Source organism: Xiphias gladius, chromosome 8 (genome assembly GCF_016859285.1).
Source record: "Xiphias gladius isolate SHS-SW01 ecotype Sanya breed wild chromosome 8, ASM1685928v1, whole genome shotgun sequence".
Lineage (NCBI taxonomy): Eukaryota > Metazoa > Chordata > Actinopteri > Istiophoriformes > Xiphiidae > Xiphias > Xiphias gladius.
This window is the reverse complement of record NC_053407.1, coordinates 5595227-5734856: the sequence shown is the minus strand read 5'-3', so window position 1 is coordinate 5734856 and position 139630 is coordinate 5595227. Positions and strand designations below refer to the sequence as shown.

The 139630-nt window shown below is 38.6% G+C and overlaps 3 protein-coding genes across 4 annotated transcripts in view; 2 read left to right on the top strand and 1 right to left on the bottom strand.

Moving 5' to 3' along the window:
• LOC120792829 (homeodomain-interacting protein kinase 3-like) overlaps window positions 1–24805 on the top strand; it is a 40067-nt gene extending 15262 nt beyond the window's left edge. The window contains exons 5-17 of the mRNA XM_040132197.1: window positions 7246–7365; window positions 7964–8050; window positions 8365–8549; window positions 8748–8913; window positions 9571–9694; window positions 9914–10008; window positions 10433–10587; window positions 11049–11210; window positions 11299–11664; window positions 11855–12016; window positions 12108–12382; window positions 21372–21523; window positions 22340–24805. Coding sequence (XP_039988131.1) covers window positions 7246–7365; window positions 7964–8050; window positions 8365–8549; window positions 8748–8913; window positions 9571–9694; window positions 9914–10008; window positions 10433–10587; window positions 11049–11210; window positions 11299–11664; window positions 11855–12016; window positions 12108–12382; window positions 21372–21523; window positions 22340–22915 — 2625 coding nt within the window. The 3' untranslated portion in view covers window positions 22916–24805. The remainder of the gene's footprint in view (window positions 1–7245; window positions 7366–7963; window positions 8051–8364; window positions 8550–8747; window positions 8914–9570; window positions 9695–9913; window positions 10009–10432; window positions 10588–11048; window positions 11211–11298; window positions 11665–11854; window positions 12017–12107; window positions 12383–21371; window positions 21524–22339) is intronic.
• A 38509-nt stretch (window positions 24806–63314) lies between these two features.
• LOC120793645 lies at window positions 63315–64766 on the bottom strand. 2 transcript variants are annotated; one of them, XR_005708011.1, is made up of 2 exons: window positions 64552–64766; window positions 63315–64136 (listed from the first exon to the last, which is right to left on the bottom strand). XR_005708011.1 is itself a non-coding variant. In XM_040133903.1 (2 exons), the coding sequence occupies exons 1-2, from the start codon at window positions 64660–64662 to the stop codon at window positions 63418–63420; spliced, it is 876 nt and encodes a 291-aa protein (XP_039989837.1). In that variant the 5' UTR covers window positions 64663–64766; the 3' UTR covers window positions 63315–63417. The 2 variants fall into 2 exon arrangements, 1 of the variants encoding a protein (XP_039989837.1); XM_040133903.1 differs by having other exon boundaries at window positions 63315–64182.
• A 13266-nt stretch (window positions 64767–78032) lies between these two features.
• Window positions 78033–137263, top strand: kiaa1549la (KIAA1549-like a). Its single transcript, XM_040132194.1, has 23 exons — window positions 78033–78463; window positions 78596–78687; window positions 82784–83596; window positions 84334–84449; window positions 87974–88196; window positions 91506–91684; window positions 93397–93544; window positions 101361–101420; window positions 102547–102707; window positions 104806–104977; window positions 106464–106624; window positions 108988–109023; window positions 115017–115210; window positions 119687–119832; window positions 124505–124629; window positions 125965–126185; window positions 127172–127304; window positions 129787–130028; window positions 130248–130413; window positions 131836–131933; window positions 134574–134719; window positions 134810–134964; window positions 137198–137263. Exons 1-23 carry the CDS (start codon window positions 78033–78035, stop codon window positions 137261–137263), a joined length of 4284 nt encoding a protein of 1427 aa, XP_039988128.1.
• The last annotated feature ends 2367 nt before the right edge of the window (window positions 137264–139630 follow it).

Here is a 139630-nt window from a genome sequence, read left to right as displayed (position 1 = left end):
ATCACCGGGCCATCTCCTCTGTCCCCCAACCCAAGGATGGCAGAGCACAGGAAGAGGAAAGAACAGGATGACTGCCTTCAGAAGCAGGTTGCCCAGTTGGAGGAATGCAGGGTGGAACTGCATCAGAGAATACTTTCAAGACAATGATGTTCGAAGTTGACAAACTGTTTGAGATGCAGCAGCTGTAAAAATGAGCAATAACATAATTTAATCTTTTGTCATTTCCTGTTACTGTTTATACACTTACTGTAAATCTGAACAATAGTATAATTTATATTGTGAGTTTCTATTACTCTATACACTTATTTAAAATCTGAAAAATAGCATAATTTAATATTCTCATTTCCTGTTAAACACTTATTGTTAATATGAACAATTGCATAATAAAGGACAATTTTGGGTTGTTTGTACTTTACTCGAGTATTTACATTTGATATTGCTTTATACTTACACTCCACTACATTTCAGAGGGATATATTGTACTTGACACACCACTACATTTATTTGTCAGCTTTAGTTAGTTTGACTTAACCCAGGGGTGGTCAAACTACGGTCCGCAGGCCACATCTGGCCCGTTGATCTTTTTATTTTTTATTTATTTATACAGAATTGCCCAAATCAAATCAGAACATAATTATGAGTGCATTTATTTGACTTTGTCCTGTAATGCCTGGCGTTCCACCAGGTCGAGCATTAGGTGCAGTGATACATTGACTTGATTTTGCGGAGCCTGGGCTACACTCTGTTATTACTCTGCTACTGCTCTGAACCCATCTGCAACAATGAGTGGGCCAAAGAAAAGAATAGTCGACAGTGAGTGCCGAGTGTTTAATAAGGAATGGACAAATAAATACTTTTTCACTGAAGTCTGGTCAAAGGCTATATGTCTTATTTGCCAAGAAACCGTTGTGGTTTTAAGGGAATACAACATCAGCCATCACTTTTCCACCAAGCATGCCAATTATGCTAAAAACCAGTCAACGCGAGCACGGGCGGCTACCGCTCAGAGGTTGGCAGCTAGTTTGCAGGCTCAGCAAAACACCTTTATCCAGCAAACTGCCATCCTAGAATCAAGCACGAAGCAAGTTATTTGCTGGCATTCAAATTATCAAAGACCAGCAAACCTTTCTCCGAAGCGGAGTTTTTCAAAGAGTTCATGGTAGAGACAGCAGGTATCATGTGTCCTGAGAGCAAGAACAAATTTGAAAAAATTAGCTTATCACGCAGGACAGTGACCTGCCGTGTTGAGCTAATTCACGAAGACTTAGCTAGCAAGCTAAACAAAAAAGCAGTCATTGACATTATATTCCTTAGCACTGGACGAAAGTAATGACATAAAGGACACCGCTCAGCTTTTAATTTTTATCAGAGGGATTAATGACAATTTTGAGATTGCGGAGGAGTTTTTGGCCATGGAATCCCTAAAGGGGAAAACGCGGGGACAGGACTTGTATGACAGCGTATCGGGGGTAATCAAGAGGCACTTTGGAGTATGCTCGCCAACGTTACCACAGATGGATCGCCAAATCTGACAAGAAAAAACGTCGGGTTGCTCAAAAGAATCCAGGAGAGGGTGAAAGAGGACAACCCTGAGCATGAGGTAATTTTCTTACACTGCATAATCCACCAGGAAGCACTGTGTAAATCCGTATTGCAGCTTGACCACATAGTGAAGCCAGCTGTAGAACTCATTAAATTTATTCGAGCGAGGGGTCTTCAGCATCATCAGTTTATTAAGTTTTTTGAAGAAACTGACGCTAATCACAAGGATTTGCTTTACCATTCCAATGTCCGCTGGTTAATTTTGGGGTAAGTACGTCAACGAGTTTTGGAGCTCAAACAGGAGATTACCTCATTTTTGGAGCTACTTGAGAAAGCAGACGATTTTCCTGAGCTGAGTGACAGAGATTGGCTTTGTGATTTAGCTTTTGTCGTGGACATACTGACACACATGAATGAGCTGAACGTGAAGCTACAAGGGAAAGACGGGTTTGTGCATGAAATGTACACAAACAAAGCAAATGTCAAACAAGTCATTCGCTCATTTCCCCACACTGGCTAAGCTGAAAGAGGCCCCTCAACGTGAAAAAATACAGGAAATCACTGCATGGAGAATTCTGCTGTTGGTTCTCTGATTTTGGAGAAATTGACAAGTCACTTCAGCTTTTGTCATGTCCCTCCACACAAGACCCTGAAACGGCACCACAGGAGTTGCAGTTGGATCTGATTGATCTCCAATGTGACACCCTCTAAAGGAGTAGTTCAACTCTATTAGACTGGATGAGTTTTATGCTTCATTAAGTGCAGCCAAATTTCCAAACATCCAAAAATTGGCACAGAGGATGCTGGTGGTGTTTGGCTCTACGTATGTGTGTGAACAGACTTTTAGTGTGATGAACACAAACAAAGCCCCCCACAGATCCCAGTTGAGTGATGAACACCTCAGATCTGTTCTGAGAATTGCCACAACAAAACTAACACCAGACTTCAATGCACTGGCAAAAAAGGGTGATCAACAACACTGTTCCCAGTAAAAGTGAATCTAAGTATTAACACTGTAATGCCTTTTTTATGTTTATGTTTATGTATGCATCTGGTGCTGGCCCGGCCCGTCTGTCAAATTTTAAAAGTCAATGTGGCCCCTGAGCCAAAAAGTTTGCCCACCCCTGACATAACCCATTAAAGTTGCAATCTCGAAGAGTTCAGTCTTGGTTGATTTGACTACACCTGTAATTACTGGTGGTAACTGCAAATGTAGTTTAATACTACAGGTCACAGAATTCTTGGGGCAACAAAAGAAACTATTGTAATTTTAATTAAGAATTCAGGAAATAATTTGCATTTTTCCATCATTCTGTGTGCCAACTGTGACCTTATTTTATGCTGCACACGGCATGAGTCTGCGTCGGAGTCTACAGCAGGGCACATTGAAAGGAGTTCGTTACCTTGCTGAGAAGTTGGAGGTGTGCAGCCTGTCGCCTGCAGCTCTTCGTCTAAGAAGAGATGCATTTTTGATGAACGAAAGTGGTAGTACTAAGCTAAGTACTAAGTCCACTTTAATGTCCACAGTGGAATTTAATAATGTCCTTTTTTTTGGCTCTTCGGAATTTTTGATACACACAAACCAGATTCTTACAATTAAATTCAAAAAGAAAAATGATAATCTGTTACTTTTTTCTTGATCCATTATTGACTTTGTGCAGACCTGACAGAGAGTGTGTATGTATGTGTGTGTATTACGTGTGTATGCGTGCGTCTGTGTATATGTATGCATATCTTTGTGTGTGTGTATATATTATGTGTGTGTGTGTGTGTGTGTATGTGTGTGTGTGTATGTATGTATATGTATAGGGGTGTGTGTGTGTGCGTATGTGTGTGTGTAGGGGTGTGTGTGTGCGTATGTGTGTGTGTAGGGGTGTGTGTGTGTGTGTGTGTGTGTGTGTGTGTGTGTGTGTGTGTGTGTGTGTGTGTGTGTGTGTGTGTGTAGGGGTGCGTGTGTGTGTGTAGGGGTGCGTGTGTGTGTATAGGGGTGCGTGCGTGCGTATGAGTGTGTGTGCACTTGTGTGTATGCGCGTGCGTGCGTATATGTATGTGAGTGTGTGTATTATATATATTATATGTATGTGTGTGTATGTGTGTGTATATGTGTATGTATTAACAGTATGCAGTCCAAAAGGGTTTTAAAATGTATTTCCTCGTCTATTTCTCTGTGGCCAGACAAGAAAATAAAATTCACCCTCCTTTTGTTTCATTCGGTTCAGTTGTTGTATGCATCATCTCCCATGACTTGCTGCAGTAATTTCGGTAAAAGCAACTGTTCGGCATTTATTGGCTCCAACTCCAATATGATCCACTCAGTTTGTTTCCATTGTGAAGTGTACGAAGAAACTCAACAAGGTCGCATAGAAACCTTACGACCTATGAGCATTTTGGCAATGTAATTGCAGAGCAACACAGGAACACCAGCGTAGAAGTAACAATGCTCAGAACTGTGTAGGCCAATTGCGAAGGCTACGGCTTAGGCTCAGTGTTAATCGTATGCAGAAACATAAACTGACTACCTATAAACCTAAAACCATGTCTTAACCCTCAAACAGCCCTTTGAAGTTGTGAGGACCGGCCAAACTGTCCTCACATTGATGGTTTCAAACCAAAATTTGTCCACACAACCATAGAAAGACATTTACACACACTCACGCTCGTGTGCGCGCACACATACATGCACACTCAAGGAAGGGAAGTAGAGACCCTAAAGTTACATCCCCCTTGCTGAGGGAGAGACAGTAGGAGAGGAAAAAATAAACAGAAAGAAATTGCATTTTTCCGCGATTTGAATTTTTAGAATTCTTAGGGACTGTGCTTTCCCACTAGCCAAAGCAGTATAATCATTATATAGGTAAACCTTTATTTTCTTGTTGCTCCCTGATGTCTGACTTGCTGTATGACTGACGTCCAACAAATCCAGCATAAAATCCACCTAATACTAATCTGGGTTGAGTAAATCAGGAAATTATTCTTGGCAATGTGTGATTATCTTCCCACAGGGTTTTACGGTCTAAACTACACTACTGGGACTCTAAATGGAGTCCCCTGGCGAGGGAGAGGGAGCATGGGAAAAAGCCCACATCACATTCACAGACCAGCACAGGATTACCCTGTTTTTGACTGTAGGCAGCTCCGTGAAGACCAGAATCGAGGTCTTCATGTTTTCACTCTGAGTTCAGAAATTTGGAAAAAGGAAAAACTTGGATATCCTAGTATTGTCATCTCTAGCCATTTACAAAGATGGGGGAAATTGATATTTACCCTTTTATGGGCATCTACAAAGTTCTCCAAAGCTCTAAGTTATTTGGCCTTCTTTGCCAAACTAAATGTTTGAAATTGGCTGCATTTCCATAGTACATGCCAGTACCAAACATTCTTGTTGATTAACATTTTTTAAATAATTAATGGCTTGTTTGGTGAGATCCTGTTTGATGGCTGTGCGCGTATCTGTTTTTGGAGGGTTTTTTTGGTGACGTGTCACTTGTGCGTCCAGCAGCAGCTATCAGTTTGAACAATCATCAGTCAGAGATTGTGGCTGATAGAGCTTCGCTGAGCAGTAACAGCACTGTTGTATCACTGGGCCATGCCAGGACACACACTCGCACACTCATGCGTGCACATTGATCCCCCAAAAACATGCAGTGCTGTGCCAAGGCTCACTGCATTTCCACTATACACAGCAAAATGTATTTATAAACATAAGCCTGATGGTAGACATGTGCGCACACACACACACTGTGGTGAGCATTCAGTGCACCATCAGCAGGTTCTGGCCAGTCAATGTGTTTGTTCTGGGCCGTAGACATGTGCACGTGTGCTCATGTGCGCACACGCTGTAAAAACTATTGCTGTAGAATTTCCATAGGTCGTGGAAATTCTGGAGTATCATAGCATTTTGAGATGGGTAATCAAGACAGGGCAGACCAGAAAGTTGAGTGAATTCTTGGAAAAGCCAATACTTATCTGGGGAATTTACAGAGAGTTCTCTTCATAGGAATATACCATAAAACATACCAATATATTTTAGTTGTTCTGGAAGTTGCAAATCAAACTTTGCTGGTTAGGCCTTAATCCTTGAACCAAAAAACTACCAAGATACAAAAAAAAAATTGTTTGTAGTCATGTAGTTTTACATCAGCCATGTTTGGAACCTCCAGTGAAAATATATTATGAAATTTCATGTTTAGTTGTATCATATTTTAAGTTAAAACAAACTCTCCTGTGCAATAGATTGTACTGTCTGTGTCAGGTGAGAATGTTTGAGTTGTGTGTGTGTGTGTGTGTGTGAGAGAGAGTAAATGTGGCTCTCCTTGCTGTGACGGATTTATTGTTCACAAAAAGCCATCAGGGTTCTGTGGTGGTGTGAAGCTGTGTGTGAAATCACACTTTGCCTGGGATGTTCGGTGATAAAGGAAGCATTCTATGGAAGCCAGATGGGAATTTAATACATTCAGATAGATAAATAAATAGATATATAGATAGATGGACAGATACGGTTGTTTTTTTATTTTTTATTTTTTTAAATAACTTGATTTTATTGTTACTGTCCATGTAAACATTGGGAGATTAATTGATTACAATTATCTTCTCAATAATTGCCAAAAAATAATGTTTTCATTGGTTTGATGCAGGCTGTAGTCATAAGATTTACATTATGGACTGAGAAATTTCAATCTGTCTCTTCAGTTCAAATAAGAAAATTGAAGACATGAGGCTTGGAGGATACTAGGTTAAGCACACATTTACTCATAAGTGCTGTGTCTTAGGCCACATTCAGTAAGGAAATTTTCTTAAGCAATGCAGCGATTTAAAAACTCTTTCATTATAAAGTGAATCTTCAGTGCATGACATTATTTCTTAGTTGTGCTAAAATTTGCTGACAAATATTAATGATCTCTGACCCGCCTGTCCATGTTTTTGGCTTATTTACTGCATCTGCCTTGGGCCTGTGAAGTGCTCAAACCATGTCAGTTTGGTAGAGCAGTAAAGGTTGAAGTGCAGGAATTAAACATGCTGTATTAGATGACGAAGTCAAAGTCTCAGAGTATAACATAGGTTTACTTGTTGTAGATAACTTAGAGCATGATTTTGTTTTTCAATAGTCATATGCTGGTTTGGGCTACCATTAAACCACTGTTTTTTTAAATATCAGTCAGTCGATAATATTGGCCATGATGCTTTTTCTTCTGCTTAACTGGAAAAAAAAAACATGTTCATATTCTTTTATCTCTTCATGGTATTACCTGACCATATAGCCACAAACTGTCTGCTAATAGCACCTGAAACCTGAAGTTACTGAACTCAAGGTCAGCCTTAAAAAACTCAAATCAGTCAACCAGTAGTACCTAAATGTAACTTGACTCTAATAAGCTGCTGATGTAAAGTTCAAAATTATACATGCTTAGAGTGCATCAGCATAACTAAAGGCTGTATTTTCAGTAATTGGGTAAAAAGAATTAAATTACATTCAAGATAATTATTTTTGTTTTCAGCCAAGTGGTTGTGATATAAGCCATTGTCTATCTTTTCTCTCTCCCACCTTTCCTCCTCATTTTATCATTCATCTACTCCCGCACTTTACCATGTCTTCTCTCCCATTCTTCCCACAATACTTGAGTTTGTTTTTTAATTTTCTTGCTAATTTTCTCCTTTCCCCTCTCCCATCCTCTGCCTCTGTGTTTCCTCTCACTCTCTACTCAGATCCGGTACATCTCTCAAACTCAGGGCTTGCCTGCCGAGCAGCTGCTAAACAAGGGGACCAAGACCTGTCGTTTCTTCTCCAAAGAGTCAGACTCTCCCTATGCCTCCTGGAGACTAAAAGTACTTACACACAAATCACACAAACATAAAGACATATAACAAGCATGCTATATGCAAACATGTTATAGACTTGCAGACACATTGAACACATCCTCCTGTCACCGATCATCACTAGTGCCGGTGGTGGTGGGGACACAGATAAACTGGAAAGATGAAATTTGAACTGAAAAAAAGCACAAGACTGCGCAGCCTCACAGTCAGAAAATTTTTTTAAGTGGCACTGCATTCCCAATAGGGAGCAGCTGTATAAGCTTTTCAAGACAGGACAAAGCTTACACACCCTGAAGAAAGCTCAAGGAAATGTGAAACTGTTGAAACTACCTAGAAAAGCTGACTACAAATAAATTTTAGATGAGTTTAACCTAATATTTATCTGTACATGTACTTCCCGGTGAAACCCCAACTGCCCAACATTTTGACCACACAGATTTGTATGGGAACATAAATACTTTGCTCCCACTACCTGTATTTATTTTATCTAATACTGTGACTAATCCAAAGGTATGGTTCAACAAACAGACATGTTTAAACAAAAGTCTTTACATACTCCACCTCCATACTTTAAATACTCACCTTGATACTTGTGTTCTTCCTCCAGACGACAGAAGAGCATGAGAAAGAGACAGGACTTAAATCCAAAGAGGCCAGAAAATACATCTTCAGCTGTCTGGATGACATAGCACATGTGAGTACAACCAGAGTTCAGTTCATGTTTAGGGCTACAGATATACTAACCATCTTCAAAATTCAAATGCAAACCATGCTTAACAAAAAGGAGATGTAAGAGCTATCCAAAAATTTCAGGCCAAGTTTAGGCACTATTGTGATTTAAAAAAAATGGTCGCTTCATGATTAGGTCTCAAAGAGACATATTGAAACCTAGTGGCTTTGCTGCAAAACACTCAATTTTCTTAATTGATTACGACATGAACTGTTGCTCTCTGTGGTTCACATAGGCAGTGTTTTCTCTTTTTGTGCCTCACTACTTTCATCCATCAGGTGAACTTGGTATTGAGTCCTGATAACAGTGACGTGCAAGCAGAAAAGGCAGACAGGAGGGAGTTTGTGTCTCTGCTGAAGAGTATGCTGTTGATCGATGCTGAGGACAGGACTGTTCCCTCCAGTGTCCTCAATCACCCCTTCCTCAATATGACTCATCTGCTGGACTACCCACATAGTAACCAGTAAGGTTGCCATAGCTGACACTGACACAAATTGTGTTGGCTTGCACATTCTTGTTTTTTTCTGTTTTGTTTTTTTTTTTCTGTAGTAACAAACAATGTACAAAGGAAAGGCATAAATACATTATGGGTGAGTGTAGTCTGAACTCCAGTCATACATTTCCCTCCTCACTCAACAACAACTTCTCTGGTCTCCTCCAGTGTGCAGTCATCTTTCCGCATCATGGACATGTGCCACAGCCAGCCCACCAATGCAGTTTTTGACGCTCTCAACCAGAACACCATTCATTTCTCAAGACCCTCTGTAGCCCCCACTGCCTCCTCTGGCCTCCCTCTGGGCTACAGCAACATAGCAGTCCACACTCAGGTCAGATACTGGAGTTGTCTGTGTGTTTGCCACTAGTACTTTTTTTGTCTTCCTGCACCAGGGCATGTTTTACTTCCATTTTAGTCAGTGCATCAGTAATCTTTAATATCAGTGTTACCAAAGACACCACAGTGAGTTCTTTTAAAAATACTAGTAGTGTCATTGAGCGTTTTAAAGTTATTACATGTCATTCAATATGGCAGTGGATAGATTATTTCAGTTAAAATTATGCCACTACACATTCCCTTGTTGACACCCCATTTTTTCAGGACAGAGAACACAAATAAATTACTATAAATATGTCCAATCTTTGGTAACATAATGTTTTTATGACCTGATTCTGTACTATTGACCTAATGTCGCCCTCTTCTGGAGAAAAGGTGCTATAACATACCATCTCAAAATAATGGTCTTTGGCAGTGTCACATGTGACACAACACTGTCATTGTGCTCAAGAGTTACTCCTAATCTTCTTGCCATGTCTTTACTTTGTTTTTGTCTCTCTTCTTTGTGCTTCACTTCATTTCTTATAACTCCATCTTATGACTACTGTTATCGCATTTCCCCTTTGTCCTCTGTATTCTCTTTCTGCATGCCACCTCATCTCTTTTTATTCCATTCTGCTGTCTTCGCATCACTTCCTCCCTTCTAATGCAGGCTATAACCCAGTCAGCTCCCTCAGTGTTGCATCCAGGGATAGCTCTAACAACTGGGAATGGTCAGTTTGGGTGCAGTGACTCGTTCCCACCTGCTCTTCTTCTTTGTCCTCCCACCATGCAAGGTATTCAGACTGCACCAAAGATTTCATATTTAAAATGTTTTACGGAAAGATTTGGAAGACATCAACCAATCTGTTAAAATATAAAGTGCCTTACTGTAAATGAGTGGTGGTATACCTTCACCAAGATGCTCTTAAATTTAATCATGGCCTTTTTCAGCTATACAAATGACATATGGCTTGTTTTAACTTTTTTAAATTAAAAAAAAATTTCTTTTAAAGGTAACCTTAATCAACCAGCAGGGTATTCTGTTCCCATGGTAACTCAGGCCCCTCCTATACAGCCCCTTCCAGTGAGGCCTGGTGTAATAGCTCAGGTAAGACACAAATTCAGACATGGGTTTCTCTAGATGTTTTGTAACACTGTGCTGAGGCCCACAACATATCTCCTTCTTTCTAACAGTATTTTGCAGGACACCACACAAACTGTTATCCTGCATGTGCATGCAACAGTGACAATAAGTAGAAATTTTTTGAGATGCAGTGACAGAGGCACTTTAAAGCCAAACTTTGGACCAATAGGGACTGTGTAGTGTAGGAAGGTCTATCTCCACTACACAGTCCTAGTCTGGGATGCTGTTGCCACTCTGCCGATGTATCCCTGAGCAAGATTTAGAATCCCCAACACATCTTCCGACCCCGGTGTCAGGCCCAGGTTTGGGAGATCTGGTAGAGATCATACTGACGGAGCTCATGGGATGATCACACATCATCCCTTATTTTCCTACTCTCTCCCTGTAGCAGGCCTGGTCAAGCCGGGGGCAGCAGCTCCTTGTCCCAGCAGCCTGGCAGCAGATGACTCCAGTGGGTCCTCCTCCCTCTCACCCCCCTCCACCACCGCCATCCTCCCTAGCCAACGACACCACAGTGGGCCCACAAAGGATCAGCGACTGGGGGTGAGTTACCAAACTCTTGAGATATGCAAACTAGGGAAATTCCCTATTTCAATACTTCCACTAGTCAAAAATGTTTTTTGTTGCATTCAGTGTGTATACATCCACTAAAGTAACTGGGTTACTGCTAGCTCTCTGCTGTAACATGATTTAATGTAAACAAAAAAATGGCTATAACAGCTGGACTCCTGCTGGAGAAACACATCACAGTTTCTGATCCATGTAACCTTAACCAGGTTTCTAACAGGGTTTTTCCATTTGCACATGTGCATGAAGAGGAATCTGTACATCACATATAAAGTATTGTTTGTGATGTGATTTTATAATTCTTGTTATGAATTGTTAGTTTTGTTTGCTTTCATCAGAGTATAGAATATAATGTATTGATATCACAGATTTTTACTCAAAGTATGTGGAATTATGTTTCTCTACCACCATGTTTTACTTTTTATTTTATTTAACAGGAAAGTGCTTCCCCACAGCAACCACTACAGTTCAGTGATTCAACAGCCTCTCCTGACTAATCAGATGCCAGCCCTCTCTGCCCATCAGCCAATCAACATTGGTATAGCTCATGTTGTGTGGCCCCAGCCAGCCAATAAAAGGAACAGACACAGTCACAACAGGTGAGATTCTGCATCTTAGTCACGTCTTTAAAGTTAAACAGCTCTGCCATTTTATTTATATTTAAAATATCAACTGTTGTGCTAAAAGGAACGTGTCCTACTCCAGTAACATCCACATATCAGTGTGTCGGACCCCAAAGATGGCTGATGTTGTTGGACAGGCAGTGCAAGGAAGGGAGCAGCCTCAGAGGGAGGTGCCTCTGGTGGAAACCAGGCAACTGGAAGTTCAAAACATCAATGAGGTAAAAGATGATGCGGAAGAGGAAGTGAGATGTTTCAAAGAGGTGGTGCCAAATGGTAACAGACAGCGGGACCTGTCCATTCAACAACAGCGAGATGTGGCAGTTCTGATGGGTGACACACCAAGCCCTGCTCCCAGTGTGATCAGTATTCGCAGTGACCTGAGTGACGGAGAGGATGAAGATGAAGACCCCCAGAGGTGCCGTCTGAGCGAGTGAGTAACAAAGACAATTTATATTGATTATAATCAATCTGTTAGATTGATTATAATCAGTATCTGTTAGTTTTCAGTAGCCGAATGTGCCTTTGTAACAGGCAGTGTCTGCTTTAAGAAAAATCTGGAATACAGATTGTGAACTTGGTTTGAGCTTTAAAAACGCTAACCTACACTTTTCTTCCCGTAGGTGTAAAGAGGAGTGTGTGTGTGAGGCATGCAGAGACACCAGTGTGTCCATGGAGAGAGTGTGTTCCCTCAGCAGCCCTGACAGCAGCCTCAGCACCAATTCTTTTGCCTCCAACTCACTTCAGTCCAGCCCCTCTGTCTCACCATGCAAGAGGCACAACAGGTAGTCATTTGTGGATGTGTATCCCTGTGTCCAAGTAACAAAGAGAAATAAACTCTAGTTCCAGTCAGTTTTTTTCTCTTTCTGTATTCAGCATATCTGAGGATGACGGCCATGAGAGTGGTTGTGACACAGTGGAAGGTTCCCCCACGTCCGACACATCAACCTCCCCACATGGCAATAGCCAATACCGTTACCTTGACAACAGTAACCACAGCAACCGCCCACGTTTGGCTTCTGTGGTAGCACCACTGCCTTCCCCTGCTGTGCAGGGAAGGAGTCCCCGTGGTGTCAGGACAATGGTGGTTCCACCAATGAGAGTGCAGATAAGCAACAGTCAGCGAAGAGAGGAGCGTGTCCACAGAACGAGTCAGTAGAAATATTTATTTTCCAAGAAATTCATGTGCATGTGTGTACCTTATGAACTCTAATGCTTATACTTGTTTATTGATTAGCTCTTATTTATCTTATATAGCGTACTGACATTTAAGGAATGTGTTGTATTGAATTTTAACCTTTTACTGTTTGTGCACTAACACTCAGAGAATTTTAGTGCCTTAAATGTGCCACCTCTTGCAACCTTGCATGTGGTCTGTCACCTATGCTTTGGCAGTGTCTGCTTTGCAGGTCATATGGAAGCACTAGGGGCTTACTGCCCCCTAGTTGGTCATAGAGGCTTTAGCAGGTGATCAAGAGACACCAACAAAGAAATGGCCACTGCAGTCTAATACCTCAGAGATGCATCCATAGCAGGCAATGCTCACATTTCCTGTGATTTATTCTTTTATGGCTTTCCCTTGATCAAAGCAGCAGCTTTCTTCAAGGAAAGTTTCCAAGGATGAAAGAGAAAAATCTATGGACAGCAGAGCAAGTGTGGTCGTTCCTCACCTTTTACCCATGCACAGTTAAGATATACAGTGTTTTTTAAATATGTGTACATCGTTAGAAATTTGTCAACCTCTAGTGAAAACTTCAGTGAACCAGTTATATTAATATTGTTATATTAACCAAATTAACAAAAGTTAAATTAACTTTTGTTAATTTGGATGCTTGGCAAAAAGAGTAAAGTGATGGAGGCTGTCCTCATCTGAATCACTATGGCTAATGGTGGATTTTGAGCATTCAGTGAAATCATCCAGTATTTTTCCTTGTTAATCCCATAACCCCAACCCTTCAAAAGAATATCTAAATAACTGCTTAAGTATCTAAAAGCCCTTTTTATATTATCGGAGCGGATATTCAGCATTTTTACGATTATCAGAATCTTTTTTTTTTCCTTTTAAATCTGATTGCAGATAAAATTATTAACTAATTAATTTTAAAATATGCTCTGATGCAGCTGCTTCTCTCTGTGTAGTCACCACTCTGTGGTCTTGAGCAATGTCCCGCCCACAGCAGTATCTGATTGGTTACATGTCATGAGTAATAAGTTATCAACACTGAAGGCTGCAGGCAAAGACAAGCACAGAGAAACGTGTTTGCCAAAATACACACAGCAAGAGAGAGCAGGAGAGTGAGAGGGAGAAAGAGAAGCCATCGCTAACTGCCAAGCTAAAGTAAGTAGCAGATCTGAATAGCGTATAAACAGCAGTGGGATTAGTGAGAGAGTCTCTAAAAGAAGGAGAGAGCTATGTGTGCTTGAGCAGAACTAGTGCAAGTTTAAATTATCAATACAACGGGTAATTATCCGCTAACACTAATAAAATGTGATATATAATGATACATGAGAAAACTATTAAAATAAAGAACATCTTTATGCTACCAGCATTGGTAGCATGCATTGGTATTTTTCCCAGGTGAAAACCGCACTGAAAGCAGCCAATAAATTCCATACAACTGATAAGTACAAATATACACTCAGTTGGCAGTTTATTAGGTAAACCTAATTTAAACTAATGCAGTCTAATACAATAAATAAATGCATTAAATCCTCTATTCATGAAGGTTATACTATAAAATTTTTATTAAAATTGTTTTAGAGAGTAAGGGAATCAACTGTATGATCATTTTGAAGAATGTAGTGTGTGGTGCTGTTAAGTGGGGTGGAAAAAATAAAAGAAACACCTGGACACCACAGCAGGTGTCCATAGACTTTATTTAGCAGTAGTTTTACATTGTAGTTCGTGTTGTTCTTAATTTTGACACCAAGATTTTATTTTATTTTACTGCTAATGGATATCGGTTCATAATATCGGTTATCTGTCTCCTGACTACTAATAATTGGTATTAGAATCGGCCCTGAAAAACCTTATTAGTCGACCCCGAACTAATTTTCTTGTCGATTAAACAGAAATTTGAAATTACACTAAAATTAGTCCAAAAGTAAGAAAACACTCAGAAAACTGTTAAAATTGAGCACAATTGAATCGATAAGGTTATAAATTTTCTGAAAAAAAAAAATTGCTTGTATTTAAGAGACATTTGAATCTTCAGTAATATATTTTAAATCCCTCTGAAATGTGTGGCACTTTGCAACGTTCAGTATGAACATCTGAGATCAGTTTCACTTATCTGTTCTCCCCAGATTTGAACTTGTAATCGTTGAATGAATATAAAACTGATGCAGATCAGAGTACAAGGATCAACTTGGCTGTTCCGAGTGACAACACTCCCCTTTTTTCTCTTTCACAAACTTTATGGATGTTATTGTCTACTTTTATGGTGCAGTGTTAGTAGATTCCCAGCAGTTTAAATGTGAAAGACATGTTTGAACCTTTAATAGAAGCAGAAATTAAAGTTATCATCATTACTCTAGACCACTAATTCAGACATTTCATCTGAAGCAAGTGATTTTCTTGTGTTCATTGGGGTCACAGCTCTGCTTTTAAATGGCACCTAATCCACACAGACGGTAATCCAGAAGGTGTGCAGTAGAAGTGGTCCTTCTTTGGTCGGTGTGTAGATGATCCAGTGCAAGTCTGTTGAATGGTTGAAACATGGCAACACCATCACGTTAAACCGTTTTATTTGTTGGGTTTTATCTAATGTTGCATTAACCTTTAATGCATACTTTTTAATGCAACTATCCTATTGTGTAAGGCCTCACATCTAACCTGTAATTTTTAAATATTGATTAATCTGTAACAAGCCTTTCTTTGTAATAATTCAACTATTAAGCTTGAGCGTTTCCGGTTATTCTCTCCCTTCTACTTAAAATGAGTAAACTTTTGTTTAGTCAACTTCATATTTTGTGCCAATGCTGTTTTGTTAGACTTAATTACTATTATATCTTCAGGTTTGCCTGCTTTTGCTTAGAATGAAAATTTTGTTTGTTAAAAATTTTTCTACTGTGCATTGCATCGACCTCTCAGAAATTTTCAGTTTCGCTGCAGTTTGGTGCTACAAATTAATTAACTTTTATCAGAATTCAGGAGAACGATTTAAAGTGATAAAGATGATAAAGTGAAAATATGTTTATTATTTTTTTTTAATTTATTAAAAATTAGTCAAAAGTCACAATTGAGCACAATTGAATCAATAAGCTGAACATAGTCCGAAAAAACATTGCATGTATTAAAGAAACATTTGAAACTGTTAATTATACTCTTAAGTAACTTATTTTAAATGCCTCTGAAATGTATGGCACTTTGCGCCATGCAGTATGAACATCGCACATTATCCAACATGGCCACAAAAAGGTGCCCTCCTGACATGCTGGGGTAAGCGTATTGTGTCATTTCTGGATTGCTGGCATTTGTGTGACTGGTAGCAAGTTTTGTTGCTCTGCCTATACCCAGTTCATTTTGCTAATTTCTTCATTACAGCGGTGAATTGCCCGCTGTACATTTAAACCTACAATAGTTCTGCTAAAGCACTCTTTCTACTTGATTACACGCTATTCAGATCTGCTAGTTACTTTAGCTTAGCAGTTAGCGATAGCTTCTCTCTCTCCCTCTCTCTACTGCCCTCTCTTGCTAGGTGTGTCTTCTGTTTATTACAACTCTGCCTCCTGCCTCCTTTAGCGATAATAGTACATGTAATAAATGTGAATTTGAATTAATTGGAAGCAAGGCTCCGCATCATGGAAACCAATCATTAGCTGCTGTAGTTAGCTAGTCCCCAGTAGCCGGTGTGAGCCGACCCAGCGCAGCTCCCAATCTCCCCGGCAGCTTCTGAGCAGGGTGGAGCAGGGCAGCTGGGTGACTGTCCGTCACAAGAAGTGTAGCCCTAAGCAAAAGCCCATATTTCACCACCAACTAGTTCAGGTTTCAAACAGATACTTGCCACTCAGCGACAGCACACCTGCTGAGAAACCAACGCTAGGCATTGGCAGCTCTATTTTGAGAAATGTGAAGAGACACCAGTGACCATAGTCAGATGTATTCCTTGGGCCATAACAGGCAATGTTAAATCCTATTTGAAACTCCTGGCTAAGGATAAAAGTAAATACAGTAAGATTGTTATTCATGTCAGTGTTAATGACACCTGATTACGCCAGTCAGAGGTCACAAAAATGAATGTTGAGTTGGTGTGTACATATGCAAATTCAATTTTGAACTCCATAGTTTTTTGCTAGGCCCCTGCGTAACCTGACCAGTGATGACATGCATAGCAGCATGTCGTCATTCACCTGCTGGCTGTCGAGGTGGTGTCCAGCAAGCAACGTGGGCTTTGTCGATTATTGGCGGACTTTCTGGGGAAAACCTGGTCTGATTAGGAGAGACAGCATACATCCCATGGTGGATGGAGCTGCTCTCATATCTAGAATTCTGACTGAGTTTATTAGTAGACCAAAACCATGACAACCCAAAAATGAGACAAGGAGGCAGAGTTGCAGTCTTCCATGCTTCTCTGTGCATCCATTACAGCAGTCACCAAACCAAAACCCCATAGTTTTAATTAACTCAAAAAATAAACAAGAGGAGTTGTACTCAAAAACTTAATAAAAATTAAGACCACCACTGCAAAAGTACAACAAAATAGGAGAATTAAATGTGGACTCTTAAACACTTGATTGCTCTTATCTAAAGCTGTATTAGTAAACGATCTAATATCAGATTATCATATTGATTTATTTAGTCTTACTGAAACATGTCATGATGAGTATGTTAGGCTAAATTAATCCACTCCCCCCGTCATATTACAAACTCACATTCCCCGAGGCACTGGCCGAGGAGGTGGAATTGCAGCCATTTTCTACTCAAGCCTATTAATCAACTCTAAACCTAAACTCAATTATAACTCATTCGAAAGCCTGGTTCTTAGTCTCTCACATCCAACCTAGAAAACATTAAATCCACTTCTATTTATTATAGTGTACTGTGCTCCTTTATATCAAGTTTAGTCCTAAGCACAGATAAAGTAATTTATATAAAGTGATTTTAATATTCATGTTGACGTCAACAATGATAGCCTTGGCACTAGGTTTATCTCATTATTTGACTCAATTGGATTTGCTCAGAGTGTGAATAAACCTACTCACTGTTTTAACCACACCCTTGACCTTGTTCTGACTTGTGGCGTCGAAATTGAGCATTTAATAGTCTTTCCACAGAATCCTCTTTCGTCAGACCATTATTTAATAACTTTTAAATTCCTGTTACTGGAGTACGCAGCATCAAGCAAAAATGTCTTTACTAGATTTCTGTTTGATAGTGCTGTAAGTGAAGAATTAGGGATTGATTCTATCTGCACTTAATTCACTGCCATGTCACAATATAACAGAGGACTCCTATGCTAACTTTAGTCCCTCCCAAATTGATCATTTTGTTGATAGTGCTGTTGGCTCAATGAGAATGACACTCCACTCTATAGTCCCTCTAAAAAAGAAGATAATAAAACAAATTGTGTTAACTCCATGGTTTAACTCCCAAACCTGCCTATTAAAGCAAACATATAAATGAAACAATATGGCGTTCTACTAAACCGGAGAGATCCTGCTTAGCCTGGCATGATAGTCTTAAAATATATAGGAAGGCCCTCTTTAATACCAGTAGCTCTATTGAGCTATGTTTTCCTATAGCTTTTAATAGTGACAACTTCATGAGCTTCTTTAATGATTAAATTCTAACTATTAGAGACCAAATTCACCACCACGTACCCTTAACCAGCACTGATTTATCTTCAAACACGGGAAACTTAGAAACAGCTGTAAAACCTGATATATATTTAGACTGTTTTTCTCCCATTGACCATCAACAACTATCTTCAAAGATTTCTTCATCTCAACCATCAACCTGTCTCTTAGATCCCATCCCTTTAGGCTGCTTAAGGAAGATTTACCCTTAGATATAATCAATCTGTCTTTATTAAAAGGCTATGTACCACAGTCATTTAAAGTAGCTTTAATTAAACCTCTTCTTAAAAAGCCTACTCTAGATCCAGATGTTTTAGCCAACTATAGAACCATATCTAACCTTCCCTTTCTCTCGAAGATACTTGAGAAAGCTGTCGCCCATCAGTTGTGTGACTTTCTACATAATAGTTTATTAGAGGATTTTCAGTCAGGATTTAGAGAGCATCATGGCACAGACACGGCACTGGTGAAAGTTACAAACGATCTTCTAATTGCATCAGAAAAAATGACTTTCTCCATACTTGTCTTGTTAAATCTTAGTGCTGCATTTGACACTGTTGACCATCACATCCTATTACAGAGACTGGAACATTTAATTGGCATTGAAGGAACTGCTCTAAATTGGTTTAAGTCGTATCAGTTTGTGCACGTGAACGATAAATCCTCTTTATAATCAAAAGTTAGCCACGGAGTTCCACAAGGCTCTGTGTGTAGACCAGTTCTATTCACCTCATATGTGCTTCTTTTAGGCAATGTTATTAGGAAACAATCCATAACCATTCATTGTTATGCAGATGATACCCATTTGTACTTGTCAGCGAAGCGTGATAAAACCAATCAGTTAGCTAAACTTCAAGCACGCCTTAGGGACATATAGGCCTGGATTACCAGCAACTTTCTGCTGTTAAACTCAAAAGACTGAAGTTATTGTACTTGTCCCCAAATACCTCAAACACGTCATCTAATGATATACTTGCTCTAAATGGCATTACCCTGGCCTCCAGCACCACCGTTAGTAATCTCAGTTAACTTTGATAAGGATTTGTCCTTTAACTCAAACATAAAACAAACTACATTTTTTTCACCTACATTACATTGCAAAATTCAAGCACATACGGTCTAAAAAAAAAAAAAAAAAAAAAATGCAGAAACACTAGTCCATGCTTTTGTTACTTCTAGGCTGGATTATTGCAACTCCTTATTATCAGGCTGTCCCAACAAATCTGTAAATACTCATTGGCTCCCCTATAAAATCCAGAATAGAATTTAAAATCCTCCTCTTCACCAAATCCTTTAATGGTCCGGCACCTTCATATCTTAAAGAGTTCATATTACCGTTTTACCCCACTAGCGATCATAGAAGGCAGGCTTACTTGTGGTTCCCAGAATCTACAAAAGTAGAATGGGGGGCAGAGCCTTCAGCTATCAGTCCTCTCTACTGTGGAACCATCTTCCAGTTTGGGTCCGGGAGGAAGACACCCTCTCCACGTTTAAGAGTACGCTTGAAACCTTCCTTTTTGATAAAGCTTATAGTTACGTCTGGCTCAGGCCTGGCTTGAATCATCCCGTAGTTATGCTGCTATAGGCCTAGACTGCTGGGGGACTTGATGCACCAGGCTCATCTTTCCTCCTCTCCCTCTCCATCTGTACGAATTCATATCCCATCACTGCTTGTTACTAAATTGGCTTCTTCTCTCTCCTGTAGTTTTGTGCTTTCTCGTCTCTGTCCTCTCTCCTCCTGTTGCTTTCTGCAGGTATGTCACCTCTAGAGCTGCAAAGTCTGGATCTGCTCAACACCCACTGCTTCAATTATTATTATTATTATTATTATTATTATTATTATTATATTTAGTTGATTACGTAAAGGTATAACAAAGATGTATAACAATAATGAGACTAATAATAAAGCTAATAATTAGAATAATAGTAATAATAATCATAATAATTGAAGCAGTGGGTGTTGAGCAGTATCATGGGGGCAGTAGGTGGTTTGCAGACACAGATCCAGACTCTCTAGCACCAGGGGCAGAAATACCTGCAGAAAGTGACAGGAGGAGAGAGGAGAGAGACAAGAAAGTTCTATGGAGTTTAAGTCTGGGCTTTGGCTGGGCAACTCAAGGACAGTCATTGACATGTCACAAAGCCACTCCCGTGTTTTTTTGGCTGTATAATTTGTATTCATCCTTCCCTCAATTTTGACCAGTCTCCCTGTCAGTGCTGCTGAGGAGCACCCCATAGCATGATGCTACAACCACCATGCTTCACCGTAGGGACGGTATTACCCAAGTGTTAAACAGTGCCTGGTGTGCACTGCCCAAAGAGTTCAATTTTGGTCTCAATAGACCAGAGGATTTTTCCTCATGCTTTCAACCCTCAAAACACCCTTTGCGAGCTTGGATTTTGCCTTTTACTCAAAGTGGCTTCCATCTAGCCACTCTACCGCAAAGGCCTGATGGCTGGAGTGCTGCTGAGGTTGTCCTTCTGGCAGGTTCTCCCATCTCTGCACAGGACTTCTGAAGCTCTGTTAGACTGACCATTGGGTTCTTTGTCACATCCCAAACCAAGGTCCTTCTTGCCCGGTTACTCAGCTTAGCCAGACGGACAATGCTAGAGCCATGGTGTTTCCTCCACCTTCCGTTTCACAATTACTGAGGCCACTGTGCTACTTGGAACACTCATGGTTTTATACCCCTGTCCTTATCTATGCCTCGCCACAATTTTATTGCAAAGATCAGAGAGTTCCTTGGACTTCATGGTCTGGTTTTTGTCCTGACATGCTATGTGAATTGTAGGACATTTATATACACAGGGGTGTGTCTTTTTGAACTATGATCAATCAGTTGGCCACAGGTGGACTCCAATCAAATTCTAGACACATCTCAAGGACAATTAAAGCAAAGAGGATACACCTGACCACATTTTGGTGTGCCACAGCAAAGGGTCTCAATGCTTTTGTAAATGAAAGATTTTGATTTTGTTTTTGATTTTTAGTAAATTTGCAAAAAAAAAAACAAAAAAAAAGTTTTCACTTTGTCATTATGGGTTGTTGACTGTAGGTCGATGCACAAAAATGGCAATTTTATCCAATTACAATTAAATCTACACGCAAAGTGTTCAAAAAGTGAAGAGGTCTGAATACTTTCTGAAGATACTGTATGCAGTATGTCATTATGTCTCTATTTTCTCTCTCATATGCATGCTTGTTTTTTGTGTGAAGTGTTGATAGTTGTTGCTCTGTGTCACTGTTAAGTCCTGCAGGTCATGCAATGACTAAACCTGCCATCTGTTTTTGCTCTGAATATCTCTTCCCCTGACACACTTCTTTTCTTTTCTCCGTCCCAGTCTCAGAGTCGTGGTCCCGGTCCAAAGGGCGCTGCAGTCTCGTAGGACAACAGAGCACTCCCTCCTCTGTCCCCCTCCTCCCATCCGCCCCCCTCCTGTCCCGGCAGCAGAAGGCAACGGGACCGCACCAGCCCCCACTGGCCTTTGGACAGGTCAGTTTGGTTATTTTCTTTTCTCTGTTTAACATATGGGGGACTCTGCTGGAGCTGAATCTTTCAAAATCTATTAGGGACCATTAAAGGGATGAAAGTTTTATGACGGGAAGAGGAAACTGATTCAAAATGATTCAGCAGAAATTACTCCTTTTTGTGTTTTTTTGTCTACACTTTTGATGCCTGGATCAAATCTTGTTTCCTTTTTCAAAGACCAGGCCGTGACTTTAAAGGAATAGTTCAACATTTTTGGAGACCTCGTTATTCACTTTCTCACAGAGTTAGGTGAGAAGATTGAAACGACTCTCATGCCTGTGTGGTAAATATGAAGTTAGAGCCAGTAGCAAGTTAGCTTAGCTTAGCCTAAAGACTTGGAAGCAAGGTGAAACGACAGACCTGGTTCTGTCCAAAGGTAACAATTCGCCTATCAGCACCTAAATCTCACTTATAACACGTTACTTCATACAAATTTGTTTAATTTCAAGAAAACCTACGTGTAAAAACAAGTTCTCATTTTAAAAAATAATTTTGTTATTTTTATACTTTGTTGGTAATAAGTGAGATTTAGATGCGTTGGTAGGTCAATTCGTTACGTTTGTTGACAGCCAGGATAGCTGATTCCCTGTTTTCAGTTTGCTCAAGCTTCATATTGAACGGACACACATGAGAATCAGTTTTCTAATGTAACTTTTAGCAAGAGAGCGAATAAGTGTATTTCCCAAAATGTTGACCTATTCCTTTAACAAGCTGTTCTGAACTTGGTTCTTTAACAGATTGTCAATGTGTTTGTTTATTCAATCTCTCTCTCTCTCTCAGATGCAGCCGTATGGTTCAAACCAAAGCAACAAAGAGTGGAACGGCAACTATGGGCCGCTACGACCGCACGCCTACATTCCCCCTACTGTCCACACACACACCTTCACACACTTGCCACACAGCAGCCCCAAGCACACTTCGGCCGCCCCGCATACACACACCCAGGTACTGCCCACACACACCCTGCTGTCTTATCCTCCCAGCGGCCCCCTCACTACCGCCCACCACCCCCACCCCATCCTGCCCTCTCGCCCTCCTCCTCCCCCTCTACTCCAGCACAGCTATGGTCTCTCCCACCCCCAAGGAGGTGCTATAGTTCACCAGGTGACCCTGGGTATCAGCACCCACCCCCACCACCCTGGACATCCCACTCCCCTCCCACACAGGCTCCTCCCCTCCCCGACCATCCATCCACACCACCAGCCCAGCTACGCCCACCATCCCCACCAGTTCAAACCTCCCTTTCCCCCTCCGCCACCCCCTCCTCACCCTTACATGGCCTCCCCCGCTGCCTACACAGGCTTCCCTCTGAGCCCCACCAAGCTCAGCCACCACCCCCAGTTCTCTTATATCTGAGGACCAGGTTGGGGCTGCAGCAGGGGCAGCAGCCCTTTCTGGTGAGAAGGGGCAATGGAAAATGGACTGGGGCTGCGACCTGGGCAGGTAGAGCTAGCAGCAGAGCACCATACGGACACTTGTGATGAAGAAGATGAGGAAGACTAAAATATAGTTAACAAGAGGAGGATTGATAACAATGTATCATAAGGTATTAAGAAAGAAAGAAAGACAAAAGCAACAATGCTGAAGATAATGTTTTATGGTGTTTTGAAGACAAAGAAATTCACAGCCTCTCTAATCTGGAGGTTTAAGTGAAAAGTCAAGAGTAACTTCAGTTCTGAAAGACTTCCTGCGAAATCATGTCAGCCAACGAAGGAAACAATGAGTGATTAAAAGTGCAAAGCTTTATTAAATAGCATTACAAGAGTCAATTAATTCACAAATGATGATGACAAGGAAATTTTAATTAAGAATGTGTCCTTTGCACATTACCTTCTGACATTTATTTTTGAGTAGTGTTCAGAGACTATGAACTAATTAGAGACTGTATTTCATTTGTTGTCATTGCTGTCACATTGCTCAGCCTCCCCTTCCCTTTATCTTTGTTGCCTAGTAGCATGTGCTAGCCGGTCAGATCTGTTTGTTAAGCCATCCCAGTCTGTATTAACCAGGATCAAATGCTCCTGTCTTTGTTTCAGACAGACTTTGCTGCTGCCATCTCCTAGTGCCTTAAAACCAGAGTCTATGGTGTTACTTCAGGAGCTTAGAGATTGTAAATTTAAATGGGCTTGCAGCACTCTGATTACGATGGGCTTATTGGATAAATGTTAGGATATGCTTGTGGCTATGTTTTAATATTGGCAAATGTTGGACTTCAGTATGTTTTCTCACTCAGAGTATGGATTTACTTTAGCTAGAGGCTGCAAATTTAGGGCTTTGACTAGATGAGCTTTTTATGTACATAAAGAGCGATTTGATATTTTCATAATCATTTTCTATTCACTAAAGTACTTAATTCATAACAGTATTGTCACTGTTTACTGTAACTGCAATACAATCTAGATAGCTCCTGGGTTGCTGTGTTTTTATTATTTTTATTTAGGTTAGACATGCAGTACTACATTTTATGTTTTAGATTTCGGGAGTGGCATAGATTAAGAAAAATAAGATTGTTTTATGTTTTTACTTTTAAATGCTTGTCAGTGTTTGAAATAACCTATCATCTTACAGTATCATTGCTGGGCTATTGAGTGTTAGAGGTGTATTGGTAATTGTTTAAAATTTTTTGGTGAGATGAACATTTTGTCCATGTATTCAAGCCTATAGTCAGTTATGATACATTCCTTCAGGGTGGATGCATAGCCTTGATTTTTTTTTTTTTTTTGATTACCAGTGTGTAGTAGAGCTGTGTCTTTACCTGTTGTCATATCAATTGGTGTTTCACTCAAATCGGCACCAAAGACTGTTCATTAATCATTTCTGAGGCATGGTCGATAATATTTCTCCTTTTCACCTCCAGCATGCTGTTGCAGTTATCAAGTTGGAATATATTGTGAGATTCTATTTTAAAAATGAGGTTGAGGTTTTATTTTTCTTAGCTATGTTTGGCTAATTATATTTGGAATGTATAGATAATAAGCTGCTATGTACTGATTATCTGCCACTTCGTAGCTGTGAATTTAGAGGATTAATCTCATTCTAGCCTGCATTCTCTCATTTGTATTGTAGTTCTGATGACTAGATACAATAGAGGAGGGTTTTATTTTGATCATAGAGTATATTGAATGCTATTCCTATATGCTAGTGCCTCTGTTTATTGGCTTTGTTGTTTTGAAGTGATTGTAAACTGCTGTAATGGAAGTTATTAGTTGTTTTTTTTTATTCTGTTGCTTTTTTTGTTTGTGTGTGTGTGTGCGTGTGTGTGTGTGTGTGTGTGTGTGTGTGTGTGTGTGTGTGTGTGTGTGTGTGTGTGTGTGTGTATTTAGCATCAGTATTTCAAATGTAGGCTGGGTTCACTCTTGGATTCTGTAACCGGTGTGTCGTTAATGTATTATTGATTTTCTAGTTTTTCTTCTGATGACATTGCTTTTATTTCCGTTATCGGACTGTATTAAGAAACTCTTCGTACTGTACAACTACTGCCTTTCTTCAAACAAGTGGCTGACAGATGACGTCTTGCATTCATATCAAAGCAGTCGGAAATTTGTTGACTAATTCCTTCTAAGGGGATCAGCTCCTATTTTCACATCACTAAACCCCAAAGTTGTTTTTTTTTGGTTAAGATGAGGTCTGAAAACAATCTCTTTTCTGCAGAATCCCAAGAAAGGAGACGTCAGGGAATGTTTTATTTTGCTCAACAAGAACACTGTGCAGTACTCAAAAAACATAGGGCCTGAATATACACAAATACGGAGCTTTATTCTAACCCCATGAATGTATTTGTGGAGTTCAAGACATTTGGTTTTGGTTTGCAAATGAGTTATTTGTTGCATTTCGGATAGCTACACAGCATTTTCTCACATTTGTAATGGGATATAGTACTTGTATGCAGCTATTACCATTGGTAGGTATCACCATATGTTTCAGTCAGGGGTACTTTCAAAATGCTTTATCCATCAATCATAATCAAAGTTTAGGTCCAAAGTTGTCCAATCCTCATCTACTCATTGTACTACATTGTTATGGTTTTTTTATGTTCCTTAAGTAATGGGTTTATTTTTTGTATTCATCTAAATATGCTACTGTGTTGACAATCCTTAAACGAGAGGATGCGCACTGTTCATCTTAAGGTGCAGTCTAGAATTATAACTGGTAGGTGTGCGTCATGGCACAGTAAATCTGTACTTTACTTAAAGGAAAATGTTTTATTTTGTGCAGTTTCTCTTGTCGATTCCCCATATCTCTATTGTTTTTGTCACCTCAGCAAATGTGATGAGATGAACATATGTACCACCTCAGTGATGCATCGCACCGTAATCCCCCACCACTTTGGATTGATTGCTTAGATAATCCTGTCTCCATGCAGCTTTACACTGATAGTTGCATCATCAAAGTCACCAGAGGGTCACACAGTCCCAGATCCAAAGCTCAACCAGCACATGGAGCCCAGCAGCCTTAAGTGACATAGCAGGCCTAAGGACTCTTCAAATACTTTGAAAACATGAGGGGGAAATTTAGCTCTCTGTGTCTTTAGTAGGCATTAAAAAACCAGTCCCTCTTAACAAATGGCAATAAACAAGAATCTGGTTCTCTCTATTTTTATCAGTGTTTCAAAAACTGTAGTCGGCTTTCAGAAACTAGCGTTTTGGTCCCGGGCCTCCTTTTATTGGTCTCCCATATGTCAAAACTACCAACCCACTAAACATCGGTCCCCTCATTTGGGTACTGGGCTGGAAAAAAAATTGTTAAAATTTTAGTCCCAACACATGTTTTAGGTAGATTTTGTACAACAACTATCTAAATATGGTGTTGACATGTATTATATTTAGACAGAAATATGTAGACATGATTACTAAAATGAAACTGTTACTGTTCTAAATATGCGTAGACTTGTGTGGTTTTATGATTTTTTTTTTCTTTTTTTTCTTCTTTTTCCTTAAATGCTACACTAGTTTCACATGTAGCAATTGCACTGTGCAATATAAACAATATGAGGACTGGGGAAATGATTATGTTTGGATGTAATAATGTGTCTTATCAGTTTGAGGTCATTTTCTTTTCCCCCCTCTAGTTCTCAGTGAGTTTCAAAGTGACCAAGCCTTATGTACTTTGTCACAAAAAGCAGGTCCTTCTTGGTGACTCTTACTGGTGAGTGTCAAATTATGAATTGATGGTGTACTATGTCAAAATTCACTTTGAATTAAAAAAAATCTTTTGCTTCATTAACTGTTTGTTGTCTTTGATATAGAAGTTGTGTATTTTAGCTTAATTGTGAACCAGCAAGCACTTACTGGCATGTAGCATCAGCGAACAAAGGATCAACAGACAAGTATGCCGGTTTTATATCAATGTCAGTACTTTGATATTGATAATATTGACACATTTATAAAGTTTTTCATTCTGTAGTAATTATATTTCTGAACAAAAAAGATACAGTATTATATCAGCAAAGATTAGCCACCTGAAAAATCTGATGATATTGGCTGATACTTTTTTGTAAACATTAACACAATAACATAAACCTTTTGATGAGGGTCTCTTAAATTTGTTTAAGAACTGTGACCAATATAGCTAATAAGCGTGACATTTTTCAATTGAAAAATAAACTTGTCTTTGCTCTCCAGTGAACAAACTATGTAATGTCGTCAGTGTTCCTAAATTATCTTAAGTCTTTGGCTGTAGTTTCTTGTTACTTATTGGCCACCTTTTGACAAGGATCAGCAGCACATTATCACCACAACATGATAAAATGAAAAAGTTTGGGTACCACTGCTCAAAATTTCTGTAACTGAATAGTAGAGTAAGTAAAAGATGAACTGATCTCCAAAAAGCATCAAGTTAAAGATTAAACAATTCTTTAATATTTTAAGCAAGATTACTTTTTTAATTTACATGTTTGGATGGGCCATCTTGCATGCACTGCTCTTTTGAGGTCTGTCCATAGATTTTCAATAATGTTTCGGTCAGGGGACTGTTAGAGCCATGGCGAAACCTTCAGCTTGCGCCTCTTGAGGTAATCCATGTGGAATTTGAGCTATTTTTAAGATCGCTATCCTGTTGTAGAAGCCATCTTCCTTCAGCCTTTTTACAGACGGTATGATGTTTGCTCCCAGAATCTGCTGGTATTTAGTTAAATCCAACTTCATCAGTCCACAGGACTTGTTTCCAAAATGCATCAGGCTTGTTTCAATGTTCCTTTGCAAACTTCTGACACTGAATTTTGTGGTGAGGATGCAGGAAAGGTTTTCTTCTGATGACTCTTCCATGAAGGTTGTATTTGTGCAAGTGACCCTGAATAGGGAGACAGTGCATTACCACTCCAGAGTCTGCTAAATGTTCCTGAAGGTCTTTTACAGTCAAGCGGGGGTTTTGATTTACCTTTCTAGCAATCCTACGAGCACTTCTCTCTGAAAGTTTTCTTGGTCTTCCAGACCTCAACTTGACCTCCATCATTCCTGTTAACTGCCATTTTTAAATTACATTACAAACTGAGGAAACAGCTACCCGAAAACACTTTGCTATCTTCTCATAGCCTTCTGCTTTGTGGGCATCAATTATTTTAATTTTCAGAGAGCTATTATTTGGACAGAGTTTGAGGAGTCAGAGTATCTATAAAGTTTTAAAATTTGCATCCCCTGGCCTTTCCTAATGATGTGAACAAGCCATAGCCCTTACAAGCTAATTAAGGTCTGAGACCTTGGTAAAAGTTACAGAAGGGTTGCAAATTAAAGGGAAAACCTGAAAAATGAGTGGAAAACACGATGATAATGCCCCTATCCATAGGGCATGAGGGGTCACTGAATGGTTTGATGAGTATGAAAATTATGTGAAACACATGCTATGGCCTTCACAGTCACGATATCTCAACCCAGTTGAGATTTTGGACTGAGGTATTAGACAGCACTCTCCACCCCCATCATCAAAACACCAAATGAGGGAATATCTTTTGGAAGAATAGTGTTCATCCCTCCAGTAGAGTTCCAGAGACTTGTAGAATCAATGCCAAGGTGCATTGAAACTGTTCTTGCAGCACGTGGTGGACCAACACCTTACATTACATTTTATGTTGGTTTTTCCTTCTATTTCTCATGGCGTATCTGCTATGAGCTAATATTTTAGCTTGGCAAATTTATCAGTCTACCTCTATTGCTCAGTGCTTAAGATGTTAAGGCACATGTTGCTCTGCCTCTTTGTTTCATCTTAAAAGGTAAAGTACATGCTGACATTTGGATACATTACAGTGTTGGACAGATGACCAGGACAGAACAAGGTTCCCATTTATCAAGGAGAGTAGGAAATCATTCCTACCTGGCCTGAATGACACATATTTTGGTCCGACTTTTAGGCTTTAAGATGCATTTTATCAAGGGTATATCATAGGCTAACAGGTAGCTGAGTGAAATTAACTTGAATCTACCTTTTTCACCACAGACATTTTGACTTATTAAATACAGGTGTAAATAGTAACATTATTAATTGCTGAATCGCATTTTTGCTGGAACGGCGCCATCATAAATGTAATTGTGCTTTTCTGATATAAGTGAAAATGCTGTGAAATGGATTTGATTGGGCATAAATTAGTCATGTGATTGGTGTCTGCATTTGGCAGGCTTTTGGTTGAATGTCGGCAATAGTTAGTGGTAGACTAAAATGTTTTTTTCCCCCTTGTAATTTGATATTCATGCAAACAATTTCTCATTAGCCTTCCTCTGTACAGGTTTAGGCTTTTGGTGACATTACACAGCTTTTACAAATTAAGGGTCTTAGAGGGTGTTCGAGGAGCAAAACCATGATTTCCCCATTACTTCTTTTACAGCATATTGGGCACAATGGGATCAGGTCTAATGATGATTGTATTTCCCCGTTGTGGCAGTCATCTTACTTTGGTGACTGCACAGGCAGAGTGACACTGCCCACAGCTCCTAACATAGGCCGCTTGCCTCTTGCTGAACTCAGATCTGCCAAAAACACATCTAACAGTAGAGCAGCGCTGTCGTCACTGTCTGCTTGCCTTGATTTGCGTCCCTTTAATGATGCAGCGGGCTTCGCATACGGTCCATTAAAGAAGAAAGAAAGACACAAGTGAGTAGTCTCGTCTCACATCACCGTTTTAAGAGGTGGAATAATTAATGACCGTTTGGACCAACCATCTCCTGTCATTTTTATCCATAATTACACCAAACACGAAGGCTGTTTCTACCTGCTAGAAGCCACGTAAAGTTAGACACAAGACCGGAAGTTGGGCAGTTTAGCCATTAAAAAAGAAAACTACTAATTTATTTTGCTACAAAATAATCAATGGCCTTCACAGAACGAAAAATGTATTAAAACTGGGTGAAAAAAGATATGAAGAGCGATGCTCTTGTTGTCAAATGTCTAAAGACAACTTGGACTAAATGTAGCATTAGCTGTCCTCAAATGCTTTAGAAAAGGAGCAAATGTGAGCTACTCAGCCCAAAAAAAGTGCCACTGAATTTATGTCTTCATTGCAAAGGTATTTCCCTATCTAACATGCAGCATTCTAAAAAAAACAACAGTTTCAGACTATATAGGCTGTTGCATTTTACAAGCCATCCTAATTTAAACCCTAGTTTAATAATTAGGACATTAAATATTCCACACAGAAACATAGACATGCTCATCCTTACTAGTAGGGCCTGCATCTGAGTACGAACTATGGACCTTTAACAACAAATAATCAAATAGCCTACTGAGCTCTTTAATTTACCCTACATCTGACTTCATGGGTATACATAGGCTTATGTTTTGTTTTGTTTTTTTATTATATTTTTGACAATTTATTGAACACAAAGGATAATTAAGTATAAATACAGCTGAAATACATATACACACAAAGTGATAAAACTTGTTTTTTTCTTTAATACCTAGATGAGTTTCCTATCATTTGTGTGCTACAGACTACCATACTGTAAGAAAACAAAAACATTGCTCTTTTGGTTATTCCACACCTCTTTGTGTGCCCCCACACACTGAAGTTTAGACTTTTGTTACAGGTTATATTGATATTGTCTATTGAGGCTGAGATATCTTAATTTTTTTGGGATCAAGTTCCCAAAACACTGGACACATTTCCCATTATGCAACTTGATAGCATATTTTGTGAGACCCTCCTTGCCTGTAAAACTTGGACAGCTTTCAAACTCCATGCTCCCAGTATGTAACAGATTTATTTTAAAAATGTGTAATCTCCAAACCCAAACCCGGATAACCCTGATGACATCATCATAGGTTACTACTACAGATTTAAAGCTCCAGTCACATACATTATATAGCTGTTTTCACAAGCTAAACAGTTGGTTTCTCCTACTAAACACACTTGAGTCGATTGAGTGCCCTTTTAACACCACCATGTCAAATGTACATTCAGATAAATCTGCTTTTATTTTGAAAGCAGCAATCAGTTGTTCTGGTATTGTAGCCGTGCATTGACTCATCTTCCAGCAAAGATGGAGAGCGCTTTGAGGTCGCAGTAGGAACATCAGACTTAAGACAGTGCGCCCACACACAGAAACACACACAGCGAGACGCATAAAGGAAAAAAAAAATTTTCTTAAAATTATATCGACCCTCACAGTCTCCAGCAGGCTCATGGAGAGCGGAGCCCTGCTTGTCCGCGCCGGGGGCAGGTTGATCGGATGCCTTTCACCGCAGCAGCGCCGTTAGATGTTTTCCATTCTGGATTAATTGTTTGACCAATGGCTCCCAAACATGCGCTCCTCTCCAGCAGCGGCAGCAGTGACCCCGGGTTCGGAGGTATAAATGATAAAGAAGACCCCTGCTCTTTCTCTCCGACGGCATGGATCTTGGATGCAGGGATGGTTGCCGTTTTCACGCCGAGGAACGGGAAGAGGACACGAGCTCTGAATTTGAGGATGGCCAGGTGCTTTGTTACCGTGCTGATGCTGATGATGCAGAGCTCCTTGGCTGCTGACGGTAAGACACTGATGCTGTGTTATTATCCATCCTGTAAGATTGACCCTTTATTCCCTATAATCATGTATACACCGGCAGTCATTTTGAAGCATCTGGAGCTGCGTTGGTGATCTATGAGGGCTTTCTTTTTATTCATATAGCATTTATATTTTTATTAATTGTTCTGGCTGCATCTTATATCTGTTTATTTTGTATTTAAACAATCGGTGTAGCAGCACAAATGGCCGTATCCGATGTCACATCCCCAAACACACAACCGGAGCGCACTGTGGACCGCAGCGCTGCGCCGCGCCGCGCCGCGCCGACACAACACCCTCACCGCGGCCGCGTCTTTGTATTAAGGAGGAAACTTTTTAATCATTCATAGAGCGTTGAGTCCCGATGTCGTCAACCTCGAACAAGATCCCTAGTCGACGTTTTCATAGTCGACACAGATAAACAATTTATAATCTCTGTGTCCTCAAAGCCATCCAAGGAGAACATAAAAAAAACAGCAAAGATGTTCACGTATCTAAGTCACACTTGACTCTTTGAGAGGACCAAGAATTAATGTAGCCTTTATAATGATACTGACAACAAAACCATACAACAGTTTTTACTTTTGAGCCTAATTTTACATGATTTTTGCTAATGTTTTCATATTTTTTGAGTGTTCGAAGTAGTATTTGAGAAGAAACAGGTTTTAATAAGGGAACATATTTCAGGCTAGTGTAATAGTAACTATAGTCATTATGTTTTAATGTGTTTTAAATCACTGAAAGGTTCCTGTCTGGGCTTTTTGGCAGCATAAACCTCAACTCCAACCAAACTCCAGACGTCACTGTTCGTCATTTGCATTTCATTTTGAGTTGTCTAAACCTTGGAGTAGGCTTTGACTACCCATAGTCAAGTTTGCGTTAATTATAATTTTGAAAATTTCTTGAACACAAAGGATAATTTAGTATAAATACAACTGACATACATATACAAACAAAGTGATAAAACTTTCTTTACAAAAAGCAGAAATTCGCACAATCTAGAAGTAAATGCATCCGAGATTCATTAGGAATCCAATTGTTCAAGCAGGTCCAGAGCTATTCAGAGATGCAACTGGCTGTTAAAGTGTCAATTCACCCAAATGACAAAAAACATCTTTCTCCATGTTTTAACTCTATATAGCTTGATTTGTTGAAGTTTGGGGATAATCACCACTCAGATTTAAATGTCAAATGTCCTGTCTCAGGATGTTTCACAGACAACTGTGGAAGATTTTCAATATGAGACAAGGTGCTGCAGAAATTTTCATAATAATGATTTTTGTTTTACAAGTCTGTATGATCAGTACCTTAGCTGTCAAAATACCATTAATGCACAAATACAAAAAATGGAAGTCAACCCCCACTCCAACCAAAGACAAGAAAAAAACATATATAAAAGCTTTAATTCTTTACCTTAGTTTCTTACCTGAGGTCAGTTAGGTTATATTTGATCACAGCTCAAACAGAATGAATATTTTTCATGTCATGTTTGCTAATAATTATTTTTAATTGACCTGAAAGTAACCCTTGGGTGTTCGCAATATATGGTGGCAATGAAGTGATAAGTGGCTCTCCATTAAATCATTCTTCTTTCTACAAGATCATTGATCTATTAATTGTGAGAAACTTTAAACATCTCACAATCCCAGTGATTAAATGAAGGAGGTTGTACTTCCATCCATTGTGATGATTGGCATTTATGGGCGACAAAGGATGCCTTCTTTTGTCAATGCAACTGGTGCCACCTAGCAAAATATCCTGCCTAAACAGACGGTGTACAGACAATCAGAAGTCCCAGAACACTTTGAAAAATAACATCACTTTAAAGTCTTTTTCTGTTTCTGATTGAATTTCTCAATTATTTACTCGCTGTTCTACTGGCTTGTTGCATTTTATATTTTGATAGTTAATTCAGGGATTGATTTGCTGATTTGCTCATACAGAGTCAGAAAAGTCAGAAGTAGACACTCTCTTACTATCACCTTGGCAACCTCTCTTATTAACTTACAAATTGGAAAATAATGAACACACATGCCATCCGTCCTCTGGGTGTCATTTGAGGGCAATAAAGAAAGACTGTGCCCCAATGTTAAGCACAGATATATCAAATGAAGACTCCCTTGTTAAGTGTAGATTTCAGAATGAAAACAGAGATCCAGAATATGGAGAAGATTGCTGGAGTATTTGGAAAAAGACAGTTCATCTGCTCAGCCGCCCCAGTTAAATCTGAGCAAATTGTCCAAACTCATTCTCAACATGTTCACTTTTTTATCATCCTGATATGCCACTTAAAAGCAAGTGCTTCCATAGCATGCCTTGGGGAGATTTTACTTTCTCTCTCCTTCCTGGTTACTCAAGCATTCAGCTGTTTCAGGTCCTTTAGAGAGAAAACATTCCCATTGTATTTTTGTATTCTCCATCTCCATTTCTAACAAAAAAGAAAGATGTTTTGGGGGCTGATGCCCAGCTGGTGGTAGTGTGATGTATGTATGTGTGTGTGTGTGTGTGTGTGTGTGTGTGTGTGTGTGTGTGATTGTGTGTGTGTTTGTGTGTGTGTGTGTGTGTGTGTGTGTCAAGATTTGCGTCTGCTGGCACATACAGTACGTGTGTGTATAGGTGTTTTCTTTAATAGGTCTACAGAAATCTTAATACTCAGTCAATAGCTGAGATTTATTGGTCCGTGTTACCATGGGAACAAATCTGCATCTAGTACTTTTCTCACTGTGTGTCTGTGTTTGTCACTCAGGGATTGAAATAACATCTAAGTAAATGCCAGTGTAAATGGTTAGAGTTTGTTGCCTAATAATCAGCGTCAGATGACACACCAGTGGAGATAAAACACTCTGAAGCAGCGGCAAGTTTGTGGGGTTTGAACTGAACTCAAACCTTCTGCCTCCAGCTGCTAAACATCCAGTTTTCTGGTCATTTTTGAGTCTTTCACCCCATTCTGTTGTGTTCTTAGAAATAAGCACCACTTGTGTTTGTGACCCTTTTTTTCACCTCCTTCTGTAATAGACACATTTTACAAAAAGTTCAGATAACCAGTACCATGACAGCATTCTAGCGGTAATTTAGATTTACCATTAGTGTCCAGAGGGCTCTGGGAGTACAGAAAGATTAAGAGACTGGACTGCAGCAAGTGTCTAATTTGTTCAAATATAACATAAGCAAGTGGCAAGATGATAGATTGTCTTTGTTTTCATATCTTTCCCCCATAAATCTGTAACAGGGGGAAACAACAGAAGGCTCTCACAGCCTTTCACTTTATATTTAAATAGTCTGAGAGTTTAGTTGTTAAAGAGAACACATGAATATGAGGACATTCATGAAAGAAAAAGACCACTTTACTAATGGTAAGATTAATATACAGTATTACACATCATTAGGGTTGGATATTTTTCAAAAACTTCTCATTCCACTGTCAATACAATACCTGAGTTTGGGTAAGGGTACCAAAACAGTATGTTTTTTAAAAATACTTTGATGTGAAGAATATAAGAATGTTCTCCTGCAAAGCCACATTTTTTATGTAACAAGAAGCAAAAGTTCTTGTATTAAATGTTGTTTAACACAAACAGCTGTACAAGAACTTTGCCAGAATAAGATACAGTCTAAAACTGGCAGTATTATGATTTACATCAGGAATGAGCTGATCAAAGAATAATTAAACACCTAAAAACCATAAAATGAAAAATAGGCATTATAAAATAAAATAAAATATTTTTTAAATTATAAACATTTAAACACAATTTCAACTTCCAGACATTTCTTTGGGTTTTATATCAGAGCCCCTCTTCAGATGACTTGTCACAAAAAGACACTAGCTACCCACCTAGCTACCTTTTTTTACCATAATGACTACCACTGTTAAAGGGGCAGTTCGCCAAAATTCCAATTAAAAACAAATTTTCTCACTTAACTCTAATATTATCTAGCCAATCATTTGACCAGGTTTTGAGATATGTGAGATTTCTGTCATCCCATTGCACTGGAGGTGAATACATTTATTTTAAGCTTCTTTCTACTGTTTTACTGTTCACATTTGTTGAGATGGAAGACAAAATGATTGACAAAATGATAAATTTCCAGGATTGTAAGATCCTGCCTCAGGGTATTATAAACCTCTGTAATCTGATAAAAACCTTCAAATTATGCATGCTACATTTGGTATCTGACAGTTACCAATTTTTTTTTGAGTACTATTCTACTAAAAACATTATGGTCAGTACTTAAAATTTGCCTAGAAGCAATTCTGCTTTTGGGAGAATGCTGAGGAGATGATATATCTCATGTGTCCCACCATAAAAATAGTATTTGCCTAATAGGGGCACTAACAGCAGTGGTCAAGTTTTAAACTAATAAAAGATAAGTTGTTTCAAACAATGGTTCAAATTTTAGAAAACTCATGCTTCTTGGTGTCATGTTATGGTTTTTAAAAATGAAAAACGGTTGCTCTAATGCAGGTGCTGTAATTAAGGGTCAAGATTTTCAAAAACCAAAATTGATATCCTACTTGATGATTTTTATGATATTTGGAATAATGGTTCATCTCCTTACAGGCTGAGCATAAGACATGTTTACTTGTTTTCTTGGGTTTAAATGGAGGAATCAGACAAACCCCTGGAGTCTAATAGACTAGGCGGGACTGTGAGGAATTGACTGGCTAGCCACAAAGTCATTGATAAATCCTCTGCTGATCATCATTTATCTACTTTCATCTATTAAAGTGATCGATTGCGCTGATTAGGTACAGTATAGCCTGGCTCCTCTCTGTCTCCTGTGGTTTCTGAGAGTTGAGGAGTTGGCTGAGGATCAGAGCTCTGAGAGTCGGCGCCAGCACAGTATTAAAAGTTTATTTCCTGTACCCAGAAAAAGTGTCTTGTGATGCGTCTAGTCAGAAGAAAAGCAATGTCAACAATGTTATGGCTGTTGTGTAACCTTCCTTTACAAGGAAGAATGAAAGAGAAAGAATGCAGGTAATCAGTCAGATTCAGACATTTACTGAGGCGGAATTTAAATGTGATGGCAGGGACGATCAAAGTAAAGTTTGGCACTTAGACAGCGTTTTATGCATGCTGCTGCTCTATAAGCATGCAATCATACACATACAATATTTTATATCAGTAAACTTGAGGATATCAGGATATTCAGGGCTGTTACCCTGTTAAAAAACTGATTTGGAAACAAAGCTGTGTAAGAGTCACACATACCAAATCTGGGGTTGCAGATTTGGTATGTGAATTATCACAAGGATAAAATATATAAACATTTATCTTTGCAGAGCTTTATTAAATTTGTGACATCTAGATTGTGTGAATTAAATGAGAAAGAGTTTGTGTATTGTCCTGCATTTGTCAATTTTTAGTAGATGTTATACATAATTGTGGTGAATTCTTCATGGTGCACTTAAGCACAGTGCTTGTGTTTAATGCATGGAGACTGTCAGACTTGATACCTTTGGAAACTCTGATGATGGTGATGAGAACACTTGCTGTGCTACAACCTTCTTTATTTGATGTCAGTTACTTGGCTTCATAAGGATTTTTGCTCACACTTGATCGCTCAGTTCATCGGTTTAGAAACTCTGACAAATTGAATGAATGGCAGCACTTGCTCTGCTTTGTTGAAGTAAATAACATTTCCAAGATTCAATCCAAAACATTCCCGAAATCCGAGGTTCAATTCTGCTCAATTTATTTTGTGTCAAGCCATGTCTCTTAAAATGTATTAAGAAGGGTATGTCACGTGGGGTTTGTCAAGTTATGTTTATCATTGCCAGCCAACACTCATGATCCACAGGTAATAATGTAAGCAGTAATATGCATGAAAATGGCAAGTTTGTTTTCAAAAATAATGGGCAAAAGCACAAGTGTTTCTCACGGTTATTTTCTATTTCAGGATGTTTTTTATATCCACTTACCCAAGATAACAAAAAAGTGAAAACTCTTGATGGCCAGTTGTTTTTGGGTAACATTGTGATTATATTTAGTTTAAGCAACCTGTAAAGCTTAAAGCACCGGGATTGTTGCAATGGTTACCTGCAGTATGACATAGGCTGAATGCTGATTTTGCGGATTGATACTACATTTAAGATTTAAAGAATTAGGCTGGTGATAGCTTGTTTTTTTTTTTTTTTTTTACCATTTACAAACTCCATGAAAAAAAAAAAACAATGATGAATTGATCCTACAAGCAAGTATAGTCTTTGTATTCAAAGGATGATATATCTTATTATATGACTGTGTCATAGAGCTCCATTGTTGTCCAAAATCTACTGAAAAAACACAGCAATTCACATCAATTAGCAACACTGTTGATCTGACTGGTTCGTTACAATGAGCATACAGTTGCTCATTTCGAGTCAGTCCAACATACACTGTCCAGCTGCCATAAATACTCACCACAGCATTAAATGTGCACTAATCTGTGGTTGAAATAGTCCCCAAAAATGCACAATTTACTCTTGCTTGAGTAACATTTGCCAAAAACTCCAGTGCCCAGGGGCCTCATTTATAACTTTGGTGCACAAAATGGGCTTGAAAGATGGAAAGATGAATATGCTACTTCTCATGGAAAAGCTGGAATTTCTAAAAACAAATTTGATGGGAGAATATGCGCACCTGTACGGACACTCTGACCCAGGCGTAGAAACATTTTGTAGACTTGGGTAACTGGCGACACAGATGGTGAAGTAGTGAACTGAAGAAAGATTTTATAATGATCCTTCTCCAAGGTTTAATTTCACTTCATATCAAACCAATAATCATTTTCCACAATGTGATAAATATTCAGGCTTACAGTATTATGTTGTGTATGTGCTAGTAGTAAGACACTAAGTATACCATAAGCACTTTTCTATTTTAAAATATATAGGTCAAATCTTACACTCAAATCTTAACCATTTACATCTGTGATTCATTATTACATTTTTATTTAACAATTGCGCACATCACCAAATTCCCAAATGTTCAAAACCATTTGATTCTACCACTCAGTCCACTCGCACCACACTATGGTTCGAATGGCAAGGATGATGCCAGGATCCGCCGGCTGGCAGATGACCTTTACTCAATATTAACAAAATCTAATAATGTGAATATTTCACCAACTACGATTTTTAATCAGTTTTAGTTTTGGTGTCCCTATGCCACTGCTGGCTGGTCCATGGTGTGCAGCAAAGCATTTAACGCATCCACCTCCATCTCTGTCCACTTTGATTGATTTTGGAAATTATCCTGTTTGTTACATCAACCGTTGCAAGCCCTCAACTTCCAGAGCTTTGTTTGGTTTGTAACACTGTCTCCATTCTCCACAGGAACAATATGTATGACAATATTCATGAGGGATTTGCATTGACCATTTAGGGTTAAATGTGTCAGTGTTTTGGCTGGAGGCTTGCCAAAGTACGCAAATTTTCAAGTTGATTGTGATTTATAAAGGAAAGACGTGTGCACCTGGTTTTATAAATCTGTAAAATGTTTGGCATACGTGTTGTATGGCATTTGTGCACAGTTAAACTTTGGTATGGACACTACACACAGTTTTATAAATGAGGCCCAAGCTGCTTTAGGAAATTACTGAGTGTTAAGGGTAAGCTAGTGAACACAAGTGCAAAGCAAATAAGGCGAGGATACTGGAGTGGAAGAGAATGATATTTATTGCTAGGTTAAAGGAATGAGATTTGACCTGGGAATGAGCAGGGCAAAGGGGAAGTGAAAAGCTGGGGCAGAGCTGAGCAGAGTGTCTGCAGAATAGGAAGCTGAGCTGAGCAGGGTCCAGGGCGGAGGAGCATGTTTGACAGGACAAGGGGCTGGAGATGGGCTGGAGCAGAGCAGATGGGACTGTAAGGAAAGGAGAAAAGGTTTAGTCAAAGAGTAACAGGCAACAAGCAAAATACATCTTTGAATAGCTTGAAGCTGGGTATTTGTAGAGTATTGACTGCAGGACGGGATGCAGGCTAGGCTCTGCAGGCTCGTGGAGGGTGTGACACTTAGCTTTTCTTTAAAAAAAATTAAAGAGTAGCTTTTGCCTATTTTTAAAGATTTACAGAACAAATGGGCTTGTGGCGGAGTCAGACAGTATTGAGTTGGACTAATGCATTGGTGTTGGTCTTTTCATGGGATTTGTGGACAATAAGAAAATGTAAATAATGATAATATCTTTTAAGGCAGGTCGACAGTATCACTGGTTCAACCGCAGTTAACAGATTAGTCAGTTTAACCACTAATTCAGTGTAAAGCATCCACATTGTTGCAATTGTTACTAATTGTTACTAAAGTTGGGTCTAATGTAACCTAAGACACCATGAGTGTTGATTAAGAAACAGTGGTTAAATCGGTGATCACAAAATATGATTTAAATAGACACCTGACTGCCAGTCAGAAGCAAGTATTTTTCTTGGCCATGGTATCCTGCTCATTTACACTTTTCTTATTTGCATCAACTTGGCGTTGGGTTTCTGTTCGAACCATTTATTGTCTGAGTGGTTAAATGTTGCCACTGAGCAGTAAACACATGGAAACAAAAGGAGAAAGTAGGGAGGAAGGAAGTTAAAGTAAATCTAAATTTTTAGAAAATAGTAAGTGTCAGTGTTGGTTTTTTATTGTAGAAAGGCTGCATGCAAAAGTTGGAACAGAAACCTGACAGCAAGGGAGGAGGACCGGACTATCAATACTGTTCCTGCCTCAAAGATAAAGGTTTCAATTTGTAGCTTTAATTTATGGCAGCTGCTCATGATCAGACATCAGCTGTCTATCTTTGCATCATCATATTGTCGCTCCTCTGCTCTGTTTTTTCCTGTGTTTGAAGAGGTCAGGTGATCAGAGGTGTAGCAGTACATCTAAGAGGGTTCTGGCTAAAATCAATCCAATGACAAAGACAATGCATGTTGTCACAGAGGCAGGATGGGGGGCCAAGCTCTGCATCATCGCTGCACATGTTCTCAGCATTAAAGCAGCAGTGGCTCGTTTTGCATTGCTCTGCTTGGCTCTACTTCTCTGTGCTGCTCTGATTATGCACGGCTGGAACTCTTCACAGCAACAAGAATAAAAAAGGAATCTGGTGGAAGTTTGGCTTTTACATATGACATAGATTTAAACCAGAATCATAAGAATATCCTGGCAATGGAAGGCAGTGGAGACTTAATTATACAATCCACATCAGTAATTGTATAATGTGCTGTGAAAAAGATTTTTCACAATGAAATGCTCCATTTTCTCAGTGTTGTCAGTCCTCTTTGCAATATTTGTCATGTACGACGCATTTGTACCTCAAAGACTCTTCTTCACTGCAGGTAGACTGTGTAGTGATGCTTGCTGTCACATTAAACGTCTCTACTGGCAGGGCTTTTGACTCACTGTTGGCAGATAGAAACACAAAGAAGCAGCTTTATTATACAAGTAAGATAAACTCAAATAATATGATTGACACAACTCTCATCTGAGTTACTACTCTAATGTTATTGTGATTGTAACCAAACTCACCGAGCTAAACATCACTAAAAGTGTCCTTATTTGAGCTGTTATGCACTTTTGCCTTTTCCCCTCTATTATAGACATAATGGCATGAAAGCGTGCACACACTCATGCCCACACACACACACACACACACACACACACACACACACACACACACACACACACACACACGCACAACGCCACACTCAGTTTAAGAGTAACAGACAGATTCTTTGTGCTGCACGCTGGAATTAATCATCTATTTATGGAATATGTGTGAGTGTGTGTTTGTATGTTTGAGTGAGGAATATTGAGAGAGACGACGAAGTCAAAGAAGGAACGAAAAAGCGAGAGAGTTTTCGCATGCAGATTATAAATACTGTATTTCCCCATTTTCTACATTACATTATGCGTGGCAGGGCCCTGTTACAAGTCATAAGAGGTAGGCAGTAGTGCTTTTGGATAAATTGGCTTTATAATCCTAAGTACCCACACATTGTATTTTTCTAATCTTCTGGGGATCTGAGAGGTTGCATGTTTCCTTGCTGGTGTGTTTTAGGAAGGGTAATCAGTTTCCAGTTGTCTCAGGAGCACTTTGACATGAGACATTTTTCTAGTAGCTGTTCAGAGCTCATTTATGTGTGCCCACGGTACAAGATATGGATTCTTCTACATTCCTACAAGCAGAAGGATATTTAGCAGCAGGTATTTAAAACCAGTTATACTGTATATATATATGTGTGTGTGTGTGTATGTGTATATATATATGTGTATATATATATATATATATATATATATATATATATATATATATATATATATTATGCTTCATAACAATGAGGCATAATTTCTCACCATTTGGGGTTTATTTACAGATGTTTTGAGATATCCAACCCTTTTAGGTAGAATATGTGCTAAAGACAATGTGCACATAGAGATAATAATGTCAAAATAGATTTGATGATGTTCCGCTGTTCCCCCCAGTTTTAAACTGAATGTAAAGCTACACCTCAAAACAGCAAGTTTTACTCCACAAATGATTTATTTTGTCTGTATTTTGTCTGGATCATTGATACTGCAGTGTCTAAAGCTGTCAGATGGAACAGGTTTCCTGTAGTATAAATTCAGAGACTGTAAGGGTGGATGACAAATTTTATTGCCTCCAGTAAAAAAGTATTTCATTGCAATCTTGTGAAAATTGTGAAAACCATATATTTATATGTATTTTAACCATTAATTAATATGTACACTGTGTCTGTGTTCAAAATTCTTCCCCCATTCACTCATTCATTTTTGCATCAGCAAAATGAAATACATGACATGGCATTGTGGGATCGTTAGCAGAAGGTAGTATACATGCCATCAAAACTATTTTTTGTTCTAATTTTTTAAGTTGCTACAGAGGTCGAATTCTCTAAATGCCAAGGAAAGGACATTCAGTGCTTCCTATCTAATCTCCTTTAACATAGGATACACTGGACTTTGCTTTATGAAAGGAAAGGAAATAAGGCCCGTCCCACAATCGCTTGCGGCATCAACATTCAGCCATTCACAAAAACAAACGATCATGACTGACAAGGGACGCAGATCATCATGTAAGTTACCCTTACTTATTAACTTTCATCAATGTTATACTGACAGGTGAACTGTGGATGTTACGCTGCTGTTGTAAAATTATCAAAGTGAAGTTAATGTTGTAGCATACTTATGCTCAGTCTGTGTTAGTTATATATCCTTATTTTGACCATTGTTGTATATGCCAGCCTTTAGGAATATCATTAATTATTTGTTCTTCAGTCAGAGATGCCAAAACCCTTGCCTTAATAAATGAAAGGGGTTTGACTGGATAATCTCTTAAAATTTTTAATTCAACATGTTTGAAACCTGAGAATGATGATATGTACAACAGTAGATTTGCAGGCCTAGCATGTTACGCCTGTCTTGAATAAATTTAACAATTATTTCCATACAGTCATGCTAATTGGAATATGATAATTGTGAGTGGACAGGAGGGTGAGCCTGAGCAACCATTCTCAATGTGACAACCATTTTGTTTCACTTTTGTGACTGGTAACTTATATTCCTTTTTCATTTCAATTTCAATCTTGGTAATGAAGTAATATTTTTCACCAGGATGTCCACATTCATATAGCATTCATTAAACAACAAGGTAAGAATGCATGGGGAGAAGCATCTATGATGCACTTTTTATAGTCCATTTTCAGAACCTTGTAGTGGCAGACCCACGTCAATAACATCCACCGTAGCATAATTATGTAGCTTAGTGTAAGTACAGTTGGATCCTCTTAGCACCACAGTTGTCTTTCCTAAGTCCTTATGAATTCTCCTTCAGAGCTTTCCTTGACCTCATGATGTTTTCCATTGAGGTCAAGTATCTTTTCATTCTTGTTTTCTAGATTCAGTCTGTCAGCAGACATGAACAAATTCCCAAGAAATTCGATGGACAGAAGGAACAATTGAGTAAATTTAGCCAATGACCCAAATGTGAAATGTCAGTCGTTATTTCATAGCCGAAGTGGCACTAATGGAAATTCGTTTCCAGATCCTATTAGTGATTTTTCAGGGTCAGAAAATCAATTTCATAACAGCGGGTGGGGGAATTATTCCCTCTGGAGCAGTCAGGGTGGAAGTGTACACACCCGGATGACAGGGCTGAAAGACAGCAGTAGTTATAGAAGCACAGAACAAGTTTCATTACCTGATTGGTTAAATATGAAGAAAAGAGACAGGAACTATCAAATTTGGAAAAAGACTGAAAGCATGAGGGAAAAAAATGGAAAGAGAATGAGTAACAGAAGCTGACTTCCTGACTCACCTTAGCTTGCGAAGAAAATATAACAAAAATGTAACACTCACTTGATAGAAGCACTGTCGTCATCACCACCATTGTTAGCACTACTCATCATCACCGCTCTAATGGCTGTTTCTGTTCAGAGAAATTAAATCCAAAGATTTCAGTCATATATAATAGGTAGCTAGAGCTGAAGAACGGCTCAATCTTTCTCTATTCACAGTCTAGAGCTTTCTTTTCACACAATGTGGCCTTAGTTGAAGCCTTTCGCCTATAAAAACAGAATTTTCTCTGAAAGCGAGGCTCCTTGAGCTGTTTTTCTGTACTCGTGCTTTCAGCCTCAGGACCTGTGAAAGAGAAAAAGTATTTTTCTTCTGTCACTGAAATGAAGTGAAATAAAAATGAGGTACATTGCTTTTGTCTGAACTCCCTGCGGTTTCTTGTATGGCTTTTATGCAATCACACCAATTGTGGAGTGTGTCTCCATTGCGCCGATGCTCACTCCGCCATCCTGTCTTCAAGATGTGTTTGTATCATCCACTCGAGCACAGTCCCAGGTTGTTCCGCTATTTAATTTAAACCTAGCTGCTTCCAAAATCTTCCAGGACACATAAAATGCAATCCAGCTTTGTGATGAATGTGAGAAGAATCAATTTGTGCAGATGAAACTTGTAGGGTAGAATATTTATTAGCTAGATGAGTTCCTCGTACCCACAGGAGGTTGTTTCAGCCTTCAAACAGGCCAACAGACAGGCAGCAGGGATTTATTGGTACTGTAGCATCTGAAAAAGAAAAGGAGGGGGAGAGGAAACGAAAGCGAGAGACAGAATGAAAATTTAATCAGCCTCTGCTTCTTAAGGGTTGACTGGGAGAGAGAAGGATTTATAGCTGCTTGGCCTCCTCTCCTTCAACTTACCATGTATCACTGTAGCTGCTCACCTCCTTCTTGCACTCCATCACTCAGTCACTGCTCTATGTGTGTGTGTGTGTGTGTGTGTTTGGGTGTGTGTGTGTGTGTGTGTGTGTGTGTGTGTGTGTGTGTGTGTGTGTGTGTGTGTGTGTGTGTGTGTGTGTTTGTGTGCGCCCGCCTGTCCAAGTGTCTTTCCATTTCTGTGTGTGATGTGTCATGTGGCCTTGAAGGCACAGTTGTGTTTGTACAGCTGCATTTTTTCTCCTATATGAGGATGCTTTTCAGTCCTAAGCTTTATTCACTGCAATTATTGCTTAACTCAGTGAAAAAGTGGTTGTACAAAAAGATAACTTGGGACTTATTTAAGTAATTTTATCTGCAAAAATAAAATTGTATTCACCGAGTTAATTGCTGAGGTCTGGGAACATCTTTAATGCAGACTGTTCTGTGTTAGTCGTTTGTTGAAATACCTAAAATAACCTGTTCAAAATGCATTTACAAGTGACATCTTGTGGCCCTCCATTTTATGTAGTCATTCCTCAAAAGCGAAAGGAAAATCAGCATGACTTTGTCATACTCCCTTAGGAAGGGGAGTATGGGGCTGATGGTTGGGCAAACAAATTTTTTTACACAGGAGACCACCGTCTGCATCCCAACATCTACAAACTGTCAACATTGGTTTCTATTGATCAAAATCTTTTCCTAGTAATAATCTAGCTGTTTTTGTGTCCAAACCTTACACGGTAGTGGGACGTCATAAAACGGTCATGTGCATCATTTCTGGTCGTTCTTTTTGAACAGTTTTGTAAAGCAATGACAAACAACCTATTTTGTCATTCAGTTTTGATAACTTGTTGCAAAGTTTAGCATGCAGTTTTTCTGTGCATTGGATTGGATTATTACTGATGTTTTGCATGTGCTCACTTTTGGTTTTATCTCCAGATAAAATTTTGCTGATCTGGTAAAATTGTTGGCTTGACAGACTGTTGATTGATAACATTGTTAAAACAATTTAGTTCTCTGCATGCTACCTATGGTACAGTTAAGGATAGGAACAGTCCTTATGGTTAAAAGGGGTTTAAATTGCCATTAAAACAATAATAATCAATATTCTTACTATAGCAATGGATCATGGGTCTCTAATGTGCAAGGAGTTGCTCATGACAAACAAACAGATAATTATTACCTGCCTTTACAGTTTCCCCAAGGTCTATGGAGCATGTTAGCATCTTTCAGGTCAGTGTTTTGGTTTTATAGCCTGCAAATTTACCTTTTTGGTTCAGTATCACCGCTTAGCATAGTTTCCAGCAGAAGCAGTTGCAGCAGCAGCCAGCTGTTTTCAGTAAAAAACGTTCTAATAAACCATGGTGCTCAGCACCAGCACTTGCCCCGCACCAAATAGCCGACAAAATGAGCAAGTAGCTGATGAGAATAGCGGAGCATTTAGCAGCTATAGACCCAGATATTTACCTCACGAGTTGGTGGAGACCAAGACAGAACCAGGAAGAGTGAATATTGGTCTTACATTTGTCCGGTGGCCAGAAAAACAACTCCAAGTTAATGCTAATGTTGCCCAGGTCTGCTGGATGTGTAAATAAGCCAGTGTTTGGCTTATAAGTTAGCCATATCAAAATAATAAGTTGATAATATGCCAGTGCTTGTTTCTGCTGCACCCAAGTAGCCCAAAAAAATCAGTAATGCAGGTTTGACTATTAGATTATGCGTGAAATCCTATCTCCTGTATGGCAGTTAAAAGTGCTGCACACCCATCCACCAACCTGACCTTTACACCTTTACTTCTGTCCTCATTACATAAAGGGCACACTATTTCCTTTATTGGCACTGAACATTGTCACTAGAGGTAAATTATGCTGCTCATCCAAACTGAATATAATTCCTAGGATACTGGGCTATATTTACAACCTGTCTGACCACTCTTTTTTTTTTACCCCCTGTTGGATTTCTTATTCTGAGTTTGACCTCAGCCAGGATTTTGGGCTATTATCCTGCACACTCAGTGCATGTAAATAGCAGCTAAACCTAAGTATCTTCGAAACCAGGGTAATGAAAGCTGAAAAACGTTTGGATGGCAGACAAAAAGAGTAATAGTCATACGTTATATTGTGCTTAAATGATGACAGAATCGTTGAAAAAGAATAATATATTCTTTTGCATGCATTTCAAGTCTTTTCATTTGTGGTTGAAAATCAAAGTCCTAGGATCAGCCGCAATTAAATGAATCCTTTTCCACATGGTAGCTTATTTTCCCCATTATGTCTGTCTGTTGAACTAAAGTTGCATTGCTGTGTAAATGGAACGATTGCTTTCGATGAGGAAGGTAATTATTACCCCAGGGTAAATCAAAGTCAACTCACATGGTTATGACCTCCCCACACTATGATGTCTATTTAGCAGCCCAGAGAAAAAAAATCTACATAAAATATTCATAGCTGTGCATAATCAGACATGCTGTCCAAGACCTAGTATAGGTGTTAGGAAGCTGTAAAATGCACATGCACTCAACAATCCAGATTAGATTCTGGGTTTGTGAGAGGGAAATGTTTAAAACCAGTGCACCCGTTTGTCCAGATAGCTGTAATGAAACTGTGGAGAACATTATCTTTGGTTTGTATTTTTTATACTTGAGGATTGAAGTAAAGAGCTGTCGCTGATCTCTGTGGTAAAATCACTTTTTTTTAGAGCCTTTAAAAGTCTGTGATTTCTTCTTAATTGGCAAACCTGTCAGTGAAAATGTTGATCTCTGCTTTGTGTGTATATATGATTTTATGGTTCATATGGTTACACATCAGGTAGAGAGTAATTAGTGTAGACTTAATTCTCTTTACTGCAGTTTTAAGAATTATGCAGACTTCATTTTCATCAACATTGACATGTTAATTGTCTCATCATCATTGGGGGGAGGCAGTGACTGATATGAGTCAGGTTAAGGATAATGAGAACTGCACTCAATCAGATTAATGTCTGTGATTTCTACTGTCAGTAATGAAATGACACTTTCGACTCACACCATATGTGATTTATAAAACATACACACTAATACACACACCACAGGGGACACAGTAAGGACAAACACACATCAGGCGCTCAGATCCGATCACATTCACTCGGTTCACTCATTGGTTTATGCACAGTCACATGGTGCATCCTAGAGCATTTTTGGCATGTGTTTTGCTGGAAGATCAATACTGCTTCACACATAACCACGCGTACTATGTAAAGACTCATATAGACATACACACTCATGCAGTGTTTACAAATCATCAATCAAAGTGATGATTATGCTTTCACATAAGCATGTATGCGTGTGTCTGGGTGAGTGAGTGTCTGAGTGTGTATGAGTGTGCACTTCTGTGATGACATGAGTGTGTGATGTGTTCTTTTTTGAGGGAGTACTTGAGTTAATAGGAATTCATAAGCGAATAAGGGCTTTGAACTTCCCTTACTGTGTGTTAATGTGTATAATACAGTATGTGCATGTGTTTGAGATGTGTTTGTGTGTCACACTACAAAGAGGCCTGTCCTCCTTTCTAACAATCTACAAAGGAAATGGCTGTCTTCAATCAAATGGCATCTTTTCAGGTTTTGAGAAAAACGGCAGTTTTGACAGCCATATGAAAACACAACCTGATGTGGCTGGATTTGAAATGGAATTCAAACCTGTAGTATATGATGTGCATGTAAAAGTGTAACATTTATGGCTCATGTGGGAGAAATGAAATTGTAGTAATAATTTTGTTGTGATTGCATAGTTTGCATAGAGTTATACATTACAGTTACATCATTGGTATTCACACAGAAACACACACACTAAGAATTATAGTTTTGACACTGTACAAATTAAGTAAAATTATCTTGATGTCACCTACAAGAGTAAACTTTGAAATTAAACTTTAAAACAAACTTTTTAAATATTTTCTGCTGCCATCTGGCTTCATGTGTTTATGCAACCCCATAACTATGATTTGTAAAATCATAGTTTTTTTTCTAACTTCATTTTTCAGTTTTCAGGGGTGGAAAATAAATTTGCTGAAGTAGTATTCTTAAGTACAGTTTTGAGGTACTTAAGTATTTCCATTTTATGCTACTTTACACAAAGCATATATTATGCTTATATAATATGATGCATTGTTGTAAGTCAAACTACTCAACAGTATATGGTCAAAAATTGTTCTACCTTCACCAGCTAAAACATTAAAATTGTGCTCACACACTAATGCAACAGTAATAATAATCCAATAATATTACAGTATGAATGCAACCATTCAGCTGCATAATGGGAACTTCTATTATAGATACTTAAAGCTGCACTAATTATTTTTTTATATAAAGAATGGATCAAATGACTATATGTAATGTAAAACTATGGAGTGTTTTAGCATCTTTCAATTTATTGTTTTGGTTCTACGGTCTGCAACTTTATTGCTCTCATTCATACTATCTATCACTTTATCTCACAGATCTAGTCATCATTTCCAGCAGCATCTGGCAGCAGTTTAGAGCAAAAAAGCTCTGATAAACCCACTGTACACTAACTGCCTACCACCAAAGAAGAAGCCAGACAAAGTTAGCAACTAACTGGTGAATACAGTGGAGCATCTAGCAGCTAAAGAGCCAGATACTTTTCTCAAGGGATGGTGGAGTCCAAAAAAGAGCTACCAGAAGAGTGAATATTCAGACTTACATTCACCAGGTGGGTCGACACGGCCCCAAAAGCTAATGTTGCTCCGTCTCTGATAGAGGTGTAAACAGGCAACCTTTAGCTGACATAGTCACCACAACACAACAGCTAGTGTTTACAGCTTGCTGTACTGCGCCCAAGTGGCTAAAAAAAAAGAATGTAGATTTAAATGCATATTTTGCTGGTACTTTTGCTGGTATATAAGAGAAATTATGAGGACTTGTAGTAGTAATTAAGCTAATATATTGGTACTTTTACATATATAAAATATCTCAATACTTCTTCCATCATTGTCAGTTCTGTTCTCATATTGAAGTTTATTGACGCTTTCTTCAGTTAAGTAGCATTTTATTTCAGTAACAGATACACTGTTTTGAAAACTGAGAAATGTTGTAGGTACAGTACACCTTTGCAAAAATTTTAAATAAAACTCAATGCATTTTCAATGTATTTCAGTATCCAGTATCTGTCTGAAATCACCTTGTCACCGGCAAGACCATGTCAAGCAATAATCCATTTTACAGGCAAAACTTTTTATGCAACATTGTGTCACTATTTGTGGTTATGAGGTAAAATTAAAGCACCCTCCACTGGTGAGCAGAAACTGAGCCACTCAAACTATTTTGTTACTGTATGGCTTTGATATTGCTGCCCTGATACAATAAAACTGGATTGAATTCCCCCCAAATGACATTACTGTGCTCCAAAAACAGACACTATTTGATCTAACAGTGTGTGGCTCTCCATTATACCTTTACCAGGGTTGAAAATTGAAATCTAAACATAAAAGAAAAACTGCAGAGTGTGCTGTTGTGTGAATGCAGAGCAAACGTAAAAGTCACTTAGAAGTATTTTGGGGTGTCAAGTGACCCGTGCGAGGCATGGGAATCATCACCTGCTGATTTCATGAACTCATCAGAGTACAAGTTAAAACTGTCAGCTGCAGCTTGGATATACACCGATCAGCTACAACATTAAACCTGTAAATGTTTTTAATGTTGGGGCCTACTGGTGAATGTAGTTGGTAAAGTTACATTTTCTACATTTTTTGCCTTAAAAGTCTCTTCAACAAGCAAAATTGTTGGAGTTAAAGTTTTATTCATCAGCGTTGCTCACTGTCTTCCTCAAATGTAGTTAGGTGTCACTTTTGAACTCCATTTCTAAGAAAATTCTGTTCTACCTCAGCTGCTCTATGATGCTTCTGCCACTTTCACATCATAAGGAAGTTGTCCTAGTTTTTAATTTTCTGACTTCCTTCCCACATGATGTGAACAATGCATTTATGCTACCAGGGATGTTGAAGGAAATGGAGTCCAGTTTTGTCTGGACTAAGCACTTCTCCCTACTGTTCAGTAAACAGATTAGACTTGTCATTTTGTGTGGATGGAAAAGATTTCCCAACAGTAAACATACCCAGCAACAAACTTCAATTTGAGCAAACAGGCAACACAATGGGCTGTCATATAGACAGGAATGGTTCCAAACTTGGGAAATCTTGCAAGTGATAGCTTGTTAAACCTGCATTTGCTGTTTCTTTGGCCATTTGGGGGCAGCAACAAAAAGCTGTAAAGACAATACTGACATACAGTACTATCATATAAAGTTGATATGGTGTACCTGTTAGCAGACAGTTACCTATTTACACATCCAGCAGATGTGGATCAACATTGGCATCCATTTGAGATCATGTTTCTGGCTTCCTGATGAATATAGGAATATAATATCCAGTCTCTTTTTAGCTCTGCTTTTGGCTCTTTAGCTGCTACATGCTCCACTATGTTCACCAGTTAGTTGCTAATTTTGTCTGTTTGCTGTTTGATGCTGGGCAGGTAATGTACAGTGAATTTTCAGAGACTGGGCTAGTTAAATTGTGGGCAATAAAACCAAAACAATGAGCTGAAAGATGCTAAAACACTCTTTAGAGGTGAGGTGAAATGTACAACTGGGTGATAATTATCTGTGGGGTTGTCACTACCCCCACACTCCTCTCATATACACATAGTCATTTGATCAATTTTTAGTGATACAACACTTCAAAACTTAAGTTTCAACATGTTCAAATAAAAAGACATTGCAAAAAGTAAAGTTAACATATACATGTTTTAACTACATCCTTTAAAACTTTGAACAAAAATTTATGACAAATCTACAAACTCCACTACCCCTAAGACGACACTATTTAAAATGAAAAACAATACTTTGACATTCAATAATGCAACCTGGATATATTCATAGCTGTACACTCAGTTGGAGTGTTTCCAGTTTTTTATTTTTTTCACAAAGATGTGATATACCAACTGACCATGGCAGCAGAAAGGTCTTGGGTCACTGCTGAAACTTTGGAAACATTCTTTCTTTCTATTTAAATTGAACTTTTGGACATTTTGTACATTTGTATGGTGTCGACACATAGGTTATGAATCCCTTGAGGTTTCCAAAAACTTTGAAATGCATTTTAGTTATATTTTACTCCTCTGCCACCTTTTTACCATACTGGTTGTTCAGTTTGAACAGCGCTACAGTTGCTTTGTTCAGAGTCAGGGACTGGTCCTGGTTTCAGAGGATTCACACTGTTGTGAGAAGTGCTGACCAATGATACACTGGGCTCCTCTTTCCTCCTTAGTTAGTGGTACCAATTTCACTGTTCTGCTTCAAAAGTTGCTCCATTTTCTCAATCCTCTTCTTTTATGTCAAACTGCAGAGACTGTTCATTAAAAATCTTACCTCTGCTCTAGAGCAAGTTAAATTTCTCAGCTTTTCTCACACAGCTCTTGCCTTTTGCTTTAATTATAACCTATTTACAGTTTGGTTACATTACATTTGCTTAAGTCTATTTTTATTCATATCTTTTCCTGCAGGGGTTGTGATAAATTTTGTCTGAAATGCCAGGTTGCCTGACAGATTTAATGGTACACAGCACTAAACTGGCTTCACATAGTCCACAGTTCTGCTGTCAGATTGTTGGCTCGATCCAAATGTGCGTTTCAAATCTTTCCTGGCATTTTTATAGGCTTCCTGTTTGTTTTAAACTAGATTTTAAAATTCTTTACAGACTGTAGATTCATCACCAAAAGAAATACACTTCCCTCCTCTCTCACACATCTATTCAATCATGTTGACTGATGGTTGAGTCCCTTTGAAACTTGAGAAACCTTCAGTGTTTTAGTTGAAATGCTGCTGAGACGGAGGACTTCCGGTTTGGAGAGTATCTAGTAGGCATGTTTTCCACCAGCTCCCACCGTCAAGTTACAAATTTTAAACTATTAACCAATTTTTCTGTCAGCAAAAAGAGCATTTTTTGTTACTGTTTGGCAACTCTAACAAATTGCATAAGATGCCTAAGGCAGGGAAACAAGCCAAAGAAGATGAATCAGTCGGACCTAGAGTTGCAAACGATAGCATAACAATGCCGACATCCCCAAGCTTCTGTCCAAACACAGGTTGGTGCTTGCCGTGGATCTCAAGTCCTCTTTCTAAACTCTGGACACCAAACTTGACAAAATCCAAGCTGCAGTTTCTGGCCAGGAACAGCGTATGACTGCCTTGGAAACAAGCGGAGGATGCCAACCAGTGCTTAGACCATCTCAAAACCACCTGCTCTATGCTAGTTCAAGACAACAAGAGGCTAAAATTTAAAATTTATGATTTGGAAGAAGAATCAAGAAACAAAACATCCGCATTATTGGCTTACCTGAGCTGATATAAGGTCCACACGCAACCAACTTTTTCTTTCAGATGATCAGTGGTCTTTGGCGGACAATCACTCCCTTTACCTCCTGAATTAGACATCCAAACTAGAACTCCAAGACAAACCAGGTGCGATCATCATTGGCTTCCACTGCTAATAGATGGAAGACCTAGTTATGTCTGGAGTACAATGGCCACAGGATCAGATTTTATGAGGATTACAGCACTGACGTCCTGAAGCAACGTACCGAGTACAAAGAATATATGGCTGAGCCTTTCAAAAAAGGGACTCCGTCCAATGGAGAGAAGAGGGGCATCAGTCAACGGCAGAGAATGCCAACTTCTTCTGGACCTTGCAATAGGATTCGGCACAGTGTTCTTAACGTATTGGCCAATTGTTGGTTACATATCTTGGTCTGAGACTGTTGGGTTGCAGTGGGATATATGTATATTCCTATGGTTAATGTGTACGTCTCAGGATTAATTTTCCAATTGCGTGAACGAGTGAGCATGTAGGAGAAGGGGTAAGATAACCATTGGTTCTGTTATAGTTTCTTTATTTTTTTGCCTTTCTGTCTCATATTTTTTCTTTTTTGTTTGTTCATTCTGTTCTGTTGTTTATTTTTTCTCATTGGAGGAACTAGTTTCATTCCCAGTTGATAGCGTAGTGAGGCTTTGCTGCCTTTTCACTTATTGCAGACCCTTCATAGATCTATATGGCTTGTAATCTCGATTTTATTACCTGGAATGTCAAGGGACAAAATCATCCAGTAAAAGGGAAATTAAGTTTTGGCTCACCTTAAGCAGTTGAGGACAGGAGTGGCCTTTCTTTAAGAGATTCACCTGTATGTGTACACGTATTGTCACTGATAAGACTATACCATTTGAAATATCCAATTTTATTATTGTGTTAGGAAAACTTTACAGCAAGGCTGTGACTCTGGCTAATGTGTATGCCCCTAATTCCCATGTTCTCTTTTTTAACAGTTTTTTCTCCTAGCTCCCTGACTTGAGATCCTTGTTGTTAATTCTTGTCAGAGATCTCATCTGTTTTTTTAGATGCAGTCCCAGACAACTCCTCCTCCAAACCCACCTCTAAATCTGCTACACTCAGTAAAGCTTTTCTCATAGATTATGGTCTTTTTGACCCATGGCATTATTTACACCTTACAGGTAGAGAGTACTCCTTTTTCTCTCATGTTCAATGGACCTACAGCCACATAGATTACTTTTTCATAGATAATGGTTTTCTCCCTAACTTAAGATAATATGCCTACGAAAGTATCATGATCTCAGACCATTCGTCTTTTGTTCTTCAACTAGCCTTCCCAAATTCTAATTTAACAAGGAAGCACTGGAGATAGACAAAATGTAGTTGAATGATGAGCACTTTTATCCCCATATTTCCTCTCACATTAATTTTTTTTTCAAGTACTAATGTAACTGGTGATGTCTCCAGTAAAACCACATGAGAGGCCATGAAAGCATACATAATAGAAGAAGTGATATCTTTTGCTGCATTTAAAAAGAAATGCTCAAGGCAGAAACAAATGGACATTTCCAATCAAATTTTAAGCTTAGATCGATCATATTCTAACCCTCCCTCACCAGACTTATACATGGAATGCTTAAAACTTCAGACAGAGTTTGAGCTTCTCTTTTCACAGCAGATTGAAAATCAGTTACCCAGGAGCAGGAGTACGTACTACGAACACAGTGATAAGGCTGGAAACATTTTTTCTAATCAACTGCTTGGTTTAAGAGCAAAACAACTCATCCAGGGGATTTGATTAGCAACTGGGGAAATCAACTCAGTACCAGAAATGAATAAATTACAAATTCAAGAAGTCTTTTATTCAGAGTTATATACTTCTGACAATACTCCGAATATCAAGGTTATGAAAAACTTCTTTGATAGTCTGGAAACCCTTCCCTTCCTGATTATCTGCAAGCTAACCTTAAGACACCTATTAACCATGAGGAGATCGTAGCTGCCATTTCTTCTATGCCATCTTCTACGTCCCCAGGCCCTAATGGATTCTCCTAAGATTTCTTAAAAAACATTTCTAACCTATTAGCCCCATTTTAGTATCTATCTTTACTGAATCCTTTAAAACTTGCTCCCTCCCCTCTTCTTTTAACCAAGCTTGCATCTCTCTCTTATTTAAAACGAATTAAGATCCCTTGAACTGCACCTCTTATAAGCCAGTTTCCTTATTAAATACTGATGTTAAAATTCTTGCCAAGGTTTTGACATAGAGTAGAGACTGTCCTCCCCAAAATAATTTCCCCCGATCAAACTAGGTTTATAAAAAAAGGGCACTCATTCTTCAATATCTGTTGGTTAATTAATATTTTATACCCTCCAAAACCTTCAAGCCTGAATGCCTTCTTTCTATGAATGCAGAGAAGGCATTTGATAGAGAAGAATTGAGTTATCTTTTTATGGCCTTAGAAAGATTTGGTTTTGGTTCTAATTTCATTTCCTTAATTAAATTATTATACACATCCACTTCAGCCTCTTTTGTCATGAATGGTCAATATTCCAATACCTTTGAAACACATTGCAGGACCCATGAGGGATGCCCTATGAGCCCACTCCTGTCTGGCCATTGCCACAGAACCTTTTGCAATCACTATCTGTAATAATCAACAAATAGCTCAGGTGTGGACGGGGGGTATTGAACATAAAGTTTCATTGTATGCTGACAAATTACTTCTATACTTTTCTAAGCTTGCCACTTCTCTGCCAGCCACCCTAGAATTATTGGAACTTTTCAGTAAATTTTACAGTTACAAACTCAACCTCAAAAACCTCACTTGGCGGCAGTGGCAAGGAAAAACCCTTTAACAGGAGGAAATATTGAACAGAACCTGGCTCATGGTGGGCGGCCGTCTCTTTTTACCAGTTGGGTTTAGAGAGAAAGAGAGAGGGGGAGAAGGAGAGGATGGCAACCCTAACTAAGGTTAAAAATTTCGTTGGGATGGGGTCTAAGAGACAGGTTGATGGTTTAGATGAAGAAATTGTTGAAGTTAGTTGGTGAAGGTCGATAGGAGAAAAACAGTCTCAATATATATCAGGTTTTACTGCTGTTTTTATGGTTCCTGTGTTTGAAGATAAATTGAGAGCAGGAGGTGGTTAATTTTTTCTCTAATAGTTAGCATTTTGCCATTAAAGAAGCTCATGGAGCCATCACTACTGAGAACTATAGGAATACATTGATCAATAGAGCTATGACTCTGTCAGGCTGGCTACAGTATTGAAAAGAAATCTAGGGTTGTTTTTATTTTACTCTATTAAAGATGAACAATAGGCTGCTCTGGTATTGCAGAGTGCCAGGCTAAGCAGGATTCTTTCAGTTTGGACATTTTTGTGCAACGCCTTATACCTTTCACAACCCTATGGATATATTTCTGTAGCCAAAGGGTGTTCTTTATTCTTCCATTTCAAACTGATGCTGCTCCCTTTTGTCAACAATTAGGACTGCATGGGAACAGGACCTAGATTTGAACTTTTCAGACGACATTTAGGACTTGGCCCTTAGCAAGATACACCCCTCTTCTTTATGTGTGTGTCATGCACTTAAACAGTTCAAAGTAATACATTATAATCATATTTCCAAAACAAAAGTCAATAGCATTAACCCTGAGATGGACTCTATCTGGGACAAATGTAAACATGCCACTGACTCATTTCTTCATATGTTCTGGTCATGCCTTTGCCTAGCTGAATTTTGGAAATCAGTGTTTTTCTGGAATTTTTCTGTCCCATAGAGCCTAACCCTTTGACTGCTGTCTTTGGCATCCCCCCACTAGAACTGATGTTGCCCAAAACCAAACAATGTGTGCCAGACTTCACCTCTTTACTGGCTCGACTCGCTATATTATTCAGATGGAGAGTTACTGCACCTCCCTCTCACTTCTGCTGGATTATGGGTATTATGCTATGTTTGAAACTTGAAAAAACTGGTCACTCCACTCAAAATACTGGGGGTTCATGTGTAGGTTATTATGTGTCTGTTTGTGCAGGTTTAAGTCATATGCTTGTGTCTGTCGTATGTCAGCAGGATGCCTGGGGTTGGGATAACAGGAAATATGTAACTTGTGCAAGATGTTTTTTGTTCTGTTCCACACTGACATTCAGTAAATAAACCTTGGGGGAAAAAAAAAGAAATGTTGCTAAAACAAGGTAAAGGCTAAAAAGATCCAACCCTTTAAATTCATCAGAGAAACAAACAAGGTAACCAGCATTCATCCATTCACCTTACTGTATACTTCACACACACTTGCACACAAACATAAACTCATATGCACACCCCCACAGCGATCCATTGTCATTTATCATCATAAAGCTGTTGTCATGCAAGCTAGGCCTCAGCAGCAGCAGGTTTGCTGTGGGAAATGAAGTGAGATGTGGGATCTGAGCTTGCATATGCTTGGGTGTTTTTCTTAAATTTGGGTGGGTTTTTTGTTTAGTGACTGGTCTTGTCCTCGACCTGTCTCGGTTCTGCTTGTTTGTGTGTTTGCATGCATGGATGCATGGGTTCCTGTGTGTGTGTCTGTGCTCGTCTGTTGCTACAGTTTTGTGTATGTCTGGATATGTTATTGTCCCTGTCACTGTGTGTGTAGCTGTCTGTGTGTATGTGTGTTTTTGTGCCAGAGTTAATGGATCTAGGCAGATGATTTAATAGTTTTTGTCCTCTTGTGTGTTGCTCCACATGAGCTAAAGGCTCTGGAGTTCAGTGTGAGGCAGACACATGCTGCGCATCAGTGTATGAGATGGATCTTGTTTAAAAAAAGGCAAGAAGATACTCAGTTTTGTAAAACCATAATCCCTAATTGTTTAAAGTGCATTATTAAGATGCAGAATTTCATCATCAGCGTAGAATGATGCAGCTGAGGTTTTTGGTTTATTTTCAAGAGAGTGTGTATGAACTCAATGGATACTGACAGCAATACTGTAGACCAATGTTACTGTTTAATTTCTGAGGCCAATTGGTATGTATTTTATCAGCTATTAAAACCAATACATAAAGCTAAATTAGCATAATTGAAGCTGACGTCACTTATTGCCTAGGAGAAATAGATGATATCCTTCATCCTGAACCTTCATAAAGCTTCCCAGTATTTATTGGCTTGCTGCTCTGCAGTCATGGAGCTGCAGTGCTTAATCGTCTCCTCTGTTTAGGAAAAGACACCTAAATACAAACTTACATCTCATCTTAATTAATTTAGCTTTCAGATTTTACTACAAAACTCTGATGCTTATGACCCACAGTGCAGCATTTCTATGTCTTGCAGAAAGACGAGTTTAGGGAGCAGATTAGAATACATCACAAATAATCATTTGGACTTCAGTTGCTCCCATATTCCATAGCAGTGTGGATAACATTTACATGATGAAGAGGGGATGGTGCCACTGTATAATATTTCAAAAGATGGAGGAAATTAAATTCAAAATGGATGTGCCCTTTGTGTCTTTGTGGGTTTGTGTGCTTGTGGGTGAGGCCGCTGCAGATAAGTGTCAGTAACTTGACATGAGCATGAGTTTATCTGCATGGAAAACAAGAGAAAGAGCTGCTAGCATGACTGTAGACTCTTGTTTTAAATTTTATTCGCATATTTTGAAATATCAACTTAGAAAGTTCAGTAGTTGCTAGTAGAATTCTCTCACTCCAACAGATGCCCTGTGGTCTTTATGCAGGTCACTGTCCATGTAACATCATCTGCTGCATCCAATCAGTGTAATTTCACCCATTGTATAAAATTCTTTCCTCTGTCTCTTTGACTGTTTCCTCCCCTCGACTGCACCCCTTCTAAGCCATGGACCACTCTGCTTTAGTAAGATGTTTTTTCAGCATTTCACTTCATTAGATCTTTAGATCTTTCTTCCTGTAACAGCACAGTGCTGCTCTGATGATGTGTCATTGGTGGCTGTATTTTTTCTAAATGTTTCGAATCCCCTAATACAACTACTGACAGTGCTTCCAAAAGACAGGACAGCTCTGTGGTGAAAATCTTTTTATCTGTTCGAAGGAAACTTGCCTTGTCAGCAATGCCAGTGATCAAATCTCACAAATACACACTTACTCATAAACATGATGTTCATCAAATTGAAGCAAGCAATTGGGGAAAAGTTTGTGCAGTTACAAGAGTTTGGTAAGTCTGACTTAAAACCTTTAGAATACAAAAATACAAGGCAACTGCATTATATTTTATTAAACAAAGATTTTTACAGAAATACCCTAGACAACTTATCCTCACCGTGTGTAAACCTTATATCCAGAATTCCCTCAACCTTTTTATCTTACTTATTCTCCCCTTAGGGGGGAGGTAGCTTTATGCTCACTGGCCATGTTAAAACTCTGATCGGCACTGACTAAAGGTTAAAGTTATAGTAATATATTTCACAGTGGTACATAACTTTGTGCCGATCTTACCTGTTCTTTTAATGTACATGCACCATTCCATCATACAAGTTACAGATACAGATTAGTTACTTCTGTCTTATAAAGGTAATAAGAATGTCTGCAAAAGAATAACAGAAGACTAGTCATGATGTGATTGGTCCAAATTTTGATGTTCATCAGTCACCCAATGGTTGTATGGTACTGTATTATCCTATTTTCTCACCAAAGTAGATTATAAAACTATACAAATAGTGTATTGAAGTAAAAATAAATTAATACCTGAAGATATTAAAATGTTAATCTCCACTCAAGCCACTTACTGATTTGTTCTGGAACTTTTGATCCTATCACACACTCTTCAAATAGCTGTTGTCATGAAACTGTAAATTCAAACCTTCCTCTGTTCTGAGCACAGTTGGGCCTTTTCATTCTTGTTGGCTTCAGAGTTATCCTTTTTCCAAGATCAAGAATGAACTGTTAAAGCTCAAATGTTAAGCTCCAGAACAAGCAAGTGTACCTTGAGAAGAGAATATTTTGAATGGACATTGTTTTGTTATCTGCTGTTTTCACGGTGAAGAATGAACTGTCAAGCTCAGTATTCAAAGGTTAGTCAAAATAAGAAAAAGCCAATATGATCTGAGAGGAGTGTGCATGTTTAAGGCTCGTGATATACAGAACCTGCTTATTACCAACGTGCACACATTGACAAGTAACTTCAATGTGAGTGGCATTTTTTCTTTTACATACTTGCCTATGTACCTATATATATATATATATATATAACTATATCTATAAGGGGTCAGATCAGGGCTGAATCATTCAACAGACACTAGAATATCTTCCTTTAGAACTTCAGATTTTTCACAGTTTAAACATACAGTAGCTAAGTATTGTGACACTGGTAGATGTCACTATATTTTTAATGCTGACAGCCTAAAAAGAGCCAAAAAAAAAAGAGGAATAAGAGATGAGCTCTATTAGTTTCTTTTCAAAACTTTATGCCATTGTTACTTTTGCTACTGCATTGCTACTTTTTTTCAGTCTGCTGCTGACCTCACTTCAAATACTGTCCCTGGTGTTCATTCATGTCCTTAATGGCATCTTGCATACACATAACATTAATTTCTGAGGATGCACACAACCACTCTTCAAAGGATAAAGGATATATGAGGTAGTTATCATGTGACCACATCGTTAAGAGCAAATATTTCAGTGCTTTAAGAAATAAAGAGTGTTAACTTGTGTAAAAAAGTCAAGTCAATGTAACCTTTGCTGAACAACGGCCATAAGGGCTACAAGTGACAACTATGGGATGATAGTAAATTCTAAAACATAGCACAAGGAAAAAGAGTCATCAGGTATACAAACTGATTCAATAATGTTTTTACACAGCAATTTCTGTGTAAAGGTGGCTAACGTTACCTAAGATTTGCCACTATACCTTGTCATACCAGACCAAGTAAGGCTATAGCAGCAAAACCCCTGAGTTTGCTGAAATGAGCAAGGATGTGTTAAAATGGTTTTTAATTGTACAACAGAACTACATTAGCTTATTTTTTCCTTATTTTTCGTTCAAATTGTCAGCTTACATGTAAAACGAAATGTCACTTATTTTCTTCATGATCACATATTTGAAAATGCATAATGCAACTGGCTGTGTAGTGTGTATGGTCTATTAAATGTTTATACCGTTGGAGCAGGATATTGGATATCAACAAAGACACACAATTAGTGAAAAGGTGCCAAAATCTGTTGAAGAAACAGATAATTAGCTCTGATGTTGGAAGATTCTCCCCACTGTCTGTGACGCACTGTTGGTTTAACACCAAGTAGTGTCTCAGGTGGTCATTAGACACAGCAGCCACATCACAGCAGCTACAACACTGGCCAGATGGGAGGTTGTTGAACACAGTACCAGCATTAGCTCCAGCCAGCTGGGAGGGTGTTGAAAACTGTTTAGGAATGTATGAAGAGTCTGTTGCCTCTCTGCTTCACAGCCTGAGCTCAGTCTGAGCATTTCGTACACATCTACAACTAATCTCCAATCCTGCTGGAGATTGGAGATTTTGCTATCATGTATGTTCAAGTTAAGCAGCTTTCAAGGTTTTTTTATAGTAGCTTCCCAGAGTTTTTGTTTTTCCTACCTATCCATCAATAGGCTCTCTGCGCTTCATCTCACTAGTCTCCTGAAAAGTTTTTATTGTTTGTCAGTATTTCAGACTTATTACCACAAAATGGAACAGGGAAAAACTTACAGCCTTACAGTCAGTGTTTGTTTTTTACTCTATGTCTGGCTGAGCTACCAGATGGTTACTTTCTAAGTCTTGGTAAATGTGCCTCTTTATACAGCCATCACTGCACTGCTGTGGCTGTGGTGCCACTGTGGTGTGTGTACAATGTGTGTGTGACAGGCAGAAAGAGGAATAAGTGGAGACAGAGTGGTTTTTTGTGTATTTGTCTGTTTATATCTGTGTATAAAGTATGTGTGTTTATGTTTGGTCCATGAAAATGTGAGTCTTATATTTTTTGTGGGTGCCCGATTGTTCCTTTACTAGAGTCCTCATCTGCACATCTGATAAATGCTGGCTTGTGTGAGTTTGCGTGTCTGTGTGTTGGCAGTGCATGTGTCAATTAAGGCCTGTGTGCTCATGTGCACATGTGCTTACATACTTGTCGAAGCAGCCCAGGATATCTCCCCAGCTGTGTTTTTGCTAGAATGGCTGACCTGCCGAGTGCCCTAAAGCTAGTCACATGACTGTGTTAGCCAGTCACATGGGAATCTGCGAAAGAGCAGCACAGATGAGGCGCAATACTGCCTTCTGCTTGCCTGCCTGTGTGTGTTTGTCTTAATTATTGCATGACTGCATACTTATATATTGCCGTACTGATATTTCAACTCCTTGTGTGTGTGTATAAAACTTAATCCTAAAAAGGTAATCTCCTTTAGGATTAAGACATTAAGGTTGTGTAAAAATATGTGATTTCATTTTTGTATACAAGTGCGTGTTTCTCATCTTCCATTGGCTTGTAAGCAAAAGATGTTAAAATATTATCTAACAAAAGATTGAAGGGTATCAGTGTGTTCCAATTAGATGTTACTGGTCAGAAAATGATATATCCCCTTTAGACCAGTAATATAACATGACATTCAGTCTGAGAAGAAGTGTTCTTTCTCTCAATGATGCACTTAGTTTCTCTTATTTGGTATACAGTACTTCCTTGATACATAAAATGGATCACTGAGGATATTAAAATGTATTTGTTGCAACTGGTAAATATACTAAACTGCAATGTGTTTGCTAACTTATGCTACTATGTTTAAGTTATGTTATATTTTAAAGCAAGAATATGTATTGTTCTTTATCTCTTACAAATGAAGAGTTAAATTCATAAGAAATGAAACAAACCCTTGCTCAATTCAGTACACTAGGCCTTGCTGATACAACCTCTCTCGGTCCAGTATGACTTTGTATAGATTTTGCTGTGTAATTTACATTACTGAGTGTCTTCACTGGATTGACTCTTCCATGACTTTTCACAACTCGTGCTACTGTTACAATAGGCTTCAGCATATGACAAACATTTTTAACGCTTTTGTCAAAAAGTAAAAATCAGAAGTAAACACACTGTACCCTACCAGGGGACATAAAGTATTTCCTGCTTTTGGTCCTGTTCCACTGGCTCTCAGTCAGGTCACCAAATAATGTTGTTTTTAAAACTACTGACCTCAAGAGAATCTTGAAATGAAGAGAAATTCAAGACCCCATTGTCTTGTAATTGCCACCTGTCTCTCTAGGGGTCAGTGAACAGGGGGAAGAGGAATGATGCAGGAGACCTTGGGTGGGCAGTTCAGGGGCAGACAGGCAAAGGGAGAGGCGAAGGTAGGACTGCTCAGGAGGGCGGAGACAAAAGCAGGGTCAAAAGCAGGTCTGCTTCAGACAGGGAGACTGTATTTGGAGACCAATGCGAAGGTAGGATCTCCCTGGAGGCTGAGGAGGGGGGCGGCATAGAAGGCGATTCCCCTCTGGAAGCCTAGCAGGATGGCAACAGTGGGTCCCCTCTGGAGGCCGACAGAGGGACCCCTCTGGGGGTCGAACAGGAGGGTGACAGCGAAGGTCAGACCAAACAGGAGGTCTAGGGAGGGTGTTGGTGGAGGTTGGTCCCCTCGAGAACAAAAACTGGAGGCCGACCAGCCTCTCTGGATGAATACTTGGAGGCCAGTGCCATAGACGGGACTGCTCTGGAGACTGACGAAGACACAGGTGAGATAGCCAGTACCAAAAGATACAGTTGCAGATCAAGGCAGGGTTAAGGGCAGGAGCTGTCAGCTGCAGGTTGGGGAAGGATGCAGGCAACTGGAGATCAGGAGCTGGGGTCAGCCATAGTGCCGATGGGTGATCAGGAGCAGGCTTGATGTCAGCTGACTCAGGGACAGGGTTGATGTCGGTTGGGACAGGAAAATCAGCAGGGATGGACGACTCAGAAACAGACAGGATGTTGGCAGGAATGGCTGGCTCAGGAACTGGCGGGGCATCGGCTGGGACCCCTGATGTGGGAACAGGCAAGGCCTTGGCAGGGATGGCCGACCTGGATGCTTGCCGGAGGCTAGCCGACCTGGATGCTTGCCGGAAGCTCACTGAATGGGAGGCAGGATAGAGGCTAGCAGTCTGGAAGATAGCTAGCTGGGAAACATGAGGCTTGACTTGACAGGTGATTGAGGTGACTGGCTCAGAAAGAACAGGACACGGAGCAGAGTTGGAGTGGGAAAAAGCTATCTGCTTAGCTAGTTTTGGAGCATGCCTCCAAAGAACAGTCAACAACTTAATGAAGGCAAAGTCCTCATCAAGAAATCGGTGGTTAGACACATCAAGTCCTCCCAGGTAAATGGCAGGCTACAATGGAGCTGGTCTGCTGGGTCCATATTTTGGTCGATTAGTACTGTCACAGTGCAGCCAGGACCTCAAGGGAAAGGATTTAAACGCAAACACACATGAAAGCAGGTAGATGGAGTGATGATACTTTACCAATACTATTAAGTGAAGTATGCTTACGGTCAGTTTGGTGAACCAGATGGCAGAAAGGAATCCAGGAGCATGGTAAATAGGAAAAATATACACGAGGAAAACTAAGGAACTAAGACAGGAACAGAACAGATAATCCATAGCAGGTAGTAAATCCAACAGGAAATTAAATAGCACGAGAAGAACACAAGGGATTACACAGACAAGCTGACAAGGAGTGAAGGGACCATAGAGACTTAAACACACAAGGGAGGCAGGGGTAATTGGGAACAGGTGAAAGATATCAGGGCGAGGCCAGCAATCACAAAAGTGGGAAAAAACAAAGACAGGGAGTAAAACAACAAACCGACACACAAGGGAGTAATTTCAAAGTAAAACAGGAAATAATGAGAGTCCAAAGAGTCACACAGGGCAGATTGTGACAGTAATATACTTTTTTTCCCCTCTTTCTGTGACAGAACCACTGCACACTTCCAGCTCAGCACCAGTAGCAGATGGATGCAGTTAGTTTCTTGGTGAACATAATGGAGCATTTAACGAACTAAGAACCGGATAGTTTCCTCAGGAGTTGGTAGAGACCAAAAAACAGAGCTAAAAGAAAGTGAATATTGGACTTACATTCATCAGGTGGACAGAAACTGAAGTCTTCTGAAGACTATTAATTATTCTGTGACCTAGCAGCTTTCAATGAAAGCATAAACAGCATTACCCACTAGCTGGGCTGTTATTGGGCAGCCTCCTATGCTGTTGCTGATATCTGGCCTGTCTTTCTCTGCCGTGAGCCAGTCACAGGTGATGAGCACACTATACCTTGTTTCATTAACTAGACAACTAACTAACTGGGTATCTACAGGTTTTCAAACAATATAATCATTATAATAGGTAGCAAAATGTCATGTTAAAGCATCAGTAGGAACCAAGCAGGAGAAGGTAGCAGCCAGGCTGCCTAAATAATAACAGACAGTGCCGGATGTCTGATAAGCAAAGCAGTACAGGGCCAGTCAGCCAGGCAGACAGATACTGGGCAAGCAATTCTCTGATATCCCAACTACTGCCATGTATTATTTTGCTTCCTGTTAGGAACCTGGCAGTTTCCAGCAGCCTACAAGTGGATATTATTATTACTTTGCTTCCAACTTTCTGACATTTCAGAAATGCAGTGTAATAATAATCTGCCACTAGCTATCTGACAGCTGTATTTATTCTGACTGCCAACATTGCTGTTCTACCTTAAAAAGACCTGAATCACTTGAACTGCAGTTTGTATTTTGTTGAGCCTCTTTTGAGTTTAGGTCATTTAATAACATGTCAGCTCTTCCCTTTCTTTCTGCTGTCTTAATCTTTCTAATGAATATCCAACTTCTCTTAATATATTGTCCTACCATCTTATAGGTGTCTTTCTGTTTGCAATATAAGACCCACAGCCTTATTATACACGCTTATCTGGTAGGATAGATTAACAGTACCCAAAACCAGGTACACTGGCTAAAACAACAAATTACTGTATTTAAAAAATAAAGGATATTTACCTACAGTATGTAAAGTATGTGCCTTTGATTGGTAGTGTATAGAAAGATGTTACCAACTGTTTTCAAACTTTAAACAAGGGTAACAAAGATCCTGAGCTTATTCTAGTACCACATAGATCTTGTAGAATGCACTTGAAACAATTCAAAAGGTTTTCCTGTGTAACTTGTTTACAGTGTTACTTGAGATTCAGTCAAGATAAATCAAGCATACATGGGTAATTGTTTTAATAAGTTGCTAAATCATAGTATGGCCCTGTAGTGTAGATTAAGGCTGTTACTATTGGAATGTACAATTCAAATTTTTATCTTATCTAAGTCTGTTATAGATCATTTACCCAAACAAAAGTTTTCTCTTTTTTGAGTTTAAAAAAAAATGTATGATATGTTTTTCATGTTAAGTTCTTAATGGTGCTTGGGGTTTTTCTCTGGAAGCACAGGGTCAAATTGATTTTCCAAGGTCATCAATACATCAAACATGTGATAACACGTGATGTAATAAATTCAGTCAACCCATACTGCAGTTTTTGGGGCCATCGTTTGATATGTGTGCAGCGCAGTTGCATTTGAATTACATTTAAACTGTATCACTATCATACATTGAACATTTGAACCCAATAATCCAATTTACCATGAGTTGATGTGGTGTAGTAAATCTGTTGTTTTTTGTTATATTGTTGATCCTCTTCACTATAGCAGAGCAATTTGTCCAGTCAAGAAACTGCTTGAAATGGTGAAATCTTACTATTAATGCAAATTTATTTTTGACATTACTAAATCCACTTTCAATCAGTTTGGTGGATCTCAGGAGCAATAAAAAAATCCATGTGAGGAAAAGTGTAATTTCAAATGGTATCAAGTGTGTTACATTGCCATATACTTCATGGATGGTTGGATATTTTGATGTAGGTCGCCATGTAGGGGCGAGAACCTACTGAGCCCACTGGCCTCTTACATCAAACAGAAGGTCATACAGCCTAAGGTCTAAATACAATCTACAGCTGAAACCTACTCTTATTAGTTTCGTTTTCCTCACCTCTGACACTTCCTAATAACATATTTCATCTATAGCTTCAGTATAACATTTAAACATTTATTATTTTTAAGAAATTTCAAATGAAAGCAAACATTTTGTTTTCGTCTGTTCTGTCTCTGTTGTGTCCCTTGTTCATGCAGCCAACTAATGCTTGTAATTCCCCAGTGATCATAATTTTATTATGATAGATGAATAAAAAATGTATGGGTCAATTTATCATTTATCTTTTTGTACTGTTGCCAGAGGGTGTTAAGTGTGTTTTCATCATGTCATTAAAAATACTCTCTAATACTGCTTCTTTACATAAGCTGTGTAAATGCAGGGCATTGGTGTGACTACAGATTGTGGGCGATTGTGATCATATGGTTTATTCTGAGTGGAAGCTGAAGACTGTCTGTCAAACAAATGAATAAAAAATCTTGTTTGCTGTTTACGTCATTTTATCAGCAGATAATTATGGTCCATAAAATCCTTGTTAGTGTAATTTCTCCCTATTTTTTAATGACATAAATTTATCTTGTGCTCTGCCCACTTGCAAGAGTTTTTGCTGGAAATTGATATTGTGTTTGTTTTGATAACATCATACCACCTTCTTACAGCTTCTTATCATTGCAGCTTTATTTCAAGGCAATACAAGACAGACAAGACAGACGTCACATAAGCAAATAACAGACCCTATGGTAATGATAACCCTGGTGACAGCATCCCTGTGGTTGCTGTGGCGACCCAGCAGCAGAAGTAGCCCTGCTGTCAGGCTGAATGGGGCTGTTGATTTAGTGTTACCTCAAATATGTTCAGTCTCTGCATTGTTTCTTTTCATCGACTGACTGACAGTGTATTTCGGTGGCATTAGTTTGTTGTTCTATGTTTTGATGTATAAGGTTGAAAAACACACATATTGAAAGCAAGTCTAGTAAGTTTGCTTAATGCATATACTGTAGGTATAAGCTGGGATCTCTGATGATTAGCATATTATAAGACTTCTTTCTTTTTTTCTTTAACTCTTTGATGTGGAGGATATTAGGCTATCAAAGCTTTGTTGAGTGTGTCATGAAGTAGAAACTGAACATGAATGGTTCAACAAGCTCTCAGGTTCTGAATTTGTTCATGATAAAACATGCCTGAAACCAGAGAGGCAAAAAAGAGCAATTATCCAATACTTTTTCTGTCATTTTCCAGTTACTGCATGACCCATGTTTTCACAGCAATTCTTTTATGTTTAGCTCTGAATTGACCCAGACACCCAGAATGTTCGACTTAAATAGCTTTGAAGATGGCATTTCAGCTTGACATTTTGTGACTTTTTGTGCTCCCCCACCCCTATTCAAAGGCGACACAAACACACACACACACACACACACACACACACACACACACACACACACACACACACACACACACACACACACACACACCGAGGCAGAAAGGCACACACACACACACACACACACACACACACACACACACACACACACACACACACACACCCAGACAGATGGATAAACAAACAAACACACACACACACATGCACACACATGCACACACACACACACACACACACACACACACACACACACACACACACACACACACACACACACACACACACAAACAGTCAAAAAAGTAGACAATCAATGTCATATACAGTATATTGATGGTCTATGGTAAGTAAAATATTCATCATCGCTGAAGTTAAATGATTCAGCATCTTTTGAACTGAATAACCTTTATATCCTACTTTTTACCCTTGGTATTAAGTAGGTTTGATCAGAAACATTTATTCCAGTAAGTAACATTTATGCAAATCACATCAGTGTGGAGTATGATAATTAAGTGATCATTTCTTTCAGTCTCACAAGCGTTCCTATTCCAAATCAAATCCCAAATTCTCGTGCAACACCTGACCAACTGTCAGGCCAAGTTCAAACCAGCTAAAAGAAATTATGTCAAGTCACGTGTAGTAAATGATGAGTGATGAGTTGAAGTCAGTTACTAAGTTGTTTTTTAAAAGAAGGTCAAGAACAAGAAGAATCCTAAGACATTTACTGGGGTTTGAGCACCTGTGGTGCTTTGGCTTTTCATATCAATTTAATGTAGGAATGTCTATGTTTAATGCTTTATTATTGATTAGACTAGATAATAGACTACACTATGTGTGTGTGTGTATGTTATATATATGTATATGTATATATATATATATATATATATATATATATATATATATATATATATGTATATATTTATATACATATACAAAACCCTAGAATATAAAACACCAACAATCCAGTCCAAGACTGGACCGGAGGAAATTTAAAAAGGTCAGACTAATGACTAAGATTAAAGACTAAACCCCCCAAAAAATTAACATGAAAAACACTTCTATGTGTTTGTCAGTATAGACCTGACTCTCATTAGTTATACCTCTTCCACTGTCCTCCATTGATACCTGACCATCCATCCATTGAACAATCCATCCAAATTGTTTCCTTTTCTCACCTCCACACAGATAGACAGATGCCCTAAATAGTTGCAGGAAATGGTTACATGTCCATCCTGTTGGATAGGCCTCACTCTTACACCCACTCAGTCTTGTATCACAAATCGAGTATATCAGCGCTTTTACTTGCCACCAGCACTTCCATTCTAAAAACAAAAGCTTTATTTGCAACAAATTTTAAAGGGAAAAACTAATTCAAACAAATTGGCACTGAAAAAAAACATATTTACTCATCCTCAAACGACTCTCTCCTCAGTGAATCTGCACACATGGTTTGATGGTATGATCTTCACTTTCTGCGCAAAATGCAACGGTAGAATAAAATAACCTTTCAGAAATTAACTCAACTCAGCTTGTCACCTACATCTTAAACAAAGGCAAGAAGTTTATGTAAAATATACCTGCCTATCTGCAGTTTTATGCAGCTTTTACTCTTTTAGCCTCTTTTAGTTCATTGTTTTAGTTTTACATATTTACTGTATAGTTAAGTCTGAGCTGTTCTCATAAGCCTTACATATTATACCAGTAAGCAAGTTAATTGTACCCTAGCTACCAAGCTTTTATAGTTTATTAGATGGTGTTGATGATGTGAAGAGGATGAAGGAGACTCCGCTGACACTGTCTTGATTGCATATAAAGGTTTATTACAAATAATTACAGCGTCAAATCAGGCATCTGCAGATCTGCTTGTGAGAGTGTGTGAAGCCAATGAACCACTCTGAAAATCAGCCTTGACCAACAACTCTTAAATAGGGCAGTTGTTTTCCTGAAAAATGTCACTAACCTATGGCTTTACGTCCAAGCATTTCTTCCTATTTAAAATGCAAGGCACCCTCTGAGGACCTTTGACCTAGGGCCTTTGACCTAGGGCCTCTATTTAAACACATAAATTCAGTTCTACATATTCGACCATACACGTCACTTGAAACAGCAGAGAGACAAGTACTGTAAATGTGGCTGGTAAAAAAAGTTGGGTTAGCAAGCTAAATGCCCCTATATTTTTCTGAGGAGTTGTGGCACCAAACTAGAGTTAAACAAAGAGTGAATACTGGACTTGGATGTTTTTTTTCCTCCTAGTGGTCAACAAAACTAACAGTCTACAGCCATGCCAGTGGCTCTGTGAGGCTGCACTTAGGCACAGTGGTTCTTAGAGATAAATAGTCATGTCAACATGCCAGCATGCACACATTGAAAATGCTAACATTCTGATATTTAACAGGCAATGTTTACCATGATCACCATCTTATGTTAGCATGTTAGAATTCTAACATTTGCTAATTAGTACGAAACACAAAGTACAGCTGCGGCGGACAGGAATGTCAATAATTTTGCAGGTATTTGGTTATAAACCAAAGTTCAGTGTTTTCAAAATATTGTGCTCTGCACCAACTGACCAACATTACCATCCTTAGAGCCATGCTGATAGTGTAGCTAATGCAAATGTAAATTTTGGTGTTGGCTGTGGTCACATCTATACCTACATAAAGTTACAGCTCATTGGGTTCCCTTGTTTCATCTTGTTTCTGAGGCTAGAAGATTTTCTGCCAGTGACCACAACTAGACTAATGAGGTGAAACTACAGTGTTTTCATTGGTTTGGACAAGGGCGTCGGATTCATTTCAGAGGTGGGGGGGGGTGCAAAAAGTTTGTGCTACCAATATGCGCACAAAATCAATTACTTTATTTTTTGAGTATTTGGAGCTCTATGCATGGCTCACCACTTAAGTCACACACCTCCAGCTGCTGCAGAGACCACAACACGTGGCATGCATGCGACAAGGGGGAAGGCATTTGTCATGCCGACTTGCCCCTTGCATCTGTGGGATGTTGCCAGTGGCTGGCTGCAGATAGCGAATTTAATAGCCAACCTGGTACTCCACAGGGCTCCAGATTCTCAGCTGAACATGAGAGGCATAGAGATGGTTTTCGGTTCTCTCAAAGCCTGCATTTGGCCGCACCACTTTAAAAGTGGTTTTTGATGTCATATTACTTTGATCAGTCAATCAGTCAAAATCTTGATAAATGCGTGGTTAAAATTAGGTTTACACGCTATCATCTTCAATTTCAGAATGAGTAACAGGCATGAGGAGACATCATTGAAACCCAACAGGTGTCTTGTGTGTAATGGCAAACTTTGCTTTTGGCAAGCGGGAAGCTGGTCTGTAAATGTGCCTAAACCAGCTATAATAAATATCCTTCATGTGCAACAATGCTTCTTCTGTCAAACACAGCGCTAACATGTCTCATTGTCAGGGCTGCCGACATCAGTGGAACAGCGGAACAGTTGTCAAGAGCCGTGGGTCGAGAGAGGGGCCAAACCTCAAACTTTTAAATAATCTGCTGCAATAATTTCTCAAAAATACGTATTTGGGAAAACTTTATATAGTATTAGTCACATAAAAGCTTGTTTTTATCTTCCTAATTTTCCTTGACAAATTCTACAAAAACTATATTACTTTCCCTCCCTATAATGAAAAAAATGGTCTGTCACGCTACTGTAAGGTCAAAATTGAACATCTAGCCAACCCCTTCCCTCCTCCGGTAAAAGTTCATAATGGCCAGTTGTCAAAAGTAATGGGCTTAGAAAAAAAGAGAGAAATGAAAAAGGGAAAATGATAGCAGAAGTGCCAGGCATTTGAAAAAGGACATTGAAGTGGAAGATGCAGCTGCAACAAGTACAGCTACACCTGCAAGGGGGGTGGAAGGAGCAAGGTGAGACATCCATTTAACTAGCTTAAACATCTGGCAAACACAGCCACTAATAGCTACCAGCTAGCTTTTACTTTAACATATTAGCTTGTATAAAAGCTTAACACAACGTGTTCTCTGACAGAAACAACTGAGTCTGGGGTTGGAAAAAGCTGCGTCACAGAGGAGAGACAGAGAGGAGGAGAAACCCAGCCTGCAGATGAGAGTGGGTCAGGGGAGGCTAGCTACACCGGAGAGAGGGAGGGAGACACAGTGTCCGCCCTGGAGTCAGAGTAGGTGTATGATGTGAGCACAAGCGAATTAGCATCAGAGACTAATTTTAGTGTTGTTTGAATGACTAAATTTCAGTGGTGGGGCTACCCTTTAAGTTAGCCTATATTTAGATTAAATAATATGTGGGAGAGGAGCACTCTATTACCATGCGCAAATCGAACCTGCATTGTGCCTGTAGAGACCATCTTGTCCCAGGCAGGAGCAAGATACGTGGGCTTGATCATTGTTGTGAACGGCATACCTGAGTCACTTCCATTCCATTTTAGTTCCAAAACAAATGTACAGATGTGAAGCACACAAAGTGTAGGTTTTGAAACACTAACCCCCTGAATGACTTCTGTCACTCATGTTGCAAAAGGTTTCTGCTGGTGAACTGAGTCACTGAGCGTTGGGTCTTTCAGTCTCTCCCTTTTCCCTGCAAGCTGAACCTCTTATCGGGCGCACCTGGCTGCTTTCCCACTCGTTACACAATATCCTCTCTGATATGACTGGATTGAATGGATTAAAATTTAAATATTCTTCACATTTTATGTTTGCCTGCTTTATTTTACTTAATGTCTTAGAATCAATGAGAATGATTGAATTGGGGGTACACTGATCTGTGACTTCAAAAGAATGTTGGAAAGCGCGTGAAGGGGGGGGGGCAATGGCCCCTTGGCCCCCCTACTTCCGGCACCCTAGGTTGTGGATCATGTGATACTCTCTCTACTGCAGCCCAATCTGGTGTACTTTCATAGAAAAATCTTGCCTGTTAAAGCTCTAAAACTGAGTTTAAAACATGTATTATATTTAATCTGGCCGTTAGTAATTACTATTGAATGAAAATTTTCTACTAGTCAGCTAGTTGGCAGATTAAGCTACCCAGACTCCCCCTCTTCACTTTTCCCTCTGAGCTTCACTAATCTTAAAACCAGTTGGCTCAATACCATTCTCACACTTCCTAACCACCTGTCCTGCTTAGAGTCAGGGTGGCATCATGGATTAACTCGGTTTGGCCCACAGCTCCAATACATGACTGATGAGGGCAAAATCATGCCTGTAGCCCATAAACATTTACCATTTTATGATCAGAGGCACCTGGGAACAGCTATTTTGAATAGTCAGAAAGCTTGTAGTGACCTGACAAGGCTTTTCAAATTTGGGTTGGCATGTACAGAGTTTCAGCAGGGCATCAGTGGAAACAGTGACAGTTGGCAAGGTACTATGGTCAATACATGACATGACATTGGTCTAAAGCCTTGTAAATGGCCAGTAGTGCTTTGTGTACCATTTCCATGTGGTGATTCTCATAATCTGCTATAAACTGAATGTTCTAACACAGAAATAGACAAAAAATGTCCTGTGTGTTTTTTGCAAACAGATCTGATCCAGATTTATCCATCCTTAATCCACACTTTCTGTTCTACCATCCATCAACTCATCCATCCATCCATCCATTCATCCATCTATCCTGTTGATTCTTGTTATCAGTGGATCTTCTTTCCTAGTGTTTTGTCAGAGGTCTGATGGCAATCACATATGTTGAATGCTCTGATGTATGCTCTCAGCCAGAGCAGGTGGTGAACTGTTGGAGGATTATCAACCATTATCAACCCAGGTATATTGTTATTCATGGCATATATTAGGTCTCTTTATACAGTTTGGGTTAGAGTGCTGGAATGACTGTAAGGAGAAAAACATATACGCAGGGCATGGATGGATTTTAAGTAAGTAGAAATATAAGTACATATAAAAAAATTCAAAAAGAAATCATAAAAAGAAAAATCAAATAGAACATAAAAGTTGCATAGGAAAAATATTTTGGCTCTCTAGCAACATGCCTCATAAAAAAATAAGCATTACTTAAAGGAAGAGTAAGTGATTTTGGAGAAAGACCTCAATGCTCCTTCAGAAGTGCCATCCCCCCAAATTCATGAATGTGCATTGCCAAGGCAGCAACACAGTGGTGGAGTCCAGGGCGTACTATACGGTGTGGATACTCTTTCTCATAGCTGAGGCAAAATAAACCTTATAATATAAAACATCAAAAAAATGACATGCATGCAAACACGGCATTGACAAAACAATGGAATACAAACTAGCCAGAGTTAGTTGTTCAGATTGTTTTTAAAAAACTACAGTGACAGAAGAAAAAAATCGTAGGTTTGGGCAAGTAATTTAACGTTAAACACCTTTAACGTGGACACACAAATGTGACACAGGTACCTGCTTGCTAACTAACCATCTCCATGCCTTTCAACTCTGCGTTGGAAAACCTCGACGATGTTAATGCGGCTCTTCACCCTTGTTTGATAATAGTACTTCTTTTTCATTTTTTTTTTTTCTTCTGACCTTCTCCTCTTTGGCTCTTCCTCTTCCATCTCTCCTTCTTGACAATGGGATTATTTTGTGGAGTATGCGCCATGGTAGACATTCCTTCCATGCACTTGCCTTAATGTTGCCACTGGTCTCTCCTCTGCAGTCACAAGCATTTCAAAACTCCACATGGTCTGGTGGTTAAGAGTAGACTGCTCCTTCTCCTCCCACTGGTAAAGTGGGAGGAGTGGGTAAACTATCCGTTAGCATGTGCCAGTTCCCAGTGCCTAGTTTCCCCCATCTCCCCTCTTCTATTCTTCCTTTCCCCTGTCCTGTGCATGAGCACAAATACCCCCTGTTGCTGATTGGATTGAATAGTTTTGTGTGGCTCGGTCCAAGCCACTTTGTTTATTTCCCATTAAAAGAAACAAGGCTGTGTATGCACACCGTATTTTTTTTCAGATGATGACACATAGAATGGACAGCTAGCGAACTGTGAGGAGATATTCGATGAATCTTGATATTCACTGAGTGTATTGGATTAGACTCTCTTCTGTACCTTTAAAACTATATTTCTTAATTTTTTTTGGCAGCTCTCTTGGGGGCATCAGAACTGGCTGTTAACACAACATTAACATAATATCACCATTTAGTTGTTATGCCGAATGTTAGCAAACAATTGCCTATTTACATTCATACATCATTAAGGAACACTGAGCATTCAGAGTTGTGTATCTGGCCACCTGATGGATATAAATCCAATTTTCTGTCATCTTTTCGCTCTATTTTGATCTCCACCAGCTGCTGATGGAAAAATCTGGCACTTTTAGCTGCTAAACGCTCCACTATGTTCATCAGCTAGTTGCTAACTATATTTTTTTTGGCTTTTGGTACTGGGCTTGTTGTGTACTATTCATTTATCATAGCCTTTGCTGAAAAGACCTACATGCTGCTGCTGAAAATAAGGTTGATGAGAGTAGAATTTGTGTACTACAAAAAAACAAAACTATGAGCTAAAATATGATAAACTGACCTGTATAGCTGAGGGGAACTGCAATATTGGGTGAAAATTCTATGTAGGATCATCACAACAACTCCTTTATTAGTAAAGATATTTATTTGATACAATGTTTATAAACAAAGTTTGATTAGTGTAGCTTTAATATCCCATTGGTTTAAAATAACTGTGCTTGGTATTTTTAGGTAATTAGTATGTACAGTAATTTCAGTGCAGCTTTTATTGAGGGCCTTTGAAGTTAGATTGTACATAAAGGACAGCTGAATGAGCAGAAGTCTTTATCAATGGGTGAGATATCCACAATTTGTCCACATTTTTAGCTAATACATGGAAATGCTGCTGCAGTATATATAAACAGAACAGTCTTTCTTTAAAAATATAATAATTTTTTTAAAATTAGTTAAATTCATCTTGGCAGGGAATCTTTACTTTCAGGTGGAGCTTACTATCAGCATTTATACCTCTTTGACATTATCATCTGTTCAGAGCCAGTGAAACACTACATGATGAAAAGCTGTTGTGGTTTTGGATGAGATGAATTGGAACAAAAAGAAAGATGACTTTTCAGGCAAGTTTAACAAACATGTTACTCTCCCTGCCATTTCTAGCTTTGTTGTTTCCCCTTCTCTCAAAAGGACTAATGAATACTGGCACTAACACAAGATATAGGCCCTGAAGAAGCCAAAACATAAATTGTCAGTGGATTAATTTCCTCTTTTAATGACATTTATGATATCACGTACTATAACAAGCAACAGATTACTCAGTGGTGGTACTTAATAGCGTGGTGGTTGAAATGCTTTGTAGCAGGTATCCAGAGGATACACAGCAGCTAAGCCCGGAGCTGGTCCTGTAAAGCCTCTCTTGCTCAGATTCACTGTCTTTTAATTAACCAATCCTCTATAGAGAGATGGGGAGTGTGGGAAGTGTGTGACACACACATGCACACTTAACACATTTTCAGGCTCAAATGAGCATGTGCTTAATTAAAAAAAAAAAACTCTGCTCAACATTTGACTCCCTCTTGGGTGGAGAAGAGAAGAAACTCAACATCAGCATACAGTGAAGCCAAAGCCAAACCTTTCTTCAGAAGAAGTAAATGAGCAGATGCAATATACCGTGTCACCCACTGAGGTGGCCAGCGAGGCAAGTCAGACGGTCAACCTTGTTTTTTCTCATCTTTGAATTCCACTACGGCAAGGTGCCTTTGAGACTTAACATATTAGGCAGGATAATCGCCTGAGTCTGCCAAACCTTCAGGCTTTGTTGAGGCTACAGAGGAGATGAAGACAGTTCATGGAGATAATGGCTGAAGATAAATGCTTCGACATAATGTTATCTTTGCTGCTCCATTTCCATGTATCTGTCTCATTTGGTGTCAAATTTAAAAAATGACAAATGACTCTATAAAACTGTTATTGCTTACAAATAACTCACACTAAACTTTGCTTGGGCAATATATTTCAGTCTGGGCCATAAACTGAGCCTGCACCTAAGAGGTTGTGTATTTTCTAGGAATAATAAATCCAGGGCAACCATGGCTAACCTAACAGATCAGATTAGTGTCTGTGAACAGCTGATTAGGGGTGTGTGTCTATGTGTATGTGTCCTAATTTATACACTCTGGAACATCTAAATTAATTCCCTATGCTTTATCCTCTAAAAACATAGGTGACCTACTTTAGACATTATCACTCTTTTTCCACAGTCACAGTTTTAGAGTTTTTTTTAAAATCCCTTCGGATAAGTGTGCGTGAGACAGAGAAGAGAAGAATATGCATAGTGTGTTTTTGCCAGAGAGCAGAAGTGTGTATGCTCTCATGATGACTGTATGTGTGAGTGAGAGCGGAGTAGTTATAAATCTCCTGGCAGTTGGACAGTTGGTGGCATTATGAAAACTAATGACTTGAGTATTGCAGCTGTGTGTGTGTGTTTGTGTGTGTGTGCATGTTTGTGTTTATGTTTATGGAAGGCCATGTTGGATGAATTTCCAAAGAAGTCATTGCCCGGCTATGGGACTGATGAATCAAAGACTGCTCACAATCTTACCGCTTCCCAGATCTCCTAACTAAACACTATTTCTGCCTGTTCTTTCACCTGCCCCATTCTCTCTCTGTCTCTCTGTTTCCTACAGCTGAGGGAAGTCATCATGAGTCAATGAGGCAGGCTGTATTGCCTCTGCACATTGCCTCTCCAGTGCCCTCCAACCTCTCAGCCACCTCCGGGATTGTAGACAGAGCCGGTCCTGGAGCTTGGCCCGAGGGCAAAGTGTTTGCTGAGGCCAGAACAGCAGTTTGGACTGAAAGAGAAGCAGGAGTGCGTGCTGGAGCAGGTGGCAAATTCTTTGCAGAGACTGGGATTATGACGGGAACCGGTGCCTGGGCTGAAATTGGGGCTGAATGGAGGCCAGTGGATAGGGAAGGGGGTGACCTGCCAAACATGACCAGGGACCCGGCTGCCTGGTTGGGGCAGCAGAGGCTGCATACACATGGAGAGGGGCAAAGAGAGCAGGCAGCTTTTTCATCAGTCTTCACCATGCTGGCAGAGACAGCAGAGCTACAAGCACCAGCGGTGGGAAAACCTTTAGGGTTGCTGTCTAAAGCTGCTTGGACCAGAAGCTCCTCTTCATCATCATCCAAGGCTTCCTCCTCTTCCTCCTCCTCTATGACAAAAGCATCCTCTTTGCCTTCCACCTCCTTATTCTCCACCTCCCCACCCAGTAACAGAGACAGTCAGACAGCAGGATCAGACAACTTCTCTCCGGGTGCTGTCAACAGCAACTCTTCAAACAGCAACAGCAACTTCAGTTTGGGTATGGTGCCGCTATGTCTGTCATTTAACCACCAGGCGTGTCAAGCTTTTTACACATGTTGAAACAATGCACATGGTTCTGTAATAAGAGCATAACTCTGCATTGGGTGAATTTGTAGGGTTGTGTCTTTTTTTAGCCTTTCCAAAACAAAGAACACAAGCGCAAAAGTGCAAGGAATTGATTAAACTGTGTGTATCAGCACTAACATAAGCTGCAAATTTTAGCCTTTTCAACTATTTAGCTTACTACTTTCTGAAACATACAGCACATTCAGAAAGTATTTAGACCCCTTCACTTTTTTCTCATTTTTTTTACATTGCACCTGTAGTTTATTAGATGATGTGAAGAGGATGAAGGAGACAACGTGGACACCGTCTTGATTTTATATAAAGGCTTATTACAAAGAAGTACAGCGTCAAAACAAGCATCTGCAGATCTGCTTGTGAGAGGGTGTGAAGCCAATGAACCACTCTGAAAATCAGCCCTGGTCACCGACTCTTAAATAGGGCAGTTGTTTTCCTGGAAAACCGTCACTAACATATGACTGTAGCATTACCTCCCTTTTCAGACTGCAAGGCACCTTATAAAGGACCTTTGACCTAGGGCCTTTGACCCATGCCTCTATTTAAACACATAAATTCAGTTCTACATATGTGACCATACACGTCACTTGAAACAGCAGAGAGACAAGTACTGTAAATGTGGCTGGTAAAAAAAGTTGGGTTAGCAAGCTAAATGCCCCTACACCTCACACCCTTATGCTAAAATTGTTTAAATTCATTTTCCCCTCATCAGTCTACACTTAATACCCCATAATAACAAAGCAAAAACAGAATTCAAGAAATATTTTCCTAATTTATTAAAAAGAAAAAACTGAAATATCACATTGACATAAATTCAAACCCTTTGGTATAACACTTGAAATTTAGCCCAGGTGCCTCCCCTTTCTATCATCTCTGGGATGTTTCTAGACCTTGATTGGAGTCCCCTAGTGTACTATTCAACTCATTGGACATGATTTGGAAAGGCACACACATGTCTATATATACCGGTCAGCCACAACATTAAAAACAGTTACCGGGTTTAATGTTGTTTCTGAATGGTATATATATATGTGTGTGTGTGTGTGTGTGTGTGTGTGTGTGTGTGTGTGTGTGTGTGTGTGTGTGTGTGTGTATGTATATTTAGCAGCACTCCACTGATCTGGGCTATGTATAGAAGAGTGGCCAGATGGAACCCTCTCCTCGTTGAAAGACACATGAAAGCTCGCTTAGAGTTTGCAAAAAAAGCACCTAAAGGACTTTCAGACTGTGAGAAACACAGATTCTTTGGTCTGATTAAACCAAGATGAACTGTTTGACCTCAATTCTAACTGTCATGTCTGGAGGAAACCAGGCACCACTCATCACCTGCACAATAACATACCAGTGGTGAAGCATGATGGTGGCAGCATCATGTTATAGGGGTGTTTTTCAGCAGCAGGGACAGGAAGACTGGCCAGGGATAAAGGAAAGCTGAATGGAGCAAAGTACAGAGATATCCTTAATGAAAACCTGGTCCAGAGCGCTCGGGACCTCAGAATACTTATATCAGTGTGATATTTCAGTTTTTCTTCTTTAATGCATTTGCACTTTGTCATAATAGGATATTGAGTGTAGACTGATGAGAGAAAAAATGAATTTAAATGATTTTAGCATAAGTGCTAAAATCCTTTAAATTCATAACAAAATGTGAAAAAATTGAAGAGGTCTGAATAGTTTCTAGATGCACCGTTACTTCCAAATCCAAGAAGTATGTTAGTTAGCAATTTTATCTTTTACAGAGGAATTGCTAGACTCCTCATCCCTAAAAGTCTTTCCTCTTGAAAAAGTGACAAGTGAAAAATGTTGTTTTGTAAGTATAAATCTAATAATTTGTGTTGTTTTGCCATCAATGTTTTTTATAGTTAGCATCCAAACAGGGAATTACATTTTTATTTCTAATATTGTACTGTAATAGGGCTAATTGACTTCACCCTGCAATACAAGAACAATGAGGCTCCTTAATTCCATGTCCTACAGGAAATAATCAAATAGTGAAGATGCTGACTCTTTACCTTGGACAAGTAGCTTTAGCTGCAGTCTTTTAGCACAATATTATATAGCCATCAAGTAGATGTTTTGTATCCCTTTACAGGGGTTGTTTTGTTAGCATAAATCTAACATTTGTGTTGTTTTTTTATAGTTAGCATCCAAACAGGGCAGTATTACAAGTCAGCAGGGAAAATTAAAAAAGTTAGCCGTCACTTTAAACCAACTCACAGAGTTAGCCTTAATAAGCTAGCTAGTTAAAGCTGATAAAATCTGCTCGCAACAGTCATTTCATCCATCTTCGATAGTCATTGGCTAGAAATGTTTGCCTGCTTTTGTTTCAAAAATGACCACTCAGTGTGAGACCAGCAAGCTTGACAAGTGTAGCAACAGTAAGTAAGGGGTTTGGTGCATAGTGAACAGTCAATTAGCTATTTTTGTTCAAGCTTCAGCTTTTTTGAGTACATAGAACCTTTAGCACACCTTCACACAATGAACTTTGTAAAATAGTATTCTTCATCAATCTTCATCATTAATAACCACAGTCATCCCAATGTAATTTTCAGCATTACTATCATTATGGCTACCTAAACAACCATCATCTTTATCAGATTGCCAGCATGATAATTTTGTCATCGCCTTTATCATATTTCCATCATCACCATCATCATCATCATCATCATCATCATCTTTGTCCTCTTCCTCATCCTCACCATTACCATGTCCTGTCCATGGATATATTATAGGAACTGGTTACCGGACTCACTTTTGACAAATGTAAAACCTCTATGGATTATTCATAATAGAATGAGCAATGGCCCATCTTCATTGCAGTTTGAGGTGTCCTGTCAACAGTTTTACAGACATCTCTTTTACACTGGTGGCCTATGGGGAAAATGCTTTTTGGGCTGCAAGGGATTTTTTCCTTACACTGTGAGTGTACAAATTGACACAAATTGGCAGCAAGGCGCAGTGGTCTTACATCAATGATCCTGTTTCATTCCACCACCCCCATGTCTCCCCACTTCCTGTCACGGCATCATCACAATAACAATGACATCATTACAAGGTAATTATGCCACATATTTTTTAACTTTCATCACAAGATCAAAAGCTAATATCTTATTGCCTAGTATTTCCTATCATACTAATTCAAATCACAGTTACAATACAGCATATATTCATGTGGTGATGTGAGGGGAGTATAAGAGGGAATGTGGATCTCTCTCAATCTGAAAGGATTGATTGTGTCCCTCTTGTTCACTCTGGACTCCTTAACACATCTCATTAACATGCATCATGTCAGTATTTTGTCTAGAGATGATTTACATGGATTAAATGAACCCTTGCCATTAAAATGCTTCCCTGGTTTACACATTGAAATTGGATTTACTTTTCCTATGCTGTGCACTTCATCTTATGTATTATCAAACTGACAATAACCTTTTCATCTTCTCCATATATTAGATTCCTCTCTGAGCAAAAAATGCCATAAAATGACCAGAAACAGTGTGTTAGACTGTCTCTCATTCTTACAGATGTAGTTTAGTTTTTAAAAGAGGCTAAATCATTTCCTAAAACCACTGGCCCACTGTAGTTTTTAGTAAACATTTATCAAATAGGAGTAGAAAATGCATTTGTTGGGGAACTATTTTCACTCCAGGATATTTCACTATTTTCATTTTAATACACACTTGGTCTAATTCGTATGTATAGCAGCAGGATGATGTATGTATTTTGGATTGATTCCAAATAAATTTAGACTGTGTTCATGGTAATGAATGAACATGTCACCCAGTGCAATGATGTGGGTCAATGTGCTTTTGATATTTTTTGGACAAAAATGGAGCTCTATGGCACAGACAAATAAGATACTGTATATCAAGCTTTAGATACATAAACAATAAATAGTAGGATCAATTCATTGTTGGTTTTGGACTTTTTATGGGATTTGTTCACAAAAAGAAAAATATCACCAGATTTATCCTTTTATATATTTTTGATCTCCATTTGTTTTCTCCCTGCAGAGGAGTCAGTGAGCAGCCTGCCAGCTTGGGATCTCCCCACTGTCCCTGATTCACTCCTGTCCACAGTGGGCGACCATGATTTCACACTTCCTGCCAATGTCACCAGCCCTTTCTCCACCCACCAGTGGAACACCACCATGCCTGTGCGCACCAGTAACACCTCACAGCACAACATCACCATAAAGACATCTCTATCACCCACCACCACGTCAAATTTACCGTTGTCCACCACGGCAAGAGCACAATCACAACCAGAATCCACCAAGGCTTCAAACACCACAAGCCAGGACACTGTGACCAGCGACAGCCTTCAGCTGACAATAGTAACCATGACGACGCCCTCAACAACAAATCTTACTGTAATTCCCGATGATTTGACATCGCAGGCAGCGACCACTGTGAGTGCTGTAACATTACACCCAAATATAACTGCTGCTACAACCAAACAGGAAACGACAAGGCTCAAACTGAGTACAGTGGCTACTACTCAGCCTACAACAACAACTACAACCACACCTGCCCCTACTACCACCACCACTGTACCCTCAACTACCACCACTACTCCTCCAAATACTACTACTAGTACTACTACTGCTATTACTACTACTACTACACCTGCTACTACTACTGCTGCCACCACTACTACTACTACTACAACTGCAACTAAAACAACAAAGGTACCTGTCACCACTGTGTTCATCTCGGGCCACACTACACCACTTCCTACCCCCACCACAGGACCTCCGTCCAGTACCACTGCAGAGGAAAGCCCCCTACCATGCAACATTACTGAGAAGTACTGGGTCAGAACAGGTATGAGACTAATGTCCCATTATTGGGATTATTGTGAGCAATGATAATAAATTGATGACGTATTTCTCAAAAATTGTTGAAGTTTGAATAATTTTAGATGTTTGGGAGACAAAGAACAGAAGGTGAACAGATTAGGATGAAAGGCTAAGACATCAGGTCATTCTTGTAAAAGAAACTTTACTGTTACTTCAGGTGTTGCATGTCCCTTATCAAATTACCTACAACATACTCAAGGCAGGCTGTAGTCATTCTTGTGGGAAAAACAATTACAAAGTAATGACGAATACACATGAAATACCATTTCAGAAGCTTAGGCAAAATGTACCTTCTGTGACCAAGCTGTAATTACATGCACAAAAAAATTAATTAAAACTTGCACAAAAGCAAGGACAGATTTTCCTCGAGTGTAAACAGTTAGATTAATAAGGAGCTGGAGACTGAAGCCTTTGATTGCATTAACCAGAGATGGTGTCCTATTACTAATGTGTGGGATTCAGATTTCCACAGGCACCAAGGACACGTTTAAGCAAAGGCCAAGCTCTTGTGACCACAGATGCATCTTACTGAAGTAAATATCTTTGGGGCTATGGGGCATCACTAAGATGTGGCACTACTTTTTTTTATGCTATAGGTGTTCTCAAAGTGAGTTGAAACCCATGGTACAAACAGAAACAGTTATCAGTTGTCACAGAATACTAACAAGCCACCAAGCTTTAGTTTTAATATGTCCTTCACAGTTTTGTCCATTGAGCTGCGCAGGAACCGCCTGGACCTAATCCTTAAACAGAATCTCTCTAAAGGACTGACCCACGCCTTGCAGAGAGCCTTGAATGACTCCACTGCCTTCGCACAGGTCAGTCTGTTTTACAAGTTCAGTTATACTAACCACAGGTCAGTGGCTAATAAACGCAGTTTACTGGCTTGTAACCACAGCTCCATGATCAGCAAACAGGTTAGTAGCTAATAAAGACAGGGCAGAAGTAACACATTACAGGTCAGCGGGTAATAAACAGATTTGTAGTAGGTTTATGTCAGCAGCTAATAAGCACATTGCAGTTGCTAGCAAACACAGGTCAGTGGCCAGGTGCATGGAGGAAATTTATCAGGATTTCATAGCTAGGTCAGTGGATAGTAAAGTAGCTACCCCACATAGGTCAAATTAATTTTGTATGTAAGCAGAAAGTTGCAAGTATCCAGTAAACACAGGTTGCATTTTAGTACCCACAGCTAAGTGGCTAGTGAACGCAGTGTAGTGGCTCACAGGGAATTCATTGCATTTTGTGTTTGAGCACAAGGTTGCGTCATCAGTAGTAGATACACTCAACTTTCTTATAGTATACCCATTGTACTTTTGTGTCTAGTATACTCATCGGTGTACATGCTTTAAATGTAAATTATTTGTAAAAGTGCTTTTCTATCTGATGCTAATGAGATAAAACTAATCTTTACATTTTAATTTTGCCACAGTGTTGGCTCTTCATGTGTGCTAAGGTAATCGTATTCCTGAGAGTGCCATCACTTTACAGTATTCTACAGTGTTCATAATTTTCTACTCCTGCTCATTCACCTCACAATGACTCATCTGAATGGTGCTAGAGACAAATAAAGAGAGGTGACAAAAGCAGACAGTATTCAAGTCTGAATAGAAAATACCTGTTGAACAGTAAGGCAGTATTTGCTTAGAGAGGTTATAACACACACACACTCATACTCTATCTCTCTCTCTCACATACACACTCACGCATGGTAATAGCAAATAAATCTAGAATCAATGATGGATTTTTTCCTGCCTCACAGCAGTGCAGTCAAGTGATCTTTCTGTTCTACTGCTCTTTTCTTTTTTGGCCTTTTTTTTCAGTTGTCCAACCTCTCATGTCTTTTTCAACCGGGTCTATTTCGTAATTTTCTGTGTCTATTCTCTCTCTCAAACAGTAACTCTCTTGCCCTCTTCCTTCATATTTCTCAATATTTACATTTCTTTTATCGCTCCCTTCCTCTATCTCCCCTATCTCATTGCTCCCTCGGTTTAAGTCGATTGATGTTCTGCCAACCTTTCTGTCTTCCCTGTCTGTTGGTCTGCCTGTCGTGCCTGCCTCTCTGTCTGTCCACCTGCCTTGCTTCATCTCACTGTCTCTCTGTCTTCTGTCTTTATCTGCCTGCTTTTTCTATTTTTATCCAGTTGTTTGTGAGCCTGCACTGGGAGTGACTTAGTGTCTCTAAGCTCCAGTCCACTTTCATTTACCCCCTGCCTCACACAGACACAGATACACACGCACTCACACACACACACACACACACACACACACACACACACACACACACACACACACACACACACACACACACACACACACACACACACACACTCCTCAATTCTCATCCTACCCATCAGATATTGTAGACTATTATTTGGCAATCTGGATCAGTCTGTTTAGAGACAGCAGAGACAACAACAAGGTATAAAAATAGCCAGATGCTTTAAAAGCCATTATATGTAGGCAGTGTTTTGAGGCATTGTTGATGGGCAAATATTGGCCTCAGGGTAAGGGATTGTCAAACAGCATGAAATTAGTGGGCAGCTGTATTTAATGTGTTGCATTTTTGTACAATGTAGTTAACCATCATTGCTTGGAAAATTGGCCAGTTTTACAGCTTTCAAATGTTGGTATGGAGAAAGAATTGACATTACAGGGCAAGGCTGGGTCTGGTTGGCTTTATTTGATATAACACTCTTGTTCAAGTTTCCAAAGCAGAAGTGAAATAAAAACAACCCAGCAGCTTCTCCAGGGTGCAAACTGGTTAACACATTATTTTTTAGCTTAAGTGGTATATAAACAATTAATCAATGGTTTGTAACATGCACACATTATAGTGTAGCTGCAAATAGATATAAGGATATTTGTAAGTGTTCATAATGTATTTGTAAACAATTTCACATTATAAAGCATCTGTTGTTAATTGCTTTATAACAGTATATTTGTAATGTTATATATTCAATATCTTTAATATATATTTAACATTTAATTTATTATTTATTCTCATATGTCCTGATATATAATATAATATATAATATATATAATCATATATCCTTCTTAGCTTTGAATACATTTATAACAGTTTAAATCTGTATTTTTATTTAAAAAGAAAAAACATCTTAACTAATAAAGTTTGTACATGTGCTTAATTGCTAATAAATGTGTTCGTATGATATGATTTCATATGACTGGTGATAATCATAACTCTATTGAACTGTTTTACATTGGAAAACAAAATATCTTTAATGATTGGAGGATTGTATCACAGCATTGTGTTAATTTTCAAGAAAATACGAAATCAATCATTTCATTTTCTAGAGGCTATTGGTGTAGGAGGACATGACATAAAATCCCTTACAGTCAGGACATAAAACATGCAGCACATAAAGAAATCTAAAGGAAATTGTTAAAATTTAATTCCTCACTCATTACATTTGCGTTATGACTTAACATGAAAGATCAGAAATCTCTCCTTTTATTTTCTAATGAAATGCAAAACCCAAAAATGGGTTGTTGGAATGAAAGAATATGTCGCTAAGTATAATTAAAAACTAAAGATCTGCTTGAAAAATTGGGGCTAACGCTTTGGCAAGTGCTTGCAACAGAAAAAGGTTAAATAAAGATGGCAGGTAGGTAAATTTAGAAAAACAGTGAGTTTTGTTTAATAGTTGTTGGTACAAAGACAAGAGCGCAGAGGAGGGGGAGAGGTAATGAGATACATTTTCACCAAGAGGGATGTGGTTTTTTTAAGAAAAAAACTAGCCATGGGCAGCGAGCTAAAACTTACAGAGGAGAAGATAGGAGAGGAGAGAAAGGATGAGGAAAGAGGAAAGAGTCATAGTAACAAAAGCCACATATTTTCAGAGTGGTTGAAGCTAGAGGTTAGAGAAAGGTGGGCGGTTTATAGTTCCAGAAATACAAGCCTTGACTCACTACTGATTGTTTTCTGTATGTGTTTATCCAGGGCACAGTTAGTCAGATTTATGACTGTTGAAGACTCAAAATGAAATATGCCCTCGAGGCAGATTTGTTTTTGTTTTTTTTTTAAAAAGAGAAAAGAACAACATGTAAGAGAAAAGGATGCTTTATACTTTGTCTGCCTTACAGTCTTCAGAGCTTGTTTCACCTGGTAGCTCTGATTCCTTCTTTGATACTATTTGTATGGTTCTTTGCAGAGTAGAGTATGTACTTTGAAATAAGGACACAAATGATCTAAATATACTAGCAACACCATGTTTTTAGGATATATGGCCTTATAGCCTTTATTGGAATACAGATGTAAATGTAGTTTAAAAAAAAGGCTACAACCTTAAATTTTCCTTTCTTTGTCCCTCTGTCACAGGTGGAACGTGATGACTGCAGCCCCCACAACGTGACGTTGGGTTATTACGTGACCAGTGGCAAAACTGTCTACATTTCCTCCTTGGTGGTTGAGGCGCTAAATGTTTACGGTTTTGACAAGCTGCTCTCGGACATCAGGCAGCACACCCCATTGGTTAAGGCAGTTCTGGTTCCTGTGACAACCTGGGTGCCCACTCCGAGCATTCACCTGCAGCTCAAAACAGGTGATAAAACTTGATGGAAAATGAGATAAGATAAACCAATCTTTTACATAAGCAAATTTGACCAAAAAGCTTGATAATGGTCTGATGATGTTCATACTGGAGTGTGAAGGTTAAATAGCAGAGGTTAGAGATATACAGAGAGCAGTAGGAAGAGAATATGAGAAGAGGGTGAGCAAAGAGATAGAAAATGCAATAAGAGTACTGGGAGACAGAAGGGGAGACTAGAGCAGAGACAAAATTAGAAAATTCTGATTAAATATCTGCTCTCCTTTACTCTTCTCTGATACCCTAAATCCCATACAAACTCCCATGATTGCAGAGCAGAAAGAAATTGGTCCATTCATTTAGTCAGCCTCTTAAACCTCTTAAAAATACACATACACACACACACACACACACACACACACACACACACACACACACACACACACACACACACACACACACACACACACACACACACACACACACGCAATTTACAAATTGTTATGCATGTAACAATAGATGCATATGCAGATTGCCAGACAGAATTTGTTAAATTTGGATGTGGTGTTATGTAATGTATCAAAGCCACAATGTGTAGTTTTTTCACATGATTTTATGTTTTTATATTATAAAAACGGTCAAATGATGACATGTAATATGAAAGGGTAGAGACAAACCGACAAAGAATTATCACACAGCTCTGCTGTTCCCTTCAGCTCTTCAGAGTGTTTTAGTGTTTTTAAGTTCATTGTTTTGGTTTTATCACCTGCAACTTTAATGCTATTTCATTTTCAATGTTCTTATCTGTCTCGTTTCCAACACCCTGGGGAAGTTTTTGTGGAACAACTCTGATAGTCCCACTGTAAATTACCAGCCCAGCACCAAACAGCACCAAGTTAGAAGTTAGCTGGTGAACACCGTGCAGTATTTAGCATTCAACACAGATATTTTTCTCAAGGGTTTGTGGAGACCAAAACAGAGCGATAAGGAGGGTGAATATTGGACTTACAATCAAACAAAATTAGACCTACATGCCCTCTAGATGTGTGATTAGGCAACTGTTTTCCAACATGTTCACCATATCACTTTCAAAAGCTACAATATGTCAAACAGGTGTGTGATGTTCAGTTTGTTGTGAAATTCTGCCTCCCACTCACCAAACATAACTGATTAGTACTTACAACTACAATGATCAATATAAATATTTACCTCATTTATGCTTATAAAAACTGTGTGTTATAAAATGTATTCGGGAATACCCATTAGGTGAATATGAATTAAATTTTTGGGAGACAGGGTTCTTGTGAATACTCCTGATTGGTTGAAACGCAACAGGACTAAAGTAAAAAAAGCTATTAGGAGTATCTACAGTAGTATACAATCTTGTATTTGCAACTTGTTTTGTTACCACCAAGTGGCCAAAAAAGAAATTAATACTGATAACACATTTTTGTTATGCAGTCTTGTATTTTGGATCCATGTAAGGGGGCATTTTTTAAATATTACCACACACTACCCCTGGCTGGTCTCATAGCTGGAAATTTTCAAATCCTACACACAGTGGCTATAATAATCACAAACAATCATGAAAATCAATCAATCTAAGTCAGTGGAAAAGACATATATGGGTGCTATGTCATCAGCGTTTTAATACCAATTGGACTATGATACATGGCCACATGACACATTTTGTTGCTTATAGAATGATTTATACTGCAGTAAAGACTCTTCCCATGTTAGTGTGTAACTGTGTATGAAGAAGGCACTTCATAACAAAGTGGAACAAAAATCCACTTCTGTCTTGTTCAGTACATATACCATAAATACACAGTATATACCAATTTACCATCCACAGCACAATTTGCATAATATTACCAGCCGGGTGAACAGTGTTTGTGCCTGCAATGTGTTGCAGACTAAGAGACCATTGAAGGCAGAAAAAAGACTAGTCTTTTTTGCCTTTTTTTGGGGATGAGCACCACGGCATTTTGAATTTAGGTCAGATTATTGTTCCTCCTCTCCTATCCCAGTCCTTTTAGCGTTTTTTTAAAAAAAAACAGACAAAGACATAGTCTCAGGAGAGAATGGATGGCAACTGCAGTAAATGGACTGAGACCACATTAATAACATTCTCTATAATCTACTGATGGACTTTTTACCCTGTTCCACCCGGTGTGGAGCTGTGTGATGCTGAAAGACAACTCTTTTTAGTTGTTCTCATTCTAGATAGTGGCAGTAATCCTCTTTCTCTGTCTGCTTAGGTTTATCGGTCACACAGACGACATCTATCTAGAGTGCTTCTTTCTTTAATGCTTAAAACCCAGCCCCAGATATAGATTCCAGATACACCTTGATGAAGTAGATTGTTATAGAGTTTCTAAATAATTTCTCTTCCTCCAGCTCTATCCCACTGCTTCAGTTTGTAGTTCTGACATCAGATATGTGTTGTTGGTGCTGCAGATACTTCATATTAAAATGTAAAAAATAATAATAACTAAAGTACTTCACTGGCATTGATGGAACTTGTGGAGGAAATACCAATAGAAATCAATAGAAAATAACAAATATACAGTGAAGATATTACTTGAGGTCAAAAAGCATTTGTTACTATTGACCATGATTACTACTGGAAAAATTAGAAATATATGACATTGGAGAGATCGCACACTCCTGATTAAGTAGCTACCTGAAAAAAATGTTATCATATGAAATGTATCTAAACATAAGGTATGTTCAGATAAACACATAATGTATTTTTAGATGAATACAAGTAATTCAAAAGTTTTCAAATTAATACTGGGATTCCTAAAGGCTTAGTTTTAGGCCCATTATTGTTTAATTTGTACATGATTTATTTATGTAAGATTTTCAGGTATTAAAATTTAAATTTGCTGATGACACATTTATTTTGTTGTGGTTGGAACTTTTGGATACTATGGAAAAAGAATTGAGACTTCTACATTTGATTAATAATATTTCAAAATTTAAGTAAGTAAATTAATCATGTTTGGTAGTTGTGTAACAAGTTTACAAAACAAGCTTATAAGTAAGGATGAATTTGAAAAAGTGTCTGAAATCAAACTTTGATGGTGATAATAGATAAATATTTGTGCTGGAAACCATATGTATATTATGTCAAAGCAAAAATGTCAGACTTTCCTAAATCAAACTCCATTATACACTCTATATTGCTCACATATATTTACCTGTATAACTTACTGTTTGGAAGTGTTAGAAATTGAATATATATGCTTCAAATGAATGCTTAAAGAACTGTTAACAAGACCACTAATGACGAATCCCTCCGCTCCGCCCACCCCGCAGTGTTGAGGTTCGTCGGCCCAACAGACAACATCTACTCCTGCAGTTTTGTCCAGATGTTGGAGCAGAGGCTTGAGAATGCCTTCGATGAAGCTCAGGACAAAGTGCTGGAGACCTACAACAGGCTCACTGTGGAGGTACTGAATGGTTTTATGGCAGGCTATTCTTATCACAACATGCAGGTAGCCATGTATGTCATTTTTGCACATAGCATGCCAATCAGACTAACATGAGTAATAAAGTTCTTGGTAAAATTCTAGACACTAACAGAAATGAAACTTTTTAAATGCCTGCTACATTGTGGCTACACCGTTGCTGCTCTTCCACCATGCAAGCGCTTTACTGCAAATTAACACATAAAACACAAAAAATGCTATGTAGTTTATCAATCTAAGGTAAAAAAAGTCAGAAAACTCCTCCGTCATCCAAGTCATGGTTATCCAAGAAGAATTGAACTGAGGACAACTGGACTTGTATATCTTGAGGACATTTCACCTCTCATCCAAGATGCTTCTTCAGTTCTGACTAACTGGTGGAGAGTCCCAGGTATTTACCCTCTGTTGGGGTCATTATCAAGACTATTGATGCCACTTGGTTCATTAGTGCTCCCTGCTGTTGTAACAAAAGTCGTTAGGGTAGTAGGAGTAACCAGAGGCCAAGTATGTAGGACAGTCGCTGGAGTTTGAATGGTTGCTAAATATCCTGGGAACGGATGAAGGACAGCATTGTAGGTGGTGGATAAGTGGTATCGTAGACCTCCTCCTTTTTTGAGAAGTGGTTTTTCACCTTGAATGTAGATAGCCTCCTTCACCCCTTTTTCAAACCAAATGTCCTCCTTACTCAAGATATGTATACGTTTGTCTTCGAAGGAGTGTCCCTTATCCTTCAGGTGTGCGTAAACTGCTGAGTATTGACCTGAGGAGTTTGCCCTCCTGTGTTGAGCCATGTCTTTGTTGAAGGGTTGTTTAGTTTCACTTATTTATAAGTCTGTGCATTCCTCACCGCATTGGGCTGCATTACAATAGATTGCTTTTCTTGTGTTTGTGTGTTCTTTCAGATGGACCAATTTCAATATGAGTGTGTGGCTGAGTTTTAAAAACACAGGGATGTGGTGCTTTTTGAAGATCTCCCTGATTGTCTTAGATACTCCAGACACGTATGGGATTACAGTGTTTTTGCGTTTATTCTTTTTTTCTTCACCACCCACAGTGTTGGTGTTCTTCCTGGATCTTGTGGCTGTTTTCATTAAGGTGAAAGTCACAAAGGTCAGAAAATTTAGCAATTTCAGTTATTTCATTTCTCTTTCCTCCTTTTGCTCTCTGCTTCTTTCCCTCATTCTTGTTTTCTATTTCTTTCTCTCTGGCTGTCAAGGCACTCTTATAACTGCAGGATATACAGTACATGCACACACCATCATGACCCTGTATTAGTTCTTAGCAAGCAGAAGCAGATATAGGGTCCATTCATAATTCATCCTCTGAAATATTAATGCTGTTGGAGGAATGTGATGGGAATTCCTCGTATCTTGTATCATCATCCACTTTACTATGGTGACTCAGTCACATTATTTTCAGAGCACCACGCAGGTCTTATTATAGAATGAAAAAATATTGTTCATTCAGAGTGTCATGTTGTGTTTGGAGCTCTTTTATGCATTCTTTATGGGCATCTTAGACATTTGGTATGATACCATTAGAAATTTCTTTATGAATGTATGAATTTTACATGTGCCCACTGCTTCCAGTTTGTGTGTTTTATATAAATAAAGAATTGAACAATCATTCCAATATTGTACCTATGGGGCAAATAGGGACTTATTTGATTGGTTTATTGAAATAAAATTTTTGAAATCTTATTGTGTGTTTATCCTCAGATCCAGAGTGTGTCCCAGGAGCCGGGCTTTCCATCAGTCGCTCTGGTGTATGTGGTGAAGAATCAGGATGTGATTCTTAACGGGACAATCTCTAGTGGTCTCCTCAACCAGCTGACTGCTGAGCTGGTGGGCTACTTCCTGTTCTACCCACCCCTGGTCATTGCTGAGCGTAAGTAAACCCAGAATGCAGCTAAAACTCCTAAGGGACAGCTCTGGTGATGACACATAGATCTAATTAATGATCAGTATATTTGAGTTTGATGTCAGCTTCATGGTTAATCAGCTGCCTTCAACTCATCTGTGCAGTCATTCTTTAGCTAGTATGGCTAACAAATTAATTTTAATTAGAGGTACACTGTGGAGTTTTCTTTTACACAAACTAAAGTTAAGTTTGCATTCAGTGTTTCTTATGAAGATGCATTATGTGTTTCCTAGATGTCTAGAAAAAGTGTTAAATGTATTTCCTTCCTCATAAAACATTTGCAAAGCTGATTTTTTAATATTTTTGCAATATTTTTGCATTGTTTACATCCATGTTTGCTAGCTTACTTTGTTTTTTTTCCTTAGTTATGTACCTTTGTTGGTGCATTACAAAGTTTCTTTTTCATGTTACTGCAAGCAAATATTTGTCAGTGGAATGGTATGAAACCATCAGCAGGAATGTGTATCATGTCACCCAGCTCGTGTGCTACCAGCACCAAAAACAAAATTCCATTCACCTCCACTGTGTTGGAGTGTAGGCTGAAATCAGACAGTATCTTAAAACCTGGACAAATAAAACCAACACTAAATCCATGGCTAGATACTACTAGATCTAATTGGGAAATGTTTTTTGTTATTTGGGTGAATTTACCCTTTAATATGTTGACTTCCACTTCATTTGATAGCAAGTCAGTAAGGTTGATACCACTAATCATACATTCATAGTACTTTCTGTACTATGAATGTACAGGTCTGATGTACAAGTCTGATGCTCACAGTGCTTACCGTACAATGAAAAGTAACATGTATTCATATGCAAAGTGAGGTCATCTGGCAACTTGTCTGGATATGTTGAGCAGCCAGCAGCTACATGAGTCAGTTCAATTGCTTGTGGACATTTCATCCCATGCTCATTGCTCATTTCTGAGCAATCAGAACAACAAAGAGTTGCTTTGGCGTTATGGTTAAACATAAAGACTTGGCTAGCATTGTCTAAACCACAATTAGTGACTAGCCAACAAATTACAGTTCAGTCAGGGTGCTCAATACTCATTCACTTGATGTATCTCCAAGCCATCTTTATCAGAGGCACTGGTGGACAATTATGATGAATTTGTAATCATATACAGAGGGCTGTAACTGAAAATGAATGGGCAGTTTATCTATGGATGAGGAAAGTGGCTCTGACAGATTAAATGTTTAACATAAATATACAGTTTGAAATGTTTAGCTAAATGCTGCAGTAACACATCAACTTTTTGATTGGATGCACCATGCCAGAGCTTATTTCCACAACAATGTCAAAAACAACGTGTGTGGCTGTCATTTTATGAGTTTCATCTGAACTGCCATTTAAGAGCATACACTGCAAAACAGGATTGGTGATGACATTCTATTGACTTGACATATTGTCCTAATGGGTGTTATTTTAGCTCACTCTGACAAAATGGAAAGATTTTCTCTCCATTACAGTCTGTGTTCATTTATGGTTCAGAGTGGGACCTTTTGGACCTAGAAATCTTTGTTAGAATTTTCATTATCTCTCTAACTTGTATTAACACATTTTTTCTTCCTTTGTTACTTCATTTTTGCACCGTTTGCATTATATTTCTCCAAGGTAAACACCACATTAATAGATTTGGACATGCTGACATACGTCTTGCATCAAAATATTGTTCCAGCGAAACATCCTAATCCACTAATGTGTCAGAAAACGTGTGAGGGAGGAATGTTTTTTCATAACTAGCTTTAGTGTTACCCTCAAGCTGTGAAGGTTGACTTAAAAATGTAAGGAAGGATAGTGATAGTGCCCACAACCATGTTTCATGTGTTTTTGTGAGTTTTTCAGCAGCAGAAAGGGAATATTGTACTGCGCTGAGCTTGAATCCTAAAAAAAAGAGTTTTATTTCAGTCTTGAAAGGCTAACCAGACAGATGTTGGAGGTAGGACGGAGAACTACAAGCAGTGAAGGATTTCAATATTTACACAAGAGGAACAAAAATATTTGCAGCTTAAAGGGGGGACTGAAAATGACATAACCAAGCCCATTGGCCCTTGGATCGAGTCTCCAAAGGGATGAGTCCACTGCTGCTTGTTTTCTGCCCACAGAACTGGACATTAGTAAGAGTCCAGTTTCTTCATGCTAACTTTATAGTCATTACATAACAGTTGTTTTCCTGCTCATTCTGTTTAGCAGTGTGCCACTGGTCTGAGACAGACTCAGGTAGCATATGTGGGGTGCCTTCAGCGAACTGACTATTGAGAACCCCTGAGCCCACGACAGGGCAAATCATGATTCATGGCTTAGTGTGTTATTGACCTGCTTCTCAAAGAGGGTACTCAATATTTTGTAAGTAAAGAAGGATGTCTGACTATAATATTACATAGGAGAAACCTCATATTTCAGTCCTATCTCATACAAAATATACTACTAATTTGTTTTCCAAATACATTTTTGAGGTGGATGGTTGTAAGAAGAACTGGATGTTGACGGGGCGACAGGGATTCACATGTTGTGTGCTGTTAGGTTTAGGTTTGCGCATGTTTAAAGTTACACAAATCAATACTTTTAGATAAACAATGGTTCAAATGACTATAATGGGAAAGGGATCACGCCTGGTGATGAACCCACAGAGAATTTGAACCTCTATACAGCTTATTAATTCCTTTCAGTTAATTGTCTTGGTTTTCCTGTGTGTAACTTTACTGTTTTGATTCAGTCTCGCCGCTCTCATCAACCTCTATTCCAAGCACAGCAGCAAAAAGAAAGCTTTAGTGCATCCCTGTATGGTACCTGCCCAGCACCAAAAGTTGGAGAGGCAAAGTAAGCCTCTATCTGCTGAACATAGTGGAGCATCTAGCAGCTAAGGAGCCACATACAGTATTTCCCTCAGGGCTTGGTGGAGACCAAAAAGAGCTAAAAGGAGAGTTAAGAGATAGATGTTGCTGAACAGCAGCCACTTATTACAAGAGGATGACCCATTGAATTTTCCCGTGTTTCCCAAGATTCTCTTGAGTTAACTGCTTTAAAGATATCATATGCTTATCTGTGACATGCTAAAATGTAGTGTAATGGGAGCACAAATAGAAATCAGCAGACATACTGTACTGTACTTATTTTCTAACAGAAAGACTGTCTAATTATTTTCTTTCAGAAGTTACAAAATCTTGCTTTAATATTGGACATTTATCAGGCAGGCATAAAAAATGACTCCAAATGAATGTAAATGGGACTCTGTCTGTTGGATGTGGAAATAGACATCCATTTTCTAACACATTTGCCAAATCAACTTTAATGGTTATTCTATGTCAAATGGGTGTGTGATATTCAGCTTGTTGTAAAACTCAGCCTCCAAGTATCCAAAAATAATTGATTAGTGTTGCTTTAAAGTTAGCGAGAGATCATGGTTTTGGTTAAATACTGAAAATGTCAGTGTAGGCTGTATTGTGCTCCAAATCAAATTTGTCCTTTTCTTCAGAATTTAAGGCTGCAATCACTCATTAAACTTAACCAAGTGCCTAAAGTTGACAAACATAACCACAAAAATGTTAATCATGCTATAGTTACCAGAATCAGCTTTTATAGGAAAACGATTGAAATTAGTTGATAATTTTTTAATTTATTTGAAATATTTCGCAGATACTTGCATTAAAACCATTTCCCCATTATGTTAATAAAAAATGTATTTGGAAATGCACATTACGTGTGTATGAAAGTAATTTGAGACAGTTTGGGAGCAAGACAATATTATGAGTATGTCGGTGAAATTTAGAATGGTTGAGGTAATGTGCTTTTAATGTGCTATTGTAGGTAAGCCTATACCTACCTACAGCAGGTATAGGCCTACTAGGTCCAGTTATAGTCATTTTATATTCTTTTCTATCATCTTTATATAATCTGCCTCATGAGCAGTCATTCATTTTCTAAAGAAAAAAATTCATCTCATGCATCAGTCAGCTTAAAAAGACTGTCATAATAGACATAAATCAGAGCAAAGATTATTTACTGCAGCAGTTCACATGTTGTTTTATTTGGCTCCATTTATTAAAACACTTTACAAACGAGTGAAAGACCATTGACCCCGTAGATTAACCACATGAGCTCTCATTGTATTCCACTCTAGCCTCTAATGCCATCTCTGAGATTTTAAAGGGGCAATCAGCTGTACAGCTCCTATCATCTGAATCATGCCATTGGCAATCTGTTGTCCATGTCCCCTGAATGAGCTTATTTTAGCCTGCTGAGATTAGATTAGTATCTATTTGTGCGTGCTCTCAATAGCCAAAGGGCTAAAACATCACACTTCACATGGTCACAGCCAAACCCGCTTGGAATCACCATAAACAAACCATGTATGCGACCTTAAATATAGCTTTTTTTTACTAATCAGGAGACTATGAGCAAATGATTATATAATCATATAAAATTATAAAATAGATTAATTACCGGTCAAGGAATTCATAGACACATTAGTAATAACACTGAACAGCTCAGAAATGTATTGGTATAGACACATTGACTGCAGCACAAATGGATGATCATTTCTCATGCGATCAAAGCAGCCTGAATATTGACTTTCACTATCTGTTTATATGCATAGGAATCTGTGTGGTCAGCTGTCTCCATGTCTATGGCATGTAAACATTTAACTGGAAAAAACTCTGTACCAAACTGACGGGATATTCATTCATGATCTTTGCTTAAGAGGATAAACAGTAAAGCAGTTCTCTGTCCCAATTCCCACCCTACAATATACCATATTCAAATTTATACACTGCAAAAAAGGTCCATTAAAGAAAGTTATGATATCTTATATTAGAGGAAATGAGTCTTGGTTTTTCCTGTCCTGTCCTGCACCATTTGCATTAGATTATTAAACATGTCATCGTTGCAATGCTACAGTTAAGGTTTGGTTAGGTTCGTTGCCCATCTATACACCCCGACCTCCTCCCATTGCCGACAACGTCACCTGACATCCACCTTTGCTCCCATAATAATTAATCAGCTGCTAGAGGGATTTGTCACTTTGTCACTGAACATAAGCACACAACAAAAATAGTGCCCAACTAATGCACTATTTACTTCTGTTTTAGTAATTTTTGCTAAAAACTGCTGTGCCCAGGTGTTGTAGGGAATTAATGAGCCTTTTTACTGTAAAAATTAAACTATATATTTTTGACTGATTTATCTGTTCAGTAGGAACAATGTGCTTTGGGCCAAAGACAGGGTGGCAAGTAAGAAAGATATTGAAAGACTAATACACTGTTTTGGTCTTTACATGGGATTTGTTAATAATATTAAAAAACAAAATAATGACAGCTTTAACCTTTAAACCTATCATCTTATATTTGCTTATTATTACATTGGTTTGGGAGCTTTTCTATTTTTTTCCCTCTTTTTTAAAATTATATAACTACATTTTCCAGCGGTGTGTTGATGAAATGAATGCTTTGGATTTGTCTGTGTGCTGAACAGATTCTCTAAAGGGCAATGAATGAATCCACTTCAATGCTGTTTGACTTAAGTGTTTATGTGAGCTAAGTTGGAAAAGAGGTCAGTGAATCTGTGCTCACGTACAGATGCATCAGAGAGGCGGCAGCAGACAGTCAGAGGGCTGAGCAGACACACTGGCTGGTATTAACAGCTACTGCTGCTGCAAAACCATTGACTGAAGCTAAACACAACCCTTGGCAGACAGCCAGCTTGGAGGAGTTAGGTGGAGACAGATGGTAAAACAGACAGATGGGAAATAAGGGTAGATAGGTTGACAGATGAATAGGAAACAGAAAGAGGCAGACAGACTGAGGGGGTGATGATGGGTAGATAAAGAGAGAAGGAGACAGTTGGATGGAAAGGAGCAGGTGTTTAAGGAAATGAAGGTCGAGAATGCAACAGGTACAGAGGCACGCAGGCAGAAGGAAAAGGTGAGAGCTGATGTAGATGGATAGAGGACGTAGACAGTAAGTGGTAAAAAAAATGTAAAGGTTGATAATGAAACTGGACAAGGAGTGTTTAATCGGATTTAATCACCTGTGCCAAGGGCCACTGTTAAAAATCTCTACTGATCTTTTGTTGCAGCACACAAACATAGTGCTGTCATATTTACATGGCTTCAGTGGTAACCTAAAAAGCTTTAAATCAAAATAATCAAGTCTAAACTTGACTAAGAGGTGTTAAAATACACAAATTAAAGGTATATTATGCTCATTAGTAAGGTTTTTTTTTGTTTTCTAATTTTCATGTTGATGGTGTCAATTTTCAACTGAAGCTAAGATAAGGTTTGGGCAGTTTGAGTTAAACAAATAAAAAAATTCTGGTTTATTTTTTAGCCGTGGTGTAAATAATAAAATGAATGATGGCTGGATTCCATTTAGCTCCTTCAGTGTCAGGGGTCCTGCTATTGTGCATGTTTACTCACCATCACACTGTCATAGGTCACTAGGAAACTGAACTGGAACAGAGCCATTGTTAATGTTATTAGTAAAACCTGTGCTTTTCCTGCTATTATAAGTCAAAACGTCTGCATAACTCTATAATCATAAATCAAGTTTTATTTTTATCAAATTGCTACAAACTAATTGACACATTATTTTGACACAGTACTGGATGGTTTCTGGGTCTCTGCCCATGTAATGACTGTCATGTGCAGGCTGCAGAAACCCTGTCTCTTAGAAATTGTCTTTATATACTACTAATGTGTTTTTAGAGGGAAACGTAGTTGCTCAATGGATAATGTTTATTGGCAGCTTTTTTCCAATGAAGAAAACATTGTATTTTGTACTGCAGAGAAGTTATAGAAGGGTCACAGTGAATGGTGACAAGACTTTGACACCGGAGACTGGGATTTGCATCCTGAGTCCCATGTGTGGTTAGGCTTCGGCAACAAAAGATTGGAAAGATCATTGTTTTGGTTGATTGTTAATAAAGTAAACACATTTTGTGATGTTCTTCATAGTGCTTTTCTAATATCTACCCAAGACCTTGATCTTTCCCTAACCTTACAGAAAGTGCTGTGAGTGCATAAACATAAACATAAACATAAACATAAACATAAAAAAAAAGTTAATTAGGCTTTAGTTGCTAGGAGTGGATATTGCATTGCAAGAATGGATAACACATTAAATAGGTTGTCAGTAAACAATTTTCAGAAATATTTTGTTTTAAGATTTTGGATCTTGCCAGATTTCCTTAATTAACAGCATTTGCTAATTACATTGTTAAAAAATGTAATCCAGGTCGCATTACGCTTGGGAGACATTTGGTGAGCCATTTATATTTTGCTGGGACATGTTGAGATACATTTCCATTTACTGTTGTAAATTTGTAGTATATAAATGTAATTTCTAAGAGCCAGGGTTACCTCCAGTGTAAACTGTACTTGACAGGAACTTAGAGGTGACAGGGTCCAATAATACACAGAGGGCAGAAGGTGAGGGAATCAACAGGGGCTGACCAGCAAATCCTTGCTTAAGGCACCCCAGTACGTTAATATGGTTATGATGGTATCCAACTATCTGAAATTTTAAGACAGGTTCATACTTTCAAATTTGAATAAAAAAGAAAATAAAAATTAGATTTAAGGTAAACATTTTTTTTGGAAAATTCTGTAAAACTGTGGAAAGTAGCAAGTATGAAGTATATGTGCAGTTTAGGAAATACATTAAAAACTGGTCTGGTTCCCCAAATTCAATTCCAGGTGGTGAAAGTCTTAAATTAGGCTTTCTAAAAACTTAAGATACCTGTAAGTTTCTCTCTCTCTCCCTCTCTCTCTTTCTCTCTCCAGCCCTTGAATACCATAATCTCAACACGTCAGCGGCAACCAAGAACTATTGGGTGATAACTGGTAAATTGCTCTTACACACACACACACACACACACACACACACACACACACACACACACACACACACACACACATACACACACACACAAACATAAACACACACACACACACACACACACACACACACACACACACACACACACACACACACATGCACACACAAACAAGAGTGCTACTGGGTGATCAGCGGTAATCAAGAGATGCATTGACTGGACAATACAGCAGTTAGTTATAAACCCTGGTGCATTCTGTTGTGCAATTCAGCACAATACTATTGGCCCTCTACATTTTCCTTTCCTCTCACCATCCCTCCCTCCCCTCTTAAAACGTCCTCTCTCTCTCCTGCTCGCTTTCTGTGCTCAGAGTGTCTTTTGTTGCTCTGTTCCTGGGAAAACCTATTGATGTATAATTCACAGCTTCCTGACTGGGGCAGAGGGAGAGATCACTTCACATCGCATCATGGCAGGGTGTGAATGATGCTGTGTGTGTGTACAGTATACGTTTGTATGTGTGTGTGTGTGTGTGTGCACGCGCGTGTGTGAAGTCTGTTCACTGCTCCATCTCGCTTATAGCCCCTACTAAGAGACACACTCAGGATCAAGACTGATGCAAGCACGTGTGTGTGTGTGTGTGTGTGTGTGTGTGTGTGTGTGTGTGTGTGTGTGTGTGTGTGTCTGTGTGTGTGTGTGTGAGTGTGTGTGTGTGTGCGCGCGTGCAAAGATATGTGTTTGTTTTTATGTGTGTGTGAGATACCGATAGACAGTCTGTGATCTGTGTGTTGGTGCAGCTGTAGGAGAAGTTTGTGGATGAACAGCCACTCATCTCCTGTCTCTTGTTTCTCTTTGCATCTCTCCTCCCTTGTTCCCCTCACTATCAATACTGTCCTTAAATTATCTCTCTTTGATTTTCTCACCTCCTCTGTCTTCACACTCTCCTTCTCTTCACAAATCCCATTCTCACCCGTTTTATCTTTTCCTCCCTCCGTTCTCCTCCTGCCTCATGTTTTCATTCCCATCCCATCCTCCTCCATCCCATTACCGATTTCCTCTTTTGCTCCTCTTTGCCTGCCTGAACGCCTCTTTACCCCCTAAATCCCTACTCTGTCCTCTCTTGTCTCTCCTCACAGTGATCCAGGATGTGGACAGCTCTTCCCTGGAGGCCAACTACCAGAGCTTCGCCAGCTTGATGGAGCAGCGGCTGGCTGAGCTTTTCCTGGTGGCCGGACGGCATGGCTCTCGGAGGGCACGATCCCGGCGGGCCACCACCGTAGGGGGCTACACTGTACAGGTAGGTGGGACTGACTGGGATTTTTCTGTGTCATTGTGTGTTGTTGTTATGATAGAGATGGTAAGATTGTTTTTATTCTTTTACTTCTGTTCTTTGAAAGAATCAGTTCACATCTTCGCTAACAAGAAAAGAATAGACAGTCTTCACTTCTGCAAGGTGTTTATGGTACGGACTCAGGTCTAAGGTTAAATTTAGGGTTAAGATTAGGTTTAGTAATTATAGTGACAGAAATTAATTAGCAAAATAAAGACTTTAAAAGACTTGACACTTGCTTGAGAAAGGTAATCCATCACAGTTAATTAAACACTTGTATGTTTCTGTCAAAGTTCTCTTAATTTTGTTGGATGCTACAGTTATTGTAATTTTGTTGAATAGAATTCAAGTGCAGAGACTTTGGGAACCCCCAAAAGGTTATTGTGGGAATTATTTTCTAAACTTTAAAACATTTCCAGATTTTTCTTGGGCTCCGTAAAGAACATACCATAAACTGAAACAAAAATACAACAATACTAAGAGCTAGCGGCTCTGTACTTGGACACGGCAGTGCTTTGAGCTAAATCCTAACGCCAGAACGCTAACTTGCTCACAGAGACAATGTAAGAGTATATAATGTTTACCATGTTCACTATTTTAGTTTAGCATTTTAGCATGCTAACATGCACTTAACACAGAGTACAACTTAGGCGGATGGTAATGTCATTAGTTCTGCATATAGTTGGCCATAAACCAAAGTACTGGACAAAGTTTAATTTTGACCTGATGGTGGTGTTACATGAAATGTAATGGGATTACCATGGGCTCTCGGCTGCACCTCTTGATGCTTGTGAGCAAGGACAGATTTAAAAATATTCCTTTTTGGTATGTTTAAGAAAACTCTAAAATTAAGATTAGTATATTAGTTAAATGCATATGCAGATGAACACTCGTGAATTATGCTGTCAGAAACAGAACATAAAAAAAGAAACATACAAAGTGCAAAATTGACAGTGGGAATTAGAGCTGAAATGACTAGTTGATTGAAAGAAAATTAATAAGTAAATATTTTCCTAATTGATTAATCACTAAAGTCTGTTTCAAGAAAAAACTCCAAACATATATATATATATATATATATATATATATATATATATATATATATATATATATATATATATATACTGTACATATTTAACAATACATGTTAAACAGACTTGAAGTTTCTGCAAGCAGATTTTTCATTGTGTACTGAAATGAAACCACTTGCTGCCTGGAAAAATCATGCATGTTGTATATGATTTGTTGTTACTGTTCTAAGACAAGCTGATGCTTTAACATTAGCCTGTGTTAGGATTCAACTGATGTGGTAGTGTGGGATGAAGATTAGGGAACGAGTGTACTTCAACTGACGGTTTCCATAAGCACAGAAGTACAAAGGTTTGTGTGTATGTTATTTTCTGTATGTCTCACCTCCCTGTTCCATATTGTGCAAATTAAGACAACAGCTGACTCCTCCTGGGCCTTACACAACTGCAAGATTTAATGGGAAGCCACAGTTTTATGGCTGCAGAGAGGCAGGAGGGAGACGCTTAAAGAGACAGAGAGAGGGGACGGGGTGTAGTCAGGGGAGAAATCATCCAGCCATTTAATAACACACATCCCTTCCTTTTCAAGACAATCTCAAATTACCAGACGTGATTAAATTGTGTGATGTGTTTTTCAGATTAAAAAAAGATGTTTGATGTATGATGAAAAGAAACTGAGATTTCAAGTTACTCAGTTATTGTTGAATGTCTTCCCCAAGTGAAGTTATCTTTCAGCAAATGGCTTGTCATGATCAAAGCAACCGAAGCAGTTCAGAATTTTGATTGGGCCACTGTAGATATAACAGGGATTTTTAATCTTTTGGTTTGAGGTGATAAAGTATTTGTATTAAATCTGCTCATAGATGATATGTTGTGCTGATATTCTCTATATTTAAAATAAACTATACCTAAAACTCCAGAGTCTAAAGCTAAAAAGAATCCAGAGTTATTAGTTACTGTTGAAGTTTTTTGTTTAGTCCCATTAAAAATTTCACTATCTAGCAGGGATATAGGACACTTTATTACTACTCTCCCAGATGGTGAGCATGCGCCGACTGCCTGGTCCCAAGAATCCAGCAGAGATGACCTACTACGCCCAGCTGAATGGAGCACCTATCACTGGAACCACTGCTGCCAAGACCCTCTGCAGTCTGGACTCCCAGACCATGGCTCTGACACTGGGATACTTCGTACAAGTGCAGGCTGAATGTAAGCTTGTTATCTTACTGTACCAGTGTCATCCTGCATATTACATTGTCCCATATCATATATGTGCAGGACCTAACATGTCAAGAACAAGAGAGACAATGCAAAGTAAGGGATTTATTTACTCAAATGACACTGTCCATGATAAATAAAGTAATGCAGCTCTTTCTAGCATTCTATAAACTGAGGGCACTCTCATAAAAAGATAAAAAGAAAAAAATTATTCCAGCAGTTTAGTATTACACTTCCATAAAGCTGGAGGACTGACAAGAGACAAATTTAAAAAAGAATGTTCAAAATGTTTCCAGAGTTTGAAAAAACTTCATCAAGGTTATTTTTTTCAGACTTTACAAAGATCCCTCCAGAATCACAGAAGACATTACGTCATTTTTTTGCAGGCAGAGTAGTAGTACTGAGTAGTACTCTTCAAGTAATCTGAACTTCATGTGTAAATATGGTGATGTGCCCCTTTAAGGTCCCCCATGAATCCTGATGGGTAGTTTAGACCAGTTAAAGAATAGCTTATATTATATAGCTAATATAGGTATTATGTAGGTGACTCATTCTTTTGCTGTTGGAATATAATAGAAGAAGATTGTGTTAAGAAGATTGTAGTTGTGTATATTTTTTTTTTAGATGGCTTTCAGAGAATATTCACCTGTGCAGCAGGATGTTCATACTGTAGCTGCTGGAGAGGACAAAGTGCTACCTCTTATCTTTTCTCCCCTACATTTCTCCAGAATCTATAATTAACAAACTGGAGAGAAACCAAACACTATCAGTGTCCTTCACAGCTCCTCTTAACAGTGCACAGGCTGGAAACTGAACACAGTGTTCTTATAAAAATAATTTACTTTGACTTTACGGGCTTGATGGAAACAAACTGTGTTAGTAAGTTATAAGGAAGATATTCGTATTAAAAACTTTAGGTTTAGTCACGCTTTTTTTAATGTTGTACTTAAAAGCACATTCTGGACTTTGAGTGCAGAGTTGTTTTCTTTCACTACATTTCTGCTTTTATCATTATAATATAAAAGTACAATTTAAAGCAATAGTTCTGTATTACATTTCTTTTACATTTTAGGTAATACACATACACTTTCTTGCTGAGAATTAGATGAAAACATTTATACCACTCTCATATTTGTGCCCTAAACATGAATCTACAGCCAGGGCATGGTTTGTCAAGCTTATCAAGACTGAAGGGGGAAACAGCTTGCCTGGATCTGTCTAAACCTGTAAAGCTTTTTAATTAACATGTTATATCTTTTTTGTTTAGTTAATACTATTCTGGTAAGTGTGTACAATTGATATAAATATTGAGTTAGACATAACAATAACCAGGGATTGTCAGTGTGTTTACATCTGCCCTTGATCTACTACAAAGTGTGTGCTTTGTAATCACTAAAGGGTCACTCAGTGGCTAAACTATTCAAGAATGACTGAGATCACAATCATATACTGATGAATAATGTTTGTGTGTTTGTAGCTGTGGTAAAGACACCGCCCAGCAACCTGTGGATCATGGCCGTTCTAACCCCTCTCTTTCTGTTGATGGTGGTGATTGGCATGGTGGCCTTCATTTTGTGTAAGAGAAACAGAGTCATCTTCAAAAGTGGTGCCTTCAGGACCTTCAAAACTCGCTCCAAGGTAAGACTCTTGAACTTTGTTATCCAACTCTATCCCTGTCACCTGCTGTCTCCTCTCCTTCCTCATTTTCTCATTGTACTCTTTGTTCTACTAATTAGCTGTTCCCTCACTCTTGGGGGGTTAAGTATCACCCCAAAATGGTCAAACATCACTGCTTCACTTTAACATTATTCCAGAAATCAGATCAACTGTGAACTTTCAACTAAGATTACATAACCGAGTTCTGAATATGTGACACATCGCACAGGAAATCAATTGTGTGAAGTTATTCCTTGAGGTCAGAAGAATTGAATGCCATCTGTGCAGGCCTTGCTCATTTATTGTATCACAGCCTAATAGCCCATGGTCATTGCTAATAGTACATGCTGCAAAGACTAATCAGCTGAAAGGAATGGACACGGCTCACTGTACTGGAAGTTAACCTTAGGGTAATGTTGGCCCTTTCACAATAGTGGCATTCACTCAACACTTATTTCATTTGAGGTTAAATTTAAATCAGTCAATTCAAATGAGCATTTGTGTAATAGATTCCTACCAGCTAGTTTGATCAGGTCAGATTGGTCTACTGGACACAGTACAGTGCATGATGCCAGAATAACAACTGCTTGTGTCACTGCAGTCAGTGAAGGTGAAAACAAGAAATAAGCTGGCCAGCCTCATTTGTTTTAAAGTGGCTTTTGATGTGGCACGGCTTTGTTCAGAATATCATAATCTTGAGGTGGGTTTCACATTTGATATCATGATTAAACCTCTACTCCAGTGAGAATTCCTGTCATTGGCTGCTCATACACTGAATAACCCACCTAGAGACCACAACCTGGTTAAGGTCTTATTCTGGTAAATTTGTTTATACAAACGTTTGATACCCAGCAAAGGAATCTCCCTATTGCTATGAATAACCAGTACATGGAATATTTCTGTTGAGAGATGAAAGAAGGTTAAAAAGCTTTGACCATCAGTAAAATATACCCTCCTCGACTGGACAGTAGTAGAAAAAAAGTATCTCCACAAAGATCTGTACAATGTGGATGGCACTCCTGACAAATGCCCTGATGGAGCAAGAAATCTTGCCCTTCTAGTTGAGAAAACAAAAAGTGAAGGAGTAAGATGTTTTGATTCCATATTCCAATTTTATCTAATGTTTGCATTTCACAACCCAAAATAAAGTTACTTGACTTACTGGGAAAACACTTGAACTAATTAACTATTTAATCTAAATGCATCCCTGTGACACAAGTCAAAGACATTAACTAATTTACATTGTGGATTTATTGCGTCACAGTAGACCACAGATACATTTTTTAACCTTAAGGGATAATGCTTTAAGGTTTATAAAAGGGAAAGTTGATTACAACACAAGTCTTATTTTCATAGTTTTGCCCATCATTTTTATGACCATGAAGGAAAATGGTGGAATATCTTTTTAGGAACATGAAGACATCACTACAGCAAAGTCCAAAGGGCAACAAATTAGTTCAGATGAGCTACACTGTTGCACTGGGTGTGATGTTCCTTCATTACCATGAATATGCACGCTGTAGTTTGTTTCAGTCCCACATACACTGTCCTGCTGGCTTAAATACTTAGTGGAGTACCAAATGCGTATTAAGTCACAGTTTAAAATAGTCCCCAACAAAGCACTATTTGCAATCGTTTAAGTAAAATTTGCTAAAAAACTGCAGTACCCAGCTGTTTTTAGGAAACTACTGAGCCTTTGTTAGAAATGGAACTATGTACCAATCAGCCACAGCATTAAAATCAGTTAGCAGTTTTAATGTTGTGGCTGGATGATGCATATATATATATATACAGTACAGTATATATTAGAGTCCGACTGGTGTATCGTTATTGGCCTATCATAGACCTATACCTATATGTGTGTGTGTGTGTGTGTGTGTGTGTGTATATATATATACACACATATATATATGTAGACACATACATATACACACCATTCAGTCACAGCATTAAAAAATTGTTGTGGCTGATTGGTGTATCTATATGCAGTCTTTTTTTAAAGATCCATAAAAATTCATTCTAAACCAATGGGCTTAGGGCTGAGTGAATAGAATAAAACCCAGCCTTATCCTTGTTTGTGTTTCTTTCTTTGTCACACTTCTGTTTTTAGCAATGAAAAAGTGTTCCCAGATCTCAGCAATTAAGTTTTGAGTTCAATGTTCTTATCAGGAATGATGGTCTAAACCATATAATTTAGACTCATGTTATAATAAACAGGAATTATTCCTTAATCTGGCCATTTTAAAATTAAATGCCCTTTCTATTCTATTCTATTCTATTCTATTCTATACTATTCTATATTAACCCCTCCCTGACCTTGTTCCTTTGACTCTTTCTCTGTTTAGACCTCATACCGAAGGGAGGGCAGTTACCACCACCAGGTATTCACTAAGACACTGGCTGGCTGTATTACTGACTGACTGAATGTGTCAGTGATTGAATGAATGAGTTACTAGTTTGCGTTCTGATTTTGACCAACTGACAGGGTTGATCAGTTGGTGTACAACTACGTTGTTGGCTGCTTATTGTTGTATGTGCTGTCTGTTGTCATTACAAATTCTTGCATGTAGCTACTTTGTTGTGAACATGACTTATTCCACCATCCTCATTGGCCATTTGATATCAATAGGATGAGGGAGGAGGGGGCAATGAGGAAAGGTGAAAAAAACTACAAGGGGTATAAAATTCACAAGCACGTTCCGTGAGATTTAAATTGTTTTGGTTTGAGTCGATGGACTGACTTAACAAGGAGAGGCTGGCTCGTAAAAACAGGCAAATGGGCTCAATTCTGCTGGACCGAGGAAGTCATTTTTAATCTGTGCGAAGTGAGAAGGAAGCTTAACACCTGCAAACAAACCAATCTATTTTTATTTTGTAGCATCCATAAAAAAGTGACTCAAGCTCGTGTCATCACCCTAGATTCCTTCTTTGCATTGCCTTTCCCAATGCCTTTCCCATTCAAGTTGTTTTATCCCCTTAGATGAAGCCACTCTCATCCCACAGTGGCTCTACATGGACTCCCACCCCAATTCTTTCTTAATGTGCGGTTTACCACTGGATTATGTTAGCTACATTATCATGGATCCAAGGTAGAGCAACAATGGCAGATGTTGACAGATAAAAAATGCTTAAACCCTTGAAATTACAAAGATCCATGTAGAGTCCATCCCTGTGGTTACTGTTACGGTAGTCGACCATGCCAGTTGATTTGTGGGTTATTTTGGTCCAGCCTTTCCTCATCCCTTGGGAGGCAAAGTGAGGCAAGGGAAGGATGAATGGCTCGATAGATGGGTAGGTGGGACATTTTTGATGGGTAATGGAGCTGGTGCAGCACGGCAGGGGTTAAACACCCCAGAAAATGTATATTTACCTGATCTCTGCGTTTTTTCCCTGCTTTGCTGTATCTCCGTATAGTTTAACATTAACCTTTCAATTTCCAAGCTCCAAGGTTCTGTTAGCTTTCACAATTGTTTGTGAACATTTAATTACTTATATTGTGTTTTACAAGAGAGCACATCAAATATTAAAGAGTCCTAAAATATGAGATTTCACAAGTTGTGCCATGAGGCTACAACCATTGTTCTCATCCACGGTGGTATTTACCCTCTCCCAATCCTGAGCAGTGACATGCATGAGCAAATGAGATAAATATTTAATAGAGGGATTTGGGACGGGTCGTCCACTAACCGGAAGGTCGTTGGTTCAATCCCCGGCTCCTCCCAGTGTCCCTGGGCAGGATACTTAACCCCACATTGGTGTGTGAGTGTGTTTTTGTGTGTAGAAAGTGCTATATGATTAGAAAAAAAAGAGCTGTATGTTGTACCCAAACTGGGGACATTGCAATGGCATGGTAAGCATCTTAGACCTCTAAATCACCAGGAAATGTAAAGTGATTCCAGTATAAGAGATGGAGAACAAAATCTGAAATCCTCATTCTGTACAGTCTTCAAGAGTTATAGTCTTTTTAGTAGAAAATTCTCTCTTTGTGGTTTCCACAGGGAGTGTTTCCTTGTTGAGCTGCAGTTGAGGAACAGTAACACAAAAGGCAATTCCATACTGATAAGACTGTTTTGTTGGATGATACCCACTTGATTTGATTCATTTGGCTTGAGAATTTTTATTGGCTCTGCCTGTGTTTCAGAATGCATTTTTGCATGGAATGAGTGCAGTGGATTTTTACATTAATTTCTTCTATGCCTTATGCCCCAGGAAATAATAAATTCAGTGCCAATGGCTACAGATGCAAAAAAACACCCTTCTGTCCACACCAAATCATGTTCATGAATTACGATGGGATTAGCCAGCTGTGTGGAGGTGAGAAAAGAGCCACCAGGCATTGCACTTCCTTCTCTAGCTCTGTTATTTCATTGTTATATAACTATTTGTGGCACTTTTAATGCGAACAAGTGAGTGCAACACTATGAATGTCCTACTGGAGACTATCTGAAAATGTGTGTGCTGTTATCCCCATTTTTAAATTGTATCGCTTCTCCACCCTCTCTGCGAGGGCTGGCTTTTCACTCTGCCTTTCTGTGTGGCTGTTCGAATCAGGCATGAACACTTGACTTTCAACGTGGTCGGACAGCGCGTCTTAAGAACTAGTTCTGAGAGACCATAAACTTACCCTTAGTTGATCCTTTAACCTTCTGGGTGAATTTTTTTCTGAAGAATGTGGTCACACTGTACAGACTGAATTTACCCCTGGCAGAGATCCGATTTGGTCTGGCCAATCTGATTCTATTACAACCTTAGGGCTTCTGCATACACTTTGTATTAAAATGCATTTTTTCTTAATCCCCATCAGATATCCAGATAAAGATCACATGTTAATGCCAGGTGTAAATGGAGTACATGTTGGAAGCCCACCTCAGTGACTTTTGCGTTCTGTTAAAGTCATATGAATACTAACCAGACCTAAGCACAGTGATAAACTTAAGTTAATCTAGTTTGGGTATTTGTGTGTGTGTATGCATGTGTGTGTCTGATCTGCTCCCAGCCCATTCGGCTATCAGTCACTATGCCAGACAAGCTAAAGCAATCAATACTGTTCTTTATAGTAGGTGTGCATGTCTGTTTCATCATTAAAGAGTGATGCTACAGAGTCTGGCTCACTTCATCACTCTGTTGTGTAACTGGGATATTCTTCAAAATGGCTTTTACTCCTTCTGTGCCTTCTTGTATAGGCATGAAAGCTTCACATAGCTGACTTCCATGTGGAGTACAATAGCGTTGGAATCAGCAAAAGTCCACTCCAATCCGGTCTCCCCGCTGTGTGTCTTATTTTACTTCTTAATGTAAAATAAGACACACTTAATGTACCCACTCTTCAGGAGATTTTTTTTGCACCAGGCTCTGTGGTGCACTTCTGCCATCCGCTCTGTTAGACTTGAATTAAAATCAATAAGGCCAAAGGGGGAATAGAGCATATCTTGTCTGTTTGCTGTACCTCATCAAGCTGCTGTTGGCTGTTGCTATGAGTTAAAATTAAAGGAGGAGAAGCTTCTGTTTGATAAAAAAAAGTAGAAAATAAGTGTGGATAATTTGTTAGTACAGCGGGGTTGAACTCTCACTTCACACGGCATCTTTATGGAAAAGAAATGGTCAGACCCTGTGTCACCATGTTCCTCTCTCCTGCTTTTTCCTTCCTTCACTGTTGTAACTAGTTGTGGGGAAAACTGCCATCCATCTCTTACAGACTGATCAGAGGCTCACGCCATACACAAGCCCTGTCCATAGCTAAAGTCTTAATTTAACTGAGATGATCGCACAATATGAAAAATGTCCATTTTTTAAGTCAACACGCTGTTAGTGGACATGGGAAGAGAGGGAGAGATGATGGCAGAGATAGGGAAAAGAGATGGAGGATTAGAAAGACAGAAGAGGCAGAAACAATTAGGAAAGACGGATATGTGAAGATGTGTGAAAAGAACAGACAGAGAAAGAGAAAGACCTTGAGCCAGTGCAGTATAATACTAGTCATGAAATTTCAGGCACGCTTTCAAGGTTACACACCTCAGGCCTGTCATTTCTGAGAAAACATATTATCTCCCTGCAGGTCAGCACTTACCCATCAGCCACTGAATAATGCATCTACAACAGTCAATGTGGAGTTTGTGTCAGGTTGTCACCCTGAGTTCAACAACTGACACCACATCTAATGTTTGCTCCTCAATAATCCGTACACATAATGCATATTGGTGGAGGGATATATTTGGACCCTCAAATTTAATTCACCACCTCCCTCTCCTCTCCTGCTTCCCTTTCTTTGCTTGTCATAAACACACACACACACACACACACACACACACACACACACACACACACACACACACACACACACACACACACACACACACAACACAAAAATAAAGTCCCCCTTAACCTGTGAACAGCACGGGGCCATAGGCAAATTAATGTTTGCATTCTCCATACATCTTTGACACGAAAGAGTAACAACTGTCACTGTACATAACTTCTGTGGGTAGAAGATACGTGCAGACACACACACTTAATTCATATATTCATGCCATGGTGAGAGGACCTATCCCCACTCTTGGTTGTGTATGTTCTATATGAGCATTTACCAATTTCCCCGTCACTCATCCATGGTTGCAGCCACGTGTTTTTCAGCTAGCTGATGGCACAGAGTTTGACTGTTCCATCAGCTAGCTTATGACTGATGACATCCCTGATGATTTATTAATAACACCATCAGCCGGATGCCACACATGCACTCAGAATTTAGCATGCATCATCAAATGCATTAGGCGTCCCATTTTAGAGCTGCTTGAGATAGAAAAGGGGAGGCAAAAAATCAGGGTTTTGTATGCTTTGTCGTGAAACTTAAATCAGGGTTTTTCCCTCCTTTTTTCCCCGTTCTGTATTCTGTATTGAAAGGCATTTAACGATACAAAAAACGTGTAGGAATGCCTTGGAGGCTTTAGCAAGATGCATCTTCTGCTACCATTTTAATATTCTGTCTCTTTATGCCAAAGCCCCAACTTGAAAAGTGCTGTTAAGATTCTTTTTTTTTTTTTTTCAACTCTGGTGTTTGGAGAGTGATAAAAGCTGGGTAGGAGGTCCATCCAATTACCATGTTGTAAACAACTTTGACATCTGTTGAGTCATGTCAGGCTCTCTAACACTCCAATTCAGGCTAAAAATCTCAATCTCACACAGTCCACACAGCAGGCTAATTTTTACCAGCCCAATCAGCCTGTGATGCTTTTTATAAAAATTATTAAATATTTAAAGAGTGGGGAAAAAAATCTCATGATAGTAACTCTGTTTAAAGAAGTACTAAGAACTTTTACTTAAGTTAAAGTACTTAAGTAAGTGGAACAGTGTAAAAATAGTACAAGTAAACATTCTGCCTATAAAATATAGAGGAGTACAGATGTATTATTAGCAACATGTGTTCAAATAATTAAAATTAAAATTAAGCTATTCATTATGTAGAAAAATTACCTCAGTATTGAAGTCCATTTTCAGCCAAGAAAAGAAAAAAAATTCATGAAAGTTAGTCATAAAAATAAAAATATTTATGGTAAAAACATTGATCTCATAACTCATAAGTACCTCATAATTTTGAGTTACTATTACATAATTTTGGCTTGACATAGTAGTAGTCTTTTATTGTTATCATGCTTATCATAACTTTTCAACTATTTTTTTTTTTTAATTACTTGGCCATACCATTTACCGGGGAATGGGACACATTTGTCTGCATCCTACCTTGTTATTTACGCTGATTAAACAGTAGTTCTTAATATAAAATATCAAAATTGCTACAAACTTTGCCCAGGAGAATTGTTAATTTAGCATTTTCTTAAAATGTCTTATGAAATAACATCCACACTATGGGAATCTGTCTGCAGTCTGCATTTCCTTTCGTATATTCTGATTGTGTAATTAATAATTTGACTCCATACCATTTGAAACTCTCTTACCATTATTAGCTTTACTTTGTTATGCTCCTTTCACTGCATCACTCATGCTCATTATTGTGTATTATAAATTACATCGACTTATTGTATTTCCCTCTCTCATCAGCCTGTGCTATGAAAACATGGTGGAAAACTGTACTATTATATTCTACTGTTTTTGTATTATCTTTTTTTTATGTTTGCATGTGCTAAACATCCCAATAACAGCTGGTCGTTCTTATTCTGGTAAGTTGCTTTTGGTCCATCAATCCAACAGGCAAACTGAAAACAAAACCTATTTTCTAAAAAAAAGAAACAAGGACCTTTCTCTGTTATTTGCTGATGAAGCTAAACCAAAGTTCAGTTCCTGAGTGGATTGATCTAATAACTGCAAGAACTTTGACCCTGTGTTTCTGATCGTTGGTACGTGTTATCATTTTCTCTGCCAGCCTGTCCAGGGTTTTGACTATGCCAAGAAGCACATGGGTCGAACGGGTGATGAGGCCATCTCAGTTACCAAGGATACACTGGTGTTGGGGCTGCCCGTGCGAGATGCTCCATTGTCACTGTCATTGGATAAGAAGGTCCACCAGGATGGGACCGCCAGTAAGAGGCCTCCATCTGCTGACATACACAAAGGAGGGTAAGACAGTTACCGACTCATTAGTTTGCTTGCATATTTGCTTTAATGTGTCCTTGATTGATTGTTTTTTGGAGCTTTATATTTATTAAATTACATATCAGGACAATATTGACCTTATATCCAAATTTGGATATCAGCAAGTCAGTGTAATTCATCTCAGATGTGTAAGATGATACAATTTCAGTTTGTTGGTGTATTTGTTTCTTTTTGTTTTTTTGGTATGGCCCTGGGGATGGCTACTTAAGTCTTTCAGCTGTTGATCCACTACTTTGGTACAGACTGAAACATGTCAGCAATTAATGGATGGATTGCCATGAAATTTGGTACCGATATCAATTGTGTTTAGTACTAATTGGCAATGTTGGCATGCTAACATGTAAAACTAAGTTGCTAAAAATGGAAACATTTACTGCTAAATGGGTTCATAAGAAAAGCAATGTCTGAGTTTGCAAAAAAAAATTTCAGGAAAAAAGCAGCAAAATAACAGCAAAAGAATTACCTCGTGTTGATCTTTTGGCTGAATTTTATTTACAATCAGTAAATTGACAAATCTGCTGACACATTTTGAAATGAAGCCTTAATCAGAGCAAAATGTATATGAATATCAGCATCCCGGGATTGAAACTGTGTTAAGTACAGCCTCACAGAGCCTCTAGTGTGGCTGTATTGTTGATTGTAAATCTAATCTAAGGAAACTTTAACCTGAATTTAATCTGGTGTGGCAATTTGGTCAGATATCACACAGATAAAAAATACATATGTACACACATACCGCACATACATATATGTTAGATTTGTAAAAAAATAATGATAATAATAGAATGATAGTAAAAAAAAAAAAAAACTCTTAAAGCAGCATTAATCAGTTTTTTTTCAGCTTCTTGGAGGTAGACCTAGTTCATAATAGGCTGAATATCACACACATTTGACATATTAAAGTTCGACATGTTATTGCCCTTAAAGTTGTTAGGGCTAACCATAGATTGTATACAGTCAATGTGGCAAACATCTTGGAAAACAATTGCCTATTTACACATCCAACACACATCGGGAGACATTAGCACTTATTTGGAGTAATGTTTCTGACCACCTGACATACTGTATGTAAGCCAAAAATTCACCTTTTTTTTTAGCTATGTTTTCATCTCCAGTAACTGTTCAGAAACGTATCTGGCTGTTAAGCTACTAAATTCTCCACTATGTTCACAAGCTAGAAGCTAACTTTGTCTGTCTGCCATTTTGTGCTGGGCAGACAGTGTATAGCATGTTTATCAGAAATTTTCCTGAGAATAAGCTGCCTGCCTCAACTAGAAACAAGGTTTATGAGATTGGTGAAACATAACCAAAACAATAAAGCTGTGGGCCGTAAAACCAAAACAATTAGGTATAATGCTCCGTAGAGTGAGAGAAGTGGCATTTGTCTGTGTGTTTGTCACTACAAGTGACTCCTTTTCACATGACACACAGTCATGTGAAAGGTTAGCCATAGTTAATGTAATTAGTTAATGTAATTAAGCTACTGAATATAATGAATTAATACACACCAAAAACAGTTTTGTGAATTAGCTTTGAAAACACTAATTTGTAAGAGTTTTTAAATATCCGACCTAATCATGTTTTAAAAAGTCAATTAAATGGTTTTGTGCCCTAATTTGGTTTCGACACATTTTAGAACACCAGTTTACATATTTAAAGACAGACTCCAGTCTCCAAAATTTTACTTAACCCTAAATTGTGATGACTTTCATGACACCAACAGTTGACTAGGAGGAAGTTTGGGGATTATGGTTTGCTGTTGGCTATTTGAACAATTGTGATAGGTGCCATTCATAGACAGAGGCAAATAGAAGAGATCGCTTTCATCACACATCATAAAACACAATTCATGACAAATGAGAATGTTTTGTCTAAGCTTATTTATTTATATCATCACTAGAAGATGTAATTCTGCACAGGTAAAGAACTGTAATTACAGACAGATCAGACATACTGTTCCCAGCTGGCAGCCTTGTGAAGGGGACCCACAATGTTCTCGAGCAGCTGTTTCAGTCAGTGAACAAGTCAGTGACAAAACCCAGAGCTTTTCAACAGGACTAGACATCAATGTTTGTTTGTGCATCCTAAATGTTAAGCCAGAGAGAAGCCAATAGTAAGCAGTGTGACAGATTGACATGTTCTGAATACAAGTCCAGTGTTAACAGGGAGCTGTTCTGAGACAAAGAGAAAACACATGTACTTACAGCAGGAAATTTGGATGTAGCAAAATACTACTCTAGGTTTTCAGAATTAGTGATTTTAATAGTGCTGAGTTTAACACTGATTTCTGTATGTTTTGTTAGAACAAAGAAGAATCTAGGGACATAAAGGCACCACATGGAGTGTTTTATCATAATTTAAATAATTGCCACATTACTCCACATTGACACCTACTCTGATATAAATGTATATGACTGTGTCTCTCTTCCACCGATGAACAGGATATAAATCAAGATTTGGAACAAGTTCAACTGCCAGTTTTGACACCAGAGGTTTTAGATAAAAACAGCCAGAAATTATCGACAAATTTTGTAAGTGAGGTACTGCTGTGAGTGGTAATTATTGTGGATGATGCACATTACCAGTTTAAATGATTCAGATCTCATGATGGATCTGCTGGACCTGATCAAATTGGCTGTATAATTTAATGTGAAAACAGGCTGGCCACTGGACACTGGAGTGTCTTGCATCCTCCTCTATTCATAAATATTGCACTGTGTAGCAGCTGTTAGTTTCCATTTAAACAGCCTCAGCCACTGTAGCTTCTTGATTATGTCAATGTCCAAAATAACTGTCCCAATAAAATGAAATATAAGTTTTAGTGAGATTTTTGAACAGACATGTAAAAATATGTCTCAGAAGGGGTGGAGGATAGACTATTTGTAATGGTCAACCAATGTATAAGCACCTAATTACATAGAAGAAATTGAACATGAATACACTGAACACATACATTTATTTAGATATTAATAGATAATGCCCTCTACACAGATACAAACAACATCTGAATTTCTACAGTAATTGGTTTTTTTTTCTTCTGTCACTTGAAAAAAAATTGCCACAAAATTTTACACCACTTGTTTTTTGAGTCATAGCTCAGGCAAATCCAAACACACAGCCATCATACACAAATTGATATGATCATCACAAATAACTCTTTACAGTCGTGCCCATTTAGCATTAACCCCACACCTATAAATCTGTTAAAATCATATAATAAGGGTGATTATTTCAGATTGGCCAAAATGTAGACAAATAGGTAATATGCTAAAAACACTAATGTGAAGTTCATTTAAAGTTCAGGATTCAGACATTCAGCGACATTTATCCTCAATACCTTTTAATCAGTTTTCACCAGATTTGTTGGGCAGTGCAGGTTAAAGGTTGACTGATGTTGCACAGCTAATATTTTCACATTATAATGTTAAACTCATGTTACAAAATGGCTAAGAGAATTTTATGGATTTTTGTCAGTAGCTTTCTGTTTTTCATAGAAATTTCAAATTAACTTCTCTGGACCACCATTTTGAATTTACAGCCTCCTGTAGTAATTGCAGTATGGCTCAATGATTATGGCACATGTTTTGTCTATAGCTTTTTCAAATTCGATATTCAAATTTGGTTTTCTTCCCATAATTTCCACAACTCAGAGTGTTAAAGAAAAATCACACAGTAATGCTCAATGCAATTCTGAATTGTATTTTCTGACTGTTGAACAGTGGGAACCATTAGACAGTTGTTATTCAAACTAAGTTTCTATTCAGTTCCTGCTTTATTATTTGGTTTAGTTACTGTAGGTGCGTAGTTAAAATATTATAACTGTTACTTTGTACATTTTGAGAATTTAGTGTGCAGATAATTGTGTACAAGAAAATGTACACAAAGCAATTTGTTTTAGATTTCAGAAGAAACAAGATAGTAATACAGTAACAGAATGTCAAAACTAGCATGAGAATGTTACATGATTTCAAAGTTAATAGAAGTTTTATTATTACAGATTAGAGATTTTTAGAGGTCTGTGTGTAGGCGCCCAATGTCTCATAGTCCGTCCATGGCTGTAGGATAATTGGAGCAGAGTCTACTATTAAATTTAACACTTTTTTTTTTTTTTTTTTACAAATTTTACAAATGTGATGAGAAAAGATTCAGCTGTTCCATGGTTTGTGTTCCACATTTCTTTTAGCCACTTTTCCATTATTTGTATTTGGTTTTTGTCCATTACTTGTAAACACACTTACATAAAGACCAATACATTACATGTCTTTGGCTTGTTAAGCAGTTTCAAATCATGCTTATTTTATTAAATGCTCCATTAATGTTATTTTTAAAAACTGAAATAAAGTGCTGTCAAATGATGCCCTTTTTGTGTACACACTGAAACTGACAAGCCCTCCCCTCTCCTCTCTCCCACACCTCCCTCTGTTGCCTTGGCTACTACAGACGGTTGCCAAGCGAAGAGGACGGCTCGGTGTCAAGTAACGGCTCAGGCAAGATGAACACCAGCAAGAGCTCATCAGCCCGTAGGACGGTGACTGGCAGCAGTGGCAAGAATGGCAAGGAGGAGTTGCACAAGAGGAGCAACAATGGTGAGGAGGAAGAGGAGGAGGAGGAAGAGGGGGTCAGCAAGGAAAGATGGAGTGGGGTAGAAAGAGAGAAATACGATGACATTATTACACTGACGAGAATTTGATGGAGTAAAATGAGAAGGTATTGAGAGGAGGACAAATGGATAGGTAGAACATAATGTACATATACAGGCATACAGATTTGTGCCCACCACAAAGTCTGCCATTGCAATAAAAAAGTGTATGTGTGTTTCACTAAAAGTAAAACACACAAACAATAACCTAACCCATGTACACATATTCGCATACTGTGATATTTTACCCAAAGGATAGTTAGTATGAGCTAATGAAGTCCAGAAAGACTGATCACACTCATATATACAGTGACGCATCCTGCAGCATCATGTAACTGTCAGTGAAGACACATAGCACATACTCTCACGTCTCTTTACTCACACACTCATACACACGCAGGGGATACTGCTGTTAGCTGAATGACAAGAGACATTTCCCATGTTTTTTATTTCAGGTGTTTTGAGTTGAGTCACCGTATTCCAGGATGCAAAGCTGAAAATGCTGCACACATAAAATCCAGCAGTTGGCAGTTACTTTTGGGTAGAATCACAGAGGAAAGACAAGAAAGTTGGTGGACACAGATGTGACACAATATTGTCATGTTCGGTGTTCAAATCCATACAACCCATAGCATATAGTTTGTCTATTTGAGAAATGACTAATCGCTAAAAGGGGGGGGCTTACGGAGGGGGCTGTAACTACTAGCTTTATTATTATTAACATTTCAGATACATTCCAGAGCACACAGGTGTTGTGCTCATTGGTGGCAATTTTCATAGTTTGGAGAAACAATAGGCCTTTGTCATGTTAAACAATTAGCCATGTCACAGTAGTAAACCACAGGTGTAGATGGCTACCTAGTGGAAAAAAGGCCACTAAGAAGAAGAACTGGTGAAATAAAAAAGATTATATCTCTGACCCTACTGCATTGTTTTTGATTTTGTTTTTTTGAAACTTTCATTCATGACTGCAATGCAAAGAGTTTTAGTGTTTATATTCCCAGTATCCCCTATGTCTGCATTAGTATATTTTCTGTATCTGCATGTTCAAATCATCGCTTAAGGTAAATCACATTTACAGTATATTCAAAGATAATATGCCAATGATTAGAACTGCACCTTTCCACCAAATGAACTCCACATCTTGCATACACATTTTGATAACATCAATTTTAGGGAACTTTGGGATCTTGACTAGTTTATTAAAATATACTTCAATTGGTGCGAACAGTGCTTTGCTGCTAAACATGGAAAAAACAGAAAAAGAAAAAAAATCCAGGACATGACTGCACAACACTTTTCAACCAATAGTGAGTCTTACTTGTTTACCTGTTGCATGGAGTAGTGTCCATCTATGTAGCTCCTTCTATAGTGTTGAGTGAATAGATTTTACCAAAAGAAAAGAAAAAAAAGAAATGAAAAGATTCCTACTCAGACCCAGGATCATAGGCTGAAGATGCTTTCATCTACAATACCAGTTATCACTGGTGGCAGTAAATGTACCGCATCTTTGACATGACTTTTTCAACAGATTACCAGGCATATCTTTTCCCAGCTCGGCAGACTCACAATTGGTTGCATAAACATTTCTCTGATCACTGATAACGCTGCAATGTTGCTTCTGTTCAGTGGCATTCTAGGACACTGTGATTTTCAAACTCTTCTGCATCAGCAAATCAATTTTCACAGTAATTTGTGTGATTTATAGTGTTTATGCAAGCAAATGAATGAATACCCGGAGGGGAGGAGAGGATGAGTAATTGTTTCATTTTTTCACTACTGTTCACATAGAGCCAGAGATGGGCAGAAGTAATGTTTTCAGAAGAAAAAGAGAAGGAAGGGGAACTCGAGCTCTGTTACAGAAAATGAAAGATTAATAAAAGTGTAAATCCAAAGAAGGATCATATACACAAAATCAAATAAAATTCAATCAAATACAGTACAAAATAAAAGATGAAAAAACCCAACAATTATCACAGGAATAAAAGAATTCAGATAGGTGGAGAGATGAAAACAGTTATCGATAATCTTATTTATCTGCATTCACAACTATTTAGATTTGAATTTACACCAGCATCTGTTATTTAAGGAGCACTATGGTAAAAAAAGGTCACCAATGTCTTCAATGGTAACAGACATCATATTCTTTAGTGCCAGTGTGGGAACAGCTTAAAATTAAATCAGATGTATAATAGTGACGTGTGCTTGTGTGTGTGTGCGTGGATGAGGGCAAGTACTTGGTACATGGTGGATATTTTTTGAACATAGCTGTGCTTCCACTGTACTATCAGATCAACTTAATCATGTTGCAGCTCCATGTTTAATTTCTTTATATTAACAAGATTCGTGCTGATAAAGGTGGCTGTTATAAGGAGAAAACATTTTAAACTGTTTGAGGACATTTTTAAATTAGTGTTTTTCATTTACCACTAATATATTATTCGTAAGATTATTCAGGATCAATGTAGTATACCTCATAGTGTGACAGTACACTATGACGAAAGACAATTGTAGATCATTTTTATAGCAATTCCCCTTTAATAGTTACCATGCAGAGAAATGGGAAAGTTGTAAGAAGAGGAGGATGACATTCAACAAAAGTGCTGGTATAGATCAAACTGACTTTCAAATTGATCTTTATCCTCAGATTAATCCTTGGCCTTTCTCTGTACAGCTAAAGGTCAGTGACACTTGTGTTTCTGTGATCTGCAAGATTCAAATGAGTTATACATAGACATAAAGCAGTAAACAGTCACAGTATTTGTCAACAAGCAGTAAAAACTGAAACAAGGAACAGTGTATTCTAACACCACTCAGTCATCTCAGAAAAACACTTGACAAAGGCCAATGTTCGGCATCTGTTGTGATTGTAGTAGAAATTTTGGCAAACTTTCATGGCCAGTGTTCAGCGTGCATGTTATATAAATGTACTGTCGTGGTTTCCAATCTGGTTCAAGCCTCTGCTGCTTGTTACGCTGCCTATCCTGATCTTAACTGTCATACTCTTATAGGCGGTGCAGGAAGAGCAAAAAATAAAGCAGGCTGAGCTCCAGCAAGGATGAATGGTGACAGTGTGGATTTGGAACTGAGTTAATGGCAGACTGTTGTAGCCCTACAATGAAGCAGTCTGCCATATGATGTCAGTCAGGCTGTGAGTCACAGTGGACCCAGTACAACACAACACTGTCCATCTGCTGCTCCCTACAATTATATACAGGCATAAATACAGAGAGCTGCATATAATAGCAGCAGTGGAGATGCCATATACAGCTAATGTTTTCTCATCAGGTAAAACAACATAAAACTGGACTGCGTTGTGTTTTTTGAAATCCTGAGCAATGACACCTAAAAAAAATTTCTAACGTATTATTGCTCTAACCTAGTTGCCATGACAACTACTAAATGTAACATTAGAGATAAAATGAGACAAATGTCATTATTTTGGAGTGTATGACAGCATTGTAAGGCCAATGGAAATAACATGGAAATAACAGGAAACACCAAGACATACAACTCTGTCTCACGAACACAGAGTTGGGTTCATATTTGTTTGCTATCTTTTCTGTACATTTATCATTTACTAGGGCCAGGTAGTGTCAACAGTCCCGATACAGTACGTGAGTTACCATACTTTTTTCAGTACCTTACTTCAAAAACACTAACATGTTTTTCCTCAAACCCTTTTTTCATTTGATGAAAGGAACGAAAAGTTTCAAGTGTTGAATATTATATATACACGGCAAGTGGCAAGCAACACTAATCACCAACTAACAGCTAAACCAGCTATCAATAAACTCAATTTAAATCTCAATTTGCAGCAAAAATATAAAAATTAACAGCAAAGATATTCTGCTCACAGCTTAAATTTTGTATTTGAATTAAAAACTAAACACTCATGGACAAATAGTGTCCAGTAGTGCTCTCTTGCCGGGAGTTAGGTGAGAAAAATGATACAACTCTCATATCTGTTTGTTCATGTAAGGCATGGCCAGCTTGGTTTAGCACAAAGACTGGAAACGGGGAAACAACTTGCCTGGCTCTGCACATAACCATAATTTGTCGTTCTTACACTTCAACTTTTGTATAGATTAAACAAACAAGATATAATCTGTTAATAAGTGAGCTTCAGAGGTGTTGGTAGACAGATGTTGTTACCTTTGGATAGAGCTGGGCTTACTGCCCCTGTTTACAGCCTTTAGGTTAAACTAAGATAACTGGCTCCAGACTGTAGCTTCATATTTATCACAGAGATCTGAGACTGATATTGATTTTCTTATCTAACTCTCTACCAGAAAGCAAGAAATGTAGTTTATATGCTCCGTAACAGAGGGCAGTACACTAATTTTAGACCCAAAATGTGCCTTTGAGACCTAAAAGGATAAAATAGATTAATTTACAGTATGTTCAAAGTTGCCGTGATTGGCTAAATTTGCAACCCTTTTCCCATAATTTGACAATCATACTCAGAGGACTGAACAAAATTGCCATGTGAATTATGTGGTTAATGGTATGTGGTAATGTGGTTTGTGACAATTCCTATGACTGCAACATCACAGCCTCCTGGAAGCACTATCACCGTCTGCTTATTACTAACCTATTTGTCTCTGTCTTCTTCTCAGACCCATATGGCGACCGTTCAGGTTCTCTGCGTCTCATCACCATTAAACCCATGACAGCCCAGCCAACCTACTCCTACCCCTCCTCCTCCTCCCACAGCCAAGACTCTGTGGTCCTCAATGGGGAGGTGAGTCTACACACACACAACCATACTGTATACATAATGTATACACACCTTCAAAGCTTTATCGCACTCAGCTTTGAGAGGAGTCTGCAGTGTTGACAGTACAGGACAGAACAAAAACAAGAACATCATCATCATGAGTCACACAGATAAATATAGTACAGCAACATTCGGTTGTCATGTAGTGTGGCAGATATTTTTCAGTCATATTCCTTGGTTCTTGTTTATGTTTGGAACTGCTGATGCTTTACATCAATGATTGCCAAACAGGGGTACTTATACCCCAGGGCATACTTCTGCAGTTGCCAGGGGTACTTTGAAAAATTGTGTTGTACCTAAATTATCATTAAAATATATACCCACATATTAAGTAAGTTGTAACACCAGAGCACTACATGTTGTAACTGAGAATGCATGATTAGTTATCAAGCCGTCCGAGAAGTCGCAACAGTTGTGCTAGCTAAAAGTATTAGATAAATAATTGTAATAGTTGCTAAAGTAAATGGTTGAATTAGCTGAAGGTAATGGTTAAACAATTGAAATAGTTATCTAAAAGCAATGGATAAATGGTTAAAATAGGTAGTTTTTGTACTGTATGTTCAGTGGTTTATAATTTATGTTATGTATTATGTTATAATCAATAGTGTCAAATAACATCCAGTTTAAAATCAGTGAGCCTACTTCAGATGCTTTAGTTCATCTGTCAGGGTATATCAGGCAAAAAAGGTAGGGAACCACTGCTTTATCTTACATTATTCAGTTTCAGGCGCCTCTTATCCTACTCTCCTTCTACTCTAGTGTTATCATATCATCTTCGCCGGGACACATTGCACTGATAAAGAATTTAGCTGTTTTTGCTACAATCACTATGCCCCCTCTCCTCTCTCCTCCTCTAATATCTCATCCTTATTGTCACTTTCCTCCCACCCAACCTGTCATCTCTCACTCTTTGCCTCCCCTTCCTCCTTTTCCCCCATCAACCTCACTGCACCTCTCTGCAGCAGGGACAGCTATACACAGGCTGATGATAAATTATTTGTAAATCTATTAACATAAGACTAGAGGATTCCCCTTGGGGGCTCTCTGGTTTCCCAGTTAGCTGCAACTGACTGGTATATTAGCAGACAATATCATGTTTAGGGTGTGACACATTTTCTGATTATCAGGCTGAAGGGAATGTTTGTTAAAACACACTGTCTAAGAAAGAAAGGAAAAGTTTTCAAAAATTAAGCAGTTCATCATAAAAAATTAAAACACAACTCAGTTGGTTGCCTCTAAGCATACGGAGCCAAAAAAATATGATTACTTGAATTCAATACTTGAATTTATTGTTTGCAGGCAAACCATGGTGGGTTGAAGCAGAAGTCTGACATCGAGCACTACAGGAACAAACTGCGCCAGAAGGCCCGGAGGAAAGGCTATGGAGAGTTCTCACTGTCTGAGAGTGGCAGCCATGGTTACAGTCACCGTGACACCAGGCGTAGTCGGCACGACATTGGGGTGAAGGAGCCAATGACCGCAGAGGAGAAGAGGGCCTCATTTGCAGGATGCCATAAGAGGTATGGTAGTAGGCAACGTGGATTCCAAAGATACCAGAAAAATTTGAAGTTATTTAATTTGAGTATGATTAAATGAATGATTTCATCAAAATATAAGAATGTCTCTCTATTCTGAGCTTTTTTTGGCCTTAACTACACTACAGATGGTTAAACAACTCAAAATGGATGCCATGGGACAAAATCTCACCAAATGTGTAATAGTAGTCATGTAAAAATGCTTGACAATCCCAAAATTAGAGGATTAGACTTTAGCATCAAAGCAGAGTCCTGTTTGATTATGGAAGCCCATGAAATTATTCTATTTTTGTTACATTTCATTTCATCATTATTCATTATTAAACCACTGACTGGTACTGTTAGCAATACCAGTCAGTTTTTGAATCACTAATAATAAAGTAATAAATTGTATTTTTTCCAGCACAAATTATAGATGTACTGTTGACCTGTTGCTGTAGAGCATAGTTGCTAAGCAACACATAAGGAGCGAGAGAGTGGTGAGGGATGATTTTTGGCACATTAACATTTTACAGTTCACACAGATACATGCCTGTTTTGCTTCTGTTTGTCACAAACTGATTTAACAAATTTAACCTTTACACATTTCATGAATCCTTTTATTTGCTGTTCAGGCACAGAAAAGCACTTATTTGCTTTTTTTACTGACCCTGACCCTAACCCATTAAGCAGCACCAGGGTTTTTATGCAAAAAATCTTTCTAAATCATAAAGTTCTTTTACATTGGAGAAGATAATTTAATCTGCTCTGATTGAAACCTAAAATTTTTCCTTGTTTGCTTAAATTAAATTCTGCTTTGGGTCACTGTCCATTTTAATGATTTTATACAGCACGTAAGCTGCAGTATAGTGGGGGGAGGATGATGAGATAAAATTTAAAGAAAATGAAAATCTTTTAAAGCATACAGGTGTCTCAGGTGCCCTGAGCTGTAGTTGCAGTGTTGTGTGCTTTGTCTTACACCTGTCCATCAGGTACTCCCACCCACGCGAGCCCTCCTATTGGAGCAGACAGTCTCTGAGCAGCCCAAGCCCAGTGGAGACGGAGGTGGACCTGCTGGTGCTGAGAGAAAGATCAAGAAGGGGCATCCGTAACAATGGCTATGATGTGAGTAAATGGATAACTTATGGATGTTCAATGTTCTTTATAGTATTTTAAAACGCTGAGCCAGAAATAAAGCCAGCAGAGCACAATGGAACATATCAGATTCATTGATTTGGAGCAAATACCTCTATAACCCTTACTTTTTAAACAGGACCAAGGGGTCTGTGAGTAGAGGATGTGAAGGATTATTGCTACAAAAATTCACAAAAATACCCATCAGCAAGACTATGCAAAGCTTTGAAGAATTTTTTAGGTTGGATCCTGCAAAAAACTGTAATATAGAAACTCAGGTCCAACCTTTGACCAGGTTGAGTCATACAGAGAAACGATGAAACCTTGGATGAATCCTTCCTCTTCCAAATGGGTCACATGATTGTGGCAAAGTAAAACTCTGCCAGTTTGTCAAACTAATAAAATAAAATGCTTCTAACTTAATCCTTTCTTTCCCTCCTTTACTGAGCTCACCCCTAGAGGATTAACAAATAAGGCCAAAACTATAAACCTTCACCAAACAGAAAGATAAAGAAACAGAGAAAGTAAGAAGGAAAAGGAGGAAAATGACAAAAAAATTAGAGAAAGTGTGATTCCTTAATTTTAAAGACAGCAAAAGATGGAGAAAGGAAGAGAGATTGAGAGAGAAGGAGATAAAATGGGGACAGAAAGTGTGAGTATGAATAAACCCTCTTAATGCTGCTTCTCTGCTGCATCGCAGTAACAGCAGTGACCATGCTGAATGTCAATGACTGAATATGATTATAGCCTATTCATGGATTCAGATGGGGGGGTCAATAGCAGTTAATAGCTTTGGATGCAGCAAACCGTTTGAAATGGCAGGACAACGTGTTTGTGTATGAGCATGTTTGTGTATGTATACAGTAGGTATACAGTATATCTTATCAGTTCGGTTTTAAGGCTTCAAAATTGTTGCTATAACTAACCCACTATATTCTGCATTTATGTTTGGGGCTTTTGGTTTGGGGTTATAGTTGATTTGCCTGCTTCATTTGTGTGTGTATGCTGTTTTGTATAGTGTAAGTGTGAGTATGCAGTGTGTTAGGGCTGGGTAATGATTTAACACTATCATTTATCAACTTTAAGTGGAGTCCTGTTGTGATGATATGATCAGTTTTGTTATCTTACTACACTATTCAGAGCAAATTTTAATTAAAAAAACTGACAAAATGAGTTACTGATGTTTTTGTTACATGCGTCTAAAGAGTTTTCACTGACATATCAATTAAATTAATAACCATTAATTTAATTATTAGCAATGTGATTTTTCATACATTTAGCATAGAATGTAGTATCTATCAATACTGGAAAATGTTCTTATTGATATTTTGATAATAATTTCATACATATTATGCAGCCCACAATTTAGTGTGTATTAGATCTTACATGTGTCTTATAGAGCAGTGATTCCTAATTACAGGTACTTTGTACCCCAGGGGGCAGTTACATGGGAATATTGTGAAGTTAAAAAAATTGAAATTATTATTTGTTAAAAAGAGATTTATTCACATATTTGTATTTTGGAGGAAAGTAAAACCACAAGTAGTTTTATAAACGTGAGAGGTGTGAGGCTGATCTGATGTTTATCATCACAGCAACAAATAAAGAGCAGCCTTGACAGGCTGACTGCACATGACAGCCCCCAAAAAAAACAACTTTCGTTGTAACACATGTACACCAAATGTTGTGATTAAAAGTATATGAAATGTTGTAAATAATCAAGCAGTGAAGATGAAATATATACTGCATATACTGTATATCAAATATGCATGATGTGTGTTGGTGGGGAATTCACCCAGCTTTTCCAAGTGGTAGTAGTACAACTGCGAACTTGACCAAACCTACTGAAAAAAGAAGAGAGCATCAAGCCTAAACATCGATCACTTTGTCTTGTGTGGAAAACTACTGTGGTAATATCAACTCTCATATGATTAATAGTGTTAAATTAAATAGTTTAAATATTTGAAACATAGCAGATGGTGTTGTTGAAGGGGCACGTCAGACAAAAAGGTTGGGAACCATTGTTATAAAGGAACAAACTGTCCATGGTCTTAATAAACTCAAAAAAATAATTGAAAAGATATACTCTATGTGTCACTTTAACTGATGTACTGATGAAGTTGCATTGCAGGAGAACATGCTCCATAGAGGGTACAGGAATGATGATTCTACTTAATGATAAAGAGAAAAAATGTGAAAAAATTGATTGCTTAGTTTAGATTCCCTTACTTAAAATGGAATAGGCAGGTACTGCTGCATTTTCTGTGACCTTCTGCTCCTGACCGTCTTGATGACAAACTTTCATGAGTTTATGTGTTTTTAAGAAACCAGAAGTTCATACAGTAGGTGGTCACAGATGCTGAATTGATCTATCAGGAACACTTGGACTTAAGTGTCCATATCCTCAACACTTAATGGACAAACTGATGAAAGCACTGTTCTCTTGCTGACTGAGTGTCTGCTCTTTCCACAGGGTGAACCAGAACCATTTGAGGAGACCAACGTGGACCGTCTGATGAGCTCTCTGGATTACGGAGGTGGCTCTACTGGCACCGGGAATGGCAGCTTGGGGGTGAAAGCTCACCGTGGTTCCGACTCTTCCACACTCAGCTCTCAGCCATCCATTGACGAAGTCCGCACACAGATGCACATGTTGCTAGGCAACGCTTTCAGCCTGGCACCTCCGGACCATGACCCACCTTCCCCTCCAACCAAGTAAATTCATATTATTAAGAGATTGTTTCTTTCATAGCACATCTGCATGAATCTGCATTTACAGTATTGTTTAGGAAAGAAAAGAGAGAGATGACATCACAGTTTGAACTCAGTGAAAGTGAGTACATCCCAGTCCCAAGTTTTTTTTCAGAAAATAGACCAGATTTGTCTGAACATGTCTGCTTCTTTTTTGTTAACTTTCCCGTCTCTCATCAGCAGCCACCACCATCACCACCACCATGCTCGCAGCGCTTACAACCCCTCGCACACCAGCCATTACAGTGACGGGGTGACCAGCGCCCCAGGGACCATGAACCATCCCTGTGGAGGCAGGCAGAGGAGTACGGGCTATGAGGATATACACCAGTGCAGCCTACCCAAACCGGTAAGCACTAGGAGGATTTTAAAGGCTCTGTCACCCAAATTACAAAAAACTTGCCTGTAGTGGTATTTAACTATGCAGATAGTTGTAGTTTTACTTGTCCGAGATTTGAGTTTTGGAGGACAATGGGTTTTCATATGTGGTACTCACAGTATTGAAAAATGACATTTACAAAACTCAACAGCAACATATTTCCAATTAAAACCATTCACACCAAGGGACTTAGGAGAGAAACATACATAAGTATTAGCAAGAAAATGTACTTAAACCTGCATTAAATATTTTTTTGGCCACTTAAGGACATTCATCAACTGTAAACATGTTACTGACATTTTATAACCTTACAAAGTTGTTATGGCCGCAGAGACTGTCGGTCAAACTGACAAGCAGTTGCTTACAAATCCAGTTGAAACAGTAACATTAGCATTTGGAGTTTTGTTGGTGTCCACCTGACAAATGGAAGTCCGTTATGCACTTTCTTTTTAGATGGGTTTTACTCTCTACCAAATCCTGAGGGAAATAATTTGGCTCCAATAACTAGACTACCACTATGTCCACCAGCTAGTCTCTAATTTTGGCAGTCATTTGGTACTGGGTAGGAAGCATACAGTGGGTTTTTAAAGCTTTTTCACAGAAAACAGCTGCCTGCTGTTGCTGGAAACAACGCTGCTGAGAGCAGTGAGAATACACCAAAACAATAAAGCAGTGGGCCATAAAACCAAAACAATGAGCTAAAATGCTTTAACACACTGGATAAGCGTTTTCTGTGGGTTCACCTCTCACTGACATCTTTTACATTACATGTAGTCATATAATCCACTGCTAGTAAAAACCATGTAGAGCCATGTAAGTTGAAGGTTGCCTAATAGTGCTGGTAAATTAATAAAGCCTCTTGGAGCCTGTCAAGGTCATGTATATTTTATTTTTATATAGATTTTTGCAAACATTGAATAGATATCTGTACACAGGGTCATTCAAGTTGTATTCTCTAAAAATTCTCACTAAATTGTGATTGTGCGCTGAAATATCCTGTAAAATATTTGCACACAAAGACTTGAACAGAGAGTTTGGATGTTCAAAGAAGCTGCTGTTACTGCTGTCAGTGTTTGTGTTGCCAACAGCTGATCAGCGAGGGAGAAGCTTTAAAGAGATTAAAGCAAGACTGAGGACTGAACACCCGCCAAAAAATAAAGTTGCCTTGTTCAGCTTCAATTTATAGGTGCAGTAGATCCTCCATGTTGTGCTGTAATCAGGCAGCCATCTGATTCTCTAGCCATCTTTATTTGTCAATACTGGTTTATTGTTCTTTCAACTTGTATTTTGGCTTTGGCTTAAGGCTGTATTGTATGTTCTGTACTTATACTGTTGGGTCCAGGTGCTAGTACGATAGAGTTCTAAATTATACAGTATTTGTGGTTTCTGCAGGGTTTCCGGTTCACTCAGCTTCCTGATATGGGCATTGGTTCTCCCCCACCACTGATCCCCTCTAGACCAGGACCTCCACCTGGGACCTCACTACGACGGTACCACACACACTCACAAATATAACCAATACAGACACTTGAATGAGAAAATATATTAAAAAGCATAAAAAAGAAAAAATGTAAACAAAGTAAAATAATTAAAAAAAAAAGGAATATTCTGTGCCCTCTGTAAAAGACCAGATATAGACTGAAGTAAGTGTTCTGGCTCAGTTAGCAAAAAATCCAATTGAGCATGTAGCCCATAATTATATTCAGAGATTTAGAGATCAAAACTAAAAAAATTGTTGATGTTTGGCATTAAAAAGCATTCCTGGATCACCTCTCAGCCAATTAAAATTCAGCTCTGGGGATAATCACTGTATCAGATAAAGATATAGATTATTAGTGGAGAGCGCATAGGAGAATACAATCTGGAAAAAAGCATCAGAATACCAATCAGCATCATTTGAACTGACTGCCCTATACACCCACTCTTTTTTTGTGCCTCTCATTTCTCTCTCTCAAGCCCATATGTTAGTCTACATCGTTTGAACCAAGCAGCTTCTTCATTTAAATGCTGTTGCTGTGTGCACTCTGTTGCTGGGCACTTTAGCACTGCAGAGATTGATTGACTTTGCTCCTGTTTTGGGGTTGCATGGAGGAGCATGTTCGCCATCTAGTGGATGAACTGAGAAGATAACACAATGCTGAAAACTGATTGGAACAAACTCAACGCCCTGCTGGAAAATGCAAAAATGTTAGCAAGCCACTGATCTAATAAGAATATATATTTAATATATATATAATTTAGATATGGATAATTTCATTTAGATATAATTAGGACTTTATATCTACAACAGAGACAGCTATGCTGATTTTATAATTCTCTAATTATTTCTAATATAATTTTGAACCAGAACTATGGGTGTGTGACCATTACTCTTGCTATAAAACCAGAACTTAAATGTTTTAGTAGTTAATCCCTCAGCTTTTCATACATCAGCTCCTCCTTGCCCTCAGGGAAGAAGACTGCAGCATTTTAATTCCTATTTAGTATGCACTGTGAGGCATTTGTGTGCACATTGCATTATGGTCCTGAGCTCCTGCAATGACATCTTCTGTCCTGCTGTCCCCTAATGTAGTGTAACATGTACAATAGCCAGAGCTTCAGCAGAGGAGAGGAGGATGCTGCAATGTGCAGTTTAGAAGAGGTGGAAACAGATAATCAAGAAACCTGTCACACTGAAAATGGAAAATTCTGGTCTGCACAGACAACGTGACAAAGCTCTGGAACACAGGCATACCTAGGATTATTCAGACATTGACGTCATGAGTTTAAGTAGGGTGGCTGTGGCTCAGGAGGTAGAGCAGGTCGTCCACTAACTGGAAGGTCTGTGGTTCGATCCCTGACTCCTCCAGTCCTCATGTCAAAGTGTCCTTGGGCAAGATACTGAACCCCAAATTGCACCCGATGTATCATCGATTTGTGAGTGTGAAAGTGTGTGTGTGTGTATAGAAAGGAGCGCTATATGAATGTGTGTGTGAATGGGTGAATGTGGCAGTGGTGTAAAGCGCCTTGAGTGGTTGATAAGACTAGAAGAGCGCTATATATATATAAGTGCAGTCCATTTACCAAGTACAAAAATGTCCTGAAATTTTAACCAGACATCAAAAGGAAAGTCTCAAAAAGTTTTTATTATGGTGATTTTTCATATTGTATTTATAGGGTCAACTATTCACTTGTATTGTCACTTGTATTTTTCACAACATGAAGGTCCAAATGCTGTTTCTCTATACTATCAGGAGTAAACTTCTGATAGGGGAAAACTGAATCATTTATTCACTTTTGCTGATCTATATAAAAATATAAATATTAATATATTCACTTTCAAATGATATATGTACTTTAAATAGAATGAGACGTGGCATTAGAATATCGATTTTTGTAGGTTGTTATTCGTAGTAAACTGTGTATCAAAAAACATGAGTCATTTTGTCCCTTTTGACATGAACTTAATTTATAAATGATTAAAAGGAATTGCGATTATTATGTGTACGTTTGGTTCTCACTTTAATTTGTCTATTCAAATGGGGCATTACCCTGACTGGGGTGCTTTTCATGGCAGGGATGCTTATTACGGCACGAGCACTGCCCGTTCTGAAGGCGGGGCTCAGATGCTCTCTACTCGTCATCTTTGCTAAGTTATGGATCTGAGTGACTTTTCATAGTAAATAAAGTGTGCATACAAAACATCTTCATGATAAAAAGCAAATTATCAATAAAGTAATAAGTGTACATAATCCTCCATGGTTGCAGTTAATTAGCTAGCCATGCTACTGCTGCGCCTTTGACAATCCTTGGTATGATGTTCTTCTTCTTCTGTTTAGTTTAGCAGCGGTTGGCATCCATAAATGTTGCATTACCGCCATGTACTGAAAAGTGCTTGGTCCTCCTGCATTTGTGAAAATTGTGTGACACAAAATCGTACAGTAGGACAGTCTCAAAACAAATAGGTTGAGATTCACAAATACATTTCGATTTAAAGACGCTAAGTTTATGTTTATGTTTATGTAATGATGATATACAAGTTATAAATTAGAGGCACAAATATAACTGCTGTAAGAAGCATGCTAATTTGTTGAATAGTTTGCTGATGGCAATATATCAGGTTAACATCTTTCCCTCCTCTCCATTAACAGTTCCACCCCTGATATTAGTTTGAAGCCCTGTGTGTCAGAGGCCTCAGACCTCCAGGCCCAGCAGCACAATGGCGCCCCCTACCTGCCGCTGTCCAGGACCCCCTTCCCTGCTGTTACTGTTGACCAGTCCATCACCACCTACTCAGGTAAGACAGAATGTTAAGTTGTTGAAATGGAGACAGAGCTGTGGTAAGGGAAGTTCAACAACTGGCTGAATACATCTTTACATCTCACAGGAAACCCTATAACAGCAGTCTACGCTATATCAGCCAACCGCCCGGGTTATTCAGACTACTTTGTCATGTCGCCGCCGTCTTCATACCATAGCCCATCCTGGATGTCCTACCCACCTGAGCCGGAAGACCTGCCAAGGCAGTGGAACGACACACCGGTGAGACATATTGTACATACTAAGGTCCTCTATGATGTAGTTTAACACTGTACTTGATGAGCTGTGAACACTTTCTGTTAAGACTATTTTTCCAGTGTGTGAGGCAGTTCGTCTATTCTCCCCGCAGAACTCACGTCACCTTGAAACCATATGCTGAAGTTGTCTGCTTGTGACACTGAGTGGAAACTCCCAAAAGCTTGGTGGGTCAGCTCATCTCATCATGCTATTATACTGTAAGGTGTCATGTTTGTTTAAAGATGAAGGAATTTTGTGTAACTTGTCGTCTTTTTGAATATGTCATTTTACAAGGTGAAATATAATTTATATTTATACCCAGTAGATGCTGGGTACTTGTATTGAAAACATCTGACAACTTTAGACTATTTGTTTTTTGTTTGTTTTTTCCAAAAATGTAAGATTAAAATGTAAAGGCATAACTGTCTGAAATAAATCGCCATCTTTGCCTAAATATTATTTTGGTCTCAGGCAGGGTTACTGGCAGGAAATTGACTCAATGCACAGAAAGGAAACTGATATTTCACTTAAAGCTACTATGCTGTAAAGAAGTCATGTCAAGTCAAGAAGTCATGTGAATCCCACTGATTCTTTCTGGAAAATTACCGAGGATTCTGTTCTTGGGTCAAATACAAAACAAGCTTTATAGATTGCAGAGTTTTGTATGTACAAAAAAACATATAGCATATATGCAGAATTATACGCCTCTAAACATGTTTACATGGAACACAACCTGCATTACATATACTATATTCAAATTTAATGATTTGACTAATACCTGAGTAAACAGCATGTGAACCAAATGTCTCCGTGTTACAGTTATAGTATGATTTTCATCATGTAAAACTGCACTCCAGACTTTAAACCACAAGTTTTAAAACAAAAACATGTCAACAGCACCACAGAAAAGCTTTTTAATGTTTTTGTAAGACCAAGGATAATATTTCACAAAAGGTGAGTACAGATGATTAACAATTGTAGTCTTTTAACATATTACTTTAAATCAGAATGTTTTCTTTGTTGATTTTTGTTTTCCTGGTTGAAAAGCCTTTGGCTAGTTATTCCATCCAGACAGCAAAAATATTATCTGGTTTGGGGTTCACCAGGCTGCAGGTGAAAGGCTGACAGGATCAAATGTTTGCAGTGGTGCTCAGAGCAAGGCTATGGTATACCTGGAGGGATATATTCTGAAGTCAGTTAACTACTGTATTTTGTGGTATGGTAGATGTGGCAATAAAAGTACTAAACTGTATTTACATACCTGCCACATCTACCATACCACAAAATACAGTAGTTAACTGACTTCAGAATATATCCCTCCAGGTATACCATAGCCTTGCTAGTCAGTCACAATTGCTCCTGGAGCTTCTCTGTGTTTTCTCTCTGCTGTTCTGTTTACTCTCCCTGACATTTTCTTTACCACTGTACACCATTTAATTCAATAAAAAGCTACTGAAAAGGGAAAACAAGATCTCCAAGCTCATTCACTAATGGGAAAGTAAGCTCAAACAGATGTATTCATACCATTGACTGCTTTCTCATAACTGTCTGCAAACCATTGCTCTTTTGTGGAACACACCTAATAAGTTACGATTACTCTTTTATTTTGGACTCTCCAGCTCTCAAATCCCTTGAAGATGAGCGCTGTCAAGAATGCTTTCTACTGGTCAAGAACGCAAATTCACACATCAAACAGATCTTTATACTGAATAGATACAAGAATAATCACAATTAGTAGCTGCTGAGTGAACATTGAACTTAAATATGTAATTTAATGTCGGGTCTGTCTTATATGGTCACTCTCTCCTCCTGCAGGTGTCTCTCTGAATGGGCAGAGGACCACCTTCTTACAGAAGACTTTCTGGAGGTTTATCACCCCTCTCTCACTTGAGCCCGCCTTCTTCCTGTTTGATTCATTGATCACCAGTGGACCCCCTCTGCCCCCACATTAACCCCCAATGTCCCTCTCTTCACTGGCTTGGCCTACAGCTATCCACTTTAAGCCCATTTCATCTTCAGCTCAAAGCATTTCTCATCCCCCAGAACTCTCCTGCCCTGTAAGCCCTTTCACCTTGTCAAAGCTCCTTTTCAATCTCCTTAACAATGCAAATGCTCAGCCATAATTCTCTCTTTCTCTGTGTTCTATCTGCTCCCTGAGCCCCTGGCCTCACTGGCCCTTACTGGCCACTCTGGGCCCATATTCACTATCTCTTCGTAGACTGCCTCTTCTGTGGTGAACACCATTGTACAGCCAGAGGCCCCTCACACTGCTGAACTGAACTGAACTGAACTGAGCTGAGATGAGTTGTCTGAAGCTGTACTGTGCTTCCCTGCCTAAAAGCGTGCGTGCACAGTGTGGATGAACAGGGTGAGTGCAGTACAATGTGGCATGCAGTGTGATAAGTTCTCTGCCCCAGCAATCATCGTGCAGTAATTGCCATCTGCCCAGCACATGAGGGTGTGCAGCACTTCGTTATCAGTACAATGGTGCCCCAGACACGGCCAGCAGTCTACTCCTCTGAAAGCCAGGATTGCTGGACTGACTTAAAACTGTGCTTTTTTTTTATGAATCCAAATTCCTATGTAAACATTCTACAGATGGGTAATATGTGTGTTTTAAACTTAGCTGATAAAAAATATCTAAGGAAAAATGAAAAAAAAAAAAAAATCTTGTCTTGAGGTGTCTCGATTTCAGTTTTTGGATATTTATGTGCTTTTGTCTTTTACTTTTGTGCATTGATTATTATCAATGGATTACTGTACAAAAAAGATTTAGTGAGTGTTTCTCTTTCACTCACCTTATCTCAAGGCAAAAAAACAAAACAAAACCATTTTATGAAGCAGAGCAAATGGTGGCTTAGTTATTTGTGGTTATGATGGCAATTCTGTACTTTTAAAAACAATTACTTTGTTTTTTCCTTATCAGATTCAGCAATGAAAAGAAGAATCAGTCACTGTGTTTTGTCAATCATCTGATTATGAAGTTTTTGTCGGCTAACCATTAGGCAGACCTGGGTCAAATATACACATTAAAATCTTAATTACATTCAGTTTTGTGATTTGTGGCTTTGCTGTCACTCCATGGGTTGTTTGTTCTTCACAAAGGGCAGATATGAGCGCCTTTGATAAAAACATTCACAATATGATGAGTTGGATTAGAGGTGATTTCAATTCTGGTTTGACTCAGGTCTGTTACAATAATGTGAACATACCAATATTCTTAGAAAAACAGTACTTTTACTTGAAAGGTGTCTGCTGTATTCTACTGTATAAGGAACTTTGACTTTTGGTTATTTTGGTCTTGATTAAGATGGATGAATATTTGGTCTCTGGAATATGGAGTAGTACTGTTGAAGAGACTTGCTGGGCTCGGATGAGCCATATATATAATGATTAAATGTATTACTGTATATAGCAGATGATTTAACAAAGATTTATGCAAGTAATGTGGGAGGGAAACTTTGCTTGACATTATTCTGATGCCATTTTTCTTCTTTTTAGTTTCACCGAGTTTGTGAAGGACTGTTTTTGAAACTCCTTGACTTTCTGTAGGATACATAAATCTCAGTATCATCTTTATCATCTTGTTTCATAGTGTTACCAATGCAGAACTTAAAATATTACAGATAACATATTACAAAAGAAACAGATGGAGAGTTCAGAGTGATACAAAGCAAGAAGGCACATGTCGAGCAGATCTAACCCTGAATTTACAGTATTCCTTAGGTTTAAACAAAACCTAATATAGACATAATAGTAAAGAAAAAAGTACATTTTAGTACAAAGAATTTCAGAGTCTAAATTATATTTAGCCTAATTTTTTCTGAGGGGACCTGGAAATCCATGAGCACACTGCATGTGTAGGCTTATCATAATTTAGATTGTACCAAAGGAGATTATAGCCATATATTAACTTCCTCAAATGGACATGAAACAGCTAAGATATACAGTGTTATGCCAACAGTGGCAAATTATACCAAATGAGAGTGTATTAGATAGTTAATGAGGCAAAACAGAGAGATAGTATAGATAGTTATGAACGATAAATACAGGAAGTATAGTTTAAAATGAAATGAGCACTTTTATAAAGAGCCCATGCTATAGCAGAAAAGAGCAGAATCAATGCAAAAATGCAGTTGTATAGCATAAAATATTCTGATTTTATAAAGGTACAAAACATTTCAGAAATCCTTTCATCTAACATAAGTACATAAGTAGAAGGCTGTACATGCAAAATCAGAGTAAAAAGGTTTTTAAATATCCAGCTAAATAATGATACACTTTTTTCAGACCTCTAGACAGGGCTGTAGCTACAGTTAAAGACACAAAGGATGTGGATGGATGTGCACAGCATTATTTTAGGGAATTTGAAGGTTTTAATGACTAGAGGAGGAATGTACACTACACAATAACACAAAAATCAAGCATAGTGAAGTTGTAAAGCCAGGTTCTTATATTTTTAAGAGTCAAAACTCTTAAATTTGACTGTTGTAGGATAAAAACATAAAATATGCCAGCTTTGAAACAAAAGTGATATAGGGAGAGAAAATTTACAGATAATATATTTTGAAAATTAAAGTAATATACGGAATGTGAAAAAGGACATTTTCAGACTGTTTTGGTGGCTGGTCAAAAATTTCTTAGGGGGGTG

Excerpts from the sequence above, each read along its gene's own strand:
- LOC120793645 (XM_040133903.1), bottom strand. The coding sequence starts at position 64,662 with ATGGATTATCTGTTCTGTTCCTGTCTTAGTTCCTTAGTTTTCCTCGTG. Across the intron at positions 64,183-64,551 it reads TCTGGTTCACCAAACTGACC|CTAGCTATCTTCCAGACTGC; the intron begins GTAAGCATACTT and ends CATGTTTCCCAG.
- kiaa1549la (XM_040132194.1), top strand. The coding sequence starts at position 78,033 with ATGAGGCAGGCTGTATTGCCTCTGCACATTGCCTCTCCAGTGCCCTCC. Across the intron at positions 91,685-93,396 it reads ATTCTTATCACAACATGCAG|CCGGGCTTTCCATCAGTCGC; the intron begins GTAGCCATGTAT and ends GTGTCCCAGGAG. Across the intron at positions 115,211-119,686 it reads GCTGACATACACAAAGGAGG|ACGGTTGCCAAGCGAAGAGG; the intron begins GTAAGACAGTTA and ends TGGCTACTACAG.